The sequence below is a fragment of the Bufo gargarizans genome, chromosome 1 (genome assembly GCF_014858855.1).
Source record: "Bufo gargarizans isolate SCDJY-AF-19 chromosome 1, ASM1485885v1, whole genome shotgun sequence".
Lineage (NCBI taxonomy): Eukaryota > Metazoa > Chordata > Amphibia > Anura > Bufonidae > Bufo > Bufo gargarizans.
The window spans coordinates 498,304,828-498,440,231 of record NC_058080.1 but is presented as its reverse complement, the minus strand read 5'-3'; the positions used below and the strand labels follow the sequence as shown (position 1 = coordinate 498,440,231).

At 43.2% G+C, this 135,404-nt stretch overlaps 2 protein-coding genes across 4 annotated transcripts in view; one reads left to right on the top strand and one right to left on the bottom strand.

Moving 5' to 3' along the window:
* LOC122933229 (kappa-type opioid receptor-like) overlaps positions 1–886 on the bottom strand; it is a 6,866-nt gene extending 5,980 nt beyond the window's left edge. For all 3 annotated transcript variants that reach the window (XM_044288099.1, XM_044288091.1, XM_044288103.1), the window contains exon 1: positions 398–886. Coding sequence is in view for 1 of the 3 variants with exons in the window: in XM_044288091.1 (XP_044144026.1) it covers positions 398–474 (77 nt within the window). In the remaining 2 variants the exon portion in view is untranslated. The remainder of the gene's footprint in view (positions 1–397) is intronic.
* Positions 887–22,794: 21,908 nt separating this feature from the next.
* RPGRIP1 (RPGR interacting protein 1) lies at positions 22,795–85,966 on the top strand. Its single transcript, XM_044280785.1, has 26 exons — positions 22,795–22,887; positions 25,687–25,768; positions 25,851–25,910; positions 35,373–35,505; positions 35,698–35,993; positions 36,069–36,168; positions 38,034–38,171; positions 38,343–38,448; positions 45,348–45,371; positions 47,417–47,563; positions 48,700–48,773; positions 48,851–48,990; positions 50,161–50,324; positions 51,714–52,019; positions 58,747–58,864; positions 58,951–59,400; positions 60,081–60,220; positions 60,354–60,702; positions 60,816–60,979; positions 68,881–69,120; positions 82,233–82,350; positions 82,429–82,526; positions 82,813–83,005; positions 83,116–83,206; positions 84,256–84,386; positions 85,851–85,966. The coding sequence occupies exons 1-26, from the start codon at positions 22,795–22,797 to the stop codon at positions 85,964–85,966; spliced, it is 4,071 nt and encodes a 1,356-aa protein (XP_044136720.1).
* The last annotated feature ends 49,438 nt before the right edge of the window (positions 85,967–135,404 follow it).

Genomic DNA, 135,404 nt, shown 5'->3' with positions numbered 1-135,404 from the left:
TATGTGGAAACTTTCTTCTTGTTAGCATTTAGAGATACGATCTCTAAGAGGTCATTGTAAAGGATGGGAGTAAATAAGTTAACATCATTTATTGTAAATAGTGGATCCTATGGCATCTATACATAGGTACTATCTTTCATTGTAATCATGTCTGTGATGATAATGAGATGCCTGCTGAAAGGTGATATCTACAGAACAGAAGTTTTCACATAATATTAGGCTTAGTGGCTCAGCATTTTAGGAATATTTTTAAATATAGAAATAGACATGGAAAACAACTTAAAAAAATCACCAATCATGTTAAAAATACAGTGGTCCCTCAAGATGCAATGGCCTCAGCATACAATATTTTCAACATACAATGGTCTTTTCTAACCTACCATTGTCACTAACTTACCACATCTCCAGCTTTGGCGCCACTGCGTCGGAAGAGATGTGCTTCGAAGCCACGCTCCCCTGGTGACACGACAGCATCCCTAGCAATAGGATGCAATGCTCTGTTTCTCTCAACAACGGGCGTGTTCTGGAGGAAAACTAGCAGTGCTTGATTTTTCTGTTGTCCTGTTCCTGTGTGCTGTGTCTAATGGAGCATGGGCCATTCAGGTTCTGATCCTGGGACTCGGTGCTCTATTTATATGCCTTGCTGGCAATTCACCCTTGCCATTATAGGTTTAATCCTTTTTTGTGCTCCTGGTTCTGTCTCTGAGTGTTTTGGATTGTTTAGTATATTGACCTCGGCTTGACTCTGACCTTCCTCTGTCTTGTCATTTTGTACTGTGATACCCATCTGGTTCTAACTTGGCTATGTTGACTACCCTCCGTCCTCTGATTTTGTACTGTATTGTCCTCCTGGTTTTTACTGATTTCCTTGCGACACTTATCTGTGTGGTTGCGTCTCTGTGTCTTGCACTTAGCAGAAGAGGAACAGGAGCTCATGAGGAAACATGAGGTACAGAGAGGAGGGACAGGACAGAATGTGGTAATGCAGACTGCATGCAAGTGCTGCTGCTCATTATCCACATCCCCACCTCCTCTCTGGATTTCATGTCTCCTCATGAAACTCCATTCCCACAGAGATTAATCTAAAGATCTTATTAAACTGTATTCAGGATCATAATCCCTGACAAGCAGAGCAGAGAGGAGGATAAGGAAGCTCTTTAGTTCAGTGCTGCGAAGTAACTTGTCCTGCTGGGTGATTAGGACAGGTTTTGTGTGTACTAATAGGACAGCGGGCATTTTATTTCCCTTGATGATTTCTCCCCAGACAAAACAAGCCATTATACCTAATGAAAGGTATTTGGGAATATGTTTATAATCAAGTAATATTTAAGTATTTTCGGTAATTTTATTTTCTTAATTCCCTGAGAACTCCTTTAACAAGCATTAGTGATAACAAAAACAATATTATACGATACCTTCTGAGCCTGTCTCCCAAGCAGGCCTATGTGTATCCATGGTTAAAGGGGTATTCCCACCTAGGCATATCCACTTGCCATAAATGTCTAATAGATATACGTCTCACGTCTGAAACCCATACCTATCTTGACAAGGGGGCCACTTGTGAATGGAGAGGTATCTTTTCATTCGCATCTCTCTCCATTCACTTCTATAGACTTCCAAACATGCTTAAAGGGGTTGTCCGAGTAATTTTTTTATTCTTTCTATGTTCCTAACTAAGCAAATGTAACAGCTTTCCAATTCACTCACGTTATCTCCGGTGGCTGGTTTCTCAGATTTCACTGAGGGTCACATGACCTGTGATGTCAGCTTCTCTCCCTGCTCTGATAAAGGTCGTTTACAAGCCTGTAAAGGAGACGTCACTGTGCTGGCCACACCCCCTCTTCACTGCCGTCTACTCTCTGCTAGCTTAACCCCTTCAGCTGCACAGCTCTGCAGGCAGTGAGAAGATAATGCTGGGCACTGGAGTTAATATACTAGAGAGAGCATTGCACAAAAAGGTAGGGGGAAGATCCTGTGTGTATTAGCAGTGTTATTATACAGCTGGGTTTTGTAGTCCTACACATACAACATGCTGCTGAGTCTCCCAGCAGGCAGACATGTGACTCAGGGCAGCTCTTGTATCCACTCCCTTAGCAGTGTCATTATACAGCTGGGACTTGTAGTCCTACACATACAACATGCTGCACATTCTCCCAGCAGGCAGACATATCACTCAGGGCAGCACTTGTATTCACTCCCTTAGCAGTGTCATTATACAGCTGGGACATGTAGTCCTACACATACAACATGCTGCACATTCTCCCAGCAGGCAGACATGTCACTCAGGGCAGCACTTGTATTCACTCCCTTAGCAGTGTCATTAAACAGCTGGGACTTGTAATCCTACACATACAACATGCTGCAGAGTCTCCCAGCAGGCAGACATGTCACTCAGGGCAGCTCTTGTATCCACTCCCTTAGCAGTGTCATTATACAGGTGGAACTTGTAGTCCTACACATACAACATGCTGCGGAGTCTTCCAGCAGGCAGACATGTCACTCAGGGCAGCACTTGTATTCACTCCCTTAGCAGTGTCATTATACAGCTGGGACTTGTAGTCCTACACATACAACATGCTGCAGAGTCTCCCAGCAGGCAGACATGTCACTCAGGGCAGCTCTTGTATCCACTCCCTTAGCAGTGTCATTATACATCTGGGACTTGTAGTCCTACACATACAACATGCTGCACAGTCTCCCAGCAGGCAGACATGTCACTCAGGGCAGCTCTTGTATCCACTCCCTTAGCAGTGTCATTATACAGCTGGGACTTGTAGTCCTACACATACAACATGCTGCAGAGTCTCCCAGCAGGCAGACATGTCACTCATGGCATCTCTTGTATTCACTCCCTTAGCAGTGTCATTATACAGGTGGGACTTGTAGTCCTACACATACAACATGCTGCAGAGTCTCCCAGCAGGCAGACATGTCACTCAGGGCATCTCTTGTATTCACTCCCTTAGCAGTGTCATTATACAGCTGGGACTTGTAGTTCTACACATACAACATGCTGCTGAGTCTCCCTGCAGGCAGACATGTCACTCAGGGCATCTCTTGTATTCACTCCCTTAGCAGTGTCATTATACAGCTGGGACTTGTAGTTCTACACATACAACATGCTGCAGAGTCTCCCTGCAGGCAGACATGTCACTCAGGGCATCTCTTGTATTCACTCCCTTAGCAGTGTCATTATACAGCTGGGACTTGTAGTCCTACACATACAACATGCTGCAGAGTCTCCCAGCAGGCAGACATGTCACTCAGGGCATCTCTTGTATTCACTCCCTTAGCAGTGTCATTATACAGCTGGGACTTGTAGTTCTACACATACAACATGCTGCAGAGTCTCCCTGCAGGCAGACATGTCACTCAGGGCATCTCTTGTATTCACTCCCTTAGCAGTGTCATTATACAGCTGGGACTTGTAGTCCTACACATACAACATGCTGCAGAGTCTCCCAGCAGGCAGACATGTCACTCAGGGCATCTCTTGTATTCACTCCCTTAGCAGTGTCATTATACAGCTGGGACTTGTAGTCCTACACATACAACATACTGCAGAGTCTCCCAGCAGGCAGACATGTCACTCAGGGCATCTCTTGTATTCACTCCCTTAGCAGTGTCATTATACAGCTGGGACTTGTAGTCCTACACATACAACATGCTGCAGAGTCTCCCAGCAGGCAGACATGTCACTCAGGGCATCTCTTGTATTCACTCCCTTAGCAGTGTGGGGGGAGGGGCAGAGATTGCTTTTATTGCATGTAAACAAAGGGCCAGAAAAGAACCAGGGAAATGAGGAAATATATATATATTATTTTTTTTTTGCATAAAACTTGTTTAGCTTAGTTATATATTGCTGCCCATCAGATTTTCAGTGCTATATATTTTCTTTTCATAACTCGGACAACCCCTTTAATTCAGTATTTCAGACCTCTCATAGCAGTAAATTGAGAGAGCACCACAGGCACGGCCATCTCTCCATTCACAGTAGCCAAAATGTGCCCATTCTTGAAAAGGGTGTGGGTCACAGTAGTGCACCTCTGGAACACTTGTAGCATATCTTATGGATATTGTCCAGATGGGAACATCCCTTAAAATCCTAAAAACATATCATGTATGCCTTTGTGCAGCAAAAGAAATAGCCATCCCTATTGTTAGCGAGGAATGTGTAATATCCTTATACATTATATATTGGAAATGGGCAAAAAGCTTACCTATATATAAACCCCTATTCCTATATATACTCTTTCAGTCTCCTCCGCCCTGCCTTTATTGTTCAATCAATAATTTAAAGGAATATACAGGTGTAAGTAGTGAAGTCCAGCTAAGCAAAAGATGCTAATACATATTAGATCTAAATTGTCTGGACCCAATTATGTATTGTGTGGCCTCTCACCTGACAGAAATGTCAGGAGAAAGAAGGTCCAGTTAGGCCGGACTTCAATATATCTCCCATAGAAGTTAAGCTGATGCCAGCAGTATCTGACAGTGGCTTCTCCCCTTCTCTCTATAGAAAGCATAGGCACCGATGAGGAGCCAAGACGAATAGCAGTCAGCTGAATAGGCATTCGAAAACAGCTAACATGTATGACCACCTTAGGGTCGTTGCACACGTCTGTGGTGTATTGTGGATCCGCATATTGCGGCCGGCTCCCCCCATAGAACTGCATATTCTTGTCCGCAATAGCGGACAAGAATAGGACATGTTCTATTTTTTTTTTTTGGTGGAGCCGCGGTCCGGAATTTCGGGGCCGCGCTTCGGAAATGCGGAGAGCACATAGTGTGCTCTCCACATCTCTTCCAGCCCCATAGAGAATGAATGGGTCCGCACCCGTTCCCGATATTTGCGGACGTATGAATGGACCCTTAAAGGGCTATTCCAGTCATAAATCGTTATTACCCACACACTAGATCAGTTGGGGTCTGACCACTGGGACCCTTGCTGATCACCAGAACGGAGTCTTCTACTCTTCATTTGAATAAGATGGTGGGTGAGCATGAGTACTTCCCGGTCCAGTTAAAGTCTATTGGAAGAGATATCTGCTCCCATAGATCATAGCTGCATTTCTACATTGGGAATGAGTGCTGCAGTTCCCACTCAATAGTTATATACATGTGATATAGCTCAGGTGGAAAACTAGACACAACGATGGACCGGCAGGCCAGACCAGAATCTATCTGGAAAGCTTCCATGACGAGATGTAAACCTGGTAATACCATGTATGTGGTTTTTTTTGCCAATAAAAAAGGGATAGAGATGCATACCCCTGAACTGGCGCTAAAAGGTGGAGGGTCTTATGTAACGTGGCAGAATGTGGGCATTTCTGGGTGAATGGCCCATTTGTATTAGATCCTGCCAGACATCATGCTGATTTTCTCCGCAGCTCTCTTGGCAGGTACAGTAGATACATGAGCCATTTTTATTTTATGAGTAAAATTATGCCATGGATTTAGTAAGTATTCCACATTTCTGTGCAAATAAATTCAATGTGTTACATAGGAATTGAAGAACTGGATTGCAAAAGGCCAGTGGTAGCACAGTATGAGGTCAGAATACACGTCCCAGCCATTTATAACTATAACCAGTATAATATTAACCCCAGACTTCCTTTTTTCCCAGCCTTTGTTACCAGAGACATTTCTGAGCAGTGCTCTTAAAGACTGACATTAACTTCGACAAAATAAGAAACTGGAGGTTTGATTAAACATGCTGGGGGAGATTTATTAAGACTGGCGTTACCATATGGCCACTATGGAGTAAGATGTTCCTAATTTATTAAGAAGCAGGTGCCTCTTAATAAATTAATCATATTTTTGGTCCTCCGTGTGCCAGCTAGTTGCTGACAGAGACGAGCTATAACCTGGCGTAAGTTATTGTAAATTCAGTGGGCCTCAAAAAGCACCGCCCCCTCCAGCTGAGCTCTGCCCATTTTTCTGCAGCATAATTCGCAACTTCTTCACAATAATGGCGCAAATAGCTTAATAAATGTCCCCCACTGTATTTTTTTTAGAATTGTTGTGATTTTTTTTTTTTATTGGATAGGTCATCAATACGCTAAAACTGCGCAACCACCTTAAAGGGGTTATCCCATAATGACATAATGTAGTGCATGCCAATCTCTTTCTAACAAAGCTAGAACCAGCCCTGTACCGCACATGTATCCAGAGATCTCCCCAGTCATTGCTCTGCTAGATTTATATCAAGCTGGCAGCTCAAGGGGGCGTGTCTTTTCTGCTGCAGCTCAGGGGGCGTGTACATGCTCTACCTATCACAGCTCAGGAGGCAGTTGAATTATGACACTGAGCATGTGCGGCCTTCTCAGTGAGCAGGTCAAAGAAATATGAAAAAAACAAACAGCAGGTGGCGCTGTACAGATATCACTTATTAACAGCCTACATGTGACTATTCTATTTTTGCAAGAAAAATAGAAGGTTTTATGGATATCATTTTTAAGTCACTCCATGTGTTGTACTTTGTGTCTTTTTAACTTCCTCCTTTGTTTGGACTTTTACCACAGCAATCTGCCTCGCTTGACTTTCTCATAACTGTAACCAGAGAGGGAGGGAGGATGGAGCATCCGACATTACACTTATGACTACAAGGCTCTTCTATGGGCTTCTTTATCTAGACCTATCAAGAGAACAATAGTACGATCATACTATTATCCTAATTCTACTAATCTGCTATGTTACTAACATCTTCCACTTACAGCAGCAGTAAACTAGCATTGTGAACAGTCGTTGTTCTCTGTGCTGACTGTTACAGAATACTTTGTTTTCAGTTTTCAATGGAAAATTCTTAGAATTTATTGAACACAATATTTTTTGGAGTTAAAAAATACCCCTTTCTGACAGGAGTGTCCCATTAAGGGCACCTGTAATGTTGAACATGCAGTCCAATCTGAGGGACAGGGTTAGGACTGGGGTGCCTGTGGCCCAGCAGTGGAATTGGTTCAGGCGGTCCACCCTTGCTACAGGGAAGAATTAGAGGGCATCCACATGGGGCATAAATGCTGCAGCTTTACACACCATGAAAGTGCATACGATTTTAAGAAATCTCATCCACACGCTGTGAATAAAATTCACCTCTCATATTAGACTGTGGTGCAGATTTTAAACCAGCAGAAATCCATGAAAGTAAATCCAGCACTTCAAATCTTCAAATCCGCTTTATTTCTTTACATTGCAGGAACTCGCAGATACCGTCCCTCCACCAAGACAGCAGTTAACACGTTTCAAACACTTATGTTCTTAACCGTAAATATTTAAATCAGCAGCATGATTTCAGGTGGATTTTGGTGCTGCAGATTTAGATGTGGACGAACCCTCACCTGATCTTTTTTAGGATCTTACATCAATATTGTAGGCCATCAATACTGATCATGGGGGTCTGAACGCCAGGTCTCCCACCAATCATCACACTGAAAGTAGCTCATCATTCCTGAAAGTCATGCACCACATTACTTGCTTATCAGACACAAGGACCCCTCCTATATAAGAGCTGTGCCTAAGGGTCCATTCACACGTCCGCAAAATGGATCCGCATCCGTTCCGCAATTTTGCGGAACGGGTGCAGACCCATTCATTTTCAATGGGGCCGGAATGTGCTGTCCGCATCCACATTTGCGGATCCGCACTTCCGCATCCGTGCTTCCGTTTCCGCAAAATAATAGAACATGTCCTATTCTTGTCCGCAATTGCGGACAAGAACAGGCATATTCTATTAGTGCCGGCAATGTGCGGTCCGCAAAATGCGGAAAGCACATTGCCGCTTTCCGTGTTTTGCGGATCCGTGGCTCCGTGTATCCGCAAAACAGGTTGCGGATGTGTGAATGGAGCCTAACACCGCATTTACCCATTTTTTTTATGAAAAAGGACAAAAACAGCCAGATGTAGACATATGAAGGAGATGCAGGACTCACAGAAGCAGCTTTCCTTCAGTGGGATGATCGGTGAGGACACTGGACCCCCACTAATCAGGCATTTATGGCCTAAATTCCAACAGAAATTGATATGTTGTGCAAGATGATAAGTTGAGGAAAACAGCAATGTAGAGAAAACAGGGAAAACAGGAGACGTTACCTGCAGTCCTATGGAGCACCACAGATAACACAGTGATGCCTTTGAGTACAGATAATGCAGCATCCCGTTATAAGGTGATAATGTATTTTTCCTGTGTAGTATATGTATTTACTGTATCTCTGTATGCCCGGAGTTAAGTGGCTATATCCACTGCCACCACTAGACAAGGATGGTGCCATCCTCTCTCTATATATGGAAAGAACATTCTAGAGACAAGTCAGTCTAGTCTGGGACAGAAGTGAGAACAGATGTAAAATGTAGAGCTTGATCGAGCACCGCAGTGCTCGGGTGCGTGGTCCGAACACATCGGGATGAACGAGCACAATGGAAGTTAATGGGAGAACCCGAGCATTAAACCAGGCACCCCCTGCTCTAAAGAGGGGAGGGTGCCTCGTTCATAGGAAAATGTCAAAAATTGATGGAAACACCACCAAAATGGTTTGGGAACAGCATAGGGAGGATGTCTGAATGCATCTTGGAATCCCAGGTCGCTGATGGGAACGATTTTGGCTGATTAGTACGCCACTTTTACAGACTGACAATAATACGCACAAAACCGAAGATTAAATCGATTTTAGAGGAAAATTTTTAGGAAACATTCTTTCCTGTTGATTTTCCTGTTGATTTTCGGAACTGGGGCCATGATTAAGAGGGACGGCCGGTGGCATCCGTATTGCACCGCTAGAGGTGAAATTCGTGGACCAGCGCAAGAAGAACCACAGTGAAAGCATTTGCCAAGAATGTTTTAATTAATCAACAATGAAAGTCAGAGGTTCGAAGACGATCCGGCGGCGTTATTCCCATGACCCGCCAAGCAGCTTTGAGGAAACCAAAGTCTTTGGGTTCCGGGGGGAGTTTGGTTGCAAAGCTGAAACTTAAACTAATTTACGGAAGGGCACCACCAGCAGTGGAGCCTGCGGCTTAATTTGACTCAACACGGCAAACCGGCCTGGACACGGAAAGGATTGACAGATTGATAGCTCTTTCTTGATTCTGTGGGTGGTGGTGCATGGCCGTTCTGAGTTGGTGGAGCGATTTGTCTGGTTAATTCCGATATGTCACAGAATTTTTTTTGAAGCGCACACGTTACACAGCAGATGTGGCCTGGTCAGGTCACTGTCAGAAGAGGATACCGTCTATTGAAAAATAAAATTTTATGTCACAGAAAAAAAAAAAATGAAGCGCACATGTTACACAGCAGATGTGGGCCTGGTAAGGTCACTGTCAGAAGAGGACACCATCTACGGAAAAAGTGCACTGGATGTCACTGATATTTTAGGGATGCGCACACTTTAAACAGGAGATGTTGCGCAGATAATTTAACTGTCCGCAGGGGGCACCATCTACGGAAAAAGTGCACTGGATGTCACTGATATTTTAGGGATGCGCACAATTTACACAGGAGATGTGGCGCAAATAATTTAACTGTCCACAGTGGCCTATTACACAGTATTTTGTTTAGGATGCACAAAAAATATATATTGCTGCTGTCACACAAAATAGTCCTTAAAAGGACTTTTGGGTATCTGAAAGGTTTTTTGTATAAAAATCTTCCTATTACACTCCCTACACTGTCTGTCCGCAGGGGACACCATCTACGGAAAAAGGGCACTAGATGTCACTGATATTTTAGGGATGCGCACACTTTAAACAGGGGATGTGGCGCGGATAATTTAACTGTCCGCAGCGAACACCATCTGCGGAAAAAGTGCACTGGATGTCACTGATATTTTAGGGATGCGTACACTTTCAACAGGAGATGTGGCACAGATAATTTACCTGTCCGCAGCGGACACCATCTTCGGAAAAAGTGCACTGGATGCCACTGATATTTTAGGGATGCACACACTTTAAACAGGACATGTGACACGGATAATTTAATTGTACACAGTGGACACAGTCTACGGAAAAACTGCACTGGATGTCACTGATATTGTAGGAATGCGCACACTTTAACCTGTTAGGGACATAGGGCGTACAGGTACGCCCTGATGTCCTGGTATTTAAGGACACAGGGCGTACCTATACGTCCTGTGTAGTTCCTATCACCGCTGCCCAGCGGGCGGTGATTGGAACAAGGTGCCTGCTCAAATCATTGAGCAGGCACCTTGGGTCAATGCGTGGGGGGGTCAATTCAGACCTGCGGTTTGCGGCTTTACAGGAGGTTGCGGCGGCGGGCGGGAGGTGCCATCGCATCCCCGTGCGGCTGTAAGGGGGACCCAATGGCATGGAAGGCAGCGCGATGCCTTCCTTAGGCATCGGCGCTGCCTTCCGGTGACGAGCCTGTGAGATCCAGCCCCCTGGATCTCACAGGCCGGAAGCTGTATGAGTAATAACGTATAAAGTAATTCAGACCCCAAAAGTTGAAGTCCCAAAGTGGGACAAAAAATAAAGTGAAAAAAGAGTTAAAAAAAAATAAAGTTTCCCCCCCCCCCCAAAATTAAAAGTTTGAAGTAAAAAAAAAAAACATAATTTCCCCTAAATAAAGTAAAAATAGTTTTTAATTAGTTAGTTAATTAGGTATCGCCGCGTCAGAATCGACCAGCTCTATAATCATATTACATGATCTAACCCCTCAGATGAACACCGTAAAAAACACAAAATAAAAACTGTGCTAAATAAATAAAAAATAGTCACCTTACATCACAAAAAGTACAACAGTAAGCGATCAAAAAGGTGTATGCGCACCAAAATAGTACCAATATAACCGTCACCTCATCCCACAAAAAATGAGCCCCTACCTAAGACAATCGCCCAAAAACTGAAAAAAATATGGCTCAGAATATGGAGACACTTAAACATTATTTTTTTTGTTTTAAAAAAGCTGTTATTGTGTAAAACTTACATAAATAAAAAAGTATACATATTAGGTATTGCCGGGTCCGTAATAACCTTCTCTATAAAAATATCACATGACCTAACACTTCAGGTGAACACCGTAAAAAAAACGGTGTAAAAAAGCTATTTTTTGTCACCTTACATCACAAAAATTGTAATAGCAAGCGATTAAAAAGTCATACGCACCCAAAAATAGTGCCAAACAAACCGTCATCTCATCCCACAAAAATCATACCCTACCCAGGATAATTGCCCAAAAACTGAAAAAACTATGGCTCTCAGACTATGGAAACACTAAAACATGATTTTTTTTGTTTCAAAAATGAAATTATTGTGTAAAACTTACATTAATAAAAAAAAGTATACATATTAGGTATCGCCGCTTCCGTAATAACATTCTCTATAAAAATATCACATGACGTAATTCCTCAGGTGAACACCGTAAAAAAAAAAACGGTGAAAAAAAAGGCATTTTTTGTCACCTTACATCACAAAAAGTGTAATAGCAAGCGATCAAAAAGTCATACGCACCCCAAAATAGTGCCAATCAAACTGTCATCTCATCCCGCAAAAATCATACCCTACCCAAGATAATCGCCCAAAAACTGAAAAAACGATGGCTCTCAGGCTATGGAAACACTAAAACATGATTTTTTTGTTTCAAAAATGAAATCATTGTGTAAAACTTACATAAATAAAAAAAATTGTATACATATTAGGTATAAAAAATACCACATGATCTAACCTGTCAGATGAATGTTGCAAATAACAAAAAAAAAAGTGCCAAAACAGCTATTTCTTGTTACCTTGCCTCACAAAAAGTGTAATATAGAGCAACCAAAAATCATATGTACCCTAAACTAGTACCAACAAAACTGCCACCCTATCCCGTAGTTTCTAAAATGGGGTCACTTTTTTGGAGTTTCTACTCTAGGGGTGCATTAGGGGGGCTTCAAATGGGAAATGGTATTCAAAAAACCAGTCCAGCAAAATCTGCCTTCCAAAAACCGTATGGCATTCCTTTCCTTTTGCGCCCTGCCGTGTGCCTGTACAGCAGTTTACGACCACAAATGGGGTGTTTCTGTAAACTACAGAATCAGGGCCATAAATATTGAGTTTTGTTTGGCTGTTAACCCTTGCTTTGTAACTGGAAAAAAAATATTAAAATGGAAAATCTGCCAAAAAAGTGAAATTTGGAAATTGTATCTCTATTTTCAATTAATTCTTGTAGAACACCTAAAGGGTTAACGACATTTGTAAAATCAGTTTTGAATACCTTAAGGGGTGTCGTTTCTAGAATGGGGTCATTTTTGGATGGTTTCTGTAACGGCATACAAGCAATGCTCCAAACTCTGAACGGAACCTTACGAATAGCTGCTAGCAGACAAATAGGAAACGCACCCAAGCGGCTTACACTCCTAGCAATCAGTCTCTAACAGCATACAGTGAATCCCCCCAAGAACGAGACCAAGCTCTGTGTTGAGGGTAAAGCAGTGGACAGCCAGAGCTGTGTGTTTATTGTTCTTACACCTTAGTACCACCCACAGGGTTTTGTAAGACAACCAGTAACCATGTACAATACACTCAGACACTCCCACACAAAATCCTCCCCACTGCCTGTGATACAATTACCTTACACAATGGGTTAATGTAATTATCACAGGCAGGAGAATACACAGTGTTACACAATGTCTTCTGTCCTGGAGACAATTGGGAAGTAATCCAATTTATCTCCAAGGGCAGAGGCAAAACTTCATTAGCTGCTAGGGGAAAGGACTGATTGGTGGTCTGACCTGAGGTGTAATGAAATTTTTTTTTCTTATTGTCCCCCTCTAAAACCTAGGTGCCTCTTATAGGTCTCCTGAACTGCAGAGCGGTGCCCACTTCCAGCCCTGAGCCTAGCTGCCCCCTGCCCAGAGCACTGATCCTGAGCCTGCTGAAGTCTTCAGAACTGTAAGTATTTACAGTAATTCACTGTAAGCTATATTATATATATTACTTGTTTTATGCGAGTAAGGGTGCTGGGTGGTTGGAGAAGGTGGAGGATGGTAAAGAGAAATTCTGTACCAAGTGTAGGTGATGTGGGCAGCGCAATATGTGGGTGTGACTTGAGGGTTGGTGGGATACAGGGGCCCCATAATCTCCTATTGCCCGGGGGCCCCATGAGTTGTCAGTCCGCCCCTGGGGATGCGCACAATTTACACAGGAGATGTGGTGTGAATAATTTAACTGTCCACAGTGGCCTATTACACAGTATTTTGCGCAGGATGCACTAAAAATATATATTGCTGCTGTCACACACAATAGTCCTTACAAGGACTTTTGGGTCTTTGAAAAGTTTTTGTACAGGAATAATATTCAATTACACTCCCTACACTGCCTGTCCCTTCCTATGCTCTGCTCTCCCTGTATAGCACCCGATGATGTGTTCCGGTCAGCCAATCACTGTAATGCCATCAGCCAACATGGCTACGGCATTAGGCCTCATGCACACGACCGTTCCATTTTTTGCGGTTCGCAAACCGCGGATCCGCAAAAAACGAAGTCCGCCCATGTGCCTTCCGCAATTTGCGGAACGGAACGGGCGGCCCATTGTAGAAATGCCTATTCTAGTCTGCAAAATCGACAAGAATAGGACATGTTCTATTTTTTTTGCCAGGCCACAGAACAGAGTGCTGTCTGCATCTTTTGCGGCCCTATTGAAGTGAATGGGTCCGCATCCGAGCAGCAAAAACGGCGGCTCGGATGCAGACCCAAACAACAGCCGTGTGCATGAGGCCTTACAGTGAGGGCAGTACTTACCTGCACGTTTATTGGCTGCTTAGCAGCTGTGAAACGTACGAGAAGGAGACTCGAGCATTGCGCTCGAGTACATGAGGTACTCGGCCGAGCCGAACTGGTATTCCGCCGAGCATGCTCGCTCAACACTAGAGCTTACATCTAAGCCCCATCCAGAATGTAGGTACCAGCCAGGACAGGGCAGGAAAAGAAAACCTGCAGAAGTAGGCCAGAAGAAAGAGAGTAAAGAGGGAATGTAGAGTCAAAGTCATTGGAGAATTGATGTCGTCAGAAGACCACTAAGTCTCCTTTGCTTTTTGTTAAGGAGTATTCCTTCACTGCACATACCACAGATTGGCCAGCTGTGTGATTACATTAACCACATCCTACACTGGAAGAGTCACACTGGAATTTTTTCATTGTTTTTTGGCATGTTGTAATTACTATGCATTTTATCTGTGAAGGATGTCATCAGGAGGTGTGTCCTGTACCTGATTGTGATCACCTGTGTTTGGTGGTTCACTATTTAGTCTCAACCTCACCTCCTACTGATGCACATCATGACTAAGGATCCGCATCTATAGTGATCCGAAACCGGTCGATTTTCTGCATTGCTGTATGTTGGTTTTTATCTGCACGGGATTGAATAAAGCCTCAAGTATTTTTCAGTGAAGCTGGACCATCTTTCTTTCTTTTGGGATACACTGGAAGAGTGGATTAACACCTTGTGCAAAAATGGTGCATATAGCCGCCTGTTGTTAGGGGACCGCTTGGTTCATTGCATTGCTTTGCTTTACAAGACGTGTTATACCCCATGCCTGGATGCTTTAGTATAAGTGAGCTAGAGATGCATAGCATGAGGAGGACTTCCTTAAAGAGACACTTTGGCCCATTAACTACTTCTACAGATCCTGTGTAAGGACCTGTAGAAAGTGCATTCTGTGTACCAACTGTCAGTCCATTGCATGTTCAGAATAGTCCTGATCTGTTCGCATTTGAATTGTTCAGTAAAGAACAGTTTTGCTGCATAACTGCCTCTTCATTGCTTTCTGTACTACTATTATACTGAAAAGTGTTGGTGTCAGAAACTTTTCCCTGCCACGCACCTCAAAACCTTCAACACCAAGGGCATCTAAACCCTTATTTGGCAGGGGAACCCCAGAACAGAAGAGAAGAAAGGTTTGTCCTTCCCATCACTGTACAGACCCAGGGAGTGTCAGGATCGTGAGTGCCACTTCTACGCCTATTCGGCCACCCACACTCACGCATGCCCCTAGTAAATGCTGTCTGGTCTATGGAACACCAGAGATACCACAGTGATTATTCTCTGAGTACAGATAATGTAATAGATGATAACTGCAGCCCTATGTAACACCACAGATACCACAGTGATAACTCTGAATACAGATAATGTAGTAGATGATAACTGCAGCCCTATGTAACACCACAGATAACACAGGAATTATTCTCTGAGTACAGATAATGTAGTAGATGATAACTGCAGCCCTATGTAACACCACAGATAACACAGGAATTATTCTCTGAGTACAGATAATGTAGTAGATGATAACTGCAGCCCTATGTAACACCACAGATACCACAGTGATTATTCTCTGAGTACAGATAATGTAGTAGATGATAACTGCAGCCCTATGTAACACCACAGATACCACAGTGATTATTCTCTGAGTACAGATAATGTAGTAGATGATAACTGCAGCCCTATGTAACACCACAGATACCACAGTGATTATTCTCTGAGTACAGATAATGTAGTAGATGATAACTGCAGCCCTATGTAACACCACAGATACCACAGGGATTATTCTCTGAGTACAGATAAAGTAGTAGATGATAACTGCAGCCCTATGTAACACCACAGATAACACAGGGATTATTCTCTGAGTACAGATAATGTAGTAGATGATAACTGCAGCCCTATGTAACACCACAGATAACACAGGGATTATTCTCTGAGTACAGATAAAGTAGTAGATGATAACTGCAGCCCTATGTAACACCACAGATAACACAGGGATTATTCTCTGAGTACAGATAATGTAGTAGATGATAACTGCAGCCCTATGTAACACCACAGATAACACAGGGATTATTCTCTGAGTACAGATAATGTAATAGATGATAACTGTAGTCCTATGTAACACCACACAAAAACACAGTGATTATTCTCTGAGTACAGATAATGTAGTAGATGATAACTGCAGTCCTATGTAGAAATCAGCGAATTTCTCAAAAATTCAATTCGGTCAGTTTGCTGAATTTTCCGAAAAGATTCGATTTGATCCGAATTAATTTGTGGCGAATCACGTTAAAAAACAGCTATTTCCTGGCTGCAGAGAGCCTGTATAGTGGTGTAGCACACTGTGCCATGCAGTAACACGCATAGGGAGTCTGCTGTGGTAGTGAAACAATACTGTGAGTCCGTATGACATGCAGATGACAGGCGTCTCTCTTAGGATCACTGCACACGTCACTTCTTTGGGCAGTTACGGGGCCAAAACTGACCAAATAGGTTGTGAACTCAACCTTACAGGAAGATGTTAGCGTCAGGTATAAAGAAAAGTGCAGAGGCCCAAGATCCTACTATAGCGTGAAAGAGTGCACTTATTTTACACCGTCGTCAGCTGATTCCACATAGATGTCTACAGGACCTGTTCTATTAAACGCTTATACAAGTAGACCCCCCCGACCGAGTGGAGAGGGTGTCAGCAGTAAGTTTGTGTTTACGTCACTGATTATTTTGCCCTTCCTCTGATCCGTAAGAACAATAACCCCCCAAAAAACGGATCCTGTCTTTTGAGCATCCGCCTTCACTCGATCAGCATTTGGTCAGTAATCCATCAGTAATGCTAATGCAAAAAAAAAACAGGAGTGGAACCAAAACAGAGATGACACGTGAATGGAGACAAAGGCAGATAGCCTAGAAGCCTGTAGGACCGCTGTGGTCTATCCAGAAACAAGGTGACCCAAACCTGCTGTTTATTTTCTATGGAAGGACTTTTGTTTTATGCACTATGTGGATACGCACCTGTGTGGTCTGCACATTGCCTGTTATGCCTTTGGTGTGAATAAAGTCACTGTGTATCACAAAGACTGTCTGTGATTGCCTCAATACTGCCGCCGCTACCGTAGCCTACCACGAGCACAACCCCACAATTGGTGGCTTGGAGCGGGCATTCCTGCAGTGAGGCAGGCCTGAGGCAAAAGTTGTGTTGGACTGCATGTCATATATCAGGCCTGCAAGTTTTATGGTTCCTGACAAGATGGAGGAGGCCATTAAGCACCTGATTCAGAGTAATGTACAGCAGCAACAGGCATTGCAGGCTCAGAGGGAAAGTAATGAGCTACAGCAAAAAAGACATGAGGAGGCTATGTGTGCACAGCAGCAAACAAACAATCTCCTAATGCAGCAGCTGGCAGCCATGCAAGAGTCGGTGCGAACATCCCTGCAAGGAGTTTCAACTGCGACAACCCCAACTGTGTCTACCGCCAGGGACAAAGTCCGATCCGCCCTGAGGAAAATGGGTCCGGGAGATGATATAGAGGCATTCCTTAGAGTGTTCGAAAGAACCGCGGAGCAAGAGAGGCTGCCATTGGAGCAGTGGGCTGAGGTGGTGGCGCCTTTTCTGGTGGGGGACGCTCAAAAGGCCTATTTTGACCTCAGCCGCGATGAGGCCAAGGACTATGAGAGGCTAAAAGGTGAGGTGTTGGCCAGGTTGGGGGTAAACACCTATGTGCGAGCGCACAGGGTGTATCAGTGGGTGTTTGGCGAGTCCCGACCCGCCCGGTCACAAGCCTATGACTTACTTCACCTAGTAAAAAAATGGCTTCAGCCTGAAATGTTGAGCCCTTCTCAGATGGTTGAAAGGGTCGTGGTCGACAGGTTCGTGCGTACCCTCCCGAGAGCCATACAGCGCTGGGTGGGACAAGGCGATCCAGGCAACCTGGAACAACTGGTTAGCCTGGTGGAGAGGTATATGGCCACTCAGGATTTGGTGCGGGACTCAGCGGTACTACCGAAGTCACGTCAGCCCCAGTTGCCGACCCGGGATCCTGAAAAAGGGATCCCACCTCATAAGGGGGGGAGTGGATCTCCAGTCCGTGGTAGGAATACCCTGGGGAAGAGGGAGGCTGCGGGGATCAGATGTTGGCATTGTCAGGACTGGCAGGATGTGGCAGCCAACTGCCCTAAGGCATCCGAACCCATGGACTGCGGGTTCGCTCGCCGGTCCTCTTTTTATGCCCAACCTGTGTATATAGCTGACCCCCTGCTGGCTGCGGACACCCCTCCGGTGTGTGATGTCGTTGTTAATGGACACTTCGTGCAGGCCCTTCTGGACTCTGGGAGCCTGGTAACTCTGGTCCATGAGTCGCTGGTAACGGAAAAACTCCCGGAAAGGCGAACCCTTACCATTGTCTGTATACATGGGGATCGCCGGGAGTATCCCACCACTAAGGTGGAAGGACTTTTGTTCTATGCACTATGTGGATATGCACCTGTGTGGTCTGCACATTGCCTGTTATGCCTTTGGTGTGAATAAAGTCACGGTGTATCACAAAGACTGTCTGTGATTGCCTCAATACGGCTACCATAGCCTACCACGAGCACATCCCCACACTATATATAGGGCTGTGACATCACAGGGCTAATTGGCTACATGCATGGCATTGTGGGAGATCACTCATTCCCAGAGTTCCTTTCTCCATGTCCTAAAATGTGCAGCAGCCATTTTAGGAAAAAATGTGATTCGTTACCATGAAGCTGGAGGAAATTCGGATTCAATGTGAATCTAATAATTCCTGAAATTCGGATCGAATTCCAATTCATCAGCTTCGATTTGCTCATCTATAGTCGTATGCAACACCACAAGTACCACAGTGATTATTCTCTAAGTTCAGATAATGTAGTAGATGATAACTGCAGTCCTATGTAACACCACAGGTAGCACAGTGATAACTTTTATACAGATAATGTAGTAGATGTCACCTGCAGTCCTATGTAACACCACAGATACCACAGTGATAACTCTGAATACAGATAATGTAGTAGATGATAACTGCAGCCCTATGTAACACCACAGATAACACAGGGATTATTCTCTAAGTTCAGATAATGTAGTAGATGATAACTGCAGTCCTATGTAACACCACAGATACCGCAGTGATTACTCTCTAAGAGTACAGATAATGTACAGTATTTATGATAACTGCAGTCCTATGTAACACCACAGATACCACAGTGATTACTCTTAGGGTACAGATAATGTAGTAGATGTTACCTGCAGTCCTGTGTAACACCACAGATAACATTGCTAACTCTCATACAGATAATGTAGTAGATGTTACCTCCAAACCTATGTAACACCACAGATAACAGTGATAACTCTCTGAGTACAGATAATGTAGTAGATGCTACCTGCAGTCCTATGTAACACCAGAGATAGCAGTGATAACTCTCTGAGTACAGATAATGTAGTAGATGTCACCTGCAGTCCTATGTAACTGCATGTTAGCAAAGACTGTCATCTTAGCAACCATGCGTGAAAATCGCATCGCATCCGCACTTGCTTGCGGATGCTTGCGATTTTCACGCAGCCCTATTCACTTCTATGGGGCCTGCGTTGAGTGATAAACGCAGAATATAGAGCATGCTGCGATTTTCACGCAATGCACAAGTGATGTGTGAAAATCACCGCTCATGTACACAGCCCCATAGAAGTGAATGGGTCCGGATTCAGTGCGGGTGCAATGCGTTCACCTCACACATTGCACCCGCGGGGAAATCTCACCCGTGTGAACCCAGCCTAACACCACAGATAACAGTGATAGCTCTCATACAGATAATGTAGTAGATGTCACCTGCAGTCCTATGTAACACCACAGATAGCACAGTGATAACTCTCATACAGATAATGTAGTAGATGTCACCTGCAGTCCTATGTAACACCACAGATAGCACAGTGATAACTCTCATACAGATAATGTAGTAGATGTCACCTGCAGTCCTATGTAACACCACAGATAGCACAGTGATAACTTTCATACAGATAATGTAGTAGATGTCACCTGCAGTCCTATGTAACACCACAGATAGCACAGTGATAACTCTCATACAGATAATGCAGTAGATGTTACCTGCAGTCCTATGTAACACCACAGATAGCAGTGATAACTCTCATACAGATAATGTAGTAGATGTCACCTGCAGTCCTATGTAACACCACAGATAGCACAGTGATAACTCTCTGAGTACAGATAATGTAGTAGATGTCACCTGCGGTCCTATGTAACACCACAGATAGCACAGTGATAACTCTCATACAGATAATGTAGTTGATGTCACCTGCAGTCCTATGCAACACCATAGATAGCACAGTGATAACTCTCATACAGATAATGTAGTAGATGTTACCTGCAGTCCTATGTAACACCACAGATAGCAGTGATAACTCTCATACATATAATGTAGTAGATGTCACCTGCAGTCCTATGTAACACCACAGACAGCACAGTGATAACTCTCATACAGATAATGTAGTAGATGTTACCTGCAGTCCTATGTAACACCACAGATAGCAGTGATAACTCTCATACAGATAATGTAGTAGATGTCACCTGCAGTCCTATGTAACACCACAGATAACATGGTGATAACTCTCTGAGTACAGATAATGTAGTAGATGTCACCTGCAGTCCTATGTAACACCACAGATATCACAGTGATAACTCTCTGAGTACAGATAATGTAGTATATGTCACCTGCAGTCCTATGTAACACCACAGATAGCACAGTGATAACTCTCATACAGATAATGTAGTAGATGTCACCTGCAGTCCTATGTAACACCACAGATAGCACAGTGATAACTCTCATACAGATAATGTAGTAGATGTCACCTGCAGTCCTATGTAACACCACAGATAGCACAGTGATAACTCTCATACAGATAATGTAGTAGATGTCACCTGCAGTCCTATGTAACACCACAGATAGCACAGTGATAACTTTCATACAGATAATGTAGTAGATGTCACCTGCAGTCCTATGTAACACCACAGATAGCACAGTGATAACTCTCATACAGATAATGTAGTAGATGTTACCTGCAGTCCTATGTAACACCACAGATAGCAGTGATAACTCTCATACAGATAATGTAGTAGATGTCACCTGCAGTCCTATGTAACACCACAGATAACATGGTGATAACTCTCTGAGTACAGATAATGTAGTAGATGTCACCTGCAGTCCTATGTAACACCACAGATAGCACAGTGATAACTCTCTGAGTACAGATAATGTAGTAGATGTCACCTGCAGTCCTATGTAACACCACAGATAGCACAGTGATAACTCTCTGAGTACAGATAATGTCGTAGACGTTACCCGCAGTCCTATGTAACACCACAGATAGCACAGTGATAACTCTCATACAGATAATGTAGTAGATGTCACCTGCAGTCCTATGTAACACCACAGATAGCACAGTGATAACTTTCATACAGATAATGTAGTAGATGTCACCTGCAGTCCTATGTAACACCACAGATAGCACAGTGATAACTCTCATACAGATAATGCAGTAGATGTTACCTGCAGTCCTATGTAACACCACAGATAGCAGTGATAACTCTCATACAGATAATGTAGTAGATGTCACCTGCAGTCCTATGTAACACCACAGATAGCACAGTGATAACTCTCTGAGTACAGATAATGTAGTAGATGTCACCTGCAGTCCTATGTAACACCACAGATAGCACAGTGATAACTCTCATACAGATAATGTAGTTGATGTCACCTGCAGTCCTATGTAACACCACAGACAGCACAGTGATAACTCTCATACAGATAATGTAGTAGATGTTACCTGCAGTCCTATGTAACACCACAGATAGCAGTGATAACTCTCATACAGATAATGTAGTAGATGTCACCTGCAGTCCTATGTAACACCACAGATAGCACAGTGATAACTCTCTGAGTACAGATAATGTAGTAGATGTCACCTGCAGTCCTATGTAACACCACAGATAACATGGTGATAACTCTCTGAGTACAGATAATGTAGTAGATGTCACCTGCAGTCCTATGTAACACCACAGATAGCACAGTGATAACTCTCTGAGTACAGATAATGTAGTAGATGTCACCTGCAGTCCTATGTAACACCACAGATAGCACAGTGATAACTCTCTGAGTACAGATAATGTCGTAGACGTTACCCGCAGTCCTATGTAACACCACAGATAGCAGTGATAACTCTCTGAGTACAGATAATGTAGTAGATTACAAAGAACTATTTAGAATACAATTAGTATATTGTTTTTAGAGAAGATAATGTATAATCTAGTTAAGTTCCTTCTTATCATAGGTTTAGGAGTCCAGTGGGAGATCCTGCTTAGGCTACTTTCACCCTCGCGTTTGGTGTGGTTCTGTCATGGATCTGCACAGACGGATCCGTTCAGATAATACAACCGTCTGCATCCGTTCAGAACGGATCTGTTTGTATCATCTTTAACATTGCCAAATCCGTTTTCTATTGTGCCAGATTGTCTCATAGAAAACGGATCCGTCCCCATCGACTTACATTGTGTGTCAGAACGGATCAGTTTCGTCAGACGGACACCAAAACACTGCAAGCAGCATTTTGGTGTCCGCCTCCAGAGCAGAATGGTGGCTGATCGGAGGCAAACTGATGCATTCTGAGCGGATCCTTTTCCTTTTCAGAATGCACTGATTCGTTTTGGACCTCGTGTAAGAGCCCTGAACGGATCTCAGAAACATAAACCAAAACGCCAGTGTGAAAGTAGCCTTAGTGGTAAACAGTTATCTCAGTTCCCGCTCATATAGGGATGGCTGACAGTTACAGAGGGAGGCCACCCACTGAAACCCTTGATAAAGGTGACATACATATTCGTCTAAAGTTGATCAAAATAGACATTTTACCTAAAACGAAATGTAACAATGAAAGATCATTTTAACTGACTGATCTCAGACCATCATTGTCTGAAAAGAAGTTGTCCTTGTTTGAAATTTTCATCCGATAGTTCAGTGAAAGATCATTCATGGACATCCTTTGGAAGAGTATTCTCAGAAAGACCTTTCGTCCACTGCCAGGTTTCATTAAACAAGGTTCGCCATTTCGAACAACTGTAAAGGTAAATAAGGAGTAAAACTTGTATGGCAGTGTCTGCAAAAAGATTGTCCACCACATTATTTCTGTTCATCAACTGCTGTTTAGCCATCAACCAACTTTTATTGAGTGTCATACTAGGGCCCTCCAGAGGAGATTATTCTCGTGGACCAACCCCTATATCACCAATAGGTTTTGAATAAAAAAAACAGACACCTGTAGAAAGTGATTGGCTCCAAAAGCAGCCCAATTTTTTTTTTTCTGCTGGTCCTTTGGGACCAGCCATGGTATTAGAGCCTGCGCCACCAGAGGATCCTCTGACCCTCTTTCTATCTAAGGTCTATGGCCACCTTAAGAAGTAATTTAAATTGCTAAACTTTTTCCCAAACTATATATCACATTGTAACGTGCTGCCTTCATACGGCATCTGCATGACAAGTTCAGTTCAGTTACATAGACTGCTTCTTCTGAAAGTAGCAGCTCCAGTATGAAACGGTTTATGAAATCACATTCAGCAGAGATGGAATATTAATGGAACATAAGCAGTTACAATGTTCTATCCTGTAGGACAACGGTCCATTCTTCTGTCCATCCGCTTGTTACGGCCACACACTCATCATCCCACACATTGCCATCCTTGGCAGTTACATTTTATACAATCCTCTCTCTTCCCCTTTTGCTTGAGTAGAATTGTCCTTACAGATTAGATTCCTCTCCATCAGCCTGTCATGGAGCCCAATATACTATTTTATTTAGTTGTTATACTGCCTACAACATAACAGAGTGCTTCTTTATTACAGCTGGTTGTCCAGTTCCCATTCTTTTATTTGGCATTACTCAGTACATCTGCTGCAGTAGTAGAATCCAAACTGCCCAGCCTCTTCTTATCCAGTGACGTCAGGGACATACAGTAACGTGAAGCTCTTGAATTGAAGTTCTGTAACAGGGGCCATACTTGTCACTTCTTATGTTGTATAGTAGCCTATGGGCCAGGGGAGACTTCTGGGTGCAGTAACTTCTGGCACATCCTATAGACATCTGATCAAACTAAACAAAATGGGGGGAATGGGAAAAACATTGCGTGCTATTACTGCATCCGAACTTGATCTGTACAAAAAAGAAAGAATGATTCACAGTAAGGTGTAAAATGGTGAACTGTATTACTGTCCTCATGATGGGGATACAGTTGAATACTTTGATGAGGAAAGCGTTGTTCTTTGAAAACCCCCGCATTCTTGTTTTGGCCTGCCATTTGTAAGTTTGAACCCACCTACAACATGGGACCACTTTTAAGTTTTTTTCCAGGACCACTTTAAGTTCCCAATCCGCCCCTGGTAGTGACTATACCATCTTATCTTTTATGTTTTTGTTTTTAAAGCTAAATAAACAGGTAGACATTAGACAGTGACACTCTGCCCTGGTGTACACAACCACTTCAGTCCTCAGAGACTCACCCCCTGATGACCAGACCGTGTGCTGCCACTGCACCCCTCCTCTGGTCCTAAACTGTTTCTGAGGGGGGGGGTAAAGAACTTCATAGATAGATAGATAATGAGAACGATAGATAGATAGATAGATAGATAGATAGATAGCTAGATAGATAGATACACTGAAGGGTGGATAGATAGATAATGAGATAGATAGATATACTGAAGGGTGGATAGATAGATAGATAGATAGATAGATAGATAGATAGATAGATAGATAGATAATGAGACAGATAGATAGATTCATGGAGGAGGAAGAGAGACTCTCCATACTGCTGGCGGAACACAGCGGCCACAGCAGCACAATATATTACTGCCTGCCATAGACTGAGAGGAGCCTGATATACCATGGACTCCTATACCCCCACCATGTATATGTCCCCATCCCCCAACCCTACCCAATTATTTCCCACTTGCTTTGGCAATGCTAAAATGTATTTAATCCTACCAATAAAGCTGATTTGAATTAAATTTGATAGATAATGAGATAGATAGATAGATAGATAGATAGATAGATAGATAGATAGATAGATAGATAGACAGAGATGATTGATGACTATTAGATCCTGTGATTTTCCTGTGGCCCCGCACTAGTCAGCAGACATGCATCCAGAGTCAGAGATGATAGATAGATAGATAGATAGATAGATAATAGATGGATAGATAGTTATATAAATAGATAGATAGATAATAGATAGTTATATAGCTAGATAAATAGATAATAGATGGATAGATATGCGATAGATGAATAGATAGATAGATATGCGATAGATGGATAGATAGTTATATAGATAGATAATAGATAGTTATATAGATAGATAATAGATAGTTATATAGATAGATAATAGATAGTTAGATAGATAGATAGATAATAGATAGATAATAGATAGATAATAGATAGATAATAGATAGATAGATAATAGATAGATAATAGATAGATAGATAATAGATAGATAGATAATAGATAGATAATAGATGGATAATAGATAAATAGTTATGCAAGACAAAAAAGGACATTTAATCCAAATGAAATCAATCTTTGTCTCTTTCCTAAAATATTTTGCTCTGTCCATTCTTTGGGAGGATTTGGCTCAACTACGACTAAGACCCTCCATGGATTGGCCAATACATCCCCCACCAGGAACAGATGGGGCTGAGATTATCAGGACTTTAATCCCGAGGAAGAAGTGACATAGATGAAAGGGATAGAGCAAGGAGAAGACACAGGGAAGACGAGGCGTTCAGGACAGGTAGACTCGTACCCTATAGATGACCCTATGCCAGGGAATGTGTTATGTGCGTATTGTGTCTTTAGGTTGGACCAGTTATGACTGAAGATGTCACTTTTTGATGAGACTTCTTCGGACCTTCCTGTGAAAGACACTGACTGCCGACCAGCAGTGATTGCAGCCATACAAGGTACTGTCTTCCGAAAATGTCACTAGTTTTATGATAAAAAATCGAAATATGCTTCAGTCACATTGTGACATCTACTTTACAGATGTAGCAAAAGCAGCTCGCTGCCAGAGCCATTTGTCTAAAAAGACTCCCAAACTGAAAGGTAAGATATATTGTACATGTCCATTATCAGAGCTCTCCTTGCTATTTCTGGGGACTAATCCGTATTGAATTCATTAGTAAATACCTTTATTCCTAATAAACTGCAATTCTGAAGTATCTTTTCTTAGAAGTCTACGTTCTGGCATTCCTCTGTTACTCCTCTTGGGCATCACTATTTAGCTTACGAACAGGGTATGTCCCTTCACAGTCTGACAATAATTCCACAGAGTGAGGCCTCCTGCACATGAACATGTGCGCCCTGTTGCCATATTGCGGACCTATTCACGGATGCGGACCTATTCACCTCAATGGGTCCGCAAATCTGGACATGCGGAATGGTGCGGGACAGAAGCACGGAACAAAACCCTACGGAAGCACTGCGGAGTGCGTCCGTGGGGTTTTGTCTCGTACTTCCGTTCCGCAAAAAGATAGAACAAGTCCTATCTTTTGCGGAACGGCCTGATCACGGACCCATTAAAGTGAATGGGTCCGCGATCCGCTGCGGCTGCCCTATGGACGGTGTCCGTGCATTGCGGCCCCGCAGCACGACCACGGGGCGCACACGTTCATGTGCAGGAGGCCTTAGAGGCAATACGTTTTAATGCTGTACAGGTCTCAGACAGCCTTAGAGCTGAAGTGCTTGAACGGATCGACTTCGGATCTCTGATCCGAAGCTCGACTCGCCCAAGCCTACACACAATTGATAAAAAGAAATTGTCAATTTATTTCTACATTTCCAGGAGGATTGATAGAGGAACAATGCAGATTTTGAAGAAATATGCTCTAAAACAGGAGCAATGTTTAAGGCTTATGCAATACGTTTGGCGTAACAAAAAAGGAATAAATATGGTGATCAGGTGCTACACAATAGTTAATATGTACATCAGTGTTTTATAAAGAAAATGGTGTGCGTCATGTTCAGATCACATCAGATCCAGGAAGTGTTATGACTCCGATTACTGGACTTCACACCTAAAACCCATAGAAACAGACACATGATAATGTGCGTAGTTTTGTTATATGTTGCTTTTGTTACAGTAGCTGTCTCCTGTGTCCCAACTGTGTATGTGTTTAAGGCCTGTGTACGTGTCCGTTCCGTTTTTTTTGCAGACCGTATGCGGAACCATTCAGTTCAATGGGTCCGCAAAAAAAAACGGAAGGTACTTCGTGTGCATTCCATTTCCGTATGTCCGTATTTCTGGAAAAAAATAGAACATGTTCTATTATTGTCCGCATTACGGACAAGGATAGTACTGTTCTATGAAGGGCCAGCTGTTCTGTTCCGCAAAATACGGAATGCACACGGATGTCATCTGTATTTTCTGCAGATCTGTTTTTTTCAGACCGGCTTCTCTTCTTTATTCTTTCTTCAGGACCTGGGTAAAGGACTTTGATGACATCACTGCGCTCATCACATGGCCCATCACATGATCCATCACCATAGTGATGGATCATGTGACGGACCATGTGATGAGCGCAGTGACATCACCACAAGTCCTTTTCCTCCTGCACAGCAAAGAAGAAGAAAGTAGAGAAGCCGGGCTGTGCGAACCATGTTAAAAAGGGAAAATAATAATGGTTGGGTCCCCTTCCCGACCGTCTCCTAGCAACCATGAGTGAAAATCGCACCGCATCCGCACTTCTTTGTGGCCCGTGTTGCGTGAAAAACTCACAAAATAGAACATGCTACGATTTTCACGCAACGCACAAGTGAAATGGGTCCGGATTAAGTGCGGGTGCAATGCGTTCACCTCACGCATTGCATCCGCGTGGAAAACTCACCCGTGTGAAAGAGGCCTTAAAAAGAAAAAGAATTTCCTTTATTCACCCATGTGGTAACAACAAAGTTTCAGCTCAACAATACAGCCCGTTACCACATGAGTGAATAAAGGACCTTTCTTTTTTGTATTTTGGGTAATAGCTTATTCCCCTTGGGCTTGCACCTGCTTCTTTTGTTTCTGTGTTAGTGCTGCCATTTTTTGTTCCATTTATCATGTAGAGAAAGTTAGTACAAGGCACTTACTAATGTACTGTGACTGTCCATATTGTCTCCTTTGCTGGCTGGATTCATTTTTCTATTCCGTTATATAGTGTTCATATCCAGGGGTTACGACCACCCTGCAATCCAGAAGCGTTGGCCATGCTCGCACACTATAGGAATAGGCATTGCAAGCATGGCCACCACTGCTGGGTGCCGTGGTCGTAACTCCTGGATACAAGCAGTGTATAATGTGATGAAAAAGTGAATCCAGCCAGCAAAGGAAGCAATATGGATAATCACAATACATTAGTACATGTTTGTATTGACTTTGTCTATATGATAAATGCCATTTCCTGCCAACCCCTTTAAAAGGGCTTCTCTGGGAATTAAGAAAATGAAAATACTTAAAGGTGATTTGCCACTTCAGCAAATAGCATTTATTGTGCAGAGAAAGTTTCCATGGTTACGACCACCCTGTAGTCCGGCAGTAGTGGTCGTGCTTGTACACTATAGAAAAAAGCACCAGCCTATGTGAGCTCCCACGGTCCCGGCCACCAGAGAGGCTGGAATGACTGCCGAGAAATGTAAACCTTTGCCCCCAACCTAGCTTACCGCAGCTAACTTAAAAGACCACAAAGACACCTTCTTTTGTTGGGTGAGAGTTGGTCACAGCTTTATGTAACAATAGATTTTCAACACCAACTTTTTGATCTCCAAAACATATATAAAAAACACGGAGTAACAAGAAGCAGTATACCCCACGGAATCCCTCCGTGGCAGTGGCGTACCGCCCATGGAGGCAGACCGCGGCACTGGGGGGCCCGGAGCGCAGAGAAGGCCCCGCCCACACGATTTGGTCCCGCCCACTCATGACATAGGGCTATTCGGCTGCTTTTCTTCTCAGGCTCAGCCAACTCTTCTTGCGCAATCTCCGCCGCCAGCCTCCTGACCTGACTGCTGCGGAATCAGGGCCAAACCAGCCTGCAAGTAGCGCTCGCTGGCCAATCAGCACAAGACAACTCTGTTGAGGCAGCTGCTGATTGTCCAGTGTGCGCAAGGGAGGCGGGAGTATCGGTTCGCCGTCGGCCTTCGCCAGTGTGCCTGAGGAGCAGAGCTGCCTGCAGAGGAGACAAAGAACTTAGAAGCACCCTGTCGGAGTGTTCCTGGCCTGGCCTGAACGCAGAGAGCAGACTCAGTCAGGAGTCAGCAAAGACTAGGTATGATGTTGATAATGTTAGATACCATTACTCAGATTGTCAGACACTGACAGCCTGACAGGCCAGGCAGCAAGATGGGGGGGGGGACAGTCAGGACAGGGTGGGACATGCTTTAATCCCACTCCAGTGAGTCCTGTTGTCCTCTATGAGCCCCAAAATGACTATGGGGGAGAAGTAGGAAGAAAGCACACTGTCCTGAAAATTTTGGGGGGCATTAGGGGTTGGGGGGGGCTCATAGAGGACAGTGTGCTTTCCTCCTACACCTACTCCTTCCTAACAACCCCATTTTGGTGGATATTAACCCCTCTAACTCCTTGCTGCTAATGCTGAGTGTGCACGTAGCCACCAAATGATATTTCACCAACCAGCCAAACCACCCCCCCCCCCCCCACACACACACACACAAACACAAACACATGCGCATATGTGCACACTCAGCATCAGCAGCAAGGAGTTAAAGGGGTTTGGGGTAAGAGAAGCAATGACAAAATGGCGCAGGTAGCAAAGGGGTTAGATGTGGGGGATGGCTTACGTCCGGCTTTAGCACAGTGGACAGAGGCGCCAGGAGGAGTGACGTGTATGCGCTCCTGCCCTGCACTCGCTCAGTTGTGTGGCATACATATTGAGCCCTGTGTCCACTGTCCTGTGTCCACTCTGCTAAAGCCTGGCAAGTGACATGGCCCATCTGTGTCCACTGTCCTGTGCCCACACTGGCAAGCCTGGCAAGTGACACGCCCATTGTATGAAAATATAAAAAAATATTCCCCATATGGCAAACAGCAAAACAGAAATAAAGAGGCGGATTAGCTGTTTTTGGTCGCTTTCTTTTTCACAATAAGTTAAATAAAAAGTGATAAAAAAGTCAGAAACACCCCAGAATGGTATCAATGGAAAGTTCAGATCGCCTCGCAAAATTGGAGCCCCCATATAGTTCCGTATACATAATTACATAAAAGTTGTCCAAATATGGCGACAAAAAAGTAAAACTGATATTTTTTTTTCAACTTAGAATTTTTTTCACTATCAAAACGCAAACAAACAGAATAAATCCTTATTGGAAAATACATGTACATTTTATACGTTACTGCAACAAAGTCGGTTAATAATAAAATAAAAATGTTTATCCCTAACAGTTTCAGTAGGTCATGTATACATTTATTTAATGGGGGTGTGGCATGGGAGGAGCCAGGCCAGGAAGTGGGAGGGACCATGGTGGGTAGTGGGCGGGGTTAAGGGGCCCAATTCAGATTTTTGCTATGGGGTCCAGTGATTTCTATGTTCGCCCCTGCTCTGTGGGCAAGTCCGCCTTCTTCTCCATCTCCTTTTATTGGCACCGACCACTGCTGTGACTTCTGCTGATAGTGATCTGAAAACAACATGGAAAAACGTAACAATAACCAGGGAGGGTGGTGGGAAGCTGTAGAGGTGCCGGAGAATAGAGGCAGGGCAAAAGGCTACTGTCCTTTTAATAACACTGGCCAAAACCACTAACTGCGGCCAATCAGAGCAAGGGGAGGATACTGGGGGGTGTTATACAGCTCACCCAGTCTTACATAGATACAGGCACTCAGGAAACCCCTGCGGGCTATACCATTGCTTCCTAGCTGCTCTTGCTTCATTAACCTCATACTCCCCGTACTTCTCAGCAGTCAAAGACGCCGTCGTTTATCCTTAGCGTCAAATATTTTTTTTATAGTGTGAAAGCACGACCACCACTACTGGATTACAGGGTGGTCTGTAACCATGGAAACAAGCAGTGTATGATGTGATAGAAAAATGAATCCTGCCAGCAAAGGAAGCAACATGGATAATAACAATATATTAGTAAGTGGCTTGTATTAACTTTTTCTACATGATAAATGCCACTTACTGAAGTGAGACACAACCCCTTTAAGACTACCCCCGGTCACATATCAGTGACTGAGAGCTATGTACATATGTATACACACCTAGGCCTCATGCACACAAACGTATTTTCGGTTAGCATTTTTTACGGATCAAATACGGACCTATTCATTTCTATAAATGTAAGCGATTTCCAGCCACCGGTATTGGTAATCTGCGTTACAGTGGTTTTTGTTAACGTACAGCGATTATACTCCAACTTTGCGGCATTACTTATGTACAGCCATACATTATTTGTTGACGCATAATTATTTCATGTTTTGCAACTCGCACTATTTACAAATATCTGGTGCGTCTATGGGGGGCGAAGGTATCGCCATCAATTGCAAATATTTTCATGTGTTTGTGGGAACATCAATATTTGTTCTCTGACAACAATCCATTTATTGACCACCTGCAGTGGTACGGTCGCTATATCGATGACCTGTTGTTTATATGGGTCGGAGATGTGGCGACCGTACCGGTTTTCATAAAATACATAAACAATAACAGAAATAATTTGTGCTTTACATATCACTGTGATCCTTTGGAAATGTCCTTTCTTCATTTGAATCTGACAGCCTCACCAGACACAGGGAGGATTATTACATCCACTTATAGAAACATTATGGCAGGTAACACTATACTCCATGGTAAATCATGTCATCCTGCACATACAATAAAAAGTATACCTGTAGGTGAACTGGTCAGAGCAAAGCAGAATTGCACATGTGAACAAGACTACCAAATATAATCCACTGACATAGTTCAGAGACTAATAAGACGCAGTTATCCTGACTGGAGTGTGAACAGAGCCTTACAACTGGTTAGTCAGAGAGACAGAACTGAATTAGGGCTCATGCACACGACAGTATGGCCTTTTCAGTGTTTTGCGGTCCATTTTTTACGGACCTGTTTAATTTTTCGTTTCCATTGGGTTTTCGTTTCCGTTCCGTTGTTCCGTTCCGTTTTTCCGTATGCCATATACAGTATACAGTAATTACATAGAAAAAATTGGGCTCGGCATAACATTTTCAATAGATGGTTCAGTAAAAACGGAACGGATATGGAGGACATACGGATGCATTTCCGTATGTGTTCCATTTTTTTTGCGGACCCATTGACTTGAATGGAGCCAAGCACCGTGATTTGCGGACAAGAATATGACATGTTCTATCTTTTCGCGGTACGGAAATACTGAAACGGAATGCACACGGAGACACTTCAGTTTTTTTTTTCTGAACTATTGAAATGAATGGTTCAGTATATGTACCGCATACTGGACTAAAAAAAACGCTAGTATACTGAACGCAAAATACTGTCGTGTGCATGAGCCCTTACTCAGAGATGTGGACACACCCAAAGGGAAATCACAGGATAGAAACAGAGTGGTGTTTTCAACCCCATATAGTCCACAATATAACAAAATTTGCCAAATTATGAAAAAAACACCTGTCAGTCCTTCAAATGGACCCGGGTTTTGCTGAAGTAGTCAGTATGGGAATTCAATGTGTAGCGAGACGAGCAAAGACCTTGGGTAATACTTTATCCCCCAGTCTATTTAGAGATAACAGCACTGGCAAAAATAAAACGTGGTTACAACATAAAGTACATATAAATGTGGCCACAATGTCCGCACCTGTTGCTCTGTTATTCACGTATCAAAAGACTTTACTTCTTGCACAGAGAACTAAACATACATGAATAAACAATCCATCAACTGTAACACATATGGTGTAGTTTGCCTGATTTCCTGCAAAACTTGCCGACTCCAATATGTAGGGTGTACATCTGGCCCCTTAAAAATTTGGATCGGACGGCATTTGTCGGATGCAATCACAGATGACAATAAAAACACATTCCGCCATATCTCAGCAGTCTCCCGTCACGTCTTACATAATCATGGAGGGGATGTGAGTCACATTATGGTACAGAGTATTGAAAAAGTAAGATTATATGAGAGGGGTGGAGATTTACAGAGAAAACGTTTTAATCGTGAGGCTTTTTGGATATTCAAGCTTAAATCATGTGTCCCCCATGGATTGAATAGAAAACAAGATCTAATCTTACATTATTAATCTATGTTTGGAGATTGTCATGTATATGGTTGTGGTGCTCGTGCTTGCACAATATAGGAAAAAAATGCCAGCTTCTCTGGTGGCCGGGACTGGGGGAGCCCGCGTAAGCTGGTACTTATTTCTATAGTGTACAAGCACAGCCATGCTGCTGGAGTGCAGGGTGGTCGTAACCATGAAAACTTTCTCTGCATTATAAATGCTATTTGCTGAAGTGGCAAAACCCTTTTAAATATTACTTTATTACAAATATATCCCCAAATACCTTTTATTAGGTATAATGGCTTGTTTTCTGTGGGGAGCAATCATTAGGAGAAATAAAATGTCCACTGTCCTATTAGTCCACACAAAACCTGTCCTAATCACACAGGAGGACAAGTTACTTAACAACACTGAGGTAAAGAGCTGCCTCATCCTCCTCTCTGCTCTGCTTGTCAGGGATTATGATCCTGAATACAGCTGATCTTTAGATAAATCTGTAGGAATGGAGGTCATGAGGAGACTGCTGAAGTACAGAGAGGATGGACAGGGCAGACTGTGGTAATGTAGACTGAATACAAGAGCTGCTGCTCGTTAGCCACATCCATACCTCCTCTCTGTACTTCATGTCTCCTCATGAACTCTATTCCTACAGAGATTCAGCATAAGTTTTTATCATCTGTATTCAGAATCATAATTCTTGACAAGTAGAGCAGAGAGGAGGATGAGACAGTTATTTTCTTCAGTGCTGTGCAGTAACTTGTCCTCCTGTGTGATTGGGACAGGTTTTGAGTGTACTAGTAGGATGGCGAACATTTTATTTCTCTTAATGATTGCTACCTAGACGAAACAAGCCATTATAACTAATAAAAAATATTTGGGAATATATTTATAATAAAGTAATATTCAAGTATTTTCATTTTCCTAATTCCCGAAGAACCCCTTTAAGTGCTAGTACTATTTCAGGCACAATGATGATCTCATGGAGTTGCAGCAAAGGTATAGTAAAATAGTAAATAAAAAATAAGTGTATTGATATTGATATGTTACATCAGAAGTTTTAGAGCAGTGGTGGGCAAACTTTTTCAGTATGGAATCTACTTTTTGAGGATATTTATGATGTACTATGGGAACAAGGATAGGTAAATGTGGGAAGTGTTAGTTCCTGCCAAGTAGGCCCATCCAGGAAAATAACTTTTCTGAGACTGAAAATCTGCCAAATCTGCCAGAGTACAACTCAACTTAGGGAACTACTCCTGAGAGAAAGATGACATACATCTTAGAAGGTCAAGAGCCATCAAGGCCTCAACTGTAAAGTCAGTAAGGTATTCGCTCGTTTATGGCAAAAAATACTTTACTGCTGTGGAAAGGGTACATTGCTTCAGTTCCCTCCACACTTTGAGATGGACTGACCATCCGATCTAAGATCTGCTCCCCTCAACCTGGGAAGTGTAGAAAGAGTTAATTAGAACAGGATTTTATATCTGTGGTTATTTGGAAAGACTGTAAAGTGTACTTATAGAGACAGGGAGTATTACTACTACCATCACTGCTGCTGCCTACATACAGCCATTGGGAAAATACCTATCTGTGATATACCTCAGAACTTTACCTTTGCTGCTATATGTATTAGTACTCCGATCATAAATTCAGTAAAAAGAGACCTGATTTATTGCAACATAAATGTGTGCCCCAAGGGAAGAAAAGGGTGTGCTCTCCACTGTACAGCCCCAGTTAGCGATGGAGTGAGGATAGCCACAATGAACCACTACTACTTCTTTCAGTGCCACTACTACCACTCTCATCCTGTCCACCTCCCACATGGGTATGTTGCAAGATCTCAGCTAAGACTTCTTCATGCATGAACATGCTGCTGTTCTTCTCTCTCCTCCTCTGTGCTCTTGTGTGTAGCTGTAGTGGAGCATGTGGCACCTACCACACCAATAAGCAGTGGTCATTTATTCACTGTTTGAAATGGTCACCAGTGAGCATTTCACTATAAAACAGTAGCTCAAAGGGCTAGCACACTCAAACAAGGAGGCGGTTTTCCCACTTCTGAGAAGAAGCAGACAGGAAAACACCCTGGTAACTCAATTGTCTGAAAGCATAAAGGGGTTGTGCAAGAATGGGAATTTTTTGGCAACCATCCCCTAGCTGGGAAGCAGGTAAGTAATCTTTCTTTTACAGGTCCCACCAAGTAGGGAAGGGGGTGTTTGCCAAAGCCTCCCCTCCCCATTTTTCACAATCCCTTTAATAATATTTGCTGTGAGTTCTAAAGTGTATTTTTGTGTGTGAACACATGAACACATCTTAGTTTTTTCTTGTAGAGAAAGATCTGAAGGCTAGACGGAGAGTCTGTCTAATATCCCGTGAGGAGCTAGAGGACAATTTTTTGCGTCTTCATGAGGAAAATCTAATACTCAAAGATTATGCCAGGAAGCAAGAAGACAAAATCAAGAGGTAAAAACCCCAGTAGTAAGAATGTTGCTGGGCTTTTTATAGTGTATTGTTTGTATATCTTTATTAGTCTGCCAATAATTACCAGAATGATTATTATAATTTCACATTTACTGTATATGTAGCATACCTATTCCCAGTTTTCTAAGGAAAATAAGTGTTCAAAGCACATAAGACAAGTCTTTTCTCAAACAGAATGGCCACTAAGTTGCTTCGTTTGACTTCGGACCTTGGGAAACCAGGAGAAAAGAAGGCACCAGGTGCACGGAGAGATGGAAGAGACTTAGAGGCTGAGGAAATGATTGAGGACTTGCAAGAGCGTGTGAGAGACTTAGAGCGTAGAAATGAAGCCCTAAGGCATCGACTAACTACTTACAAGCATAGGCTGCAGTTTCAAAATGGCTGCCGACATTGTCCCTATAGCACAGTAACAGCTCGGACAGATTCCGGTGTTAGGAAAGCCATAGTATTGCCAGATAAATATAAGAAAGGTAAGTACTGACCTCAGCTGGAAGTTGACAATGACAGATTATTTAATTTTGCTAACCAATGATTTAAAACTCCAGGTCTAGTTGTGCAAGGGCCAGATTTTGGACACCCACACATGGCTGGTGATTTTTATGGTGAAGCTCTCAGTGATGAAGCCAGAGCTGATATTGACCGACTGTAAGTATATTATCAAGATAATCCTTTAACAGTCCCACTGTGGGGAAACTCTGTGTTACAGCAGCACAGAGAGTACAAAAACTGCAAAGAAAAGGCATTACAGTGACAGTAGGGTACAGATAAAAAGTAAAAAAAAATAAGATAGATATCACAGTTTTAAAAATTCAGTCTCTGGATGGAATGATATCTGTAGAAACCCAGTAGGTGATGAGTGCAGTCTATCTCCGCTTGGGTCTGTGTTGGTTGTACAGCCTATGACTTCCCATAGTGCTCCTTCTCAAACTTGGGGTGAAGGAGTCGGTCACTGACAGTATTGCCCAATACTATCACGGTCTCATGCATTGGATGGGAGTTATTCTCCAGCATGGAGATAAACTTGGATAGTATCCTTCTCTCACCTACCATCTGCACTGGGTCTAGGGGACTCCCCAGGATCGAGCTGGTCCTTCTAATCAGTTTGTCAAGTCTCTTTCTCTCCCTGGTTGAGATGCTGCTACCCCAGCAGGCCACCCCAAGAAGATGCCAATACAGAGTTGAAAAAGATCCTATAAAGTGCCCTAAGCAGGCAGAGCCTGCTTTGACCCTTTCTGTGTGGTGTGCCCATGGTATCTGCCAAGTCCAGCTTATTATTGAGGAGAACACTCAGGTACTTATAAGTGTTCACTATCTCAATGTTCCTCCCCTGGATGTCCACTGGTTTAGGAGGATGTCTGTGCTTATGGAAGTCCACCACCATCTCTTTAGTCTTGCCAGAATTGATCCTAAGGTAGTTCCGCTGGCACCAATCCAAAAATTCCTGGGTCAATTCTCTGAAGTCCATGTTATCCCGATCTGTGATGAGGCCTACTATTGCTGAGTCATCAGAGAACTTCTATAAGTAGCAGCTAGATGAGTTGTACCTGAAGTCTGCAGTGTAGCAGTGTACAGTTTGAAGATGTCCTTGTATTCAATTTATGCCATCACTGTTCCCTGCCAGGCAGCCACTTCTGAGGTATACAGTAGTGCCTTCAAGACTTGTATTAGCAGGGATAAGGCTGATCTCTTGCAGGCTCACGACTATTAAAAGTGAAGATTCTATGAAACCTTATTCTATTAGGCCTCATGCACACGACCATATCCGTTTTGCAGTCCGCAAATCGCGGATCTGCAAAATACGGATGTGGCCAATGTGCTGACATTTTATTTGACCCATTGTGTTAGTAGGTTCCTGGTCTGCAGACATAGTCTATCTTTTTATGGAACAGACGTACTGATGCAGAAAGCACACCCTTAGGCCTCATGCACATGACCGTTGTTTGGGTCCGCATCCGAGCCGCCGTTTTGGCGGCTCGGATACGGACCCATTCACTTCAATGGGGCTGCAAAAGATGCGGACAGCACTCCGTGTGCTGTCCGCATCCGTGTCTCCGTTCCGCGGTCCCGTTAAAAAAAAATAACATGTCCTATTCTTGTCCGCGCTTTGCGGACAAGAATAGGCATTTACATTGCCGGCGCCAGTTTCGTTTCGCAAATTGCAGAAGGCAACCTGGGCAGCTTCCGTTCTTTGCAGGTCCGCTGGTTTGCGGACCGCAAAAAACGGCATGGCCGTGTGCATGAGGCCTAAATCTGTGTGCTTTCTGCATGCGTATGTCTGTTCCACAAAAAGGCAGAACATGTCCTATATCTGTCTGCAAAATGTGCACCAGGGAACCATTGAAGTCTATAGGTCTGCAAAAATTGCTGATACCACACAAACAGCATCTACATTTTGCAGATCTGGGATTTGCAGACTGCAAAACAGATATGGTGGACATGCACATGTGGTCTTAGTTTGCAATATGTAAATATACAGCAGTATGTAAATATAACTTCACTTATGGTTCCAGGTTCCAGATCATTGGGAGACAAGCCAGTAGTGGGGATGATCGGTCTACAGCCTTATTAAAAACCATGGTTAAGCCAAAAGAATTAGGAGCAGAGATGATACTTTCCCTGCATCAAATGCAGCAAGTGGAGGATCAACGGTGAGCTTGGCTGAAACTTTGAGGACCTATTAAGTAACTATAATAAGTTAAAGTATGAATGAAGAAATGGATGTATAGTATGTTCTAAAAAAACATTGCTATCCTTTCGACAACAGCATCATGCGTAAACGTTCGTAATGACAGGGGAGTAAATATAGCTGTATTTTTTAGGACAACGATTCAGGAAAATGTGACAAATATCCGTTTACAAAAGGAACTCAGAGAAAAGAGCACAAGTCTCTGTGCCCTCAGAGAACAATTCCAACAACTCAAAGAGGTAATGCATGGATTTTCTACTACTTCACTTAGCTGTGGCAATATGCAGCAAGCCCAGTAGAGGGGAGCGGATGGGAGGAAAGGTAGTGTCTGTAGTGGTGGTGGTAGTAGTACTCACATTTTACAGTGGCAGTCCTCACCCTGGCTCTCCCTGGACCATGGAGTGATAGGAGGATGCACCCTTTCTTCACTCGGGGCATGACCAGGTCTTGAGGATCGTGCCTGTTGGCAGTTGGGGTGCCCTTAAAGGGGTTATCCAAAGTCTAAAATATCTCCCTCAATGTCCCTCGTATCTATTATACTTACCTGCTCCATGGCACCCACGTCGCATTGGCTCCCTACACAGCCGCCGCTGCATCTCCCCGTCGGGCGGATCAAAACATCCAGCGATGGGGGGAGCAACCAATAGCAGGCCGCGATGAGGAGGAGGCTCCCTAGCAGCTAGATGCAGCCAGGAGATGCAGTGGCGGCCATAAGTTATCCAGAGAGTTTGGGTGAGCAGGTAAGTATAATGTATACAAGGGGCATTGGGGGGGATCTTTTAGACTTTGGATAACCCCTTTAATTTTAGGTGTTTAGCTGGACACAAGGCGGGGCTATCTCATGGTGATGGGCCATAAAATGGTGGTTAAGTGTAGGTAGATTCACAGTAATAATTACCAGTTTGGTTGAATGGCAAACAGCCTCTTTAGGGTACTTTCACACTTGCGTTGTGGGAAATCCGTATGCAAATGGATATCATTTGTAGACGGATCCAGATGCGGATCCGTCTGACAAATGCATTGAAATACCGGATCCGTCTCTCTGGTGTCATCCGGAAAAAATGGATCCGATGTAACCGATCTTCTGGCACCCCGACCGGGTACCTCCGTCGATGAATGCTCCTAGCGCTTCCCCACTGCAGACCCCACGAACCGCAGAAGCTTGGTTTAGGTCTCGACGTCTCCTACCCACCCTGGACCTACGACAAGGCTCCAGTGGGTGAACCTCTCTTCCTTCAGAGAGTGATGCAGGAACAAGTAACTGGAACAAGCTCTTACAAGAGGTAGTAGTTATAACCAGGGGAGTATAGCAAATTTTCAGCGTATAGCAATCCCCAGTGTCGATCAGTTGACCAAACACCAGCCTCAACATGATAAAGGGTAAAACAGGAACTCTTTATTGAACACACAGCATTGACTTATATACACATTTTACAACAAGGTTACCACCCCCGTGGACCTGGTTGGGAACTGAGGACATGACATAGCAGCCAATCCTGTACAGTTTAAACACAAAAACGAACCTATTCAACAAACACAATGGCATTGTCTGTGACACAATTAACAAACACACTGGCATTGTTTTTGATGCAATCAACAATGAGCATGCAAACAGACATCTTCACCCCCTCCATAATGAATGAATGGGAAGAGGAGACACATTTTATGGGATTATCTCCTGAGTGCCTCATATGGGATCTACTCATCTACGAGTCGGCTACCATTATAATCAACCATCTTAATCCCATCACCAACACAATCAGTGGGAGTCTCAGTGCAGAGTTAACCCTTTTTGTGTCGCTGAATCCACACCACACCCCTCCAATGGGCCATAGGAAATATGTGGCATATAAATTACACACATAAATCAGGGTTCATAGTTCCTTAGTTCCAAAAGGTTTCAGGGGGTCTCCATAGTTCTCGGTCCATAGTCTGCAGGAAGGAGGCTGGCCCTCAGGCTTCTCCAGCAGCCCCAGTGACGGTTCAGTCCGTCACATCCGGTATTTATATTTTTCACATTTTTAAAGGTCTACGCATGAAGACCGGATCCGTCAATGCGGTAATTTTAATACCGGATCCGGCACTAATACATTTAAATGGAAAATGGCATGCTGCGGTATTTTCTCTGGCCAAATACCAAAAGGCCTCTTGCACACAAACGTGTTTTTTTTCCGTTTACATTACGTTTTTTGCGTTCCATATATGGACTGTATACGGAACCATTCATTTCAATAGATCCACAAAAAAAACAGAAGGTACTCCGTATGCCTTCCGCTTCCCTATTTCCGTTTTTCTGATACGTTCAAAGATAGAACATGTACTATTATTGTCTGCATAACAGACAAGGATTGTACTGTTCTATCAGGGGCCAACAAAACGGAATGCACACAGACGTCATCCGTATTTTTTGCGGATCCGTTTTTTGCAGACCGCAAAATACTGAAAAAGCCATACAGTCGTGTACAAGAGGCCTAAGAGGGACTGAACTGATGCATCCTGATGCATACTGAACGGATGGCTCTCCATTCAGAATGCATTAGGATAAAACTGATCAGTTTTTTTCCGGTATTGAGCCCCTAGGACAGAACTCAATACCAGAAAAGAATAAAGCTAGTGTGAAAGTACCCTTACTGCAGTTGATGGGTTATGTAGTACGAGCACATACTGTATATCAAGCACAATTCTGAGTTATTTCAGAAAGTTTGCTTTGCATTGTCCTGGAATCCACTGAAAAGCACTGAAAGTGTTAATGTCACAGTACTTTATGTATTATAAACATGTATTACTAATTCCATAAGGTTTTATAGGGAGTGGGAGGTCTCAAGTGGCTAGGCGGGGCTGGCTCCATCCTTCCTCTCTTGAAAGAAGTGTCTGGGGAGTCTAGTGCTGTCTGCTGGAGAGTAGTGATGAGCGGCAGGGGCTATATTCGAATTTCTGATATTTCACAAATATATGGGTGAATATTCATCATATATTCGTGAATTTGAGATTATTTTCTTGATTGAGAAAAATCTGCAATGTAATATTTGCGTAATGCACACAAAATACAGGCGTGGGTCACTTTTGCATTTCACAGGTATGGTTAGATGCATATACTGTACATGTAGGTTTATATCAAATTCTTATCACTGAAAAAAAAGAACCTACTTAAAACGTAACTTTTATATTTACTTCTTAAAATAAGTCCCACAAAAGTAAATAATAAAAATATACTGCAAGAGTAGTCTGGAATATCATATTGAGAGGGAGAACTGCAATTATTAATGTTCGTAGCCACTCACGGGTTTTGATGCTGGTTGAATCCAGGATAGTGCAGGAGCTCTGAGCTTTAGAGGAAAAAGGCGTCTTTGTGGGTCACCCTGTTTCTGGTTTTCACCTTGTCTTTTTTCGACTGTTGGATCACTGTGGAATATGGTAGTTCCAAAGGTTTTATAGTACAGAGATATTTTCCCCCCTAGTACTCCACGTCCACGTGTCCCTTTTCAGTCTTGTGTAATGTAGGCTTTTGGCTGGGTAGTGGGAGATAAATCCCTACTTGAACTATCACACCCTGCCTAAAAGCGGAGGAATCTCCCGCCAAAATGCAGAGGAATTGCCCCAAAGGGAGCGGCCCCACTTATCGGTGGCTCACCCTAGTAAAAACTTTCCCTTCCTAGAGGCGTTACTCCCAAACATTATCAGTAGTATTTTCCAGGCGTACCATCCCGACGCGTTTCCTTTGTCAAGGTAGAGGACAGATTCATCAGGGGATATAGATGATATAATGACGCTAGATAGCTGCAACGATGTGCCGGATGTGCCGACTGGATATATAGCACTGGGTCACTTTTGCTACATTTTCCAAGCTGCTAGAAGTTACCTGAGACTGGAGAAAGTGGTTGGCATGGCAGAACATTACAATAGCTTTATATGCAGATAGAGTGCTCCAATATATTCGCGATTGCTCTAATAGGCACTAATGATGCGAATATTTTGGCGTAATACGTAAAACCACATTTTAGCAGGTCTGCATGAATGTATGGATTGGACAGCAGAACCTACCACGCTACCTAACACACTGCACTGCAACAGCAACACTACAGGGAGTGCAGAATTATTAGGCAAGTTGTATTTTTGAGGATTAATTTTATTATTGAACAACAACCATGTTCTCAATGAACCCAAAAAACTCATTAATATCAAAGCTGAATATTTTTGGAAGTAGTTTTTAGTTTGTTTTTAGTTTTAGCTATTTTAGGGGGATATCTGTGTGTGCAGGTGACTATTACTGTACATAATTATTAGGCAACTTAACAAAAAACAAATATATACCCATTTCAATTATTTATTTTTACCAGTGAAACCAATATAACATCTCAACATTCACAAATATACATTTCTGACATTCAAAAACAAAACAAAAACAAATCAGTGACCAATATAGCCACCTTTCTTTGCAAGGACACTCAAAAGCCTGCCATCCATGGATTCTGTCAGTGTTTTGATCTGTTCACCATCAACATTGCGTGCAGCAGCAACCACAGCCTCCCAGACACTGTTCAGAAAGGTGTACTGTTTTCCCTCCTTGTAAATCTCACATTTGATGATGGACCACAGGTTCTCAATGGGGTTCAGATCAGGTGAACAAGGAGGCCATGTCATTAGATTTTCTTCTTTTATACCCTTTCTTGCCAGCCACGCTGTGGAGTACTTGGACGCGTGTGATGGAGCATTGTCCTGCATGAAAATCATGTTTTTCTTACCTTGCAGACTTCTTCCTGTACCACTGCTTGAAGAAGGTGTCTTCCAGAAACTGGCAGTAGGACTGGGAGTTGAGCTTGACTCCATCCTCAACCCAAAAAGGCCCCACAAGCTCATCTTTGATGATACCAGCCCAAACCAGTACTCCACCTCCACCTTGCTGGCGTCTGAGTCGGACCGGAGCTCTCTGCCCTTTACCAATCCAGCCATCTGGCCCATCAAGACTCACTCTCATTTCATCAGTCCATAAAACCTTAGAAAAATCAGTCTTGAGATATTTCTTGGCCCAGTCTTGACGTTTCAGCTTGTGTGTCTTGTTCAGTGGTGGTCGTCTTTCAGCCTTTCTTACCTTGGCCATGTCTCTGAGTATTGCACACCTTGTGCTTTTGGGCACTCCAGTGATGTTGCAGCTCTGAAATATGGCCAAACTGGTGGCAAGTGGCATCTTGGCAGCTGCACGCTTGACTTTTCTCAGTTCATGGGCAGTTATTTTGCGCCTTGGTTTTTCCACACGCTTCTTGCGACCCTGTTGACTATTTTGAATGAAACGCTTGATTGTTCGATGATCACGCTTCAGAAGCTTTGCAATTTTAAGAGTGCTGCATCCCTCTGCAAGATATCTCACTATTTTTGCCTTTTCTGAGCCTGTCAAGTCCTTCTTTTGACCCATTTTGCCAAAGGAAAGGAAGTTGCCTAATAATTATGCACACCTGATATAGGGTGTTGATGTCATTAGACCACACCCCTTCTCATTACAGAGATGCACATCACCTAATATGCTTAATTGGTAGTAGGCTTTCGAGCCTATACAGCTTGGAGTAAGACAACATGCATAAAGAGGATGATGTGGTCAAAATACTAATTTGCCTAATAATTCTGCACGTAGTGTATATCAGGATCTAACCTACACTGACTATCTCCCACTAACTATCTGTATTATATATGTAAGCTATCTAACTAGCTATCTAATGTGATGTGGAAAGCACAGAGCACAGTAATGACACTGCTTTCCAATTGTGGAAAATGGCTGCCGGGGAGGTTCTTATATAGTAAGGGGTAGGCAACTTTCCTATTGGTTCCTAGGGATGTTGCTAAGCTCAGACAAAGACATTACAGCCTTCTCATTGACCCACAAGCGAGAAGGGAGGTTACTGATGAAAAAAAATTCTAGAATATTCAAAATTACGAATATATATCACTATATTCTAAATATTCGCAAATTTTCGAAGTGCCGATATTCGCGATTAATATTCGCGATTCGAATATTTGCGCCCAACACTACTGGAGAGTGAACTCCTCAAAGAGGCAAGTAGCTGCTACAGAGCCCCTACAGACTATAAGCAGTTTATGGGCCAACCTTTAGAAGAGGAAAAGATCTACAGAAGGTTTTGTGGTCAAAAAGGGATTGTGGACTACTTTAACCACCACCAATCTGACTATAGCCTCCTCTGCATGTGGTGGGAACACTATAAGCTACAAGCATACTTACCAACATTTAGGTTGGTAAAATCGGGGCATCCAAAACTCTACTATGGCTAGCCCTGCCCATTTTTGGCCAGAGACACCCCAAATTTGCCAGAACTGTCTCCCTAAAATCACGGACAGTCCCTGAAAATTCGGGACAGTTGGCAACTATGTACACGCTACCCACCATAACCAAAGGACAGGAAGGCACCCCTTTTCAGACACAGTATTCCTCTATAGAAGTCAGATAAAGTGGGTGAGGTGGAGGGCAATATTTGTATAAATTTTTTTTAAATTAACGTTTCTTCCTCTTAAAAGAAAAATTTTAATTTGGGGCATTGCGGGCCAAGATATGTTATTTAACTCTCATGGTGTATTCAGGGGCAGAAGATTTATTCCCTTTAAGAGTAACTTCAGTCTTAATTTTGTTTTATGTATAGGTATTCAGAACCTGAGACGTTATGTAGCAGGAAAAAAAAATCTGTATTTAAAAGGGTTTTCCGAGATTTTTTTTACTGATGACCTATCCTCAGGACACCCAGGACACCCGCCAATCAGCTGTTTGAGAAGGCACCAGTGCTCCTGTGGGCACCGCAGCCTTCTAGCAGCTTACCAAGCATGGTGCTGTACATTGTATAATGGCTGTGAACGGGGCTGAGATGCCCCTAGGCCATGTGACAATGAACATGTCACGAAGGAAAAGCAGAGAAGGGAAGAAGAAAGAAGAAAAGGCCTCTCAAACAACTGATCGGCGGGGGTCCCTGTTGTCCTGAGGATAGGTCATCATCAGTATAAAAATCCAGGAAAAACCCTTTAATGATATTCATATCAATAGAATTATTTTTATGCATCAAAATATGGATGGATTGTCCTTTTACTTATTTATTGCAGTATTTTGGTGGGCATGCTAATTATTTTCATTTCTTTCTGTTAGTCTTATGAGACAGAGCTACAAGAGGTAAGTTACATTTACTTGAATTTACAATTTACTGGTTAGGCTAACAAAATGGTTTGGATGGCAAGAACATGTCTACTTGTATGGAATCTCCTTCTTATGGGCAATGTGCACCTTTGCAACCAATTTGCTTTATTGCTCCTATGTCTCTATTACTTTGCATATAGTTTTGCTTTCAATATCCAGGACACCTATCTTTTAATGATACCCCATATATCTCCATAGTCACAGACTACAAATAAACCTGTGTGTAGTCTGATCATGAAGTCATATATTACTCAGAAAAGCACATTACTGCAGTATCACATACAAAGCAGTTTGGTGCAGATGTTCTGTTTTGTTGTAGTGACCCAATACACATAAAATAGCAGTAATAGCTTTTGTCCTATTGCCTGCCACCCTGCCAAGGAAAAAGCCAGGATTGGAGATAACTCTGATCTCGTCTCTTTAAACTCCTTTTGTACTGCAATCAGAATGGATCACATTGCTGTCAAAGGAAGGGAGATTCCTTTTAGTAACATCCTTACACTTACAGATTGGCATAACAAAGTCTTCTAGGTCTGACCACTGTTCATGCCTACTAGAGCGAACCTAGGTAGTAGGGTGCCTGTCCATTGTAGATGACATACAGAAGACCTATGAATTTTTTTTTATATTTATAGAGAAGGACTATGAAAAAAAGAAACATAGTCATCAGGCTAGGCCATCACTGTCAAATTAGCAGGGGTGGGGTCCAGCACCTTGCACCTCCACAATCAGCTGTTTCAGAGTAGCTTGAAATTGGCAGGAGTCAGCGCCTGAACTATACATCTCTGCTGTCCATTGTGCAATGACAGATCTGTAACCGCAACACTGCCCCTTACTGAAGTGAATGAGAGCAGAACTGCAGTTACCAGCTGGAAACAGCTGATCAGCCAAGGTAATGAGGATAGGCCATCAATATTAAACCCATGGAATACCCCTTTAAGAATTCCAATTCTATTATACACATTTAGTAATTAACTAATACAGCAGTAAAATATCTTCTATTACTGTATTCTTTTAATCCTTTCAGAACCGGGTGATTTTCTGGTTTTGCATTTTTGTTTCATACTCCTGGCTTTCCCACAGCCATAACTGCCAGAAAAAAAATTCAAATAGAGTAGAACTGGAAAAAAAATACAAGTCTGCCATAGTTTTATGGGTTTCGTTTTTATGTCATTCCCTAGCAACAAAAAATGGCTGGATTTTCTTTTCCATTACTGTGCTCACAACTTTTTTTTTTGTACCCTTTTTTTAAGCCCCCCACCCCAGGGGACCTGAACTTGTGATCAGATCGCTTCTGCCTTACACTGCAATTAATTATCACCACCTGTAGGGTTCCATGAGAACTAGAGCTGTTATAGACTGGGTTTCTTCAGAGAGAGCCAGGCTACCACAAACGAGAGGCTTTTCCAATCTCAGCGCTGGGAAGCCGTTTGGGCCCTGGTAGCGCAGCATTCCCGGAAAAACCTGCCTCAGTTGCCATGGTCATAATTGACCATGGCAACTGAGGGTTTAAATGTCTGCGGTCAGCATTATCGCCGATTGCAGACATTAGCTCTGTGTTTCTGCTGTTTAAAAGAGCAGAAACCTGGCATCAATGGTCAGCATTAAGCTCATGAGTGGGCAACATTATTAAACCTCGTACTTACACCATACACGCATGGCAGCAGTGCTGAAGGTGTTAATAACACATTGTTAGATTGCATATGCTGAGAGCTACTACAGAATATTTCTCTCTCCCAATCTTTCTGTCTCTTTCCTTCTCTTTTTCCCCTCCTCCTCTCTCTATTTTCTCCCTCTCTGTCCTTCCTCTCTCTCTCCCCCCCCCCCCCCCCCCTCAACTGAAAATTCTGGTTTGTTAGAATCAGAACTTTATGAAAAATTCAGGTAAATTTTTAGAATTGATTCGCTCATGGCTGATTGTACGTCAAAACAAGCTAGAATTTATTCAGCAATCAAGCGGTGTGTCTACTTGAGCCACATTTAAATACAATCTACTTCTTTTGTCATTTTTGTCCTGATAGAAGCAAAAGTCATTGATTCTCAGTCACAATGCAGTGCTGATCCAGCTAGAAAACCTCAGCTCACAACTGAAAGACGAAAGAGGAAAGGTGCTAGCTATGGAGATTGATCAGCAGAACATAGCCCATCTTCAGAAGTCACTTCTTGAGGTAAAGTGTCACCAGATGAGGCCTCTATGGGTGGAAAAACCCTACTTTCCCTGTTTTTTAATACTGTATGTGTATTATTGTAAGGTGTAACAGCCTGTAACAGCATATTTCTGGTGCAGATTGCGACAGGCCCATCTCACTTACCATTTTCTACGCCTGGAAGCTGTCTTACATTTAGAAGCGGCGATGGATGCACCGAAGTTATGTAGAGGCCAGCGCAGGGGCTTATTAAGACAAATGTCTAAAACACCGGTCTTAAAGGGGTTGTCAGGGTAGCACTAAAGCACGCCCATCAGAGCCGGTGACATCACCGAACAAACCAGTGTGTGATTGTAAGCAAAAGAGTCGATGCTCAAGTCAGGGGGGCTGCCGGGGTGAAATTATGGGTATGTCCGGTTTCAGCTCTGAACCCGGACAACCCCTTTAATAAATGTGCCCCATAGTGTGCAATTTTCATGATAAAATGGTCTAAATGTCATACTGAAAGTGCTATTGTTCTCTCCAGATTTGTAGTTTTTGTGTGTGAGTGCAAAGACTATGCCACAAGCAACAACGTGATGTGAAGCTGAATATCATACCACACTATAAATAATGAAGACAGTGTGAATGAATAGTATGACATTCAGCATTTTTATTAATAAATCCATCATTCCCTTAAATGGGTATTCCGGTTGTTAGAAGTTATCCTCTATTCACAGGATAGGGGATAACTATTAGATCAGTGGGTGTTCTACTGCTGGGATCCCCACTGATCAAAAGAACAGGGGCCCCGTATCCCCTGCAGTTCCCCTGAGATGAACGGAGCTGCCGGTCACACATGCATGTGGCTGATTCGTTCATTTCTATGGGAGTTCCAGAGATAGCCGAGCGATGTAATTGGCCATCTCTGGAATTCCCATAAAAATGAATGGAGCGGCTGCATGCATGCCTGATCCGCTGCTCCGTCCATTTAAAGGGGCCTGTCTTGTTTTGCTATTGGGCCCTATGACAAATTTATATTTGGCATATCTCACTCCACCATACGCTAGATCAAGACTAGCATCAGAAACACTCTTGATAAATCTTCCCCACAGATATTAAAGGGATCTAGTTGTCTCTGCTTACTGACATTATCACGTTGTGCTATTATCCTGTAGTTTCAGGAGCGAGTCTCTGATCTTGAGAAGGAGAAAGAACTTCTTAAAGAAAACTATGAGAACCTTCTGAAAAGGTGAGGTCAGGAAGAAGAGTTGATTGACTGATGTTCATAAATAGATCTGAATCTTAAGCAATATTTATTTCTGTCAGTTCCCTGGACACAGAAAACATGAACTCCTGGAAAGTGACAGAGGTCGAGTTAAAGGCACAGATTAAAATGCTGGAGGGACAAATTCAATGTCACGTAATTGATCTTACACAAAGCAAGGAGCTTCTTCGGCAAGAGAAAGGTGTTTAAGTAAATATATCGTTCAGTAACCAAAATGATACTAGCATACTAAACTATGATATAATGCAAATGGAGTAGATTATATGATACATGTGTGAGTGCAATAATTATCAAGGGCGAGTTGTGCATGGAACAATAAAAATTCTTAATAAATTCAAAGGCTGGAGTAAAATGCACCAAATTTATTAACCCCTTAAAGAGGTTATCCAATCTCTATAATGTCCCCCAAAATGCCTGGGCACCACATACAGGTTATACTTACCCCGCTCCCGAGCACCAGCGTCGCTTCTGCTCCCCACACGGTCGCCATTGCATCTCCCCATCGCGTGGATCAGAACATCAGGTTACGGGGGGAAGTGGTAGCCAATAGCAGGGGAAAAGCCTCCCTTGTAACACGCATGACGCTAGGGAGACTCGTTCCCGTCGCAGTCTGGGGGGATAACCGCTTTAAGGACTAGGCTAATTTTCCTTTGTGCATTTCCATATTTTATTTTCTTCCCTGCCTTCCAAGACCCATAGCTTTTTTACATTTCTGTTCACACAGCCTTATGGACACAGCATCTGGAGGTTAAATGACTGCGATCAAATTTATCTCCGATCCCTGTCATTGTAGTTCAACATCATCATGATTCTGCTCCATTATGGATGAGCAAACCCGAACTTTATAGGTTTTAGTTCGGTGTTCGGGTGGTGTAGAAATTCTGTTATGGACTCCGTTATAACGGAATATAACGAAATTTGTAGATGGAATGTAAAACGGAAGCCTTTAAGAGGCATTTTGTTTTGATCAGTCATAATAGAAGTCTATGGCCAAGCATAACAATTCTGTCTGGTTTCAGTTGTGCAGGACTTTGTTTTTCCTCTCTCCCTTTCTGGATATGTGATCTGAGTGTGCTGCGCAAATACTGATATTAGAAGGTCATGTAATGTTTTCATGTTATAGAAAATTGTCCCTTTCAATCAGAGTTTAATAACTAGTATAATGACCAAAAGGATCTGAGAAGCTTCTACACAGGTCAGTGAACGATCTGATCTAATTAATTATATGGGCAATATATGACTAAATAGCACATAAGGCTTATGATCCAACAATATCTGTTGGAATGAAGCTGAAACTGCTAAATGTTTTTTCACTGTTTGTTGAAACAACCATGTTTTCTAAAATTTGCAGAGCAAAATGAACACCTAAAAGAAGTTGTTTCTCAACTCCAGTCTCAACTCCTTGAGAAGATGCAGGAAATCCATAATCTCCAAGACAAAGTATCAGATCTTTTGATTTTAACAACTACCAAGCATGGTTTCAAGGAGGAGGACATGAAAAGACAAAAAGCCCAGGTGAAAAATACGGACACTTGTGAAAAAAAGGAATGATATGGTTGAACCTATTAATTCTGGTGGAGTATTAGGTTCTGGAATTTTCCCCCAAAATGCCTCCCCTTCCATGAGGCTCACCTGTCACCTTATGTGTATAGACAACACCAGCTTTCAGTGCTAGCATTTACAATGGTTTGTTACCAGCACCCTTGTCAAAGGGTTATATCCCTAAACACTGACAGTGTTCAATCATTGCTGATGGTATCATAATGTATAGGAACTCCTACTAAAAAGGGAAATAGGCAGGGATACATGGAGATTTTTTCCATACTTTTTGTGAAATGCAAGGATTTACTATATCAGTCAGCAGACCCGTAAATAAATATGGACCCTGAACCAGACCCCTAAATTAATTCACATTCCAGACCAGACAGCCTAAATAATACAGACCCCTTAAATACAGACCCCAGGCTAGACCTAACCCCTAAACAAATACAGACATACAGCTACTCTATCCTCCTCTGTTAAGCTTTTTAACTCTGACCTCTAGCTTCAGGACCTGCACAGATCCGGTAACATGACTTTATCTGTGTAGGCCTTTGTACAGTAACAGGATCTTTGCATATTGCATTGCATGAATATCAATAATCTGTATATAAATATATTCACATAGAGGGCAAAGGTGTAGCAAACCACACTTGATTACTCGCTGCTTAGCTACAATATACAAATTAGCTCTCATTGCAAAAAGAAAAGAAGGCCATGCTTCTGGTGCCACCAGATGTAAGGTAGCTATCCAATAAGTGAATGTCTGACATTTTAAACAGGCTTTAATACATAACTTTGTATTATAGTCAAGCCAGTACGTCATGTACAGCCAGTTGGTTCCGTGTGATTGCCCCTCATCAGTGCAGAGCAGAAAGAACTGACTTAGCTGGCAGAGAGGCCTTTGTAGGTGATCCCCAAGGTACTATTTCTCCTTGTGGAGAATGTCTAGAAGGTGTTAAGAGTCTTATAGGCTATGCAATGCTCCACAGTGAAAAAGTATGTAGATTAGCTGTCTCCAAAAAGGAAAAGAAAGTTGTTCCTCTGATGCCACTAATTGAAAAGCAGCTATCCTGAAAGTCAATGTTCAACCTTTTAAACAGGCTTTGAGACATAATTTAGGATTATAGCCAAGCCAGTACTTCATCTGGAGACAGCTGTTTTTGGGGTGATGCGATGATGGTACAGGGATTTGCTGGAGCATTAATGCCTTGTTGAGTTACGCAATAAGACTGCTTTGAATCAATTTGTGGACACCCATTTACAAAGAGCTGACCATCTAATGTAATATTGTTACTTCTATGTTACCACTACTACTACTGTTGATTACATATCTTGTTATAATGACTTTACTATTTGATATAGCCAACCAACGTTGAAAACATTCAAAAGGCAACAGAAAGAAATGTCAGAGATCAAAATGATCTATGGGATGACCGAAAAGAAAAGACAGGAGAGAAAAGTAACCAGAGACAATTTGATTTGGTATCAAATATGGGAAGTGCAGATGTCCAAAGAGAGGAGAAAGAGAGGACAGATATGGAGGAGAAGGAGAAAAGGAGGAAAAGAAGAATGCGGGAAATGGAAGCAGATCTTGCTGAGACTATTCTGGAGTTACAGAAAACTCGTGAGATGCTATGCTTACAGCATAAAATCAACAATGATTACCAGGTAACATCGTATATAACATAATAATAAATTCTTATATACAATCGGGCAGATTTACTAATCCTGTCTAAATCTTTGAAAGTGCATGTGTAGTGCCCTGGAGCAGGGAGTACTTTGACATTTGGACATTTTTGAACATTTGCCTATATCCCTGCAAAGTTAAAGGGAGTCTTTCACCTAATCTGAGCGGTCTATAGACTCAGGTTATAGACTCTTTAACCCTCATTACGATCATACCCGTCTCTTATGTGTCCCTCGCCCAGATAATGAAAATAATACTTTTTAAACTTATGCAAATTACCTTCTGAAGGTGCCCAGGGGCGGCGTTACTGGGCGATGTGCCCAGAAAAACACACCTCCAGCCGGCGGACGTCACGAGCGGCACCAGAGGACGGCGGGCTGGGAACTGGCCCGCACCTGCATACTGCTCTGCCCATTATGGGCAGAGGAACATCCTTTCATATTGCGCATGCGCCGGCCGGCTGTCTTTAGTTGGCCGGCGCATGCGCAATATGAAAAGCTGTTCATCTGCCCATAATGGGCAGAGCAGTGCGCAGGTGCGGGCCAGTTCCCAGCCCGCCGTCCTCTGGTGCCGCTCGTGACGTCCGCCGGCTGGTATATCTCTGTATTGCTATGTATATAAGGAGAGCAGTCAGAGCCCCTAGTGTGCTGCAGTTAGGGACCAGTGCTTGGAGGGGACTCATGCCAGCCTGCATGAGTGACCAGAAGAAGACGCTAAGATGGGGACACTGAGCCACAGACCATGGTTCACTAGCCCTGTTACCAAGGAGCCATCCGGACTACTGAGCAACAGACCGTGGGCCCTTGACCAGGATGCCAGCTTTCTGAGAGAGAGGGACAGCTAGCTCAGGCCTTTATTCAGCATCAAAACCTTTCTTCTGCCAGGGAGGAGACTCTGCCAGACTACTGAGTGAACAGAAGAAGACACTGAGACGGGGATATGCTGCACCAGACCTGAATCACCAGCCCTGAACCAGGGTACTTCTGAAGAGCTAGAGGGACAGGTAGCTCAGATGAGTCAGCCCAATGCCCCGCCTGTATTGTCTTGTATCTGAATTCCTCCAGTAAAGAAGCACCCTGGTTTTTTGCAGACCCTGACTCTCTGGACCTATTTCCCATTGGGGTGCACCATGCCTTATCATCCCTTCCGGAGAGCAGCAACACGTGGTGACACCTCGATGGTGTCCGTGGGACCCAGCGTAGCGTTGGGGCCACTCCAAACCCAGCCACTATACATGCTTAGACTAGACTAGACAAGATTCCTCAGATTTATCAAAGTGGCTGGTGCTGGATGAGAAAGCACCTGGAGCACCTTAAAGGGATTCTGTCACCTCTTTTTACCCTATAGAGTTGTGGACATGCACGGCTAGATCGCCGCTAGCATGTCCGCAATATACCTGTCCCATAGCTCTGTGTGGTTTTATTGAGTGTAAAAAATTATTTCATATATATATATATATATATATGTAAATCAGCCTGGAACCAAGCCACGCCCCCTGTGAAGGAGCCCAGCACCGCCTGTATCCACGAATCTCCTCCTTGCTCAGAAAGTCAGATCGCCGCAATGCGCAGTTCTTTCCCTGAGGCTGATGCCAGCACAGGGAAGGAACACTATGCTGGCACTGTGCATGTGCGAGCTCGCGCATCGCGAGATTACAGCGATCTGACTTTGTGAGCAAGGAGGAGATTCGTGGATACAGGCAGTGCTGGGCACCTTTACAGGGAGGTGTGGCTGGGCTCCAGAACGGTTAGTACAGACCCTTGGGCTCCTTACCAGGCTGATTTACATATATATAAAATCATTTTTTACACTCAATAAAACCACACAAAGCTATGGGACAGGTATACTGCGGACATGCTAGCGGCGATCTAGCCGTGCATGTCTGCAACTCTATAGGGTAAAAAGAGGTGACAGAATCCCTTTAAGACTGTCTAATTTAAGTTTATATCACCTATTAGTTGACTTACTTCATGCTAGAATATTGCAGCAAAAGTTTGGGGCATTTGTTGGCGCACATTGTTACATCTTAAGCCATTTCAACCAAGCCACCTCTGACCATAAGTTGAAAAACTAGTTTAAAACACAGCATGCACGCCAATTTTCTGGGGCTCAAAATATGCCAGAATTCTGGTAAATTTTGATTAGTAAATCTCCCTGTTGTTGGAGAAGTAGATGTTCCTGGTTGATTTACTTCAATACTAGTTCCTAGTCTAATTGCATTAATATACATCAAATCCTCCCTTGTTCTACTTATTACTCCTCAACTATCCATTCTAAGATGGTCTGGCAATGGCTTATTCACCTCTCCCCACTGAGAACACATGCACACTTGACTCAGGGGTGATTGTAATCAGGATTAGTAGCTATGATTCGGCCGACAGCTATGAAACATGTACAGTCACCCAGGGGCGGACTGGCCATAGACCCTACAAGGAATTTTCCTGGTGGGCCAATGCCTAGAGCCACTTGAGCCCTGCACACTGCCGCTGGCTGGGTACACACTACTGGGGGAAATATAGGGGTCATTATTAGAGGAAGTCCAGTTAGCATGCTGAAGGTAGGGCTGGCTTGGTGTTGTGGTCTCACCTCCCATATCCATATTAGACAATTTGAGGAAAAGGACAGAACATGACAGATATTGACAGCCACCACAGAGGGATAGCTTCTGGGTAGGTATATTGTGCCACACTGTGGTATTTGGTTCTTTGGGATTGTACGACAATATATGCCAGTCCGTATGATACCAAAGATATCAAATTCATAAGTTTTTAATGTATACTGTTTAAAAATATCTAAAAATACATACATTGTCATATTTTGACACCCATAACTTTTTATATTTCTGTTCACATAGAGCTATGTAGAAGGGTGAGCTGTAGGTTTTCTAGGTCCTATTTTTAGTTACAGAGATTTTTTTCAGGGGAAAGGATGATCGAAAAAAACTGCAGTTAGATTTTTTTTTTTTCCATAACAGTGTTTAGTGTGCAGGAAAAATTGTTTTATCATCAAGGTCTGATTTAATAATAAAAAATCAGAGTAGGGACCTGCGCAGATTTAGATACATTTGGAGGTTAGAGGTGGTTGATGCATATATCAGGGAAGCGTTATTAAAAGTAATGTTCCAAATTATTACCTGCTTTAAACAGCGATCTGTCCAGGAATGTTCTCCTTGTTAGATCGGGGCAGTTGGTATCCAGGTTACTTCAGGCTCAACCTCTAGCGTGGGTGGTGCTCCGGCCAGCAGCGAATCACTCACGCGAGGGAACCCCAGTTGAAGTCCGGGAACTTCGGCGTGTGACGTCACCGCACTGTGTATGGAAGCCTTCAGGGGACAAAATCAATCCGACGTGTTTCTGAGCCAGTCGGGCTCCTTCGTCAGGGATGGTAGAGTTTGTCTGTCCTGAAAATAAATAGGCTACTGTTCCCATGACAACTACTGGTTTATTTAGGTCAGGAATACTTAACCCCGTGTATACAGTTACCTATTTTAATCAAATGCAAACAGTTCGATTTCTTGGTTGAGGCCATATGGGGCCAAACTGTTTAATTTAAAAATCCATTTGCTTTCTTTTCTTGACATGTCCTTTATATAGTTGCCACCTCTCTTGTTGATGGGTACCTTTTCAATCCCTCCAAAAGTGGATCCCATGAATTTACTCGCATGGTACTCTGCGTAGTGACGGGATAGCGGGTGTCCCTCAAATTTTTTATGTATGTTTCTCACATGTTCTCTAATTCTTATTTTGAGTTGTCTTTTAGTCCTTCCCACATAGATTTTCTGACAGGGGCATCTTATATAATATATTACTCCTGCCGTGTTGCAGGTCATATAGTGATTAAGTTTGAAGGTGGAATCTTTTGTCTTTACTTCTAGTATTGGTCCTTTTATGAATTTATTAATCAGTTTGCAGTTTGTGCACAATTTACATGGAAAGAAGCCCTTCTTTAAACTGCTTTTTTTTGTGGGTGGTATTTTTGTTGTAGCGGAGGGTGCCACCATGTTAGAGTTAGAGTAGAATTTTTACTGGAACAATTTTTAACGGATTTGAATAAAAATGACTTTTATCTGAATTTTAGTCCTACCTGGAGCAGGACCCAGATTAACTTTCTGGATTTAACCATCTCCATCTCAGAGGGCTCAATTTTAACAAAAACCTACCACAAACCCACTGATACTAACAGTTTCATACCCTTGAATAGTTGCCATTTACCAATTTGGCTCAACAATATTCCACGCAGTCAATATATACGTTCTAGGAGAAATTGCACTGATGTTAGGGACTATGAAGATGAAGTACAGAAACTCAATGAGAAATTTCTAGATAAGGGTTATGATATAAGAAGATTGACACCAATCACAGACCAAATCAATAACTTGGACCAATGTGCGTTATTGCAGAATAAACAGGTTGAGAAAATGACAAGTGATAACAACCCACAAATAATTGATATCCCTATTATTAGCAATTATAGTGAAGGCGCGTCTACCTTCAAAAAGATCATAAAACGGCATTGGGAAATATTAAAACAAGATAAACAAATTGGTGAAATGATGACAGCTCACCCAAAATTCATATTTAAGAAGGCCCCTAACCTCTCTAACATGGTGGCACCCTCCGCTACAACAAAAATACCACCCACAAATAAATGCAGTTTGAAGAAGGGCTTCTTTCCATGTAAATTGTGCACAAACTGCAAACTGATTAATAAATTCATAAAAGGACCAATACTAGAAGTAAAGACAAAAGATTCCACCTTCAAACTTAATCACTATATGACCTGCAACTTGGCAGGAGTAATATATTATATAAGATGCCCCTGTCAGAAAATCTATGTGGGAAGGACTAAAAGACAACTCAAAATAAGAATTAGAGAATATGTGAGAAACATACATAAAAAATGTAAGGGACACCCGCTATCCCGTCACTACGCACAGTACCATGCGAGTAAATTCATGGGATCCACTTTTGGAGGGATTGAAAAGGTACCCATCAACAAGAGAGGTGGCAACTATATAAAGGACATGTCAAGAAAAGAAAGCAAATGGATTTTTAAATTAAACAGTTTGGCCCCATATGGCCTCAACCAAGAAATCGAACTGTTTGCATTTGATTAAAATAGGTAACTGTATAGACGGGGTTAAGTATTCCTGACCTAAATAAACCAGTAGTTGTCATGGGAACAGTAGCCTATTTATTTTCAGAACAGTCAAACTATACCATCCCTGACGAAGGAGCCCGACTGGCTCAGAAACGCGTCGGATTGATTTTGTCCCCTGAAGGCTTCCATACACAGTGCGGTGACGTCACACGCCAAAGTTCCCGGACTTCAACTGGGGTTCCCTCGCGTGAGTGATTCGCTGCCGGCCGGAGCACCACCCACGCTAGAGGTTGAGCCTGAAGTAACCTGGATACCAACTGCCCCGATCTAACAAGGAGAACATTCCTGGACAGATCGCTGTTTAAAGCAGGTAATAACTTGGAACATTACTTTTAATAACGCTTCCCTGATATATGCATCAACCACCTCTAACCTCCAAATGTATCTAAATCTGCGCAGGTCCCTACTCTGATTTTTTATTATTAAATCAGACCTTGATGATATTTTAAACCCAACGGTCACAGCAGCAGACCATGGCAGGGATCCTAGCTGCGATTCTCTGACGGATACCAAGTGCGGAGTGTGTTTGGGAGCGCGGGTGGGCAGGTATACATTTTACAAAAATTGTTTTATATTTGAATAATTCAGGCATTTTATTATGCAGCAGTACCAATTATGTTTATTTTTTATAGTTTATTTTTATCTGTAAAATTGGGAAAGGGATGATTTGAATTTATCATTCTTTTAGTTTTTTTAAAATATTTTACTACCTTACTTACTTTTTTAGTACCCCTATGGGACTTGAACATTTGATCTACAGCAGGCAGGACTTAACAGGTAGTTTACTATGGCAGGCCTGGCAGCCTTCACAAGGCCTCAGGCTGCCATAAATAATGTGATCGGTGGGGGGCAGCGATCGGATGTCAGAGGGAGCCCCATTACTCTGACTAACGTCTCAGATGCCGCAGTTGCTATTGACAGCATCTGAGGGGTTAATTGACCAGGACTGTAAGTGTTTTTTTTTTTTTTTGTTTTTTTTTTGTTCTCAATGTTTAATGTCACTATCAATATTTAAATAAAACACTGGCCACCAGACCTAAAATATTTTTAGATTTACTATCTTTTGAGATCAGCTACATGGGCCATAGACACAATGGACATAAGGGGACTTCTAAGGGAGAGGTTTCTAGGCCTTCTCTGTGACCTGTGTACAGGTCAGGAGGGAGAAGATAAGCTGTGATATCACCTATTGTGAATGGTGGATCCTATCATATCTATGTAGAGTTGTTACTGGTCATTTTAATGATGCCTGTGATGACAATGATAATATGCTAAAAAGTTAACTGTACAGAACAGGGGAAAATTACCTATTATTAGACCTAGTGGCCAGTTTGAAAATTGCATGATTATAAAAAAAAAATCAAATATATGTAGTGACATGGAAAATGAATGAATGAAAAAAACACTAATTCTAAAAAAATAATATGTTTAACATAAACACTTGATTGACACAATAAGTCATTTTCTGATGACACATTCCATTTAAGCTTCTATTGGATATCTTTCTTACTTTCTTTATATATATTTTTTCTTTATATTCAATGCCAGGAGGAGCTGAAAACTGTAAAGCTCAGATTAGAATGTGAAAGTCGAGAGAATGAGGAAAAGGTACGTCACTATGAGACCAGACTTCTTCAGCGGAACTCCAGAGTCCAGATGTTGGAAGGTAATCCCTTTACTTCACAATGAACTGTACTCGTATTATGCAGATGATTATAGCTGCAATACATTCTATTATCTGGTTTCTTTTAGCTCAGCTCAAAGACATTGCATATGGCACATTTCCATTCAGATTAAATACTGAAGAGTCTCCTTCTTCTGAGGTTGAAATCTCCCCATCGCCATCTCTGCATCGTGGGGAAACTCTGTTTGAGGTTCATATTGAAGAGATCTGCTTCACCCCTTATGGCATGAGAATGATTGGAGACCCTCAACCAATCACATTCTGCATTTATTCCCTCTATGACTTTGAGACCCATGCAACCCCTGTTGTTGCAGGAGTCAGGCCTCATTACAACTTCACATCTCGCTATGCAGTAACTCCAGATCCCGAATTCCTGCGCTACCTGAGAGTTGGGACACTAACCCTTGAGCTTTATCAGGTTAAAGGAGTTGACCACTATGAGCTAGCAAGAGGACGTCTGAAACTAGAATCCGCCCTGCAGACTACAGACAGAGTGCACGACTCTACCATTCTAACCGGTAAATGTTGCAATCATGAAAATGGATGGGAAATTTTCAATATAAAAAAATATTCCTTTAGGTGTTGCTGATCATTTTATATAACTAATGTCTTATATAATACTTTTCAATGGATATTTTCATTCATGATTTTAAGCTCATGTCTCATGCACACAACAGTATTAAAGGTGTGCACCAGTTACAAGTTATACAGAGCAAAAACATGGCATATACAGAAATCTATAGGTCCATACCGTACCTCTGTATGCCTACAATTTCTTATGGAGGCTTATCAGTTTTTTTCGTACCAATTCACATGGAATCCTTGAAGGAAATCATGCTTAGGATGCAACATTATGGAGACATTGTTATGGAAAAATACCTCTATAATAGGAGCAGCATGCAAGGTGCCTACAACTCGAACAAGGTAAAACAAGGTATTCAAAAACAACCCCAGAAAGAGTAGTGGAGGCTTGGAATAAACTCCCATCAGATGTGGTTGGGAAATCTACAGTAAGTGAATTGAAACATGCCTGGTATAAAGACATGTCTATCCTAAGATAAGTAATAATATAAAATTAGGGGTGACTAGATGAGGTCTTCTGCTGTCAATCTTCTATGTTTCTGTGTATGTTTGTATAATGAGGCAATGTGAAACCAATAAAAAAATGAATGCAAAGCTGACCTTCCTTTATTATTAGACGAAGCTGGGGAGACCATTGCGGAACTGAGCTACTGGCTGCGGCTGCATGGACCCCTGTCCCATGTTCAGTGTCTTCAAAGGCAAAGAAACAAAGCACACGGCTATTTATCCACTCGCAGACATGGAAATACAGAAAAGGTAAAAATATACTGAAGAATAAAGAATTTAACTATACACAAGCAAAAGTTAGAAACAGAAAATATTAATAGTTATAAATAAACCATAAACCATAAAGTGCCTTCTCATTACTTTTCATCTCTTTATTCTTTAGTTCTGGAAATCACCTTTAAATAGCGGCCTCCAGAATGAACTGATCATCAAGATATGGGGATGTAGAAGTCTCAAAGCAAGTTATTTGGGCCACCAACCAAGTCCATACATTGTATATCGCTTTTACCATTATCCAGACCATACGACCTCTATTATACCCTGTAGCAACAACCCTCAGTTTGGGTATGAAGCGGTCTATCCCCTACAGATGACGATTGAGCTGGAGCGCTATCTCCAACAGGAGCGCCTGTGTATTTATGTGTTCGATGATGAAGAAACTCAGTCTGGAGTTTACCTGGGGAAGGCTGAGGTGCCACTTCTGAGACTGGCACAGGGAAACAGCATTCAAGGTGAGAGAATAAATTACCTGTAGGATTTCATTAAGAATAATAAGATACTATTTTCTTACTGGATTTATTTTTTTTGTCTCTTATTCCTATGTTATTACTCTGGGCTTGTAAAGGTGATTTTGGGCTCATGAATCCTCATGGCATGTGTGTTGGTTCGGTACAGATTAACTTGGAATGGAAAACTCCGTATCATGAGCCTGGTCAGAGCCTCTGGGAATCATCTATCAGTGGTGGTAACATAACTTCTGAGAAGGTACAAGAATATTCATTACCACAGGTAAGTGATATGAAACTGTATAATATATGGGATACTGTTCCCCCTACTGTGAATTGTATGTTTTACCTGTCCTACCCGTATTTACTGTAGCATCTGCAGCAGAAATTCGAGATTTATCCCAATTCAATCTGGCAACTTTTCTGTGTGTAGTTCACAGGAATAAGTAGCATGACACTTAGGGCTCATGTACACAACCGTGTGCCAGCCGGGCCCAAGCTGCGGACCGCAATTTGCACGGGCACCTCACTTGAATGAGGTCTGCAATCCGCATCCGACTGCTTCCGTAGGCTTCCGATCCGTGCCTCCATTCAGCACCGCACCACATCTCCCGGATTGCGGACCCACTCAAGTAAATGGGTCCGCATCCGTGATGCGGGGTGCAAACGGCTGGTGTCCATTTATTGCGGACCTGCTGTTTGCGGGCCGCAATGCAGCCGTGGTCGAGCAACGGCCGTCTGCATGAGTCCTTATACTCCTATTTTCTACAGAACTCTGTGTGGAAAATTTCCACACGATGTGAACAGAGTTGCAGAATCCATATTTACATGCTTTAAGCAAGTCTGTCACCAGGAAATTCACTGATAAACCAGGCACAATGTCTTGTAGGGCCAGCTCAGCTGAATGTAATATCTTTCACTTAGTGATTTGTTGCTTCATTCTGGAGAAAAAGTACCTTTAGGCCTCATGCACACGACCGTTGTGTGCATCCGTGGCCGTTGTGCCATTTTCCGTTTTTTTTCGCGGACCCATTGACTTTCAATAGGTCCGTGGAAAAATTGGAAAATGCACCGTTTTGCAGCCGAGGCCGTGATCCGTGTATCCTGTCCGTCAAAAAAATATGACCTGTCCTATTTTTTTGACGGACAACGGTTCACGGACCCATTCAAGTCAATGGGTCCGTGAAAGAACACGGATGCACACAAGATTGGCATCCGTGTCCGTGATCCGTGGCCGTAGGTTGCTTTCATACAGACGGATCCGAAGATCCGTCTGCATAAAAGCTTTTTCAGATCTAAGTTTTCACTTCGTGAAAACTCATATCCGACAGTATATTCTAACACAGAGGCGTTCCCATGGTGATGGGGACGCTTCTAGTTAGAATACACTACAAACTTTGTACAAGACTGCCCCCTGCTGCCTGGCAGCACCCGATCTCTTACAGGGGGATATGATAGCACAATTAACCCCTTCAGGTGCGGCACCTGAAGGGGTTAATTGTACTATCATATCCCCCTGTAAGAGATCAGGGCTGCCAGGCAGCAGGGGGCAGACCCCCCCCTCCCCAGTTTGAATATCGTTGGTGGCACAGTGTGCGCCCCCCATCAGGGCCCCCCTTCCTCCCTCTAGTGCAGGGGTGCACAACCTGCGGCCCGGGGGCCACATGCGGCCCTTTATACCATTCTGTGCGGCCCCCAACCATCTGGTAACAGACATGTATGTCTATGTCTTGTGGCTGCTCACATGTATTTTTCATGTATTTCTCCCATTAGATGGGAGTCCTGGAAGTGTAACTAGACATTAATGTTATATAATGTGTGTTCAATATGCCATAAGTACAATATTTCAGTTGTTAATACACCTTTAAATTTAAATTTCGGCCCTCGTCATTGGTTCAGTCTGGCAATGTGGCCCCCAACCAGGAAACGTTGTGCACCCCTGCTCTAGTGTAATAAATCGTTGGTGGCACAGTGTGCGCCCCCCATCGGGCCCCCCCCCCCCTTGCTCCCTCTATTGTTATAAATCGTTGGTGGCACAGTGTGCACCCCCCATCGGCCCCCCTCCCTCTATAGCAGTAACAACATTGGTGGCAGTGTGCGGCCTCCCATCTCCCCCCCCCCCCCCCTCGATCATTGGTGGCAGCGTAGTTCCGATCGGAGTCCCAGTTTAATCGCTGGGGCTCCAATCGGTAACCATGGCAACCAGGAAGCTACTGCAGCCCTGGTTGCCATGGTTACTTGGCAATAGTACAATAGTAGAAGATTCATACTTACCTGCTTGCTGCTGCGATGTCTGTGACCGGCCGGGAGCTCCTCCTACTGGTAAGTGACAGTTCTTTAGCAATGCGCCGCACAGACCTGTCACTTACCAGTAGGAGGAGCTCCCGGCCGGACACAGACATCGCAGCAGCAAGCAGGTAAGTATGAATCTTCTACTATTGTACTATTGCCAAGTAACCATGGCAACCAGGGCTGCAGTAGCTTCCTGGTTGCCATGGTTACCGATCGGAGCCCCAGCGATTAAACTGGGACTCCGATCGGAACTACGCTGCCACCAATGATCGAGGGGGGGGGGAGATGGGAGGCCGCACACTGCCACCAATGTTGTTACTGCTATAGAGGGAGGGGGGCCGATGGGGGGCGCACACTGTGCCACCAACGATTTATAACAATAGAGGGAGGAAGTGGGGGCCCGATGGGGGGCGCACACTGTGCCACCAATGATTTATTAAACTAGAGGGAGGACGGGGGGCCCGATGGGGGGCGCACACTGTGCCACCAACGATATTCAAACTGGGGAGGGGGGGTCTGCCCCCTACTGCCTGGCAGCCCTGATCTCTTACAGGGGGATATGATAGTACAATTAACCCCTTAGGTGCCGCACCTGAAGGGGTTAATTGTGCTATCATATCCCCCTGTAAGAGATCGCGTGCTGCCAGGCAGCAGGGGGCAGTCTTGTACAAAGTTTGTAGTGTATTCTAACTAGAAGCGTCCCCATCACCATGGGAACGCCTCTGTGTTAGAATATACTGTCGGATCTGAGTTTCACGCTGTAGCTCATATCCGACAGTATATTCTAACATAGAGGCGTTCCCATGGTGATGGGGACGCTTCAAGTTAAAATATACCATTGGATTGGAGAAAACTCCAATCCGATGGTATAAAAGAACTCCAGACTTTACATTGAAAGTCAATGGGGACGGATCCGTTTGAAATGGCACCATATTGTGTCAACGTCAAACGGATCCGTCCCCATTGACTTGCATTGTAATTCAGGATGGATCCGTTTGGCTCCGCACGGCCAGGCGGACACCAAAACGACTTTTTTTTCATGTCCGTGGATCTTCCAAAAATCAAGGAAGACCCACGGACGAAAAAACGGTCACGGATAACGGACCTACGGACCCCGTTTTTGCGGACCGTGAAAATAAACTGTCGTGTGCATGAGGCCTAAGGGTCCATTCACACGTCTGTTTGTTTTTTCTTTCCTGATCTGTTCAGTTTTTTGCAGAACAGATCAGGACCAGTTCTGGACCAGTTCTGGACCCATTCATTTTCAATGGGTCCTGGAAAAAAATCGGACAACACAATGTGTGCTGTCCGGTTCCGTTGTTCCGTTCCGCATGTCCGATTAAATATAAAACTTGTCCTATTCTTTTCCGCAAAAATTGGATCCTGGTACAATACAAAGTCAATGGTTCCGCAAAAAACGTAAGACATTCGTATGTCATTACGTATGTCATCCGTTTTATGCGGAATCCGTTCCTGGAAATTAAATCCTGCCCACAGAAATCACTTATTCCCTTTTTTTTTCTTTTTTTTTTTTTCAAAGAAATCCAAACAACTTTATTTGCTTTGTGAAATTTATACATGTTTCCGTTTTTTGCGGATCCGCAAAAAACGGATGACATACGGATGACATACGGAAACATTTACAGGAACAACGGATCCGCAAAAAAAACTGACCGAAATTCGGGATATAGAAAAATACTGACGTGTGAATGTAGCCTTAATCCATATGTAAATGAACAGTTAAGGGCACAGAAGGCAAGCCCAAGTCATTCTGTGCACCCTTTCTCCTTCTGCTTCCTCTGCCAGCCCCTCTCTCATCTCCTGGTTTGGCATGCTACATTCTTGTGTAGTGATACCGCTTGGTCCTTTCAGTCAAGACGAACAGTGAGGGACTGGCAGAGGAAGCAAAAGGAGTAAATAGGAGGATGCATTGGCTTGGGCATGCCCTTGGTGCACTTAACTGTTCATTTGCAGTGCACTTAACTGCTCCAAAGTTATGTAAACAGCATAATAAATAAAGTGTGAAGTGCATTTGTATTCATCCCCCTGTACTCTGATACCCCTAAATAAAATCCAGTGTGACAAACTGCCTTTGGAAGTCACCTAGTTAGTGAATAGAGTCCACCTCTGAGTAATTTATTCTCAGTATAACTACAGCTGTTCTGTGAAGGCCTCAGAGATTTGTTAGTGAACATTAGTGATCATGAAAACCAAGGAACACACCAGACAGGTCAGGGATAAAGTTGTGGAGAAGTGTAAGGCAGAGTTAGGTTATAAGAAATATCCCAAACTCTGAATATCTCACAGAGCACTGTTCAATCCATCATCCAAAAATGGAAGGAGTATGACACAACTCCAAACCTACCAAGACATGGACGTCCACCTAAAGCCCAGGCAAGGAGAGCACTAATTAGAGAAGCAGCCAAGAGGCCCATGGTCACTCCAGAGAAGTTGCAGAGGTCCACAGCTCAGCTGGGAGAATCTTTCCAAGGACAACTATTAGTTGTGTACGCCACAAATCTGGCCTTAATGGAAGAGTAGCAAGGAGAAAGCAATTTTTTAAAGCAAGCCATAAGAAGTCTTGTGTGCAGTTTGCCACTAGTGATGAGCTGCATAGGCAATATTCATTTTTGTGATATTTTGTGAATTTTTCGCATAATATTCACAATAAATTCAAAAATGCTAGAATTCGTGATCTCCAGTCATTATTTTTGCGATTGCGCAAATCAGCACTAATGATGCGCATATTTTTGCGCAATACATGCAACTTCACATTTTATCAGGTCTGAGTAGATATTACTGATTGGTGCACTAAGTATTGTTGTGACATCACAGCACTATGTCTGTAGCATGTATGTATGGATAGCAGAGAAACAGTAATTCCTATCACACTACCTAACACCCTGCACTTGAAACTATTAGCTACACTATATCACTATCTAACCTACACTGAGTATCTTCCACTCTCTGTATTATATACACTCACCTAAAGAATTATTAGGAACACCATACTAATACGGTGTTGGACCCCCTTTTGCCTTCAGAACTGCCTTAATTCTACGTGGCATTGATTCAACAAGGTGCTGATAGCATTCTTTAGAAATGTTGGCCCATATTGATAGGATAGCATCTTGCAGTTGATGGAGATTTGAGGGATGCACATCCAGGGCACAAAGCTCCCGTTCCACCACATCCCAAAGATGCTCTATTGGGTTGAGATCTGGTGACTGTGGGGGCTGTTTTAGTACAGTGAACTCATTGTCATGTTCAAGAAACCAATTTGAAATGATTCAAGCTTTGTGACATGGTGCATTATTCTGCTGGAAGTAGCCATCACAGGATGGGTACATGGTGGTCATGAAGGGATGGACATGGTCAGAAACAATGCTCAGGTAGCCTGTGGCATTTAAATGATGGCCAATTGGCACTAAGGGGCCTAAAGTGTGCCCAGAAAACATCCCCCACACCATTACACCACCACCACCAGCCTGCACAGTGGTAACAAGGCATGATGGATACATGTTCTCATTCTGTTTACGCCAAATTTGGACTCTACCATTTGAATGTCTCAACAGAAATCGAGACTCATCAGACCAGGCAACATTTTTCAAGTCTTCAACAGTCCAATTTTGGTGAGCTTAGTCAACGTTGCGCTTCTATCAGCTTGAATCAGTCGGCCCATTCTCCTCTGACCTCTAGCATCAACAAGGCATTTTTGCCCACAGGACTGCCGCATACTGGATGTTTTTCCCTTTTCACACCATTCTTTGTAAACCCTAGAAATGGTTGTGCGTGAAAATCCCAGTAACTGAGCAGATTGTGAAATACTCAGACCGGCCCGTCTGGCACCAACAACCATGCCACGCTCAAAAGTGCTTAAATCACCTATCTTTCCCATTCTGACATTCAGTTTGGAGTTCAGGAGATTGTCTTGACCAGGACCACAACCCTACATGCATCGAAGCAACTGCCATGTGATTGGTTGACTAGATAATCGCATTAATGAGAAATAGAACAGGTGTTCCTAATAATTCTTTAGGTGAGTGTATATGAGCTAACTAACTATCTAATGTAATTGGATAAGGAATGGGATCCAGATAAATGCACAGAGCACAGCAATGTCACTTCTCTCTCTCTCTTAGGCCTCTTTCACACTTGCGTTGTCCAGATCCGACGTGTACTCCACTTGCCGGAATTACACGCCGGATCCGGAAAAACGCAAGTGAACTGAAAGCATTTGAAGACGGATCCGTCTTCAAAATGCGTTCAGTGTTACTATGGCATCCAGGACGCTATTAAAGTCCTGGTTGCCATAGTAGTAGTGGGGAGCGGTATACTTACAGTCCGTGCGGCTCCCGGGGCGCTCTAGAATGACGTCAGAGCGCCCCATGCGCATGGATGACGTGCCATGCGATCACATCATCCATGCGCCTGGGGCGCCCTGACGTCACTCTGGAGCGCCCCGGGAGCCGCACGGACGGTAAGTATACTGCTCCCCCGCTCCCCACTACACTTTACCATGGCTGCCAGGACTTTAGCGTCCCGGCAGCCATGGTAACCATTCAGAAAAAGCTAAACGTCGGATCCGGCAATGCGCCGAAACAACGTTTAGCTTAAGGCCGGATCCGGATCAATGCCTTTCAATGGGCATTAATTCCGGATCCGGCCTTGCGGCAAGTGTTCAGGATTTTTGGCCGGAGCAAAAAGCGCAGCATGCTGCGGTATTTTCTCCGGCCAAAAATCGTTCCGGTCCGGAACTGAAGACATCCTGATGCATCCTGAACGGATTTCTCTCCATTCAGAATGCATGGGGATAATCCTGATCAGGATTCTTCCGGCATAGAGCCCCGACGACGGAACTCTATGCCGGAAGAAAAGAACGCAAGTGTGAAAGAGCCCTTAGAACTGCAAAAAAACTGCAGAAAATGGCTGCTGGGGAGTTTATTATATAGTAAGGGATAGGCAACTTTCCTATTGGTTGCTAGGGATGTTGCTAAGCTCTGACAAAGATATTGCAGCCTTCTGATTGGCCCACAAGCAAGAAGGGAGGTTACTGATGAAAAAGAAATCTAGAATACTCGTGATTACGAATATATAGCACTATATTCTACATCTTCGCAAGTTTTCAAAGTACCAATATTCGCAATAAAAATGTGCGATTAGAATATTTGTGATCAACACCATTTGCCACAAGACATTTAGGGAAAACAGCAAACAAGTGGAAGAAAGTGCTCTGGTCAGATGAGGCCAAAGTTGAACTTTGTGGCCTAAATGCAAAACGCTATGTGTAGAAAAAAGTTTACACTGCCCATCACCCTGAACACACCATCCCTAATGTGAAACATGGTGGTGGCAGCATCAAGCTGTGGGGATGCTTTTGTTCAGCAGGGACAGGAAAGCTGGTCAGAGGTGATGGGAAGATGGATAGAGCTAAATACAGGGAAATCCTGGAGGAAAACCTGGTAGAGGCTGCAAAAGACTTGAGACTGGGGAGGAGGTTCACGTTCCAGTAGGACAACAACCCTAAACATACAGCCTAAGCTACAATGGAATTGTTTAGATCAAAGCATATAAATGTGTTAAAATGGCAAAGTCAAAGTCCAGACCTAAATTCCATTGAGAATCTGTGGCAAGACTTGAAAATTGCTGTTCACAGTCGCTTTTCATACAATCTGACTGAGCTTGAGATATTTTGCGAAGAATAATGAGCAAACATTTCAGCCACTAGATGTGCAAAGCTGGTAGAGACATACCCCAAAATACACTAGTGCAAACCACACAAAAAATGGTGCAAATACATGAAAAATTTGGTGTAAATATATCAAACATAGTCATGGGTCTGTAAATCTGCATGGAATATGACACAAACTCACTTGTATATTATTTTTCAAGCACCAATCTCCTAGGAAAATGTTATTGAAAGAAGCTTCAAGGATTAATTTAAACAGTTCTGGACCATCCAAATCACGAAAGGCTGAGGAGGAACTTCAGAGAGATGTGAGCGCTAACAAAAGAGGAAGAAGAGATCCTTACTCAACAGACAATCTAGAAAGATTCAAGCAGCAGAAAGAGGCAAGATGTTCTCCCTCAACTCCCCATCACCAGAGTGATGAGATGGACATGAATGTGGAGGTGGGTAAATGCTGAATCGAAATTACAATGCTATTTTATATCATTAGCAATGACTGATCAGATGCTGGTAACATTTTTTCATTTTTTTCATTTTTACATTTTGGATTTTTCCTCCCCACGTCCCAATAGCCATAACTCTTTTGATTCGTTCCCATAGCTATATGAGGGCTTATTTTTTGCGGGACAAGATGCATTTTTAATGCCACCATTTAATTTACCATGTTTTGTATTAGAAAACGGGAAAACAATTCTTTATGTGTAAAAAAAAAACAGAATTCCACAAAAGTTTTTAGGGTTTTGACATCACAGCGTTCACTATGCACTAAAAGCGACCTGATGTTCTTTTTCTGTGGCTCAATACGAATGCAGTGATACCAAACTTGGATAGTTTTTTTTGTTTTATTACTTTAAAAAAATATATAATTTCTGAAAAAAATCAAAATTTTCTTTACATCACTATATATTCTGACAGCTATAACTTTTTTATATTTCGGTCTACAAAGCTGTATGAGAGCTTGTTTTTTTGCGTAACATTCAGTTGTTTTTATTGGTACCATTGTACGACTTTATAATCACCGCTATTCAATTTTTTGAGGGGACAAGATGACTTTTTTTTCCGTTGCGGCATTCACCGCACAGGAATTTTTATATTTTTTCTTTTTAATAGTTTAGACATTTCCAGACGCGGTGATACAATATGTTTATTTATTTTTATTGTTTATAGATTTTTATATGTAAAATTAGGATAGAGGCTGATTTAAACTTTTCTTTTCTTTTTAATAATTTTTGTTTTTTACTTTTTTTTATAACTATTAGACCCCCAAGGGCCTAGTACATGGGATCTTTTGATCCCCTCTCATATTCCCCCTAATAGAGATCTATTAGGGTGAATAGAATTTTTACACTCTCCATTCTGAGCCTCGTGCTATCGGCACTTCCTGTCAGTGTGGGCGGGTGTCGGCTGTATGGAGCGGGCCTGCCGTTATGGATTGAGGGGCAATGATTTTCCAGTTTCTGCATTAAACACTTGCTTATTGTAGTCTGGACAGTTATGTCATTTTCTAATATACTTTGTGCAATAATTTGTGAAAGTATTAATGTTGTCTGCTTGCTATTAATAAAAGGGAACCTTTATTGTTTAGTTTGGTCATGAAAATATATCCTGGTAAAGGTGCAATGATCATCTGTTTGTGCAGATATGTTGCAGAAATTTATGTGACAAAAAATACTTTTTATGCATTGCAACATGTACAGATGTATGCAAATTCCAGCCAAATGAAGTTCTGGGACAGTTGTAACAAACCTACGATGTGTGAACAAACCCTAAGGGTATGATTATGGGGGCAGTCATAGTGGGAAATCTATACTGTGTATGGAGAAGAGCTCTATACATGGTGCAGAGGTTTGTGGCAATGTTAATTTTAGTTATTTTAGTGGTTATTTCCCTTTTAATTATAACTTTAATTATTACCTTTAAATGTAATAAGTTAGTGATAGTAATTGTTAATGTGAGCTATTCAACATTATTGTTCCATGGTTACCAGGACTAGTGATTGGTATTAGGCTACACTGAGGTCACTGTACATGCCTACAGCAAAATTAAGACCTTCAAAGGGGTGCTAGGAAGGGCCATTACCCAATTCCAGACCGGGCCATTTACCCCCTTCTTGACCAGGCCTAATTTAGCAAATCTGCCATGTGTCACTTTATGTAGTTATAACTTTGGAACGCTTTTACTTATCCAAGCCATTCAGAGATTGTTTTCTCGTGTCACATTGTACTTTATGTTAATGATAAATTTGAGTCAATATGGTTTACCTTTATTTATAAAACAAATCAAAAAGTTACCAAAAATTTGAAAATATTCGCTGTTTTCTAAATTTTAATTTCTCTGCTTTTAAGACAGATAGTGATGCCTCATATTTCTACTTTATGTTGGCATCATTTTGGTAATGTAATCTTATTTTCTCAGGACGCTAGAAGGTTTAGAATTTTACAAGCAATTTTTGAAATCTTTAAGAACATTTCCAAAGTCAACTTTTTTATAGACCAGTTCAGTTCTTAAGTCATTTTGTGGGGATTACATAGTGGAAACCCCCCCATAAATGACCCCATTGTAGAAAGTACACCTTTCAAGTTACTCAAAACTGATTTGAAAAACTTTGCTAACCCTTTAGGTGTTCCAGAAGAATTAAAGGAAAATGGAGATGAAATTTCTAAATTTCACTTTTTTGGCAGATTTTCCATTTTAATCCATTTTTTTCTTTAACACGGGGGTTAACAGCCAAACAAAACTTAATATTTATTACCCTGATTCTGCAGTTTACATGAACACCCCACATGTGGTCGTAAACTGATGTAAGGGCACACGGCAGGGCGCAGAAGAAAAGGAACGCCATATGGTTTTTGGAATGCAGATTTTGCTGAACTGGTTTTTAGATGCCATGTCCCATTTGAAGCCCTCCTGATGCACCCTTACAGTGACCCCATTTTGAAAACTAGGGGATAAGGTGCCTGTTTTATTAGTACTATTTTGGGGTACATATGATTTTTAATTGCTCTATATTATGTTTTTTGTGAGGCAAGTTTTGGCACTGTTTTTATTTTTTATTTTTACATTCATCTGACAGGGTAGATCATAGCTATTTTTATAGATGCAATGATATCAAATATGTCTACTTTGTTTCAGTTTTACATAATAAAGCATTTTTGAAAGAAAATTATGTTTTTGTGTCTCCATTTTCTCAATGCCATATTTGTTTTATTTTTCTGCCGATCGTCTTTCGCAGGGGCTCGTTTTTTGCAGGAAGAGTTGACGTTTTTATTGGTACCATTTTTGGGTACATATGATTTTTTTGATCATTCATTATTACACTTTATAGGGCAAAGTGACCAAAAATTGGTTGTTTTAGAAGTTTTTATTTATTTATTTTTACAGCATTCACTCGAGGGGTTAGGTCATGTGAAATCTTTATAGAGCAGATCGTTACGGATGTGGAAATACCTAATATGTATACTTTTTCTTATCTATTTAAGTTTTACAAAATAATAGCATTTTTAAAACCAAAAAAATGATGTTTTAGTGTCTCCACAGTCTAAGCGCAATACCTTTTTTTATTTTTTGACCGATTGTCTTAGTTAGGGTCTCATTTTTTGTGGGATGAGGTGACAATTTGATTGGTACAATTTTTTTATAAAAATTAATTTTTGTACTTTTTTTGTCTAGACGCACTCTGGTGCTGTCACCACCAGACATCTGAGAAGCTCTGACAGACGTTCTTCAGAACCTCCTCCTTGAGGTTCCTTTTGTTTTGCTTTCGTTTTCTCATCTCGTTTCCCTCTCTCAGCTGTCATCTAGTTGCACTGATTGCATCCCTTTAAATCCCCTCCCATACTGCATCACTTTGCAGTTTATACAACTTCCTGGAGTGTGTGCATGCTGGATGCTGCAACTGATGCTTCTACAGATAAGTCTGTTCATTTATTTGTGTTTTCCTGTTTGCTTGATCCTAGGTGACCCTGACTCCCTCCGTATTAAGTGTAGGGAGCCAGTGGTTGTGTCCCCTCACTATTATAGGGTGTTCAGGTGTCATACAGTCGAGGCACGAGGGCATGCAATTATCTATCATAGAGATCTTTGCATTGGCTGAGAAGTCAGGGAGAGTGCTAGGGCTTTTACAGGGCTAAACCTTATGTTCCTTAGTTTGGGATCAAGTCAGTCGGATCTTCGTTTGTTGTCTTCTAGTTTTCTGCAACACCATCCGTGACAGGGACATTTAACTTCACTTCTTTTTTTTTTTCACTATTGATTTCTCCTGTAACTGGGGCTGATATAGTAGTCCCAGTTACAGGGGAAATACACTCCGCAGAGAGGCTGTACAGCAGTATACTGCTCTATACAGCCTCAGTGCAGGGCTGATCAAGGTCTGTGGAAGACCCAACATCTCCTGCACTCCCCTGGCCCCTGCGGTCACATGAGCAGCGGGCCAGGACAGGAAGTGGCATAGCGCTTCCTTATCTGTATACAGAGTGCTCGTTGAGCGCTGTTTATACAGCGATCTAGAAGGCAGGGACACCTGGGAACAGTCCCTGCCTTCTCTCTGGGGTACGATTAGCGTGCAGCTGCGATCTCTGAATGGACGTTCCAGAACATCCTTTCAGAGATAAACGACCAGCCCAAGGACGTTTATAGTCAATGGGCAGTCGTGAAGCGGTTAAGCTAGAAAAGTTCCATGCATGTAACAGAGGCTTTAGATCCACTGATGGCATTGATCAGGTAAGATGATGTCTTGTGACTATCTCCCTCTTGTATTACCACAGGGTGTCAGCCATGTTCCATGTTGGGAACTGGTCGACAGGAACTCCTCTATAGTTGCAGGCTAAGTGATTGTTATTTACTTTTAATCTATATATAATCAGCCTGTATATATATTATCACTGCTTAGTAAACCAGTTTTATTAACTTAAGTCTTGTTAAGCCTAGCTTATTCCCGTATTTTAGAATTCACAGTAAAACAAGTGGTCATGCAGATGTACTGCAGCTCAGCTCCTATTCAAGCCTTCTGGCCATACTCAATATAGTTCCTGGCACCACGGCTGCTTGTAACAGCTGATCAGTGAGTGATATTGGTGATATTGGTGACCTATCCTGATAATAGGTCACCAATATCTGTACCGTGGAAAACCCCTTTAAGGTAATTAACATTTTTCATCAAGAGTAACCATAGGTGTTAGCAGCACAGATTGTCCTCAGCCAAAGTAAAATTACAGCTTGCCGAAGGCCAAACAAAAATCATGCACATGGATGGAATGTCACCTTTTGCCTATATGTCCAAAAGTGGAGACACATATATACAACAAATATATGCAGATATAATTGAAAGGCCTTATCATGTATTCATGCAAAACATATAAACAGGAGATGTATAGGTAATAAGACATGGGCGGGGACTCCCATCTGATTGAGTCTTAAGAGGGACATGTCCAATATTCCTATATTACGATAACATAAACAGATCGGTACCAGTGACTAACTGCCCATATAGTGTTCCTATATTGAAAAAGAGACCCCGTTCAGAACCTGCCCCCATACTACCTTCACCCTTTATCTCACTAATACCAGTGCATATAATCTGGCCAGTTGATGACCTGGACTTATCAGGGTATTAAAGTAGGTACAATAAATGTAAGGTAATATGGACTGTAAAAAGCAAAGTATGTAGTACAGATTAATTATAAGATAAAGTAAGATTAATACAAATTAAAGCTGTGCTAAACCTATGTGCAGCAGTACTAGATATTGTGCCTGACATTAAGGGTGATTGTAGTCCACATTCTCCACTCCAAGATCAGTCTACCCACCACTGTGAGGGCAGTATTAGCATGAGTGACACCCCCTACTTAGATGTCTGCAGTGATGCATGGTGGTTCTTACCACCAAAAATAATGCAAAAAAAGTTTCAACATTGCGATCATGAAATTAGATCGACAATGTTTTGCTGCCAAATAGAGTTAATGTTTTGTGTTTTAGTCTGCTATATTTGTGTTAAGATATATTTTCTGAAACTGTAATGCTCCTTTAAGAACATCATTGTGGTTGTAAGTAAATTTTCATTAAAGGGAGTCTGTCAACTCCAAACTCTTATTTCGAAAGTAAGCATACAGCCATGTAGGGTAGTTGTCCCAAACTTTTTCCAATTATATTTTTTTTATCTGGTCCTTTAATCCTGGGAAATGCATATTTCTATTTTTAAGCAAATTGATTTTTGGTGCACTGGGTGCAGCATGGCTCCATCAGTGGACATTCCCTGGCATTTCAGTGGGATTGTCAGCTGTGGTCTGCGCTCCTGATGCCGGCATTCCTCTCCTGGCTCTGAGCAGAGCTTGCACTCTGGCTCATAGTTCCTTGTGTGCATATATAATGTGAGCGGGCGCGTCTCTACTCCTTATGTAAGGCATGCACGCACACACACCCTCTATCTTCCCCAGCCTATGGATGGTCTGCAGGATGTATTTAAAGGCACCTTCTTCTACAGTCCTATTGTGTGTAGGTGTTTAGCGTGATTCTGCTTTACTGTGTACCAGACCCCGTTTCTTGTTTAAATGGAATTGCCTATTTGCTGCCTCCCCCTGATCTAGGACTACGTTGACAGACTTTGACTCATTGCTACCTGCCTTGACCTTGGCCTTTGTACCCTGACTATGCTTCCACCTGATCAGCCTCTAGTGTCCCAGCACCCTCTGGGTGAACTGTACCACTTGGAGGTGAGTCCAGTGGGTCCACACCCAGGTCCCGATTCCCTTGTGTCCCAACCCCACTCAGAGGTAGCACCTGGTGCATCCCTTTAGGAAAGTCTAACCTCATCATCAGAGGTATTGTGAAGAAAGAGGGGTGTATTTAGACATCGGCCTCTGAGCGAGTTGGTCTTGTGGGACAGCGGGTTTGCACCCGCTGAACATAACATAAGCATTTCTATGGATTAGAGGACTGGCTTTACACAAGATAGGTATGGTTATGTTTTGGGCTTTTTCCGTTCAACAGTGGAATGCTTACCTTCAAAATTATTTTGGAGGTGACAGACTCCCTTTAAAGAGTTACTGTTCTTTCACACAATTTAATTTAACTTAATAGAGAATGGTGTAACTAGCACATCACTTTATTTAAAAATATGCCTTCATCCACCTGAAAAAAGCTGTAAAGTCATGGCCACTAGGGGTCTTACTTCCACCTAATTTGCAGTCCACTGCCTGTTCTCAGGCAAGATCCATCCCTGGTAATAGAGACACAGAAGATGGCAGAAAGGAAGTGGGTTGTGTCAGAGCTAGCTGAGATTGTGAGCCTGATAGAAACAACTGTTTCTACACTGCTTCTGAACATCACAGGAGCCTCCTATATGTCTTTAAGTGTGATTTTCCTCCTTCTTATCTGTCCTGTGAGCTCCAGAGCTGAAAGCAAACATAGTCAGAAGTAAGGGAAAGGATGTCACAGGACTCACAGCAGTACAGTGCTGGCAGATTTTAAAGAAAGGATACACCCCCTGCTTTTGAGTGAAATGCATTTAGCTGTGCAAAAAAAAAAAAAAACACTAGGGAAGCCCAAAAGGTCCTGCTCTTTCACAGTTATGATTGTACAAAGAAGCCCAGCCATTATGCAAACTTTTTTTGAAAAATCTGGGACACTTTTTTTAAAATATTATTGTTTATTCATTTTTGTTAGTATACGAAACAACAATAATAGGGCTTCAGACCCTTTAAAAGTACAAAGAAAAAAATAAAATAATATTCATATGCATCAAGAGGGGTATGCAGACCCTGACAGTGATGGATATAATAGCTCAAAATAAAACATAAAAAAATAGGATATCACCAAGGCCTACCTGAGGCCGAACACCATTAAGAAATATGCCGTTATGTAGTCGGATAAAGAAACATAGCTAAACATTAACAGTACTGAAGATGAAGCGCTACAAGGATTATACTCAGAGTTCAGTTGTTTGTTTATTACCTATCCTGTAACCGCAACCTCCCTAGTCTACCCTTCAACTGTTCAGTAAGATACCATTCTGTTAATGTGAAAGGCTGCATAATACTACTAATTTCGTCGTCTGACATGTACTTTACAATAAAACATCTCCATTTTTGAAACCATTTATGCGTGAACTTATCTTTATCATTAAGGATCGTCATTCTTTCAAGGTGTAATAGGTTTTTAAGTTGCGACTGAACAGCAGATATCGATGGTATGTCCGAGCATAACCATTGTTGTAAGATAAGTCACTTAACCACCATACAGATTTGAATGGAACAACAGAGGGGGACTCCTTCCCCCATTCACTTCTTCTTCATAGTGAAACAAATATAACAAAGGAGTTAATGGAATCCTCCTTCCCCAGATTTCAAATACCATATCACCCACACCAGACCATAGTTGTTTAGTTTTGGGACATGACCACAGACCGTGAAAAAAGTCTGTATAACTGAGGAAGCATTTAGGGCAGTTTGCAATTCTTTCTGGTCTAAGCGGTGAGGAGGTATATCAAATCCACATATAGCTTTGTGCATGATCCGTAGTTGTGAATCTCTCCATACCTCATTGACAATATTTTTCTACACTTTCAACCACCCCTTCAAAATTGCCTGGGAAACATTGTCTACTTCCAATTGCCCTTTCCACTGGTTAAAATCTCCCATTTTGTTGAATTGTGAGTCTTCCCTCCTCAGCCCATGGTAAAGAAGGGAAACAGAAGTTCTACCACCACCCAAGCCCAGGATCTTGTCTAAGACGTTCTGTCTAATTTATTTATGTACCAAAACTAGATTAGAGTTAATGGCCACCTTCACTTATGCATATTGGATTGTCTGGAATGCAGTTAAAGAGTATTTCTCTATAATTTCGTACTTGTGCAACCATCTTGGTTTTGAGGTTTGTAACCTGCAAGATCCCCTTACTCTTCCATTCCCTAAATAAACTATTGGTGTGACCTAAGGGAAATTCCGGGTTATCCCATAAAGGAAGATGTTTAGATATCCTAAAAGACAGCCAATACTTCCTCCTCAAAATTCGCCACGTTGCTATAGTGTCTTTGAAAAGGATAGATGATTTTATGTGAGCAGGGATGCAGGACAGGACCTAGCATGAAGCAGAGCCGCCACAGACCACAGAGCACAGAACTGACTCTCTAAAGATAGTGCAGAATAGTAACTGGTTTCCGTTTATCCAGTCTACAATATGTCTGGCCATACACTCTAGGTTGTATCTCCTGACATCGGGAAAAGCTATACCCACTAAGTCCGTAGGAGCTATCAACTTTTGAAGACCTATTCTGGGACGTTTACCATGCCATAGAAACGTAGTAAATGCCGCCCTTAGTTTATTGGTATCCCCATGTTTTAAGAGCAGGGGGATAGTTTGCAGCCGATATAATAGCTTGGACATTGGCATCATTTTTAGCAAATGATTACAACCCATTAATTATAAAGGAAGATTATGCCAGTGTTGCAGTTCCCTAATTATCTTGGTAATCAAGGGATCATAATTCAGTCTAGATATGGATTCTATGCTTCTACCTATTTTAATTCCTAAATAAGTAATAAAGGATTTGGCGTTTGGTATCCCTTCTACTGTGTCCCTCAGATTTCTATTTGTGTTACTATTTAAGAGAAGAATTTCACTCTTGGCGCTGTTCACTTTAAGACCAGAACACGAGCCGAAATTCGACAATGTTTGAAGGACTTTATGCAGATCTGATACAGGATCATCCATAAATAACACTATGTCATCAGCAAACAGCGGCAAGCGCATATTATATGAACCAACTACCAGTCCCTTGAAAATCGCAGAAGAGTTGAGATATCTTGCCAGGGGTTCTATCACAAGGTCAAACAAAAGGGGAGACAACGGGCATCCCTGCCGCGTTCCCCTCTGTAATGTGAACCTGGGGAACATAAAACCGGCCATATAGACTCTAGCTGTTGGATTAGAATAGATCCCTGCTAAAATGGAACGGAAGCTACCTTTAAAGCCCATGGCGTCTAAAACTTGATTAAGCCATCTTCAACTGATGCTATCAAATGCTTTTTTCTGTGTCAAACGTAACAATAGCTGGGTTTTTGTCTTTGTATTTCAAAGTTTTCGCTACCGAGAGGGCCAGAAACACCTTTCTAATATTTATTACCGCAGACCTCCCCTTGATAAATCCCACTTGTAACGTCGAGACCAGTGAGGGAAGGATATCTGCCATTCTATTTGCCATAATCTTCGACAGCAATTTCATATCTTGATTGATAAGGGAAATGGGCCTATATGAAGAAGGGTCCTCTGGGTCCTTGCCCTTCTTATGTATGAGAGTTATTAGTGCTGTATTCATGTGATCTGGTATATGCTCCCCCCCTACAATAGAAGAATAAACTGTAGTCAATGTAGGTGCTATCTGAGTGCATAAGGCCTTAAAAAAAATCTGACGTATAACCGTCCAGACCTGGAGCTTTGCCCGAGGGGAAGGCTTTTATGGTAGACTGTATCTCTGTCGCTGTGATATGTGCATTTAGCATATTCAATTGTTCCTCCGAAACTTTCGGCAGAGATAAGGTCTCCAAGAAACCGTTTCCTGACTCCATTTGCCCCTCCCTACTCTCATAAAATCTAGCAAAGTAATCCCCCAAAAGATCAGTAATTTACTTGGGACTTTGCACTTTCGTGCCATCACATCCACGAAGACTATGAATGTCAGTCATTCGCCTCTTCCCCTTTGCCAGGGATGCCAACAATTTTCCCGATTTAGGCCCGAATTTATGTAAGTCAATGTCCAGTTTAGTTTTTTTAAACCTTTCAAGTTTATCTGCCCACCCGTCAAAATCCTTCTGAGCCGGGACCCACTTCTCTTTATTTTCAGGGGTTCTATCTAGTGTATATTTTCCATACGCCTGTCTCAAGGACTCACTAGCTGACTGGAAACGATCTTGTGCTATTTTTTTTTATAGACGACACGTAAGCTATCAAACGGCCTCTTAGGACTGCCCTGTCCAGCTTCCCAAAATAGCGTTGGCGAATTAACATGTTCCAAGTAGTCATTGAAATATTCCATCCACCAGCCTTGTAATAGTTTCCGAAAAATCTTATCTAACAGGAGAAAGTTTGGAAACCTCCAGACATAATCCTGTCCCCTAAGATATTGGTCCATCAGATCCATACATGGTAGGGTCCATACTTGTTTCTTGATGCTATCATTTCTTCTATCCTCATGAGCATTCATCACTAGGTTAAAGTCGCCCTCTGCAATCTTGAAAGGATGAGGATCACTTGATATCTTACATCCAACCCCATCTAAAAAGCCCTTTTAATCCTTATTAGGAGCATAAATATTACAAATGCTGTAATCTCCAAAGGGACCTGATAAATGGATATGCAACATTCTACCCTCAGTATTGGAGGTTGTAGCATGAATCACACGAGGGAGATGACATCCTATCAGAATTAAAACTCCTGCCTTCTTTCCTATTGCTTCTGAGCCATAAACAGCCCCCACCCAGAGCTTCTCCATTCTGTGGAAATCTTCCTTTGTAAGATGGGTCTCCTGCAGTAGTGCCACATCTGCTTTTAGCCGTTTGAGATGCCTTCGGATTTTCATACGCTTATTGGGCGAGCGTAGCCCCTTCACATTCCAAGAAATGACTTTCATAAAGCACCACTGCAGGATGACCCATAGCCCTTGCTGATCTGCAGCAATAGATGGAGAGAAGAAAAAAACGTTGTCTACTAAGGAGATGCCTCCCAGCGCAGCATCTCCTTAATCTCAGCAAATTCTCAATGAGCCTACCTCTAAGATGTATGGTGAATTTCCCAGCAAAAAAATAAAAAAAACTGTGTTAACTTGAAAAATATTAAGAAAATCAACCTTAATATACACATTATCCTAACTTTTTGTAATGTGACTTTTCCTTTTTTCTGGTACACACGGCGGCGTCTCACCACAAGTTGAATTATAGATTCAGGAGTCCTCCAAGACCCATTTCAGATGATACATAAAAGCATCCACTCAACTCATGGGGTCATGTGTTGCTGTCTAGCCACAGACCTCTGTTCTCTCGGAGAGCCCCGGGTAGACGAGGCAGAATCTGGTGACACGCGATTCCAATGGTGGTGAAGAACAGCCGAACCTTCCGGGGTCTTTTGTCTTGCTCCACATTGCGATGTTATTCCTTCATTGTGGCAATGTAGGTAACTCTCAGCTTCCTTGGGGTCAGTGAATAGACATGTCGTGCCGTTCACTTTGTTTTATTTTAAGAGTTGCTGGGTACATCAGTTGAAATTTGATCCCTTTTCTGTGCAGTCCAGAGAATACCATACTGAAGGCTCTGCGTTTCCGCGTGGTTTCTGCCGAGTAGTCAGCAAATACAAGTGCTTTGTTACCGCGTATGAACAACGGCTCACGTCGTAGCCTATAAGCCCTCAGAATGTCCTCCTTATCTGAGTAATCCAGATATTTGCAAATGACTTGGCAGGGTCTTTGATTTGTTGTCACAGAGGATGGCGCCATGGGCTCTCTCTGGGGCCCCACTCGATGCGCCTTCTCAACTCTCCGCTTCCCACCCAGGGCCTGTGGTAGATCACTTTCAAATAGGCGTCGCAGATCTTGCAGTGGCACTGTTTCTGGCATCCCAACCAGTCTTAAATTGCTCCTCCTGGACCTATTTTCCAGGTCTTCTACTTTCTCCTGCAAACGGTTGGCTAACTGAAATAAGTCCTTGTGCTTAGCTGCTGCATCTGCAGAGTCTTCCTCTACACACGCCACCCTCTGTTCGATTTCCACAAATCTATGATCGTGTAGCGCCACCTCCTCCTGCAGCTTGTTCAGCACTGCTTGAATTGTGGAGGACAGTGAGGCAATGAAATCAGGGGCAAGCTGCTTGGCTACCTCAATAGCCAGTTGTTTTATATCTACACCGTTCGCCACTGAGTCAAACATATCTGACTGGGTATTTACCGGTGAGTTTTCCAGCATCCTCTGGTCTCCTTGGAGCGCCGCTGATGTCGGGGTCAGTGCCATTTTGGAGAGCGCGCTGTCTTTTTCAGAAGCTGTGTGGCTGGAGGATTTGGATCTGTGCCTGCTCCAGAGCAAATACCGCTCCATACGCCTCCCGGTATGGTCCTTAACTCTTGTAAACACAAGAGGAGTTAGCGGAGCGGGTCTGTTTTTGCATCAGTGAGGAGGACCATACTGACCGGCGGTGAGGAGCCGAGCTTGCCGCGTCCTCACATACCAGCGCCGGAACCGGAAGTTCTCTGGGACACTTTAAGCCACCCGAGTTTTGTGGAATCATGAATGGGTAGACAATGACCCTTCAATGTTTAACTATTAAAGATTCATGAAGAGGTTATAGATCTTGTCCTGGGAGATAAGGAAGTTCTTTACATTCTTTAGAACAGACCTTTCTTAATCCCAGGATTTGATATGATATTGTCCTTGGCACTTAGCATATGAGCTGTCATATGGCTATGTGCATGAACTAATTAAATATAGAGAATTATGTACCATTATACAAAGATCTATTCATGTGTTTTACATTACAGCTAATAGAATTTTAAATTTTCATAATAATAATCCAATTTTCAGGATATTTTGATAGGACCGGAAGTAAAACAGGATGGACATGAAGAAGAGATAAATGAATCAGATCAGCAAACAATATATGTGAACTCCTTTAAACCAGTCAGACAAGTCCTACCAAAAGGTAATGGCATTTTTATGGTTAACAATACCTATTAATACACTGGTCTTTTGGTTTACCATGCGAATTGTCTTTTTCCAGGCAATACATCAAATAGCCTTGATGAATCACTCATTACAGATAGTGATGATGATGATGATATTGTCATAGCCCCAGAACCATTACTGACATATAAATTGGTAAGTGAATAAATAATACCTTCTTTTATTATGATATTATTATTTGTGCAGATTTTGCAGCTGAAAGGTTCTGAATCTGAAGACCAATGAATTATTTGACTCTCTATATCATTTTGTAGATTCCATCTCCATATTGGCAGCTCACAGATTAATCAGATGTTCTCAGCTCTGCTGATTGTCCATGATTAACCTGGAAGTCAAACCCTAAAAAGCTCTAATTTTATTACCTGGAAATGTATAAAATTGTTGTATAGTGTATCATTTTGCCTTTGTACACTTTGCTCAGTCTTCATCCAGGATGCGGGTGGAGGTGGCCTCTCTAACTTTAGACCCTTGCTCACATGTGGCAACTGATAAATCAGTGGAAAGAGTGTTTGTGGAATTTCATTTTCCTGGTGTTCCTCCTGAAGAAACAGAAACCCCTTTATCACTTCGCAAGCCTATCAATGGTGAAGAGATATTTTACCATTTCAGCAAAGGTTAGAACAGCAAGGCCACTCCTGTACATGACAAAACCCTAATATTTGAACACTAGTGGATGATCATTATTGATATCATTGCTTAAAATAAATGTCTTCTCTTGACACAGTGATCCATCTTGCTGGTGAAAACCATGTCGAACGTAGACGTTTCCTCAATATGCTTCTACAGGGATCAGACTCTGCAGGAGAAAGAGTCAGGTATGGGTTTTCTTTGACATTGACAGACTCATTTTTCATAGTGGCTGATGCTGGATGCATTTTAGACTATCTAATCTAGTTTATACCACCTGTTTGTTGGCTGAGTGTTTTTGCCTGCTTTGTTGCAGGGGCTCCAAATTTTTGAAGTGTTTGTGCATGATTTCGATGGTTTACATTTACTAAGGTGTGGCCAGATTTATTACTGTGACTGTTTGTTAAAAAAAATCGTACAAAGAGATGCAAGTTACTCCAGTCCCCTGGTGGAGTACAAACTGATTAGATTTAAGACTGAAAAATTGTGTGACAAATTTAACAAGTGGCATATGACATTTGGTAAATCTATTGCAAAATAAATGGCTAAAATAAGAGCAGTCAGCAGGGATTAGCATGGAGAGTCAGTAGTTAGACTCTTGGCAATGAGATATTGATGACCAATCTTTACCATCAGTGTAAAAGTGCTGGAAAACCCGTTCAGTGGTAAATGTATAAAGTCCTATGCACTTAGTTTCCTCTAATGGTGGCTGCAGGTAGCCAGTTTTCTCTTATACCATATGAAGGGATCAAGGGATTTAGGCTACATGCAGATATGCAGCCAGGTTCTAGTTTTCTAGGAGCCGCCAGGGCACGGCAACCAGTTCTAGAAATAGGAGTGGTTCCCAGAGGTGAGACCGGCACCTATCTGACATTTGTGGCTCTACTATTTCTGACAGTCCCATTGTAGTGCATGAAAAGTTGGCCATGCTTGCTCAGCAAATGTTGAGACTGGATAACCCCTTTAAATGATTAAATACATAAGTAGATCTCTTGCTTGCTGTTGATTTTAATTTCGTCCAAAATGGACATCTTTCGTCACTACAGAGAACTACTTTGGTCATTATGATTTGTGATTGGTGGTTTAGAAAACGAATTGTATGGGTCAAATATGAACAAGGCTCTAACTGAAGAGAGGGTTGCCCTAAGGATTGGTTTGTCCATTAAACAGACTGTATATTTCATTTCAAATAAAAAAAATTAATCATTTAATCTCTTCTGCCACTGGTACAATCAAGGTTAACGTTTACAGTGGTAAGCGATCCAATGAATGAAGAAGAAGATGAGTGTCGTGATTTAGGATATGCCTATCTAGACCTGAGGAACCTATTAAGAAGAGATGTAGAGCCAGCAGAAGAAACTCTACAGGGTGAGTAAATATACAGCAGACTTCCTCTAAGGCTGTGTGAAGGAAAGAAGGGAGTTTAGAGTGCTATGTCAGAATAACAGGACCCCTCTAAAGGTTTTGGGCCTACTTAGTTAAAGAAAAAAAAAACATTACAAGGTTGTCCTGGCTTAGTCCAGTTTCAAAAGAGTGTGTTCACTGAATGAAACATTAGTGGGAGAGTGTGAATTACCCTAGTGAACTTTGACTGGACTGATGCAGTATGTCTCTGTCCTACCTCAACTGTAATGATTTGAACTGATGGCACTGAGGTGAGGCACATACGCACAGCATTATAAATCATTATAATGGAGTGCAGTCTAGTCAAAGTAACAGAGTTTACTATGGGATTTCATTTTCCCACACTAAGCGTGTTTCACAGAGTAAAGACACTTGTCTGAAACAGGCCTTATGGGTGTTTTAACTAGCCCTAGGAAAAAATCATACTCACCTCTTCCCTATTGGTCCAGTCCAGCACCCTGGCTCTTCTGGTTCGTAGGCTGTAAATTTCCAGACGGGGTCCTGTACACCTGGCCTCAGTGTGTCCCCACATTACTGCTAGGTCACATCGTGCTTGGAGACACATCACCAATGGGGCCAGTCATTGGCTGCAGCGGCATACTAGACACCAGTCAGATGTTTATGGCCAGGGACCGGAAGATCGCATAATGGAATCAGGGAGCTGGAATAGATTAGCGGGCAGCAAGTGATTATGACTTTCTTCATTCAGTGCAACACACTCCTGGGGCAGGTTACAATGTCCATAATGCTGAACAACCCCTTTAAAGAACCTAAAACATTTCAAAAGCCTGCCCTTGTTCACAAGGGAAAGTTTTGGTGCAGTTGCAGCATGCCAAAGCAAAGAATACTACCGGTACCTAAACAAAAGAAAACTATAAAGGAATGCCTTTGCTTGGGTCCATTTGCAATTTTAGTTACATAAAACTGTACTTCATAAGACCTGTAGACCTGTTCATCCGTAGAACTATACCTTGGGCCAATAAAGAATCATTGATTTAACTCAAGCCTTGTATGGGTTCCATTTCTTCATGTACTAAAATTAATAACTTTACACTATAGGGTGAGGTCATATTTTATTATTGCACTACATGCAGTGTATTTGGTGCATATGCTGATACACATAGCCCCACTGACCTGTCGTATACCAAAAGAGTCTCTATTTGGCATATGCTGGGTTTTATGTACTGACATTGAAACTTTATGAAATAGGTTAGTAGACTATCCTATTCCATGAACTGGCCTACACAAAAAAAAAAGGTTTTCTAATGAAAACCTATGGTTAACAAATGCCAATATCTGCCTATACATATGGGTCTTTTGATGAAGGTAGTCACTGGAAAATACTCCGAAGAAATTTACTTAGGAAGAAAGAAAAATTAGCAAAAAAGCTGGTTGCATGACAGTAAAATACTTTTGATTTTTCTTCAGTTTCAAATGTAACTGATCCAAGAGAAATAATTGGAACTCTACGTGTGGTAATAGAAGCCAGAGAAGCAGCACGGGCTGTGTACAGAGAGAGAAAAATGAAGTCTAGAGTCCAATGATCACCTTCTACAATCTCAAGCCAAGTGCTCTGACAGCTTATACAATGGGAATTCCATACATTGGAAGTGTCTTGCAAGAGAAAACTGACATGCAAGCTTTTCACAGGATAAACAACGAATATACTGTAAAAGGTGTAGAGAAGTGAAGGCAATTTGGAGGAGCTTAGTTGAGGGAGATGGGATCTACCTAACATTATACATTATTCTTTGCAATCTTTGTCTAACACTCCACACAATATGAATCTCCAGCCCCAGCAAGCATAATTATTCCACAATATTCCTCCATATTATTTCATATTGTGATGCAATGAGCTCACCAAAGTAAAAGATCTAACTATACTGCGGTGGTTCATGCTAATTCATGCTAATTGCATAGAATAGACTCCGTTATCAGTGTGCAAATACAAGTAAAAGACCCTTTAGTGCCTTTGTTAGAGTAGTCAAACTATGGAATGCGGGAGTCCAGTCGTTGGGGCCCCTGGCAATCATGAGAACGGGGGCCATGTTCAAACATTTGAATGGAATTCTATGGCACTTCCAGAAATAGCAGAGTACAAAAGCTTGGTCCAGCTCCCGACAACCCCGCCAAGTAGCTGAAGAGGCTCCTCACAGCATACTAAGCACAGCGCTGTACATTCCCACTTGAATGAGACTGAGCTGCTCACTAGTTAAGTAACCAATGAATGTGACATCATTGGCCTAGGAAGAGGCTACAGTGTTCACTGAAATACCACAGCTTCTTTAAACAGCTGATCGACAGAGATGCTGGGAGTTGGACCCCAAGTGATCAGATATTGATGACCTACAGTAGTCTGAGGATAGGCCATGAACATTAAACTCCTAGGAAAAAAACTTTAAATAATCTGTGCTTTTTCCTGTGGTTACAATTGTGGTGATACCATATACTGTATATTCGACATTATATTTTTGCTTGTTTTTCAATGCTCTTTTTTTATGAACTTTTTTCAACATCATTAACTTTTTTTAGTGCCACTAAGGGACTTAATAATGCAATTTACCAACACATTATGCCTGTCATGGAACAGCCTAAGGGCTCTCTTAGCTCCTTTTGTCAAAAGCATGTGGACACCTGACCATCGCTCCTACTAGTGAATCTCAATAAATTAGAATATCATCAAAAAGTTAATTTATTTCAGTAATTCAATTTAAAAAGTTAAACTCATATATTGTATAGATTCATTAAACACAGAATGATCTATTTCAAGTGTTTATTTCTTGTAATGTTGGTAATTATGGCTTACTGGTAATGAAAGCCCAAAAGTAAGTATCTCAGAAAATGTCTGTGAAGGTTCTCATTTATCCAGGTCATGGTATATATCAGTTACATATTTATTCCCAGAATTTTTGTACAATCACTCAGAATTGAGAAAGCTCGTTGGAAGAACGAGTGAAACGTTTTCAAGAAATCTACAGTACGTCCAGTTGCCTTGATTTATTCTTTACAGATATATCTCAGAAAATGTAAATGGTGTCTCTCATTTTCCTCTTGACAATACCCCATGGATTCTCTATGAAGTTTAGGTCAAGCAAGTTTGCTTGCCAATCAAGTATAGTGATAATGTGGTTATTAAGCCAGGTACTGAGGTACTGGTACTTTTGGTAGTGTGGGCAGGAGTCAAGTCCTGCTAGAAAAGGAAATCAGCATCTTCATAAAGCTTGTCAAGCAGAGGAAAACATGAAGTGCTCTAAAATTTCCTAGTAGACTGCAGCTCTGACAGTGGACCAACACCAGCAGGTGACATGGCTCCCCAAACCATCTCTGACTGGAAACTTCACACTGGACCTCAAGAATTTGAGTTGTATGCTTCTTCCAAATGAAATGCAAAATTGACTTTCATCTGTAAACAGTACTTTGGACCACTGAGCAACAATCTAGTCCTTTTTCTCCTTAGCCCAGGTAAGACACTTCTGATGTTGTCTCTGGGTCATGAGTGCGACAGTTGTAGCCCATGTTCTGTGTCTGTTAAACCACTGACTCCAGCCACAGTCCACTCCTTGTGAATCTCCCCCAAAATCTTTAATGGCATTTTCTTGACAATTCTTTCAAGGGTTATTCCTGTTGCTTTTGCACCTTTTTCCACCACATTTTTCCTCCCACTCAACGTTCCATTAATATGTTTGGATACAACACTCTATAAGCAGCCAGCTTCTATATCAATGACCTTTTTGGCTTACCCTACCCGTGGACGGTGTCAATAACTACTGTCAATGATTTGTCTTCTGGACAACTGTCAATTCAGCAATTTCCTCCATGATTGTGTAGCCTACTGAACCAGACTATTAGAGACTATTTAAAGGCTTAGGAAACCTTTGCAGGTGTTTTGTGTTGATTAGAGTGTGACATCATGAGTCTACTTTTCACAATATTGTTTAGTCAAATCTGTTTTTATTAAATTTTTCAAGTGTCACATGGCAAATGCGTTTAACATAAAACAAATTGCAATCAGCTGAAACAATTGCAAGTGTTACATAGACATTGGGAGTAGTACAGAAACATTAGGACAGTGCTCAATATATTGACATCAATGAAATTTGTGCTATTAGGATTAAGCATTGAAGCATCGGTATCAAGGAGCTCTATTGTGATGCGTGAGCACTGTTTCCTTTAGGCAACAAGATAAACATGTTTCCTTTAGGCAACAAGATAAACATAGGAATATAAACCAGTGTTTGCCATGCCAGCAGTCCTGTAAACTCATTTGAGCGTGGATTTTGGGAAGGTAGGTAACTATATAAGCATCTAAATGAGTGACAAACAATAAATTAGAGATAAAGGCAAGTACTAGTGATCAGGTGTGATTTAGCCATGGTTCCTATGTGAGTACAAAATAATTATGCTTATTGGCCCGCCAGCTGGCCAGCTCCTCCATGCGACACAGTTGGTGGACCTTCTGAAGCCACTGGTGTTCAGAAGGAGGATGTGATTGCAGCCATAACAGGGGGATTAAACATCTGGCTGCAGCTAATAAATGTGTTATTAGCAAACAGTGAGATGGTCGGTGTTGTTTAGTGGGTTGGGCAAGAAGTACCAGACCTTCTGTAAGAATGAAGTCTGGAGAGCTTAGAGCTCTCATATAGTTCTGAACTATTGTCCATAAGGATCTAACACCCTGGGCAAGACCACCATATGTGGCTCAGAGTTCCCACATGTTTGTGGCATCTCCAACATAAGTTTGTGTCTGAGAGACCCATTTTAAACAAATAATCAGGCATTTTATACCATCGATATTGGAGTCTATAATGGTTTTCTTGTATTTTGACATGTGAATGTGCCAATATAAATTTCTTATCTGTGTCTGGAAGTGCTATATCTAGTTCTTTTTCCCAGCACTGTAAGAAAGAAGGAGGTTCGACAGATGAGGTTAACAGGTGGGTATATAACGATGGCAATATTTGTTTGGTATTGTTATGAAGAAGGACCAACTGTTCAAACCAGGAGAGCTGTCTGCATGCTGTTTTATAGTGAACAGATTGTCCTAAAATGCTCATATTGTAAGAAGTTGATATTTAGGGACTTCACATGGGATTGTTACATTGCGTGGTCTGGTATCTTGTTAGAAGGCATACATGTTGCAATGTTGATATCTCACAATTTTGACCAGAATGATCTCATTTAGACATTGTCTTGCTGTACTGTATGGGGTAATAGAGAAGCTGGCAACAGAGGAGAGGTGCCCTCAAACAATACAACAGATTGACTGAGAGATCGCCAAATCGCCACTGTGCCTCCTACCAACATATTAAATAAGGTTTGTATGTCTTTGTTCTCTGGTAGCCATAAGATTTTCAGATGATCTGATCCCAAGATCATGAGGTCCGATCTCTGATAGGAGTCAGGAGCGGAAATTGTAGCAAGGTCAAGCAATCTTTGTAGGTGGATTGCTGTATAGTATTGTTTAAACATCAGGAAGTCCAAGATCTCCTCTGTTCTTTTTTCTCGTGAGTATCTGGTAGGATAATCTAGGCTTGCTACCCTTCCATAAGATAAGGAGAAGTATTTCCTGATGGTGGTAAAAAAGGACCCAGGTAGGTGCATAGGCAGCATCTGCATGTAATAAAGAATCAGAGGAAGGATATAAGTCTGCAACAGATTTTTGCGGCCTATCTACGATAGATATCATCATAAAGGTCATCTGGTTTACATGGGATCTGTACTCCTAGGTAAGTTATCAAGTTTTAAGCCCTAAGAAAAAGGAGAGGAGTTGCGCAACAGGGTCGCCTGGGATTGCGTGAGGGAGATATTTTTTTTAAACTCGCTTTATTGGAAAATGGTAAGCAAGTTATGTAACAGTACATTCGAGGAGTATTGCATTGAACAGAGTCGTACAGTGTTGCAGAGAGAATATTGCAAGATTATACATTTTTCATCATTACAGACAGTAATAAACAGTATCCAGTATCCATAGTACATCAATTTGACTGACGTCATTAGGCCAAGCATTACAGTTCATACTGTGATTTACGTCATTCAAGCGAATCGCTTCAATAGAACCTGATAACGCTCAGTTGGACGGGAACACCCCTCAATCCATCGAATGCAGATGGGCCGTCGTAGCAGTCAGATGGGAAGCACACCATGGTCCCCATACTTTCTCAAACTTTTGAGGACAACCCCTACGAGAATAAATAATCCTCTCGAAGGGAATAATGTTATTGACCATGGTTTTCCATTGTCCAACCGTAGGAGGTCTGTCCGCCATCCATCTAATTGCAATGGCTTTCCTGGCCATAAATAGGGTTTCGCTAATGAGGGTGAGAGTGTAACGTGAGCGTGACTCGTCTTCCACTATACCCAGAAGGCAAGATTTAGGGCAAACTACCAGTGAGTCTGGGATCAGGGACGAGACTACATCCACCACCCCTTTCCAAAACGATTGTATGTGACTGCAATCCCATATTAGATGCCAGAAATCGGCATTCGCCTGTGAGCACCTATGACACTCTGTATTCTGCCTCCTACCCATTTTAAAAAGCCTGGTTGGGGTCAAGTGACAGAGATATTTAACAGGTCAGACTTGGTGTAGTTTATTTTGAAGTTTGAAATGGTGTCATATTTTTGGAAGAATTTTAATAGTCTGGGTAAGGGCTCATGCACATGACCGTATGCCCTCCGAGACATATGGTCCGTGAGCGGGCTATATGTCCTGGAGCGGCATACATCGTGCGCACAGCATCATAGGTTGCTATGATGCTGTGCGCATCGGGCCGCCCGCTGGGCTATTGTCCCACACTCATAATATCATATGAGTGCGGGAAAATGGTCCCGCGAGCAGCCCGATGCGCACAGCATCATAGTAACCTATGATGCTGTGCGCTCCTGTGCTCCCACTCGGAGGTCATACAGTCATTTGCATGAGCCCTGAAGCTGCGTTAGGACTGGAGATCAGTAGTAACAAATCATCTGCAAATGCTGATATAAGGTGAGTGTCTGAGTTCCAGGTGAAACCTTTTATGATGGTGTCTTGTCTGAGGGGGCAAGGGGGGCATCCCTGTCTTGTACCATTAGTGATTACAAAGCTAGGGGATAATGTGCCATTGACTTTCACATGGGCGGATGGGATTGTATATAGTGTGAAGATTGCCTCTATAAACAGGTTCGCATAAAGTCCCAGGTGACCCTGTCAAAGGCCTTTTCGGGGTCAGTGCTGACTAGTACAAGTAGCAATTTGTGTGAGTGAACTAGAGTCGGATAAGGTTTACAAAACCCATCTGATCTGGCTTGACTATAGTGGGGAGTATTTTGTTTAGTCGTCTAGCTAAAAATTTGGCCCAGATCTTGATGTCAATATTTAAGAAGGATATAGGCCAGTAGCTGGAGCAAAGATTTGGATCCTTGCCTTCTTTGGGCAGTATTGTAATATGGGCTTCAAGTGCTTGACGTGGGAGTGTGCCTTCTGATAGAAGGTGGTTACATGGAACGGTCAGACGTGGCAGTAAGACATCCTGAAATGTTTTGTAATAACATAAGGTGAACCCATCCGGTCCTGGGCTTTTTTCCAGGGGGAAGGAGAGCATTGTGTCCTTCTCCTGTATAGTAGCTGGTTGTACTAAGGTCTGTCTGTCTGCCTTTGAGATGGTAGGAAGGTTCAGTCCTGTGAAAAAGGTTGATATACCCTTTTGCCTATCAGAATCGCTAACGGATGTGTCTGAACTAGCTAAATTATAAAGAGGAATAATAGTTACTAAACGCTGTTGCGATTTCTGAAGTGCAGGTTGCTTTATTTCCTGTCTGGGTGGTTATTGATATAAAGTATTTTTCTTTCCGTTTCTTGATTAAATCTGACATTAATTTGCCTCCTTTGTCACTATGGGCATAGACTTTTTGTCTCTCAGAGTGGGAATGCACCTACAATGTGAATTTCAGACCCCTCCATGATTTCTAAGTGGGAGAACTTGCAAAATCGCAGGGTGTTCAAATACTGTTCCTCACTGTATAGTAATATGAGTTTCACTTTTTGAATTTAATTGAAATAACTGAAATACATTCACTTCTCGATGATATTCAAATTTATTGAGATGCACTAGTATATGGATATCCCATACCAAAACCATGATGGTTAATATGGAAGGAAGGTGTTCCACACAATATTTAGCCAAAATAGTATTTGTGGTACCAGGCACTAATGTTGGATAAGTCTGGCATGGCATTCCAATTCATGCCAAAGGTATTTGATGGAGGTAATGTCAGGACTAAAATTACTCCACACCCTGTTATGGGCCTTGCTTTGGGCACTGGAGCACATACAGAGAAACCAGGAGATGGGGAGAGAAGAGAACTGGAGTGATAGTATGAAGACTGGTGGTTGTAGCAGTTACTCACTCTGACGCTCTCCTGTGCCATGCAGTAATGTTAAGAGTACACTTTTATTTCCTTCAGGGCACACCCTGGTATTAGGGTTCGCCTGTCTGGTGGTGTTTTGTGGTGCCCTTGATGGTGAAGAACTGTGAGGTGCACGTCAGTGTCCCTGGCAGACACTGGTTGCTGAGGATGTAGGTGCACTTGGTGCAGTGTGTCGTGTGGGAAATAATGAGGCCAAAATAACAGCAGAATGGTTCTTTACTGAAGAATCAAGTTCAGGTACATTAGTCAGTTATCAGCATGGACTGGCAGTTCTTACACAAGTGCAATTTTCCATAGTTCTTACAGGCTACATGGCTGCAGTAATAGTTAACAGTCAGGTCTCTTTCTGAAGTAATTTTTCTCGTACTGCACTTTTCTATCCCACATTTAAGCATCCAGAAATAGAGGTGAAGCACTTCTCTTTCACTATGCAACCACAGGGCAGCCCCCAACATCAGACTAAGTTCTGCATCTTTTTCACAAGTTTCTGTACTCGTCACTACAAGCTTCCTCTGCGGCATGTACTACAACACTACGAGATGTGTAAACTATAATCTCTATAAACCCGAAGGATGTTTTATTCCCACTTATCCACATTACATATACCAATAGTAAAAGTAAAGCATTAGTTTTACTAGTCTCAATTAAAAGTCTGAAATACCCCCAAACAAAAAAATATTAAAACTACTGGTGTAAAGCAAAAAAAGTTGGTGTGTTATGATTATGTGTCTATATTCTCAGTGCTATGTAAACCTTAAAAGTAATTCAGTTCAATAGATATTATTAAGTGTCACATTGCTTGAATATTTAGCTACAGTATGTCCATGATACTGACGTTGTCTATTCTTACCTCTTAATCTATATAGAGTGCTGTAGCGATATCTGCCTGACTGGCTGTAAAAGAGCTAGAGTGACTGAGACTTTTACTCTTTAACTAAGGCTACCAATATTATAAAGTGAAGCTTACTGTCTGACTGCCCCAAATATTAAGGATTTAACTACAGACTGCTGTATATACACAGTCGAGTCACATTATTATGACCAATTCCTACTTTTGACACCGGCAGCACGTAGCTCATAAAGAAAGTCATGTGTCATGAGCTCTCTTGGTTGGTATATAAAGTGTGCAATGGCTGTCTGCCCACATATCCCTCATTACTGTCATGCGTGAAAGAGGCAGAAAAAAAGTTTTTAAAAAGGGATGATTATTGGTTTTTGGTCCAAGGTTGGAAGTATTTATGAAACTATGCAGTTTGTGAACGGTTCATGTACTGCTGTGGTTAAAGTGTATCATAAGTGGACAATAGCACCATTGCAAATAAATGGAATCTGCAGAGGACCAGGTGCCATTGAAATAAGAGTTGAATGTCAACTACAAGGGTGGACCGACATGCTACACTTGAACAGCTCAATGCCAAAATGATGTGCAAGGGACTCTAAAATAGATAGATGGTCACTGCACCTCTGCTAACGAAGTTGCATCGGCAGAACAGGCTTCAACTTTTGCAGCAGTATTGGGCCTACACTGACAAAGGGTTGTCTTCTCTAATAAGTCACATTTTCAGCTTCATTGAAAAAGATGGACGTTGGTGTGTCAGGTGAGAAACATCAGAGAACAAACACACTATTGCTGGAAGAACACAAGCTGGTGGTAGCAGCATTATGGTCTGGGGAGTAATTTCATGGCATTTCATGTGGAAGGCACTTTAACCGCCTCCGGACCGCCTAACGCAGATGTGCGGTCCGGAGGCGGCAGCCCTGCGCACAGTGACGCATATACGCGTCATCTCGCGAGGGCCGAGATTTCCTGTGAACGCGCGCACACAGGCGCGCGCGCTCACAGGAACAGAAGGTAAGCGAGTGGATCTCCAGCCTGCCAGCGGCGATCGCTCGCTGGCAGGCTGGAGATGTGATTTTTTTAACCCCTAACAGGTATATTAGACGCTGTTTTGATAACAGCGTCTAATATACCTGCTACCTGGTCCTCTGGTGGTCCTTTTTGTTTGGATCGACCACCAGAGGACACAGGTAGCTCAGTAAAGACGCACCAAACACCACACTACACTAAACCCTCCCCCCCCCGTCACTTTTTAACCCCTTATGAACCCATGATCACCCATGATCACCCCATATAAACTCCCTGATCACCCCCCTGTCATTGATCACCCCCCTGTCAGGCTCCGTTCAGACGTCCGTATGATTTTTACGGATCCACGGATACATGGATCGGATCCGCAAAGCACATGCGGACGTCTGAATGGAGCCTTACAGGGGGGTGATCAATGACAGGCGGGTGATCACCCATATACACTCCCTGATCACCCCCTGTCATTGATCACCCTCCTGTAAGGCTCCATTCAGACGTCCGTATGATTTTTACGGATCCATGGATACATGGATCGGATCCGCAAAACACATGCGGACGTCTGAATGGAGCCTTACAGGGGGGTGATCAATGACAGAGGGGTGATCACCCATATACACTCCCTGATCACCCCCTGTCATTGATCACCCCCCTGTAAGGCTCCATTCAGACGTCCGCATGTGTTTTGCGGATCCGATCCATGTATCCATGGATCCGTAAAAATCATTCGGACGTCTGAATGGAGCCTTACAGGGGGGTGATCAATGACAGGGGGGTGATCACCCATATAAACTCCCTGATCACCCCCTGTCATTGATCACCCCCCTGTAAGGCTCCATTCAGACGTCCGTATGATTTTTACGGATCCATGGATACATGGATCGGATCCGCAAAACACATGCGGACGTCTGAATGGAGCTTGACAGGGGGGTGATCAATGACAGAGGGGTGATCACCCATATACACTCCCTGATCACCCCCTGTCATTGATCACCCCCCTGCAGGCTCCATTCAGACGTCCGCATGTGTTTTGCGGATACGATCCATGTATCCATGGATCCGTAAAAATCATACGGACGTCTGAATGGAGCCTTACCAGGGGGGTGATCAATGACAGGGGGTGATCAATGACAGGGGGTGATCAATGACAGGGGGGTGATCAATGACAGGGGGGTGATCAGGGAGTCTATATGGGTGATCACCCCCCTGTCATTGATCACCCCCCCTGTAAGGCTCCATTCAGACATTTTATTGGCCCAAGTTAGCGGAAATATATATTTTTTTTTTGTTTGTTTTTTCTTACAAAGTCTCATATTCCACTAACTTGTGTCAAAAAATAAAATCTCACATGAACTCACCATACCCCTCACGGAATCGAAATGCGTAAAAATTTTAAGACATTTATATTCCAGACTTCTTCTCACGCTTTAGGGCCCCTAAAAAGCCAGGGCAGTATAAATACCCCACATGTGACCCCATTTCGGAAAGAAGACACCCCAAGGTATTCGCTGAGGGGCATATTGAGTCCATGAAAGATTGAAATTTTTGTCCTAAGTTAGCGGAAAGTGAGACTTTGTGAGAAAAAAAACAAAAAAAAAATCAATTTCCGCTAACTTATGCAAAAAAAAATAATTCTAGGAACTCGCCATGCCCCTCATTGAATACCTTGGGATGTCTTCTTTCCAAAGTGGGGTCACATGTGGGGTATTTATACTGCCCTGGCTTTTTAGGGGCCCGAAAGTGTGAGAAGAAGTCTGGGATCCAAATGTCTAAAAATGCCCTCCTAAAAGGAATTTGGGCACCTTTGCGCATCTAGGCTGCAAAAAAGTATCACACATCTGGTATCGCCGTACTCAGGAGAAGTTGGGCAATGTGTTTTGGGGTGTCATTTTACATATACCCATGCTGGGTGAGAAAAATATCTTGGTCAAATGCCAACTTTGTATAAAAAAATTGGAAAAGTTGTCTTTTGCCAAGATATTTCTCTCACCCAGCATGGGTATATGTAAAATGACACCCCAAAACACATTCCCCAACTTCTCCTGAGTACGGCGATACCAGATGTGTGACACTTTTCTGCAGCCAAGGTGGGCAAAGGGGCACATATTCCAAAGTGCACCTTTTCGGATTTCGCAGGCCATTTTTTACACATTTTGATTGCAAAGTACTTCTCACACATTTGGGCCCCTAAATTGCCAGGGCAGTATAACTACCCCACAAGTGACCCCATTTTGGAAAGAAGACACCCCAAGGTATTCCGTGAGGGGCATGGCGAGTTCCTAGAATTTTTTATTTTTTGTCGCAAGTTAGTGGAATATGAGACTTTGTAAGAAAAAATAAAATAAAAATAAAAATCATCATTTTCCGCTAACTTGTGACAAAAAATAAAAAGTTCTATGAACTCACTATGCCCATCAGCGAATACCTTAGGGTGTCTACTTTCCGAAATGGGGTCATTTGTGGGGTTTTTCTACTGTTTGGGCATTGTAGAACCTCAGGAAACATGACAGGTGCTCAGAAAGTCAGAGCTGTTTCAAAAAGCGGAAATTCACATTTTTGTACCATAGTTTGTAAACGCTATAACTTTTACCCAAACCATTTTTTTTTTTTTTGCCCAAACATTTTTTTTTAATCAAAGACATGTAGAACAATAAATTTAGCGAAAAATTTATATATGGATGTTGTTTTTTTTGCAAAATTTTACAGCTGAAAGTGAAAAATGTCATTTTTTGGAAAAAAAATCGTAAAATTTCGATTAATAACAAAAAAAGTAAAAATGTCAGCAGCAATGAAATACCACCAAATGAAAGCTCTATTAGTGAGAAGAAAAGGAGGTAAAATTCATTTGGGTGGTAAGTTGCATGACCGAGCAATAAACGGTGAAAGTAGTGTAGTGCAGAAGTGTAAAAAGTGGCCTGGTCATTAAGGGGGTTTTAGCTAGCGGGGTTGAAGTGGTTAAACTGATCTGGGTATGAATCCAACCTTACAGATTATGTATTGTATGGGATCTTCCAGCAAGGCAATGCTAAATGTCTGACATTGGTTGGGTGAACATGACTAAGACTTCCAAGTATTACCCTGGTGCCTTAATTCCCCAGATTTGAACCCAATTGAGCATCTGTAGGACCACTTCCATTGTTGTGTTCGCCGAATGGATCCTTTCCCCACACACCCACCAGCAGCTGCGGGATGCACTGCAGTCAGCATGGCTCCAGGTACCTGTGACAACCTACAAGAACCTTATTAAGTCACCCCCAGCCCATCTAGCTGCTATCCGTGCTGTACATTGTGGTTACTTTGGATATTATCTGGTGGTCATAAAAATGTGAGTCAACTGTGTACTTGAGTGGCAGTAGCTTCTGTCTGTTGCTTATGTAGCTATAATTTATGGTTGAGCACTAATGTATAGAATGTTACATACTGCTGGTCATAAATTCTGCCAGCACTACTTTACTGCCAATGGTTAAAAACGACACAGAGCTTGTCCCCCCAGTCCCAAAACTCCATTGGACGTGTTTCTCACTGCCATCGTCAGAGGCAAGCCCCTCCATTGTGACCAATCTCTGGCCAACTTCACTCTGTTAACATGCACACGCCAATGGGCAGAACAGCTGCCCAATGAGAGGAACCTTATAATCTTCCACTATATATACTCATTTAGCCTGTGGAACCTCTCATTCAGGATTGAGATCGGCCTATGCTGCTATGCTTTTATCTGTATGCACTTGTGTCTATATGGACTTATAATAAACCATTTTAATGTAGAATTAGACGTTTGATTGTCTACACTGTCATATCTATCTGAATAACTAATAGAGCATCCCAGTGTCATTATTTTTTCACATGAGTATTAAATTTTTTTGTACATAACACATTAGCCCAGCTGCTATTGGGTGAGTAGTAATATATAATTCACTATCACTAATGACTGCATATTGGTAGAGAGAGCAGCTTATTGCTGATGCTTGTATAGAAGAGGTTATTAGCTAGTTCAGCACTATTTAACCCCAAAAATTATTCACAAAACTTAGGGTCACAATATTGGCAAGACCCCAACTACAGGCAAAAATGTTTAGAGAGAAAATCGCAGTTGGGACTGCTTATACCATATCCTAGTTAGAGGAATACCACAAAAGAAAACCTCTCATTGTCTCTCGGGGCTAAGGGAATCTAGTCTGTATATCTATTTAGCTTCTTCTTCTTTTCTTCTTTCATGATATTTTAGTTTACATATGCCCCAGCAACATGAATTAACATGGATTGTTTGAAGATTTGAATCATTTAATTTACAGAACATGCCCACAACTTTAACCCCTTAGGGACCCATGACGTACCGGTACGGCATGGATCCCGAGTCCTTAAGGACCCATGACGTACCGGTACATCATGAGTTTAAAGTGAGATTGTGGTGGCCCAGGGGTTAATCTGCACAGGATGCCGGCTGAAATCATTCAGCCGGCATCCTGTCACAAAGCTTGGGGGGGTCATATGACCCCCCCGTATCGGCCATCGCAGCAAACCGCAGGTCAATTCAGACCTGCGGTTTGTTGCGATTTCTGCTGTTTCTGATCGCCACGGTCCCTGACATAAATAAAAAAAGTATACATATTAGGTATCGTCGCGTCCGTATCGACCGGCTCTATAAAAATATCACATGAGTTAACCCCTCAGGTGACCACCGTAAAAAAATAAAAATAAAAACGGTTTAAAAAAAGCAATTTTTTGTCATCTTACGTCACAAAAAGTGCATGAGCAAGCGATCAAAAAGTCATATGCACCCCAAAATAGTGCCAATAAAACAGCCATCTCATCCCGCAAAAAATGAGACCCTACTTAAGATAATCGCCCAAGAACTGAAAAAACTATGGCTCTTAGGCTATGGAGACACTAAAACTTTTTGGGTTTTAAAAATGAAATCATTGTGTAAAACTTACATAAATAAAAAACAATTGTATACATATTAGGTATCGCCGAGTCCGTGATAACCTGCTCTATAAAATTACCACATGATCTAACCTTTCAGATGAATTTTGTAAATAACAAAAAAAAAACGCTGCCAAAAAAGCTATTTCTTGGTACCTTGCCGCACAAAAAGTGTAATATAGAGTGAAAGAATATTATCCTTCTCTCTTTGCACCGTGATTCCTTTCTGTGTCCCCGAAGACAGACGTCTGGAGAACGTGTCAATGACAGATGCCGTATGATGTCAGAAACAGTTCTATTTATTGTTCGTCGTACAGGGCCTTATATACTTTCAAACATACATACAAGAATAGCTGAGCTTTCATTATAATAATAGCAGTTCCTTATAGAGAGAGAGAGGCATCTCTCATTATAATAAATGCTGACGAGAAACTTCTCCTTATAAAGACAGAAGGTAAATGTATACATAGTCACCCTTCAATATGATGTCACCCAACCTCTTGTCCTTCATACAGATCACACAGCTAATTCTGTTTAACCCTTCAATCCCCTCTTTAGTCATAAATATGACTTATCTTTTCTCTCTCATAGAGAGGTAAGTAGCATATGCTTGTCCAGGATCTGTGAGTTTTGGACACATTTCACAAAACATCTGTATGAGGTAAGGGATACATTGAATGCAACATCATATAACAATCAAGGAAGCAATAATAATTATAATACTGATCAATAATGTTCTAAAGCAGCTCAAATCCGGCAGCCAGCTCAATAACCAGTCCCACCAAGATGATGACTCAACATCTTTCCTGATATTATTAGCAATTTCATGTAACCCTTGAATATGGAACTGGATTGATCTGGAATGATCAGATAAATTAAAGCAACACATTCCTTTAACATCCTGACATCCTATATTATGCTTCAGTAACAGATAATCTACAGCAAATCTAGTTTCTAGCACTGCTCCTCTTATACCTTGTATATCTAAAAGCATATCTGATAAGGCGATAGAATTTATAGTACGAGTATTATATATAGCCAGTCCAGGCACCCCTAGTATAGAGGCGCCCAAACTTATATATTCTGTTGGGCTGAGAAGGGGTAAAGTAGAGTCACAATCTGCTGATAAAGTCTTGGTAACTGATCTGTAAGCTCTCCTGATAGGGGTTTGACTGGGAAGAGCCAAAGTCAGCCTGGATAACGCACAGGGACCTCCAATAACATTAGCAGGAATGTAATTGTAGGTGCTGTTACCACAAGAAAAAAACCATCCCTTAGGGAGCATTATATTATAGATAAAACTAGGAGTCACAATGGTCTTATTACAACTCATGGAATTATTCAGGGAGCTAGCAATTCTACTATTCTTTTTACAGGTGTCGTCAATATAATCATATACACTATTCCTATATAGTCCACTTTTTATGTCTCTATTATCACAATATAAAGTTATATCCTGAAAAAAAGGTAAACAAGTTTCTACTGCAGTCAGCGTTAATAGTAGTTATTCTAATATTATCCCTGCTATTTCCTATTTTCTGACATTCCCTACAGAAGTCATACAAGGGAATAAAAGATTGTGTATTGTTCGCCATCGACCAGACTTCAAAGAGGGATCATCGGGTGTAGGCACAACAATAACACATGTTTGTATAAGATCCCGTGGGCTCTGTAAGTCTTTAAGGCACAATGAACTAACATTTAGGGCATTTGCCATCCTGACTATACTATTCTGTTCAGAATAAAAGGGGACGGGAGCCAAGGGATCCTGCTCCTGAGCTCTTTTATATACTGGCCGATTATTTGGTGCACCGCAGAAGAAACTCATCTCCTCTGGGTGATAAATACATGTAGTAATAAGCCAGACTAATACAGTCATGTGAAAAAATTAGGACACCCTTTGAAAGCATGTGGTTTTTTGTAACATTTTTAATAAAAGGTTATTTCATCTCCGTTTCAACAATACAGAGAGATTAAAGTAATCCAACTAAACAAAGAAAACTGAAGAAAAGTCTTTTCAAGATCTTCTGTAAATGTCATTCTACAAAAATGCCTATTCTAACTGAGGAAAAAGTTAGGACACCCTCACATGTATTCCCTCTTAAATTGGCTCAGATCTCACACAGGTATATCACACCAGGTGCACATAATTAGTAGATCGTTACTCTGCATGTTGAATGAGGCTTGCCCTATTTAAACCTCAGACATTTAGTTTGGTGTGCTCCTGACTGTTGAAGTGAGAGTGAGCACCATGGTGAGAGCAAAAGAGCTGTCAGAGGACTTCAGAAAAAAGATTGTAGCAGCCTATGAGTCTGGGAAGGGATTTAAAAAGATCTCAAAAGATTTTGAAATCAGCCATTCCACTGTCCGGAAGATAGTCTACAAGTGGAGGGCTTTCAAAACAACTGCCAACATGCCCAGGACTGGTCGCCCCAGCAAGTTTACCCCAAGAGCAGACCGCAAGATGCTAAAAGAGGTCTCCAAAAACCCTAAAGTGTCATCTCGAGAACTACAGCAGGCTCTGGCTACTGTTGATGTAGAAGTACATGCCTCTACAATCAGAAAGAGACTGTACAAGTTTAACTTGCATGGGAGGTGTGCAAGGAGGAAACCTTTGCTTTCCAAGAGAAACATCGAGGCCAGACTGACATTTGCCAGAGATAAAGTTGACAAAGACCAGGACTTCTGGAATAATGTTCTTTGGACAGATGAGTCCAAAATTGAATTATTTGGACACAACAGCAGAGGACATGTTTGGCGTAAACCAAACACAGCATTCCAAGAAAAGAACCTCATACCAACTGTGAAGCATGGAGGTGGAAGTGTCATGGTTTGGGGCTGCTTTGCTGCAGCAGGACCTGGTCAGCTCACCATCATAGAATCCACGATGAATTCTACTGTGTATCAGAAGGTGCTTGAAGAACATGTGAGACCATCAGTTAGAAAATTAAAGCTGAAGCGGAACTGGACCATGCAACATGACAATGACCCAAAACATACTAGTAAATCAACCAAAGATTGGCTGAAAAAGAAGAAATGGAGAGTCCTGGAATGGCCAAGTCAAAGTCCAGATTTGAATCCCATTGAGATGCTGTGGGGTGACTTGAAAAGGGCTGTACGTGCAAGAAACCCCTCAAACATCTCACAGCTGAAAAAGTTCTGCATTGAGGAGTGGGGTAAAATTTCCTCAGACCGATGTCGAAGACTGGTAGATGGCTACAAGAACCGTCTCACTGCAGTTATTTCAGCCAAAGGAGGTAACACTCGCTATTAGGGGCAAGGGTGTCCTATCTTTTTCCTCAGTTAGAATAGGCATTTTTGTAGAATGACATTTACAGAAGATCTTGAAAAGACTTTTCTTCAGTTTTCTTTGTTTAGTCGGATTACTTTAATCTCTCTGTATTGTTGAAACGGAGATGAAATAACCTTTTATTAAAAATGTTACAAAAAACCACATGCTTTCAAAGGGTGTCCTAATTTTTTCACATGACTGTAATTATCAGCAGACAAACAAATCTCCTAGAATATTATCTCCCAGAATATTGTGGGGTCATCATCTTCAGCCTGTGGCAAGGCACTTTTCAGGGAAACTTCTTCTGAGCTCCCCTCTTTGTTCAGGGATTTCACACCTGCTTCACCCTCTTTATCTTTGTCCGTCACCGGAGAAGAAGCCTCAGGAACCCTTTTCACTCTGCTATTGTGAATCCAGATTGGAGCCTCTTCTGTGAGAATCGCTGTTCTGGTGACTACTACCACTCGGGTGGGTGGTCCAAACAGGAACTCAGTCTGTTTTCGTCCTTTTGCCAGGCTCTGGACTATCACCACATCTCCTGGTTGGAAAGGATGTGTAGGTTCCTGTGGAGAGAAAGGAGAGGCACGAGCAATATCTTGTTCAATTTGATCAAAAGTTTCTATAAGTTTCCTCACATACTTTGCTTGTACCACTTCTAGATCCCCTTTTTCTATCACAGGGGCCTTTGACCCCAAGGGGTGGGGAAGGGTCTTCCCATTAGGACCTCAAATGGTGAGTACCCAGTATCCTTGTTAGGCTGCATCCTAATTTCTGAGACATATAATACTCCGCTAAACATAAGATTGTACCTTTGATCTAAGACCTGGTATAAAGAATCTCTCTGAATGAGGTCAGTGGTTGCCTGTGCTCCCCTATGGCTAAGACCATGATACTGTTCAATTAAAATCGGGGCGCTTGCAACTGGGGTACATGGCTTCCCCTCTTTGCAGAGAAGACCCGTATTAGGGTCTTGTACTGCACCTACCGACCGCCATGCCAGTTTGTCGCTACTGACCGCCAAATCCTGGAGGCTGAGCAATAGATCGTCAGTAAGGGTAATGTCCGGAACCAGGGAAGGCATTCGAACTGTCGCTGCCGTCCTAATAGCAGCCTCCTCTGCTGCCTGATTACCCCATGATCATGGACAACCCCAAAGGCATACTTGGAATCGGTGTATACATTAACATCATTCCCCTCAAAGAGACAACAAGCCCTAGTGAGGGCAATCAGTTCAGCAGCTTGGGCCGATTGAAAAGGTATAGGACTCGATTCCAGTATACATCAGGGAGCTGAACCACAGCGTATCCTGCATGATAAGTGTTGTCATTAGGGTGGGAACAGGAGCCATCCACAAAAACATCAGGTGCCCCTTCCATGGGAGTGGACTGTAAGTCAGGCCTAGGTGAGGTATGCTCATGTATGAGTTCAGTACATGCATGGGGAGGAGGCAAATCATCCTGCTCTCCCTTGTAGCCAAGCAGGGCATTCAGGATAGCCATTGGACCGAACGTGGGTGCTGAGTACTGGATATAAAGCTGAGAATTAGATAGCAACAAAACTTCATATCCACTCAGTCTTCGTGCTGACATATGTTCTGTATGTATGTTCTTCAACAGGGCCTGAACATTGTGTGAGATATGTAGAGCAGTGGGATGACCTAGGGTGATAGGCGTGACCATCTCAGCGACCATCGCACAGGCTGACAAACTCCTGAGACACGCAGGCATGCCCTGAACCTGTACGGGAACCACTTTTGAGAAAAAAGCAACAGGGTGGAATTTATCTCCATGATCTTGCGCCAGGACTCCTGCCATGGTTTTACAATTGTCCCTGGCAAATAAGTGAAACATCACGCCATAGTCGGGTAGGCCCAAACCAGGACTTGAAACCATTGCACATTTCAAATGACTAAAAGCTTGTAACATGTCATCGGACCATTTAATGAAGTCAGGCATATCAGTATTAGTGGCTTGTCTCAGAATATTATCATAGTAGGAACAATCAGCAATCCATTTGCGGCAGTAACCAATCATACCAAGAAAGGTCAACATGCCTTTCTAGGTTCGTGGGCGGGGCAGACCCAGTATGGCGGTAATTATGGCATGGCCGATTCTCCTCTCACCTTTACTGAGAACAAAGTCCAAATACTCAACACTTTCCATACACCATTGTAATGTGTCACATAACCACAGTAGCAAACTAACACAGTCTGCCTGGCAGGCCTCCCGAGTAGAACTACATATGAGGAGATCGTCCACATATTGTAGAAGGACAGAACCATGAGGGGCAGTCCAAGGGCGCAGTGTAATTTGGAGGACAATGGAGTAGACTATTGGGGAGCCTACATAACCCTGAGGCATTCTACACCAAGTATACTGGCGAAATTTAAATGTGAAAGCAAAAAGTAGCCGTGTCTCCTTGTCAACTGGGACAGAAAAAAATGCATTCATCAAATCAATAACAGAGAAAAACTCTGCATGGGCAGGAATAGCTGATAGCAGAGATGGTACGTCAGGAACCTCAGGGGCTATGGGTATAATAACAACCTTATTAATATCAACTACTTCAATAGGTCCCTGTAACAAGATGACCCCTATAGTCATAAAAGTGAACTGTTCCTCAAGGTCACTGTCCTCATCATGAGGAGGTATGTGTTCAGGTTTGGGAAAACATTTTTTGTGATCTAAGGCGCATGGGAGAAATGTCATCTCTAGTGTTAGAAATGTGTGAATTGTATTTTACATGTTCTCGTATTTCCAGGACAACAACTGGTCTATCCCAAACTGTCAGAAACTGCATTTTTAGCTCAGGAGCCCTCCCCCCCTCCCTTCACTGCTGTCACTCGAAGCCTTGTGTATGTAATGGACATGAGGAGAAGGGGGGCAGGGAGCTCCGGGCAGCGTCTGAACTATCTCCCAACAGATGCTTTGAAGAAGAAGTGTGTACTGTAAAAGGACTCTAGAGTGTCAGCTCTTCTCCTCCTATCTTCTTCCCTTTTGAGCCAATTTAATAATGCCTGGGCCTCAAAGTACTTTTTAAATCTAAGTCATCTGTTAGAAGGGACGGATATATCTGTGGGATATTTCCTAAATAGGGAGGAGGGGCTTCTGGAGTGAACTCCTTGTCAATTCTTTATCTAATTCATGTTTCATTATATATATCCCTCCTGGTTCCCTGCCTTCTGCTTGTGAACCTTTATTTGGTCTATCATACCATTATGGTGCTTAAGTAAGGCAATTTTCCCTACTTGACTTCATACACTGCATGTCCCACTGGAGGTCTGGACCATAATATGGGTAAGCTTCAGTGTCACCCAAACATAATCCTTATCACCATATCCATATGGAAGACGTCATTAGCCTCTTCCTGAGGGAACAAATTCATACTCTTTATTCACTCTGTCCATACTGCCAGAGTATCAACCCAGGGAGTAACTAAACAATAATCAGTCCCACAGACCCGGGCTACATAATCCTTACACTTTTCACCTACATTCGGAGGGGGTGGAGAGACCTTTCCTTGCTGTGCACCCATGTCATATAACTTAATTGAGATGGAGGAAGAACAAAATTGACCCCAGGACTGGCCGTACAGAATCTATGCACAACGTCCTTCACAATTGTCAGGTAGTATAATCCCTTAAAATAGTTACTTACTTTCACCAGTTGCTGGGTTAGAAGGTCATTCAGGACACACACAATAAAGTTAGTACATGCGTCACAGTATCAATTGCTGCTTACCCTCAGCATAAAAAATTACTTAATGCTTTATAACATCAGAACATAACAGAAAGCATAAGAAAGCGACAGAAAAGAAGCAACAGACAGAGGGTGACAAGAGAAATCAAGGTGCAGACACTATATGAAGTCTTCCCAAAAGACTACCTCTGGTATATCCTTCCCTAAAAGATATAGCTATAAAATACTTCCCTAAAGTAACTGTGTGACCTGGCCAGGAGTCTATTTACAGTCTATCTTCCCCAAAGACAGACACCATTTCTTTTCATTCTATCTTGCCTAAAGACAGATTCCCAATCATTCTACCTTCCCTAAAGGTAGCTTGCAATATTCTACCTTCCCTAAAGATAGCTTGCCTATTTCTTTCAGAGTGTCTAAAGCGGATTCAAAATAGAAGTAACAGAAAATTTTACGGAAAGCATCGGAATGTCCCCCGTCTTTAGACAGGAATGTTCCAATACTTACCGAATTCCAGTGTTTTCTATCCCGAAGACGAGCTCCCAACTGAAAGAATATTATCCTTCTCTCTATGCACCGTGATTCCTTTCTGTGTCCCCGAAGACAGACGTCTGGAGAACGTGTCAATGACAGATGCCGTATGATGTCAGAAACAGTTCTATTTATTGTTCGTCGTACAGGGCCTTATATACTTTCAAACATACATACAAGAATAGCTGAGCTTTCATTATAATAATAGCAGTTCCTTATAGAGAGAGAGAGGCATCTCTCATTATAATAAATGCTGACGAGAAACTTCTCCTTATAAAGACAGAAGGTAAATGTATACATAGTCACCCTTCAATATGATGTCACCCAACCTCTTGTCCTTCATACAGATCACACAGCTAATTCTGTTTAACCCTTCATAGAGCAACCAAAAATCATATGTACCCTAAACTAGTACCAACAAAACTGCCACCTTATCCCGTAGTTTCTAAAATGGGGTCACTTTTTGGGAGTTTCTACTCTAGGGGTGCATCAGGGGGGCTTCAAATGGGACATGGTGTCAAAAAAACCAGTCCAGCAAAATCTGCCTTCCAAAAACCGTATGGCATTCCTTTCCTTCTGCGCCCTGCCGTGTGCCCGTACAGCGGTTTACAACCACATATGAGGTGTTTCTGTAAACTACAGAATCAGGGCCATAAATATTGAGTTTTGTTTGGCTGTTAACCCTTGCTTTGTTACTTGAAAAAAAATATTAAAATGGAAAATCTGCACAAAAAGTTAAATTTTGAAATTGTATCTCTATTTTCCATTAAATCTTGTGCAACACCTAAAGGGTTAACAAAGTTTGTAAAATCAGTTTTGAATACCTTGAGTGGTGTAGTTTCTTAGATGGGGTCACTTTTAGGGAGTTTCTACTCTAGGGGTGCATCAGGGGGCTTCAAATGGGACATGGTGTAAATAAACCAGTCCAGCAAAATCTGCCTTCCAAAAACCAAACGGCGCACCTTTCACTCTACGCCCCGCTGTGTGGCCGTACAGTAGTTTACGGCCACATATAGAGTGTTTCTGTAAACGGCAGAGTCAGGGCAATAAAGATACAGTCTTGTTTGGCTGTTAACCCTTGCTTTGTTAGTGGAAAAAATAGGTTAAAATTGAAAATTAGGCAAAAAAATGAAATTCTCAAATTTCATCCCCATTTGCCAATAACTCTTGTGCAACACCTAAAGGGTTAACGAAGTTTGTAAAATCAGTTTTGAATACCTTGAGGGGTGTAGTTTATAGAATGGGGTCATTTTTGAGTGGTTTCTATTATGTAAGCCTCGCAAAGTGACTTCAGAGCTGTAGTGGTCCCTAAAAATTGGGTTTTTGTAAATTTCTGAAAAATTTCAATATTTGCTTCTAAACTTCTAAGCCTTGTAACATCCCCAAAAAATAAAATATCATTCCCAAAATAATTCAAACATGAAGTAGACATATGGGGAATGTTAAGTCATCACAATTTTTGTGGGTATTACTATGTATTACAGAAGTAGAGAAACTGAAACTTTGAAATTTGCTAATTTTTCAAAATTTTTGGTAAATTTGGTTTTTTTTTATGCAGAAAAAATAATTTTTTTGACTTCATTTTACCAGTGTCATGAAGTACAATATGTGACGAAAAAACAATCTCAGAATGGCCTGGATAAGTCAAAGCGTTTTAAAGTTATGAGCACTTAAAGTGACACTGGTCAGATTTTCAAAAAATGGCCAAGTCCTTAAGGGGTTAAAGAGGTTTTTTGATTGTATTGTGAAGCAAACAACAAATAGGACAAAATAACAGAAAAAGTCAATGTACATAAATATTCACCCCTCCTAAAGTCAATACTTTGTAGAGCCACCTTTTGCGGCAATAACAGCTCCAAGTCACTTTGGATAAGTCTCTATGAGCTTGCCACATCTTACCACTGGGAATTTTGCCCATTCCTCCTTGCAAAACTGCTCCAATTCCTTAAAGTTAGATGGTTTGCGCTTGTGAACAGCAATCTTTAAGGCCCCATTCACACATCCGCAAAAGGGTCTGCACCTGTTCCGCAATTTTGCGTAACGGGTGCGGACCTATTCATTCTCTATGGGCCCGGACGTGAAGCAGAGAGCACACTATGTGCTCTCCGCTTCCGCATTTGCAGAGCGCAGCCCCGAACTTCCGGTCCGCAGCTCCGCAAAAGATAGAACATGTCCTATTTTTGTCCGCAGCTGCGGACAAGAATAGGCATTTCTATAGGGGGTGCCGGCCGGGTGTGTTGCGGAGCCGCAACACACCACGGACGTGTGAATGGACCCTAAGTCTGACCACAGATTTTCTATTGGATTGAGATCTGGGCTTTGACTAGGCCATTCCAGCACATTTCCATGTTTTCAATTCAAAGGTCCATTTACACATCCACAAAATGGGTCCACATCCGTTCCGCAATTTTGCGGAACGGGTACAGACCCATTCATTTTCAATAGGGCCAGAATGTGCTATCCGCGGATCCGCACCCGTGCTTCATTTTCCGGAAAAAAATAGAACATGTCCTATTCTTGTCCGCAATTAGGCATTTTCTATTATAGTGCCGGCAAATTGCGGAATGCACATTACCAGTGTCCGTGTTTTGCGGATCCGCAAAACACTTACGAACGTGTGAATGGACCCTACGTCTCATCAGACCAGAGCACCTTCCTCCATACATTTTGTGGGAGGTCTGAAGAAATTGCATTTTAATAGTGCTAGTGATCAGGTCCATAATTAGGGACAGGTATCCAGACGGGGGCGCCCTGATTAGGGCGAACTCTGTGTAGATAGGCAGTATGGGAGCAGTCCCCTTCCCCCCTATGTAAGGGTGAGACAGGGTACAATATCACGACTCCTTCTGACAACCTGCCAATACGAGACACCGTCCGGTCCAGGCAACAAGCAAAGACAGACTGATCCTAGCCACCTGGTTGGTCGGGTAAGACTGCTTGCGTCCACACAGGCGCAGCAGGTCCATTTATTTACCTTTGCTCTACCAGCGGTGGGGTACCTAATCGGACCCCTTATATGTATGTGTGTCATGTTGATACATCCCTTGGTGTATTTTAATGTATATTCTATAAAAGTTATATTTTAACAAGGATATTTCCCCACGCCTTCCTGTGGTGGGCCTTTACGCACTCCATACATTTTGGGAGTCTCCCACATGCCTTTTTCGCAAACTCACAACGTGCCTTTTTGTTTTTAGCTGAAAGTAATGTCTTTCTTCTGGCCACTCTGCCATAAAGCCCAACTCTATGGAGCGCACGGCTTATTGTCGTCCTATGTACAGATACTCCAGTCTCTGCTGTGGAACTCTGCATCTCCTCCAGGGTTACCTTAGGTCTCTGTGCTGCCTCTCTGATTAATGCCCTCCTTGCTCGGTCCGTGAGTTTTGGTGGGTGGCCGTCTCTTGGCAGGTTTGCTGTTGTGCCATGTTCTTTCCATTTGGTTATGATAGATTTGATGGTGCTCCTGGGGATCAGGATTTGGATATTTTTTTTATAACCTAACTCTGACTTGTACTTCTCAACAACATTGTCCCTTACTTGTTTGGAGAGTTCCTTGGTCTTCATGGCAGTGTTTGGTTAGTGATGCCTCTTGCTTAGGTGTTGCAGCCTCTGGGGCCTTTAAAAAAAATAATAATAAGGTGTGTATATGTAATGACAGATCATGTGACACTTAGATTGCACACAGGTGGACATCATTTCACTGATTATGTGACTTCTGAAGGTAATTGGTAGCACCAGAGCTTTTTATGGGCTTCCTAACAAAGGGGGTGAATACATACGCACATGCCAATTTTCAATTTTCTATTTCTAAACAATAGTTTTATTTATATATTTTTCTAATTTCACTTCACCAACTTAGACTATTGTGTTCTGCTCCATCACATAAAATTCAGATTAACAAAACATTGAACTTAAGGCTGTAATGTAACAATATACAAAAAAAAGTCAAGGGGGGGGGGAGTGAACACTTTTTCAAGGCAATGTACATTTTTGGGCAGGTACATTGTATTGCATAGATGTTTTTGCTTTTATTAAAAAGCTTGCATTTAGTCAAATATGGACAAAAGGCAAAACTACCACAAGGATAAGATCCCACTGGTCTGGTGTGCAACCAATAGTGGATGTAGCATTCACTAACACTGCCGCTCCCCTGGACCATGCAATGATGGGAAGGATAAACCTGTCTTCCGTTTGGAGCACACTCTAATATTAAAGGGGCTTTCCAAGATTTTTTATTTTTTTTACTGGATAAGTCATCAGTATATGATCAGTGGAGGGCTGACATCTGGGACCCCTGACAATCAGCTGTTCGAGAAGGCACGTGCAGTACTACCATTGCCTTCTCTCAGCTTGGCCTAAGACATGTGACATCACATTCATAAGTCACATGGCCTAGGCGCAACTCAGCCCCACTGAAGTGAATGGGGGGAGCTGAAATACCAATCACAACCACTATAGCTCATCAGTAAAAATAAACACTTAATACTGTGACAAAATCAAGAAAAAGTTCTGTCTCCCTCAAAAATTTAAGAATTAAACTACCGGTATGTTTATTTAGGTGGTCAGAGATAAGCAGCCATCAGCTCAGCTGCCTCATAGAACAGAGTGACAATTCAGATCCTACTCCTAGAGAATCTCACGGCTTTATAGAGAAAGAGGCTCAAAAATTTTAATTAAATTGTGGAATTTTTTGCTCAAAATGAGTACAATCCAATAAAAAATATTGCCCCCAAAGGTTTACATAGCCTTTAAAGGAATATATTGTCAGAAAATCACCTATTACATTTTCTATTTTAAATACATTACCGGTAACTGAATTTGTTTATTATTGTCATTTTCCATGTAATTTACCCCTTAAGGACCCTGCCATATTTCACCTTAAAGGGAACCTGTCATCTGGATTTTGTGTATAGAGCTGAGGACATGGGTTGCTAGATGGCCGCTAGCACATCCACAATACCCAGTCCCCAAAGCTCTGTGTGCTTTTATTGTGTAAAAAAAACGATTTGATACATATACAAATTAACCTGAGATGAGTCAGAGCTTGAAAATATGACTCTTCTTTCGCCACACAAGTAAGATCTGACTCTTATGTTAATTTGCATTAAAGGCGGGAAGTACAAAAATGCATAATACTTATTGAATTTGTCTGCAAATGAAATAAAAGTGTAATTTATATGTTTAGGGTAACACAATAAACATTTAGAAATGCTCAGTGAGGGTAGCATAGTAGAGGTGACAGGTTCCCTTTAACCACCTCCCGACCGCTGTACGCAGATATGCGTCCGGGAGGTGGTTGCTTTACTCCTCCTGGACGCATATACGCGTCTTCTCGCGAGACGCGAGATTTCCTGTGAACGCGCGCGCACAGGCGCGCGCGCTCACAGGAACGGAAGGTAAGCGAGTGGATCTCCAGCCTGCCATCGGCGATCGTTCGCTGGCAGGCTGGAGATCCGAATTTTTTAACCCCTAACAGGTATATTAGACGCTGTTTTCATAACAGCGTCTAATATACCTCCTACCTGGTCCTCTGGTGGTCCCTTTTGTTAGGATCGACCACCAGAGGACTCAGGTAGGTCAGTACAGTCCCACCAAACACCACACTACACTACACTACAGCCCCCCCCCCCCCCCCATCACTTATTAACCCCTTATAAACCCCTGATCACCCATGATCACCCCATATAAACTCCCTGATCACCCCCCTGTCATTGATCACCGCCCTGTCATTGATCACCCCCCTGTCAGGCTCCGTTCAGACGTCCGTATGATTTTTACGGATCCACGGATACATGGATCGGATCCGCAAAAAGCATACGGACGTCTGAATGGAGCCTTACAGGGGGGTGATCAATGACAGGCGGGTGATCACCCATATACACTCCCTGATCACCCCCTGTCATTGATCACCCCCCTGTCATTGATCACCCCCCTGTAAGGCTCCATTTAGACGTCCGCATGATTTTTACGGATCCGATCCATGTATCCATGGATCCGTAAAAATCATGCGGACGTCTGAATGGAGCCTTACAGGGGGGGTGATCAGTGACAGGGGGGTGATCACCCTGATTACCCTGATCACCCCCTGTCATTGATAACCCCCCTGTAAGGCTCCATTCAGACGTCCGCATGCGTTCTGTGGATCCGATCCATGTATCCATGGATCCGTAAAAATCATGCGGACGTCTGAATGGAGCCTTACAGGGGGGTGATCACCCTGATTACCCTGATCACCCCCTGTCATTGATAACCCCCCTGTAAGGCTCCATTCAGACGTCCGCATGCGTTCTGTGGATCCGATCCATGTATCCATGGATCCGTAAAAATCATGTGGACGTCTGAATGGAGCCTTACAGGGGGGTGATCAATGACAGGGGGGTGATTACCCTGATCACCCCCTGTCATTGATAACCCCCCTGTAAGGCTCCATTCAGACGTCCGCATGCGTTCTGTGGATCCGATACATGTATCCATGGATCCGTAAAAAATCATGCGGATGTCTGAATGGAGCCTTACAGGGGGGGTGATCACCCTGATTACCCTGATCACCCCCTGTCATTGATAACCCCCCTGTAAGGCTCCATTCAGACGTCCGCATGCGTTCTGTGGATCCGATCCATGTATCCATGGATCCGTAAAAAATCATGCGGATGTCTGAATGGAGCCTTACGGGGGGGGGTGATCAGTGACAGGGGGGTGATCACCCTGATTACCCTGATCACCCCCTGTCATTGATAACCCCCCTGTAAGGCTCCATTCAGACGTCCGCATGCGTTTTGTGGATCCGATCCATGTATCCATGGATCCGTAAAAAATCATGCGGATGTCTGAATGGAGCCTTACAGGGGGGGTGATCAGTGACAGGGGGGTGATCACCCTGATTACCCTGATCACCCCCTGTCATTGATAACCCCCCTGTAAGGCTCCATTCAGACGTCCGCATGCGTTTTGTGGATCCGATCCATGTATCCATGGATCCGTAAAAAATCATGCGGATGTCTGAATGGAGCCTTACAGGGGGGGTGATCAATGACAGGGGGGTGATCAGGGAGTCTATATGGGTGATCACCCCCCTGTCATTGATCACCCCCCCCCCCCCCCCCCCCTGGTAAGGCTCCATTCAGACATTTTTTTTGGCACAAGTTAGCGGAAATTTTTTGTTTGTTTTTGTTTTTTCTTACAAAGTCTCATATTCCACTAACTTGTGTCAAAAAATAAAATCTCACATGGACGCACCATACCCCTCACGGAATCCAAATGCGTAAACATTTTTAGACATTTATATTCCAGACTTCTTCTCACGCTTTAGGGCCCCTAAAAAGCCAGGGCAGTATAAATACCCCACATGTGACCCCATTTCGGAAAGAAGACACCCCAAGGTATTCCGTGAGGGGCATATTGAGTCCATGAAAGATTGAAATTTTTGTCCTAAGTTAGCGGAAAGTGAGACTTTGTGAGAAAAAAACAAAAAAAAAATCAATATCCGCTAACTTATGCAAAAAATAATAATTTCTAGGAACTCGCCAGGCCCCTCATTGAATACCTTGGGGTGTCTTCTTTCCAAAGTGGGGTCACATGTGGGGTATTTATACTGCCCTGGCTTTTTAGGGGCCCGAAAGTGTGAGAAGAAGTCTGGGATCCAAATGTCTAAAAATGCCTCCTAAAAGGAATTTGGGCCGCTTTGCGCATCTAGGCTTCAAAAAAGTGTCACACATCTGGTATCGCCGTACTCAGGAGAAGTTGGGGAATGTGTTTTGGGGTGTCATTTTACATATACCCATGCTGGGTGAGAAAAATATCTTGGTCAAATGCCAACTTTGTATAAAAAAATAGGAAAAGTTGTCTTTTGCCAAGATATTTCTCTCACCCAGCATGGTTATATGTAAAATGACACCCCAAAACACATTCCCCAACTTCTCCTGAGTACGGCGATACCAGATGTGTGACACTTTTTTGCAGCCAAGGTGGGCAAAGGGGCACCTTTCGGATTTTTACACATTTTGATTGCAAGGTACTTCTTACACATTTGGGCCCCTAAATTGCCAGGGCAGTATAACTACGCCCATTTTGGAAAGAAGACACCCCAAGGTATTCCGTGGGGGGCACGGCGAGTTCCTAGAATTTTTTATTTTTTGTCACAATTTAGCGGAAAATGATGATTTTTCTTTTTTTTTCTTTTTTCCTTACAAAGTCTCATATTCCACTAACTTGCGACAAAAAATAAAAAATTCGAGGAACTCGCCATGCCCCTCACGGAATACCTTGGGGTGTCTTCTTTCCAAAATGGGGTCACTTGTGGGGTAGTTATACTGCCCTGGCAATTTAGGGGCCCAAATGTGTGAGAAGAACTTTGCAATCAAAATGTGTAAAAAATGCCCTGCAAAATCCGAAAGGTGCACTTTGGAATATGTGCCCCTTTGCCCACCTTGGCAGCAAAAAAGTGTGACACATCTGGTATCGACGTACTCAGGAGAAGTTGGGCAATGTGTTTTGGGGTGTCATTTTACATATACCCATGCTGGGTGAGAAAAATATCTTGGTCAAATGCCAACTTTGTATAAAAAAATGGGAAAAGTTGTCTTTTGCCAAGATATTTCTCTCACCCAGCATGGGTATATGTAAAATGACACCCCAAATCACATTCCCCAACTTCTCCTGAGTACGGCGATACCAGATGTGTGACACTTTTTTGATGCCAAGGTGGGCAAAGGGGCACATATTCCAAAGTGCACCTTTCGGATTTCACCGGTCATTTTTTACAGATTTTGATTGCAAAGTACTTCTCACACATTTGGGCCCCTAAATTGCCAGGGCAGTATAACTACGCCACAAGTGACCCCATTTTGGAAAGAAGACACCCCAAGGTATTCCGTGAGGGGCATGGCGAGTTCCTAGAATTTTTTATTTTTTGTCGCAAGTTAGTGGAATATGAGACTTTGTAAGGAAAAAAGAGGAAAAAAAAAAATCATCATTTTCCGCTAACTTGTGACAAAAAATAAAAAATTCTAGGAACTCGCCATGCCCCTCACGGAATACCTTGGGGTGTCTTCTTTCCAAAATGGGGTCACTTGTGGCGTAGTTATACTGCCCTGGCAATTTAGGGGCCCAAATGTGTGAGAAGTACCTTGCAATCAAAATGTGTAAAAAATGGCCTGCAAAATCCGAAAGGTGCACTTTGGAATGTGGGCCCCTTTGCCCACCTTGGCTGCAAAAAAGTGTGACACATCTGGTATCGCCGTACTCAGGAGAAGTTGGGGAATGTGTTTTGGGGTGTCATTTTACATATACCCATGCTAGATGAGAGAAATATCTTGGCAAAAGACAACTTTTCCCATTTTTTTATACAAAGTTGGCATTTGACCAAGATATTTTTCTCACCCAGCATGGGTATATGTAAAATGACACCCCAAAACACATTGCCCAACTTCTCCTGAGTACGGCGATACCAGATGTGTCACACTTTTTTGCTGCCAAGGTGGGCAAAGGGGCACATATTCCAAAGTGCACCTTTTGGATTTCACCGGTCATTTTTTACACATTTTGATTGCAAAGTTCTTCTCACACATTTGGGCCCCTAAATTGCCAGGGCAGTATAACTACCCCACAAGTGACCCCATTTTGGAAAGAAGACACCCCAAGGTATTCTGTGAGGGGCATGGTGAGTTCCTAGAATTTTTTATTTTTTGTCGCAAGTTAGTGGAATATGAGACTTTGTAAGAAAAAATAAAAAAAATAAAATCATCATCATTTTCCGCTAACTTGTGACAAAAAATAAAAAGTTCTATGAACTCACTATGCCCATCAGCGAATACCTTAGGGTGTCTACTTTCCGAAATGGGGTCATTTGTGGGGTTTTTCTACTGTTTGGGCATTGTAGAACCTCAGGAAACATGACAGGTGCTCAGAAAGTCAGAGCTGTTTCAAAAAGCGGAAATTCACATTTTTGTACCATAGTTTGTAAATGTTATAACTTTTACCCAAACCATTTTTTTTTTGCCCAAACATTGTTTTTTTATCAAAGACATGTAGAACAATAAATTTGGTGAAAAATTTATATATGGATGTCGTTTTTTTTGCAAAATTTTACAGCTGAAAGTGAAAAATGTCATTTTTTTGCAAAAAAATCGTTACATTTTGATTAATAACAAAAAAAGTAAAAATGCCAGCAGCAATGAAATACCACCAAATGAAAGCTCCATTAGTGAGAAGAAAAGGAGGTAAAATTCATTTGGGTGGTAAGTTGCATGACCGAGCGATAAACGGTGAAAGGAGTGTAGTGCCGAAGTGTAAAAAGTGCTCTGGTCATGAAGGGGGTTTCACCTAGCGGGGCTGAAGTGGTTAAGGACCAGGCCATTTTTTGCAAATCTGACCAGTGTCACTTTATGTGGTGATAACTTTAAAATGCTTTTACTTATCCAGGCCATTCTGAGACTGTTTTCTCGTCACATATTGTACTTCATGACAATGGTAAAATTGAGTCCAAAAAATGTATTTTTATTTATAAAAAAAAATAAAATTTGGGAAAACTTAGCAAATTTCTATTTCTCTACTTTCATAATAGATAGTAATATCTCCAAAAACAGTAATTACTTTACATTCCTCATATGTCTACTTCATGTTTGGATCATTTTGTGAATGCCATTTTATTTTTTGGGGACGTTACAAGGCTTAGAAGTTTAGAAGCAAAACCCACTTTTTAAGGACCAGTTCAGGTTTGAAGTCAATTTGTGAGGCTTACATAAAAGAAACCACCCCAAAATGACCCCATTTTAGAAACTACACCCCTCAAGGTATTTAAAACTGATTTTACAAACTTTGTTAACCCTTTAGGTGTTCCACAAGAACTATTGGAGAATGGAGATGAAATTTCAGAATTTAACTTTTTGGGCAGATTTTCCATTTTAATCAATTTTTTCCAGTTACAAAGAAAGGGCTAACAGCCAAACAAAACTCAATATTTATGGCCCCGATTCTGTAGTTTACAGAAACACCCCATATGTGGTTGTAAACTGCTGTACGGCACACAGCATTGCGCAGAAGGAAAGGAACGCCATACGGTTTTTAAAAGGCAGATTTTGCTGGACTGGTTTTTGACACCATGTCCCATTTGAAGCCCTCCTGATGCACACCTAGAGTAGAAACTTCAAAAAAGTGACCCCATTTTGGAAACTACGGGATAAGGTGGCAGTTTTGTTGGTACTATTTTAGGGTACATATGGTTTTTGGTTGCTCTAAATTACACTTTTTGTGAGGCAAGGTAACAAAAAAATAGCTGTTTTGGCACCGTTTATATTTTTTGTTATTTACAACATTCATCTGACAGGTTAGATCATGTGGTATTTTTATAGAGCAGGTTGTTATGGACGCGACAATGCCAAATATGACTACTTTTACTTTTTGGGTTGTTTATTTCAGTTTTACATAAAGAATTTTTGAAAAAAAATGATTTTTTTAGTGTCTCCACATTCTGAAAGACATCTTTTTTTTATTTTTTGGGTGACTGTCTTGTGTAGGGGCTAATTTTTTCGGCATCAGATGGCGTTTTTTTGGGTACTATTATAGGGTGTATATGACTTTTTGATCGCTTGCTATTGCACTTTTTGTGATGTAAAGTGAAAAAAAAATGGTTTTGAGGTTTTTTTTTACGGTATTTACCTGAGGGATTAGGTCATGTGGTATTTTTATAGAGCAGGTTGTTACGGATGTGGCAATACCTAATATGTTTACTTTTTTTTATTTATGTAAGTTTTACACAATAATATCATTTTGAAACAAACAAAAATATGTTTTAGGGTCTCTATAGTCTGAGAGCCATAGTTTTTTCAGTTTTTCGGCGATTGTCGTAGGTAGGGGCTCATGTTTTGCGGGATGAGGTCACTGTTAGATTAGTACTATTTTGTGGGGTATATGCTTTTTTGGTCACTTTTTTTTACTGGTGGAAACTCACCAGTAAAATCTTTTTCTCGTCTTTTCCATTGGGGGACACAGACCATGGGTATAGCTTAGAGGTATAAGTAGGAGGGACACTATGCAAATATAAAAGAAAGCTCCTCCTCCTCGGGCTATACCCCCAGGCTCCACCAGGAGGAACTCAGGCGTTGCAAAAGCAGTAGGAGAAGGAGACAAGAAAAAATAATGGAAGCCATCGGACCAAAGCCCATGAGGTCCAACCACAAACCAAACTGAACTGAAAACCTCTCCTGCAACGGGCAGAATGGGTGGGAGCTGTGTCCCCCAATGGAAAAGACGAGAAAAAGATTTTACAGGTGAGTTTCACAAAAAATCTCCTTTTCTCGTACTTTTTTTCTATTGGGGGACACAGACCATGGGACATCGCAAAGCAGTTCATGGGGTGGTAAAAAAACATCAGCACCGCCAGGAGGAGCGTCCGACTGTCAAACAGGAACCACAGCCTGCAAAACCCTGCGGCCAAAGACAGCATCAGCCGAAGCCAGCGAATGCAACTGATAAAACTTCATAAAAGTATGTAAGGACAACCAGGTGGCCGCCTTACACAGCTGAGATACAGAGGCACGATTGCACCTTGCCCAGGAAGCTCCCACCGCCCTAGTGGAGTGAGCGGCAATCCGAGCCAGGAGAACCCTACCACGAGCGCGATAAGCCGCGGAGATAGCCGAGCGGATCCATCGCGCCACCGTGACCTTGGAGGCCGCCACACCCTTACGAGGTCCCTCGGGAATCACAAAGAGGGAGTCTGAACGGCGGACGGAGGCGGTAGCCGTCAGATACACCTTCAGGGCCCGGACGACATCCAGAGAATGGAGAGCCCGTTCCTTGGGGTTTGCCGGGGGAAGGACAAAAGGAGGGCAGGACAAGATCCTCGTTAAGGTGGAAGGGAGAGACCACCTTGGGCAAAAAGGAGGGAACCAGACGGAGAACCACCTTATCCTGGTGAAAAACCAGAAAAGGCTCCAGGCAGGAAAGTGCGGCCAGCTCCGATACCCGCCTGATGGAAGTTATGGCCACAAGGAAAACCACTTTCCAGGTGAGAAAGGTCAGGGAGTCCTCCCTCAGAGGCTCGAAGGGGGCCGTCTGGAGAGCGCTCAGGACCAAATTGAGATCCCAAGGAAGCAAGGAGGGGACGTACGGAGGGACCGAATGCGCCACCCCCTGAAGAAAAGTCCTCACAGGATCCAGAAGAGCAAGGGACTTCTGAAAAAAGACGGCCAGAGCCGAAACTTGACTTTTCAGGGAGCTCAGCGACAGTCCCATCTCAAATCCGGACTGAAGGAACGATAGCACCATAGGGATGGAAAAACGAAGGGGAGGGAAACCCGAGTTCTCACAAAAGGTCAGGAAGGCCTTCCAGGTACTATAGTAAATCCGTGAGGAAGCCGGCTTCCTCGCTCTGATCGTGGTTCTAATCACCGAATCCGAGAATCGTTAATTTCTAACGATAATTTGTTCTCCCTTAGTCCTAACAGCAGCACAGATGGGGTTAACTACCACCTGTGGGCTGGTAGGACCGGCGGAATTTTTAATGAGCTCAAGAACCAATAATAAAGTTCCTACTCCCTCAAAAGGAGGGAACTACCCCCCAGCCACCGTGTTTTCAGCAAGCATACGTACTTAGGGTGGGAAATTTCTGTGCTGCTGTTAGGACTAAGGGAAAACTAATTATCGTTAGAAATTAATGATTCCCTTATGTCCTACCAGCAGCACAGATGGGGAGATAACAAGAAGAAACCCCTAGGGAGGGCCTTCCTGCCTGGCATAATTAAGAATAGTCTGCCCAAAGGCCGAAAACTTAGCACCAACTCTGTAGTGCGAGATAAAGGTCGATTCGGAGCTCCAGGAAGCCGATTTACAAATTAACTCTAAGGGAAGATGATTTATTTCCGCCACAGAGGTTGAAAAGGCTCTAGTAGAATGGGCCCTAACAAACTCCGGAGGGTTCTTTAATGGCTTCTCTGATCCAGCGACTAATGGAAACTTTAGACGCTTTGCGGCCTTTAGATTTACCGGCAAACAGGATGAAGAGATTCTCATCAATCCTGAACTCCTTGGACCTATCCACATAGGTCTGGAGGCATCTCGATATGTCCAGAGGATGTCTGACAGGAACATCGGAGGAGGCGGAAGAAAATAAAACTGGAAACAAATTACCTGGTTAACATTCTGAAAGGATAAAACCTTAGGTCTGAAGTAAGGTAAGAATCTTAAAGGGACTCTGTCACCACTTTCTAACCCCCACTTTTTTAACTATCGTTTTATTCATGGTGCCCTTCTGATTACAGTTGTCATCTTATATGTTAGATCTGCGGTGCCGTTTAGGTAAAAAATCGATTTATATCACCTGTCAATCAGCTAGATAAGGTGCCCAGGGCGTTCCTCTCCTCTTGAATCTGCCGCCTGCCGCCGCCGCCGTTGGTGCCCAGCTCCTCCCCCGGTCTCGTCAGCGCTGCCTCAAACAACACAGATCCGCCTCCGGCTCTCCCTCAATGCCCCCTCCTTTTTTTCGGAAATCTCGCCCGTGCGTACGCATCCTTTCGGCATCATCGCTCTAAGTTCGCGTTATGCGCATGCGCGAGAAAAGGATGCGTACGCACGGGCGCAGGCCTGTGCGCACACGCGAGATTTCCGAAAAAAAGGAGGGGGCATTGAGGGAGAGCCGGAGGCGGATCTGTGTTGTTTGAGGCAGCGCTGACGAGACCGGGGGAGGAGCTGGGCACCAACGGCGGCGGCGGCAGGCGGCAGATTCAAGAGGAGAGGAACGCCCTGGGCACCTTATCTAGCTGATTGACAGGTGATATAAATCGATTTTTTACCTAAACGGCACCGCAGATCTAACATATAAGATGACAACTGTAATCAGAAGGGCACCATGAATAAAACGATAGTTAAAAAAGTGGGGGTTAGAAAGTGGTGACAGAGTCCCTTTAAGAGGACTCGGTCCTACAAAAAGGTGATATATGGATGCAGAGCTGAGAAGGCTTGTAACTCCGAAACCCTCTTAGCTGAGGTCACAGCTAGCAAAAAGACAGTCTTTAAGGTGACAAACTTGAAACCGACCTCCTCTAATGGCTCAAAAGGTGTAGATGCTAACCCATTGAGCACTACTGAAAGGTCCCACTGAGGAATGGGTCTCAGTATTGTAGGCTTCAATCTATCAGCTCTTTTAAGGAAGCGTTTGATGAGCGGATCCCGAGAATATGGCTTGTTTAGACAGGCCGAGATGGCAAAAACCTGAACCTTTAAAGTGGCTGGAGCAAGGCCCTTGTCTAGTCCATCCTGAAGGAACTGTAGTATGGCGGAAAGGGGCGGATCTGCAGACGCCACCTGGTTGGAATCACACCAAGAGGTGAAGATTCTCATTACTTTGGAGTAGGCCTTCTTAGTGGACTCCGCTCTTGAATGCGATAACGTTCTCAGGACCGCCTCAGAGAGCCCTTCTACTCTGGAAAGGGACTGATCAACCTCCAGGCTGTCAGGTTGAATCTGTGCAGATCTGGGCAGAGATGTGTGTCCCACGACACCAGGGTCTGCTCCAGGGGGAGTCTCCAGTATTGTCCCCGACTCATCTGAATGAGCTGGGTAAACCAGGATCTCTTGGGCCAGAACAGAATGATGGCTATTACCGAGGCCCGATCCTGACGGATCTTCATCAATACCCTTGGTATCATGGAAAAGGGAGGGAAGATGTAAGCCAGCCCGAACCTTCACGGTATCGACAGAGCATCTATTGCCAGGGGGTTGTCCTCCCTATATAGAGAGCAGAACCTCTGTACCTTGGCATTGAACCTGGTTGCCATGAGATCCACCTCTGAGCACTATCTGCTTGAAGATCTCCGGATGCAGAGACCACTCCATGGTTGATAATCCGCGACTTAGACGATCTGCAATCATGTTGAGGGACCCTCGAATGTGGGTGGCAGATAGATGGGATAGGTTCAACTCTGCCCACCGTAGAATTACCCCGATCTCTGAAAGAAGGGGTAGGGATCTCGTACCCCCCTGTTTGTTTATGTAAAGAACTGCAGTCATATTGTCTGACTGTACTTTCACAGCTTTGCCCCGGATCTGAGGGGCGAAGTGGGGGAGGGCTAGCCGGATAGCTCGCATCTCACGGAGATTGGAGGAGAGACGCCACTCCATGGGAGACCAAGTTCCAAGAACTGTGGAAACGTTTAGATGAGCGCTCCAGCCTACTAGGGACGCATCTGTAGTCAATATGAGCCAAGATGGTTGGGTCATAGACTTCCCTGCAGGGAGATGGAACCACCATCTCAGGGAATTCCGAGTTTGGGAGGATAGAGAGTATAGGGAATCTAGCCCTGTAGGGCTGTTGTCCCACCTGTTCAAAACTTCTGTTTGAAGAGGGTGGAGGTGCCATAATGCCCAAGGGACTGCGTCCGCAGCCGCTGACATGAGCCCCAGCATCTTCATGAGAGTCCGAATGGATACTCGTCGTGGTACCGATAAGAACCTTGCTAGGTCTTGTACTCGGGACTTCCTCTCTGGTGTCAACTGAAGGGACATCTCCACAGAGTCGATTATGAAACCTAGGTATTTGTATTGAAGTCGAAGGGCTCACGTTCGATTTCTGCCAGTTCATGATCCACCCTAGGCGGGTCAGAAAGGAGATTGCCAGATGAAGATGGTGGGTCAGAACTGGTACGGTGACCGCCAAAAGGAGCCAGTCGTCCAGGTAAGGGACAATGGTCAGTCCTTGAAGTCTCAGTGCTGCCACCACTGCTACCACCACCTTGGTGAAAATAAGGGGGGCGGATGAGATTCCAAAGGGAAGGGCGGCAAACCGAAAATACCTGAGAACCCCGGAAAGCTGGACCGCGATCCTGAGGTATTTCCGAGAAACGGGATGGATCGGAATATTGAGATAAGCATCCCTGAGATCCAGAGTGGCCATCACATCTCCCAGTCTGAGACTGACTGGCTGACTGACCTTATGGTTTCCATACGAAACCTTGGCCTTCTTATGAATCGATTGAGGTATCTCAAATCGATTATCATCCGGAGATCGCCTGTTTTCTTGGGAACCAGAAACACTGGAGAATAGATCCCTAGGCCCTGCTCCCCTGCCGTAACTTCCTCCAGAGCCCCCTTTGAAATATAGTCCTGGATGTAGGATTCTAAAATCCTCTGTTTGGCCGGCTGAAAGCCTCGATTGATAATGAATCTTTCTTGGGGGAGAGAGACGAGATCTATAAGGTACCCGGAGGAAACGATAATTAGAACCCAGGGATCTGCAGTCGACTGGGTCCAAACCTCCTTGAAATGGGAAAGACGCCCCCCCACGGGGATCTGGGGAGAGGGTACGGGGAAAGCCAGCAGTCAGGAGGGATTGGCCTCCTTAGTGGGTCTGCGGGGGCGCCTCGAAGATCTTCGCTGCCCCCCCCCCAGTTTCTACGGGAAGGAGCCTGCTGGCCCTGTCTGCCCCCCCTCCCCCCCCGATGCTGACTGGAGCATCCTTGAAAGGGCTGTTGAGGAAGACTCTTGTTTTTTTTGTCGGAGGCCCCCCATGATTTTGTCTAGCTCGGACCCGAAAAGCCGATCGGGCTCAAACGGAAGCCCACACAAATTATATTTAGAGGCATTATCTGCCTTCCATGGTTTCAGCCATAATGGTCTACGAGCTGCAGAGACTAAGCCCATAGTTTTGCCCGCGAGCTTTAGCTGTACTTGCGTATTATCGCATAAAAAGTCCATAGCCAGATTCACTGTTTTAAAGGCAGCCAGGATGTCCTCATGGGATACACTCTGATCCACGTCGGTCTGGATCTGATTTAGCATATTCCTCAAGAAGGACGACACTTCGGATGCTGCTATGGCAGCAGATGCTGAAGCTGCAGCGGCTGAATAGCCTCTTCTTAGTGTGCACTCTGCCCTTCTATCAAAAGGGTCTTGCAGACTCGACCCATCATCTGCAGGCACCTGTCACGGAAGGTGTACAGAAAACTAGAAGACACAAAATGAAGATCCGACTGACTGGATCCAAAACTAAGGAACCAAAGGGAGAGCCCTGCAACAGACCTGGCTCTCTCCCTAACTGCTCAGCCTATGCAAAAATCTCAATGGTAGATGATCGCATATCCTCGTTCCTCGACTGTATAACACCTGAACACCCTATAATAGTGAGGGGACACGACCACCGGCTCCCTACACTTGATACGGAGGGAGTCAGGGTCACCTGGGATCCAGCAAACAGGAAAACACAAATGAATGAACAAAACTGTAGAAGACTCAGTAGTAGCATCCAGCATGCACACACTCCAGGAAGTTGTATAAACCGCAAAGTGATGCAATATGGGAAGGGATTTAAAGGGATGCAATCAGTGCAACTACATGACAGCTGAGAGAGGCTAACCAGATGAGAAAACGAAAGCAAAACAAAAGGAACCTCAAGGAGGAGGTTCTGAAGAACGTCTGTCAGAGCTTCTCAGATGTCTGGTGGTGACAGCACTAGAGTGCGTCTAGACAACTTGGCTATGGCCATATCAACCCTGGGAATGGAACCCCACGATTCCATCAAGGATTTCGCCATTGGGAACATCATCTTGAATCTGCAAGTCCGGACTGGTCCTTTCTCCGTTTTTTTCCATTCAGTACGCATGACTGAACAGAGGGTCTCATCCGCCTTAAAGACACGCTGTGCCCGACCGGCGGGATCGGAGGACTCCCCAACGTCAACATCCTGGTCCCCCAACCTGATGGACTTCATAAGCTTTTGAGTTTTTTCTGGAGGTAAAAAACATGAGGTTAATTCCTCCTCGTCAGAGGATGATGAGCCCACAGAAAGGACAGCGGGTCTCTCGCTTGGTGTGGTGACCTCCATAGGAGTTTGGGAGGGTCCCGGCAACCTCTCATTGAACAGCTTGACTACCCCCTTAATTGAGTCATCCACATAACACCTAGCCCACTGATACATTTCCTGCATAGTGGGTTCAGTAGTGCTATGGGAACGGCAGCTGTCACATCTTGAATACGGGCAGTTGTCGTCTAGGGGGGTATTACAGTCGTAACAGGCCAAGTGCTTGTGCTTGGCGGTGGATTTCCGCTGGTCAGAGTCTCACGGAGAAGACATGACTGCGAAAGGAAAGAGGAGGATTAAAAACGTATTCAGCAATGAGAAGACAAAACACCACCTTAAGAATAAGCCAGCATTCGAGCCACGTCCGCGAACCATGCGTGGCGAGGCCAATCTGGGGCGATGAGAACGGTCGGAATCCCTTCCGCCTCGATCTTGCGTAGAACCTTCGGTAGCAGAGGAAGCGGAGGGAAGAAATAGAGGAGGCTGAAGTCCTGCCACGGAGACACCAGCGCGTCCACCCCGTACGCCTTCGCATCCCTGGTGAGAGCCAGGAACACCGGGAGCTTGTTGTTGAGCCTGGACGCCATCAAGTCCACATCCAGACGGCCCCATCTGCGGCAGACGTCTTCGAATACATCCGGATGCAGAGACCACTCGCCTGGATCCACCTTGTTGCAGCTTAGAAAGTCCGCTGTCCAGTTGTCTACTCCTGGAATGTATACCGCTGACAACATCGGAACGTGCGACTCTGCCCACAGCAGAATTCTCGTCACCTCTTGCATCACCATCCGGCTGCGGGTCCCGCCTTGATGGTTGATGTAAGCCACAGCTGTGGCATTGTCCGACTGAATCCTCACCGGGCGGCCCGTAAGGAGAGGAGTCCTATGGGAGAGGGAGTGAAAAATCGCCCTCACCTCCAGAATGTTGATCGGAAGGCAGTGGCGTTGCTAAAGCTGGTGTCACCCGGTGTGGTAGAAAATGGTGGATCTGGGAGGACTTGGAGACTGGAAGAAACACTCTGGCGGCCGAGGTATCCAAAACCATCCCCAGGAAGGAGAGCCTCTGGGACGGGAGGAGAGAGGACTTTGGGAAATTGATCAGCCAGCCGAACTGTTCCAGAGTCTGAACAGTGATCTGGATGCCGTCCTCGGCCTGTGGAAGCGAGAGGGCCTTTATTAGGATGTCGTCTAGGTAGGGCAGCAAAGGAATGCCCCTGGTACGAAAAAGCGCCATGAGCGGCGCTAGGATCTTGGTAAAGACCCGAGGGGCGGTCACTAACCCGAAAGGAAGGGCGACGAACTGATAGTGTCGACCACCAATGGCGAAGCGCAGGAATCATTGGTGAGATTCTGCGATTGGGACATGCAGATAGGCATCCTGGATGTCTATGGACGCGAGGAACTCCCCTGGAAGAAGAGAAACAATAACGGAGCGGAGGGATTCCATTCGAAACCTCCGCACCCGCAGAAACTTGTTGAGCAGCTTTAGATCCAGGATCGGGCGCACCGACCCTTCCTTCTTTGGGACCACAAACAGGTTTGAATAGAAACCTGTGCCCTGTTCCTCTGGGGGAACTGGGGTAATAACCCCGGTCCAGAAGGGAGGAAACTGCCATCAAGAGGTCCGAAGCTCGGGCCGGATTCCCCGGAAAGCGAGAAGGGAAAAAACGTTCCGGTGGTCTGGACGCGAATTCTTGTAACCCAACGTTACAACTTCTAGAGCCTAGGCGTCCTGAACATGAGCCCTCCAAACCTGCTGATAGGAGAGCAGGCGGCCCCCCACCACGAGGAGTGGGGGCATCCCTTCATGCGGAAGACTGCTTGGGAGCAGTAGGGCGTCCCGACTGTGCTCTCGGGCGCCAGGAAGGCTGGGGCTTGAAGGAGGGCTTCTTGCGGGAGGAGTCCTGTGACCCCCCTGCGGAGGAGGCCGGCGACGTCCTGCTAGAAGAGAAGCGGCGAAAGGACTGGTACCGGAAGACCTGGTCCGAAAGGGGCGCTTAGATCTATGCTGGGGAAGATGTAGCGGCCCCCTGTAGCGGCAGAGATGAACTCATCCAGTTGAGCCCCAAAAAGTCTGGAACCCTCAAAGGGAAGGTTATCAAGGGAACGCTTGGAAGAAGCGTCGGCATCCCACACCTTCAACCAGACCTCTCTGCGCTGGATGACCGAGAGGGCTGAAATGCGTGCAAAGAGGGAAGCAATGTCCATGGAAGCTTCGCAAAGGAACTTGGAAGCCTGAGACATCTGGAGAACCAAATCCAGTGTGTCAGCCGACGCATCTTGTTCCGGCAGGTCTTGGTGGTGGCGATGCAACCACACCGAAAAGGCTCTGGCCACCCAGGCCGAGGCAAAAGCAGGTAGCAGGGACGTGCCCGCCAGTGAGAAAATGGACTTGGAAAGAGAGTCCAGGCGCCTGTCCACAGCGTCCTGTAAGGAGGAGCCGCCTAAGACAGGGAGGGCCGTGTTCTTGGCTAATCTGGCCACTGGGGGATCCACCTTGGGGGGAGACCACCTTTCCACACTGTCAGCCGGAAAAGAATAAAGCATATCCATGCGTTTGGTGGCAGAGAACTTTTGATGAGGACGGTCCCAGGCCCTGGATATGACCGCAGAAAATTCCTCATGGACAGGAAACGCGGTAGCCTCCGGCTTCTTGGGCAGGAAAAGGGCGAACTCCCGACTAGTGGAAGGAGGAGAATCCCCTTGGAGGTTAAAGGTGTCACGGACAGCCGCCACTAAGTCAGCCACCATGGTGGAGACCTCATCCGAGCTGGACAATTCCCCTTCAGACTTGCGCTCCCTAGGGGGAAGGGGGGGGGGGAACGGAGTAATCCGAGGAGGGATGCTGCCGCTCACACTGCTTCTTAGTAGTCAGGCGCCCTCTGCGGGAGCCACTGAGGGGAAATGGAGTGGTTGGCGCCACAGGATTGGAAACTGCCATTTGTTCCATAAAGGACATGGCTGCCTTGGCGACTAAGGCCAAATCGGCGGCCGCGCTGGACATGGCAGATGCCCAAGCGGGAACCGCAGGCTCCGTAGGGACAGGAGGGGAGCTGGACTGGGCAAGGGAAGGAGGAGAGGGATGATCCTGTTCAGGGGCAGGGCAGGAGGCACAGATACCAGAGAGAGACAGTGGCAGAAGGCACTTCATACAGGACCCCATTGGGATCTGAGAAGAGGTCTTGGCAGCTTTAAGAGAGGCCCCAGGCTTAGGCATGATGGCAACCACAACCCAACAAGAAAAAAGGGCTAAAAAAAATCCTACCAACGAGCAACACACAGACATCCACCGGAGGGAGCAGAGAGCAGCAGGAGCTTCTCAGGAAGCGGAGGAAGGCGCCAGAGCGAAGCACTGAGGCTCCACCCCTAGGACACATCATAGTAGTGGGAAAGGAGCGCGCGCTTATGTAAAAATGGCGTCCGGTGGAGAAAGCGGCACTGCGTGGGTTAAATGTAGGCCCCCAGCAAAAACCTCCAGTGTCGGAAGCCCTCAGAAGAAGCGGGGAGCCCACAGCAGGTCGGAGCTGCCAGAGAGAAGACGCTGCCCCTAATCAGGGCCGGAGTTTCAGGCACCGGCGGTAGCAGAGAAAATGCAGTGTCTAAGAGACCCGGCAGAGATTCGTGGTATAGTGCCTCCAGGTGCCCCCTTAGAACAAAACCCATCTCCCAGCTCCCTCAGGTAGCCCATCCATTCCCCAGATATCAGGAAGTTGATCAGCCAGCCCCCACCAGATCCCAGAGGGGGGGGGCAGAGGGGAAGCCATACTTATCTGCTCCTGCAGTCTTCTCCCTCTGTTCTGTACCAGCAGGGCTCACCTCTTCAGACATATGACTCACCGGAGTACAGTGCTCTGGATGGAGGGCAGCAGCAGGTGACCCAGGAGCTGGTGGGATGCCGGAGCTAACAGGTCGAGCCCGGATCCACTTGTCTTCTTTGGGGGAAAATGGAGGCAGCGTCCAACAGACGGTGGCAGGCACTCCACGGGGGACCAGGAAAGTGCAATGCCGACCTGTGTCCCCATCTGGAAAGAAAATAACAAACCAGAGTAGCATCACTAAAGTGTCATCCTCCTTCACCAGACACTAAGCAAAGACTGAGTTCCTCCTGGTGGAGCCTGGGGGTATAGCCCGAGGATAGTGTCCCTCCTACTAATACCTCTAAGCTATACCCATGGTCTGTGTCCCCCAATGGAAAAAAGTACGAGAAAATTCACACATCACACGTGCCACGGTCAGCGCTGACCGCGGCTGTGCAGGGGTTAATACGTCGGCATCTGTGATTTCACCGATGCATACAGCAGGGGTCCAGCTATCATTGACTGCCGGACCCCTGCCGCTGATCGGACGTGGGCAGCTCCTGCACCGCCCGATCACCATGACGTACATGTACTTCTCTGGTCCTTAAGTCACGGCCGGAGATTCCTTAAAGGGAACCTGTCATGTGGATATTTGATTATAATCTAACTAATTATATACAATCATTAACTACTAAAAAGTGCCTTAGATGTATTCACTTACTGGTGTGACAGATGGTTACCTCATAATATACACACAAAGATGCCGCATGGTAATGAGCCGATTCGAGTCCAGTGTATATTTAATTCAGAGATATAGCCACTCCCGTGCCCACCTGCTGCTGATTCATATGGATAAAAACTGTCAATCAGCAGCAGGTAGGCGGGGAGACTCAGGAGCTCATGAATATTCAGGACTCATCATTATGAGCTGGAGCTTTTCAATACAAGATGTTGGCAGATTGACTGGGTCAATTAAAGAAAGTGACCCAGCATTTTGCTAAGCGAATCAGTCACTTATTTATGTTGCCCTTAGGAAACCATAAAACTGGTGACCGGTTCCCTTTAACCACCTCAGGACAAGTCGCACGCAGGATTGCGTCCTGGCGGCGGCCCTGTTATTCCTCCTGGACGCGGCGCCGCATCCTCTCGCGAGAGACGAGATTTTGTGTGAACGCGCACACACACAGGAGCACGCGTTCACAGGATCCAGAGGTAAACGAGTGCATCTACAGCCTGCCAGCGGCGATCATTCGCTGGCAGGCTGTAGATGCGATTTTTTTTTTTAACCCCAAAAAGGTATAATTAGACGCTGTTTTGATAACAGCATCTAATATACCTGCTACTTGGTCCTCTGGTGGTCCCTTTTGCTTGGATCGACCACCAGAGGACACAGGCAGCTCTGTAAGTAGCACCAACCACCACTACACTACACTCCCCCCCTGTCACTTATTAACCCCTGATCACCCCCCTGTCATTGATCACCCCCCTGTAAGGCTCCATTTAGACGTGCGTATGGGTTTTGCAGATCCGCAAAACACGGACACCGGCAATGTGCTTTCCGCATTTTGCAGATCCGCACATTGCCAGAACTATATAGAAAATGCACCCCACCGCAGTGAAAGAATTATTTTTTTCTGATCACTGTAAAAACACCGTAAAATCGCTGCGGCACTATAAAAAGACACCCCAAGGTATTCCGTGAGGGGCATGGCGAGTTCATAGATATTTTTTTTTTTGGCACAAGTTAGCGGAAGCGGAGATTTTTTTTTTTGATTTTTTTTTCTTACAAAGTCTCATATTCTACTAACTTGTGACAAAAAATAAAATCTCACATGAACTCACCATACCACTCACTGACTCCAAATCCGTAAAAATGTTTAGAAATTTATATTCCAGACTTCTTCTCACGCTTTAGGGCCCCTAAAATGCCAGTGCACATGCCCCACAAATGACCCCATTTCGGAAAGTAGACACCCCAAGGTAATCGCTGAGGGGCATATTGAGTCCATGAAAGATTGAACTTTTTGTCACAAGTTAGCGGAAAGGGAGACTTTAAAGAAAAAAATAAAAATCAATTTCCGCTTGTGCCAAAAAAAAAAACACCACGTCTATGAACTTGCCATGCCCCTCACGGAATACCTTGGGGTGTCTTCTTTCCAAAATGGGGTCACATGTGGGGTATTTATACTGCCCTGGCATTTTAGGGGCCCTAAAGCGTGAGAAGAAGTCTGGAATCCAAATGCCTAAAAATGCCCTCCTAAAAGGTACTCATTGGAATGTGGGCCCCTTTGTGCACCTAGGCTGCAAAAAAGTGTCACACATGTGGTATCGCCGTACTCAGGAGAAGTAGGGTAATGTGTTTTGGGGTGTATTTTTACATATACCCATGCTGGGTGAGAGAAATATCTCTGTCAAATGACAACTTTGTATAAAAAAAATTGGAAAAGTGTTCTTTTAGAGAGATATTTCTCTCACCCAGCATGGGTATATGTAAAAAGACACACCAAAACACATTGCCCTACTTCTCCTGGGTACGGCGATACCACGTGTGACACTTTTTTTGCAGCCTAAAGTGCGCAAAGGGGCCCAAATTCCAATGAGTATCTTTTAGGAGGGCATTTTTAGGCATTTGGATTTTCACGCTTTAGGGCCCCTAAAATGCCAGGGCAGTATAAATACCCCACATGTGACCCCATTTTGGAAAGAAGACACCCCAAGGTATTCCGTGAGGGGTATGGTCAGTTCATGTAAAATTTTATTTTGTCACAAGTTAAATAAAAAAATAATCATTTTCCGCTAACTTGTGACAAAAAATAAAAAACTTCCATGAACTAACTATGCCCATCAGCGAATACCTTAGGGTGTCTACTTTCTGAAATGGGGTCATTTGTGGGGTGTTTCTACTGTCTGGGCATTGTAGAACCTCAGGAAACATGACAGGTGCTCAGAAAGTCAGAGTGGCTTCAAAATGCGGAAATTCACATTTTTGTACCATAGTTTGTAAACGCTATAACTTTTACCCAAACCAATAAATATACACTTATTGCATTTTTTTTTATCAAAGACATGTAGAACAATAAATTGAGAGATAAAAAAAAGTATATAGAAATGTAGTTTTATTTGAAAAAATTTACAACCAAAAGTGAAAAATGGCAATTTCGATTAATATAAAAAAAAAGTAAAAAATGTCAGCAGCAATGAAATACCACCAAATGAAAGCTCTATTAGTGAGAAGAAAATGAGGTAAAATTAATTTGGGTGGTAAGTTGTATGACCGAGCAATAAACCGTGAAAGTAGTGTAGTGCAGAATTGTAAAAAGTGGTCTGGTCATTAAGGGGGGGTTTAAGCTAGGGGGGCTGAGGTGGTTAAGGGGTTCAATTTATCTAATATATAAAACTGAGTGTATATGTATATCCGCTAAAGGAATCCACACTGTCGCATTTACAATCACAAAATTTGGCACACAGGTACATCAGGTGTCCGGGAAGGTTTTAGACCAGGTCTCAGCTCTCTAGCATGTACCGTTCCTGAGATATTCCCCAAAAATGCAAATATGGCACCATCACATGACCTGCATTAGCCAATAGAAGCTTGCAGGTTTTTCACTCATATCCCAACTGCCATACAAACAGTCACGTTCCCTTTCAGCTAATAGAAGCTCGCAGGCAGTCTCCACATACAGTTTTACACCAGGTTTTCATAACCCACCCATTTTTCTTCACTGCTGTAGGTCAGATGTAGAAGGGCAGGGTGCTGTTGATGACACTGTTAAAGGGGTTCTCCAGGAATTAAAAAAACATTTAAATACTTAAATATTTTATAATAAAAATATTCACAAATACCTTTCATTAGTTATAATGGATCATTTTGTCTAGGGAGCAATCATCTGAAAAAAAAAAAAAAAAAAGCTGCCGTGCTATCAGTACACACAAAACCTGTCCTAATCACACAAGTTACTTCACCACAATGCTGCCTCATCCTCCTCTCAGGAATCATAATTCTGAATACAGGTGAATCTCTGTGAGAATGGAGATCATGAGGAGACATGAGAAAAGGGTGAGGTGTGGCTAATGAGCAGCAGCACTTGTTTACATTACCCATTACCACAGCCTGTCCTGTCCGTCCTCTCTGTACTTAATGTCTCCTCATGAACTAAATTCCCCAGAGATTCAGCTAAAATTCTTATCAGCTGTATTCAGGATCATAATCCCTGACAAGCAGAGAGGAGGAGGAGGCAACTCTTCACCTCAGTGTTGTAAAGTAACTTGTCCTCATGTGTGGTCAGAACAGGTTGTGTGTGAACTAATGGCACAGAGGCCATTTTGTTTCCCCTGATGATTGCTCCCCAGACAAAACAAGCTATTATAACTAATGAAAGGTATTTGAGACTATATTTATAATAAAATAATATTTAAGTATTTTAATTTTCTTAATTCCCAGGAGGTCACAGTTCAGGGGCAGGTAGGGCAGCCATTCAGGTCACCCCCCCCCCCCCAAAAGACAGACCTAAAAACGCCACCCCCAGCTAAGCTACACCCCCTCCCCGGTTAGGCCATGCCCCAATACGCAGCCAACGGGGATTTAAAATAAATGACATAACTTAATTTTTACCTTCAGCGGCAGGGGAGGGAGAGAGGGTGACTTTCTCCCTGCAGATCACGCAGTGCTGCTGTCTGAGTCAGCTGTTCAAAAGGATATCCCTGTGTCCATCCAGGCCTGCGCTGGGCGGAGGACAGGGAGTCTGAAAGACGGACTGTCTGGCCTAAAACCGGACCTCTGGCCACCCCAACGGGCAGGCTGCTGTGGAGGTTACAGTTAAGGGGACAGTCCGCTATGGAGGTCAGTGTTAAGGGGCAGATTGCTATAAAGGCCACTGTGAAGTAGACGTGGTGTTGTGGAAATCACTAATAAACGGGCGGTATGCTGTGGAGGTCAGTGTTAAGGGGGCAGGGTGCTGTGGAGGTCAGTGTTATAGTGGATACTCTCAATACCTTTTAACGACACAAACATAAAAATAAAAAAAATAATAGATTAAATATACCCGAACAATGGATGTGTGCAGACAACCTATCAAATACCTTATATACCCACCAAGCCAGCTCAGGACATGCGATTTCTTTCATGAGCTACGCGCTTCTGACAGTCAAATGTGTACTTTAACCCTCTGGCATAAAACTAGAGGCAGATAACATTTTTATGTGACTGCAGGATCAGATTACATGAATGCATATGGGTCTGTACAGTAGCCGGGTATACAATTCTCAGTGATTATTTCTTCCTGAATCAGACAACCCTATAGAACAGGTAAGTACTTACCTGGTAAGGTCCATGCTGCTGCGCTGTATTCACCAGGATGGAGTGATGATGTCACACTGACAACAAATGACCGCTATAGCTAATCACTGGCCTTGTAGGGTGCTTTGTTCCAGTGAACGACTGCAGCAGTCAATTATTGTCAACGTGACATCACAGGTGCATCAGTGTAAATAAATTCCTGGGGAGAGAAATTAAGTGGTGGTGTGGGCTAAGGCCTGTTTCACACTTGCCTTGTTCTTTTCCAGTATTGAGATCCAGCAGAAAACTGTTCCATTTAGTCCTAAAGCATACTGAATGGAAACAGATCCATTCAGGATGGCTTCTGTTACATCAGCATTCTGTTTTGTGACCAGACATAAAACCCCTGC

What these genes read in the sequence shown, in the direction of transcription:
- RPGRIP1 (XM_044280785.1), top strand. Translation starts at nt 22,795, where the DNA reads ATGGACATCCTTTGGAAGAGTATTCTCAGAAAGACCTTTCGTCCACTG. An exon ending in ATGAGACAGAGCTACAAGAG is followed by an intron (nt 45,372 to 47,416) that starts GTAAGTTACATT and finishes TTGTCCTGATAG; the next exon opens with AAGCAAAAGTCATTGATTCT. An exon ending in AAGAATATTCATTACCACAG is followed by an intron (nt 60,980 to 68,880) that starts GTAAGTGATATG and finishes TTATTTTTCAAG; the next exon opens with CACCAATCTCCTAGGAAAAT.